The following is a 127,314-nucleotide window of genomic DNA, read 5'->3' on the forward strand; positions in this document are numbered from 1 at the left end:
TGCTCGTTTTAAAACGAGCATATTGCTGTACAAAGGATGTTAACCCTAAAAACGAACATTAATACAATACAAAAATAAACTGAATGTAAATTTATTTGATATGATTAGAGTAGCTTGTACATTACAACACATATTCCAAGAAAGAGGGTAACTGCCCATTTGAAATTGTTTAATGAAATTTATAGCAAATATTGTAGTTTTTGAAAGTCTATAGTAAAGCACTTGTGATAATCTGTTGTGGTAATCCTATAAATATTGTGACATAAAGGACTCGAATTCTGTCGTTTTCCACAACTATATATATATGTATATACACACACACATATATATATATATATATATATATATATATATATATATATATAGAGAGAGAGAGAGAGAGAGAGAGATGTATTATACTGCAATACACAGTTTACTGTAGTAAAGATTAAAATATGCTAGTAAATAGGTACTATAGTTATTACTACATTGTGTTGGAGCACTTATTAAAAGTTGTAAAAGCTATAATATACAGTATAATACACTTTAAAATGTGAATCTGATTTACTATATTAATCACACTGATACGCTTACTCAAGTTTGCATTAGTTTTTCTCGGTGGCTTTGGTGCATTTCTCAACACTTTACATTTGCTCAACACCTAATGCATTTCTCAAAACAATTATTCATTTGTGCACATCATAGACATTCATACAACTCTGCTGTTTTATAACATTATCAGTTGCTTGAGTCTTGTCAGTCAAAATTAACTAAACTTGTGAATGCTGAATAGTCATTCCATGTAAAACTAATAGTTCTCATTTCAAAGTTGTCAAAATCTGTCAAGCTAATTTTATAAAATAAATATAAAATATTTTTTTTCCTGAAAATGTCTTCTAAGTTGAACAATTTCATGAACGATTTACAGAACCTACAGTATGAGTGTTGTAAGTTCAGTTCCAATATGTACTGTAATATTGTTTACAGTTGTGCACAGTTCTACCCAAAGGAAGTGTATGTTTGTTGTAAATAACGGTGTATTAATTCTTTTGCACAATGCTGTGAATAAATTAGAATTTCAAAGAGCATATGTAACCCCACCGGTCCTACACCACCCAACCCGCTCCGAGCTGGGATCAAACCGGCAACCTTCCGCATGGGAGTCAGTTGCTCTGAGCACCTGTCTCTGAATCTGTTGCTAGAGCACCTTTTATGGGTCAGAAGAGTGAGGTTTACCTGCACAGCATTTCGCTAGCTGGCCTTCGTTACACTTACGCAGTAAAAATGGCTGTGCAAATAGCGCTATCTTGTTCATAAACTATGGAGTCAGGACTTTTCATCTTGATGACACTGACACTTTTATTGACATGAATGCTTGCTTTTGAGGAAAGAGCTCTCCATTTTGAGCAAGAGACACGCTTTTGCAGGTTATCAACTGGGTTTTGCAGTTTGTACTAATTGTTTTGAGAAATGTATTAACTGTTGTGCAAATGTAAATAGTGTTGTGAGAAATGCAGCAAAGCCACTGAGAAAAACTAATACTAATTGGACCCTATATGTTGATTGTGTTACTGCATGTAAAGAACATTTCTCTTTTTGTTCTTCATATGTTCTTAAAACGTGACTTAAGCTGAATATAATATAGTGTGATATTTATGTATAATTCTATATACACTTTTTAATCTATTTATATTCAGTTGTTATTTTCAGAGTTCCCACATTGAGCCAATTATCAAATTCCTTCACTTTTATATGTCTATGACTTATTGAACGAAAGTACAAGCCATACAAGCTTGAATATCATTTTGCTGGACTTTATCAGTTACTATGAGAACTCACTCATTCATTCATTTTCTTTTCGGCTTAGTCCCTTTATTAATCTGGGGTCGCCACAGCGGAATGAACCACCAATTTATCCAGCATATTTTTACACAGCGGATGCCCTTCCAGGTGCAACCCAACACTGGATAATTAAGGATAATTTACTTCAAGTTTTCTAAATCATGGCCCGATATGGATGTCTTTGTGAATCACTGCATTTGTAATGACCGTTCACACCTCCTCGCATAGACCATTTTCACTGGACAATTTTGAAGCAAAAACTCTAGGCTACAAGACTGTTCCCAAAAGTCTTGTGAACAAATATTCTGTGTTTTTCATGTTAGTTTCACTAACCACACATGTTTCTTTCTCAGCCATGTGCATAAATTCATTCATTCATTTTCCTTTGGCTTAGTCTGTATTTCAGAGGTCGCCACAGCGGAATGAACCACTAACTAATCCAGCATGTTTTATGCTGGAACCTTCTGAGAAACACCCATACACACAGTTCATCTAATTCACCGAAGCGCATGCGTTTGGACTGTGGAAAAGAGCTGAAAAGAAAATGAATGAGTTTAGACAGATGTACTTCTGAGTACTTTTCTTTGTTTTGCCCCTGCCTTTTCTGATTATTAGTTCATGTGCATTTAAATAAATGTTAGAAAGTGCAATAACTATTGGTTTTACATAACAAAAAAGGAAATGAGGCAAAAAAGTTATGCTGGAACAAGACAAAAAATTGTTTTTAATGTTTAATAAATAATAACGGTTTGGAGTGTTAAACGTACAAATTATCCTTATTTGCACGATGTGAGGTTCACGGTAGGTACAACAGTTACAACAAATCAAAGGAAAATATCTTTGACAAACTGAAAATAACAAGCTAAAAAATAAAACCTGGCAAATAGACTACTACAAAAACTTGGAAATTTCACTTTTCTGATGCACTGAGGTGGCTCTTAAAAGAGCCTTTGGGTCTATATTGGTTTACAGTGAATACTGATAAAATACTGATAAAATACTAATTGTAGGAGACTTTAACATCCACATAGATGACGCTAACGACACGTTAGGGCTCGCGTTTACGGACTTGCTGGTCTCACTAGGAATAAAGCAAAATGTTATTGGTCCAACTCATCGCCTAAAGCATACACTAGATCTAATTCTGTCTTATGGAATTGAGGTCACTGATGTAGACATTATACCACAAAGTGATGATATTACAGACCACTACCTCTTACTATATAAGCTGTGTTTACCTGAAATTAGCAGATCCGCTCCGATATATCGTCCTAGTAGAACTATTGTTCCATCCACTAAAGATGAATTTATAAATAACTTACCTGATCTTTCTCTACTTCGAAATGCACCCGCAAACGCAAATGACCTTGATGTAGTAACCAGCAGTATGGATGCCATCTTTACTAGCACTTTAAATACTGTGGCACCCATCAAACTAAAAAAGACTAGAGAGAATAAAACTACACCGTGGTATAATAGTCATACCCGCGCTCTCAAAACAGCAACCCGTGCCCTGGAACGTAAATGGAAAAAAACTAATTTAGAAGTCTTTAGAATTGCATACAAAGACAGTATGTCCAGCTATAGGAGGGCTTTAAAATCTGCCAGGGCTGAGCACCTCCGCAAACTGATAGAAAATAATCAAAACAATCCTAGATTCTTATTTAACACCATCGCTAAATTAACAAATAATCGGTCATCTTTGGAACAAAACGTTCCACCGCAAATTAGTAGTGATGACTTCATGAATTTTTTCAGTGATAAAATAGAAGGCTTTAGACAGAAAATAGGAGATATTAAACTTTCTGCACCGCCTTATACTTCAGATCCAGTAAACACGCCTCTGAATCTAAATAACCTACAGTGCTTTAAAATCATACAACAGGAAGAGCTAGACAAAATTATAAATAGCTCTAAATCAGCTACGTGTATATTGGACCCAATTCCAACAAAGTTACTGAAAGAATTGCTACCTGTTTTAGGAGAACCTCTTCTTAACATTATCAACTCTTCTTTATCTTTAGGCCATGTTCCAAATCCCTACAAGTTAGCTGTTATTAAACCTATTATTAAGAAACCACAACTGGAACCCAGCAACTTAGCTAATTATAGGCCTATTTCAAACCTTCCATTTATATCTAAAATACTAGAAAAAGTTGTTTCTGCTCAATTATGCTCCTTTCTGCAGACCAACAATGTTTTTGAAGTGTTTCAGTCAGGTTTCAGAGCTCATCACAGTACAGAAACTGCATTAGTGAAAATAACCAACGATTTACTCTTAGCTGCTGACCAAGGGTGCATCTCGCTATTAGTTCTACTCGATCTTAGTGCGGCATTTGACACCATTGACCATGGTATCCTTATTAATCGCTTAAAGTCTACAGGTGTCCAAGGACATGCCCTACAATGGTTTAAGTCATACTTATCTGACCGTTACCAGTTTGTAAATATAAATGGACAGCCTTCACAAATCAGCCCAGTAAAATACGGGGTGCCTCAAGGATCAGTTTTAGGCCCTTTACTGTTTACAATATACATGCTACCCCTGGGAGACATTATTAGAAGACATGGGATCAGCTTTCACTGCTATGCAGATGATACTCAATTATATATTTCAACTAAACCTGACGAGACGTCTAATCTGTCCAAGCTAACTGAGTGTATTAAAGATGTTAAAGACTGGATGACCAACAATTATCTTCTCTTAAACTCAGACAAAACAGAATTATTACTTATTGGGCCTAAATCCTGTACACAGCAGATCTCACAACTCGATCTACAATTAGAGGGATACAAAGTTAGCGTTAGTTCTACTATAAAAGATCTGGGTGTCATATTAGACAGCAATTTAACTTTTAAAAATCATATTTCCCATGTCACAAAAACTGCTTTCTTTCATCTGAGAAATATAGCTAAGTTACGAAGTATGCTATCCATCTCAGATGCAGAAAAGCTAGTCCATGCTTTTATGACTTCTAGGCTGGACTACTGTAATGCTCTGTTTGCTGGCTGCCCAGCATCCTCTATTAACAAACTTCAATTAGTACAAAATGCAGCTGCCAGAGTTCTAACCAGGTCTAGAAAATTTGATCACATCACCCCAATTTTATCCTCCTTACACTGGCTGCCTGTTAAGTTTCGTATTGAATTTAAAATATTGCTTCTTACATATAAAGCTCTAAATAATCTAGCTCCTGCTTATCTAACCAATCTTCTGTCTCGCTACAATCCAACTCGCTCTTTAAGATCTCAAAACTCAGGACTTCTGGTAGTACCTCGAATAGCAAAGTCGAGTAAAGGAGGTCGAGCCTTCTCATTTATAGCTCCTAAACTCTGGAATAGCCTTCCTGATAACGTCCGAGGCTCAGACACACTCTCCCAATTCAAAACTAGATTAAAGACCTATCTGTTCAGTAAAGCATACACTTAGTGCACCACTTAGGGGGCTTCCACACAGGTTATGCATCTTGCTGATATACACTGTGAACATCAGCTACGCTAATTATTTTCTTTATTCTCCATTTCCACCTGGGGATACTCTTCCCGAGGCCCTCAGACTATGCAGAGTCACTGATTCGATCCAAGACCAACGACGAGATGATCCCAAGGTTTCCATATCCTGGACCTGGCCGAATCCTGAACAACTACTGCGATGGTCATGGAAGAGTGGAGAACATGAGACTGTTTCCTATGACGCTCCAGAGACAGACGAGTCTTCGCTGAGGCCAGCTTCCAGCCTCCGCCACTGAGACTGCAGCTCTGCACAAGACGTTTGGCCAGCGGAGAAATTAAAATGGTTGTGCCCAACTGAGCCTGGTTTCTCTCAAGGTTTTTTTTTCTTCACTTCCGCCTTTAGTGAAGTTTTTTTTCCCTCTCCGCTGTCGCCACTGGCTTGCATGGTTCAGGATCTGTAGAGCCGCGCATCGTTGGATTTGCTCTTCAGTGTTTGGACTCTCAGTAGTGATTATTAAACCACACTGAACTGAGCTAAACTGAACTGAACTTAAACACTACAAACTTAACTACACTGTTCCTATTTACTGTGACCTTTTATGTGAAGCTGCTTTGACACAATCTACATTGTATAAGCGCTATACAAATAAAGGTGAATTGAATTGAATTGAATAATTGGCTGCTCTGTAGAAGCGTGAGCTGGGGTGTGTTTTAACAAAAGAAAACTCCCGCTCCAGATTCTCAATGACATCCTGTATAATGTTTATTTTCATCAGTAAGATGCGTATGTTGTATTTGTGAGGCGGGTCACTACTGACGAAATGTTAAACGTGAGTAAAACGATACAGTAAAAATAAAGTATAAAAAGGCAGCAGAACATGCACGTTTTCTTGGTGCAAGGTTAAGAAAGACTGATACACTCTATGGGTCTAGCATAAAATCTTCAAAAGGGTAACGTTCATATTGTAACGGTTTACAAATTTAAACTTTAAAAAACATTGGAATTGTATTTGGATAAACCTGTCAGGGAAACTTATTTGGAGTTACAGCTAATTTATTATTCGGCATTACTTTTAAGTTTGCTAATCTTGAGGTTAAGTAGTTTTATAAAACTTTGAAGACCTCGTCATTAACACCAGAAACTACTAGGAAGTAATTTGTTGTCAATGTTGCTACAACTAAATTCAGATCGCTCTCTTAAAGAGAAAGTGGGTGGCTCTTAAAAGAGCCTTTGGGTTGTAGTCAAATTAGTGGCTTATTTGCCTTTGGTGGCCTTTTCGGTCTTCTTGGGCAGAAGAACAGCCTGGATGTTGGGCAACACACCGCCCTGAGCGATGGTCACTCCGCCCAAAAGCTTGTTCAGCTCTTCGTCGTTGCGCACCGCTAGCTGCAGATGACGGGGGATGATACGGGTCTTCTTGTTGTCCCGAGCGGCGTTTCCAGCCAACTCCAGGATCTCAGCGGTCAGATACTCGAGCACAGCGGCCAAGTAGACTGGAGCACCGGCACCGACGCGCTGAGCATAGTTACCCTTGCGCAGAAGCCTGTGAACACGGCCCACGGGAAACTGAAGACCAGCCCTGGATGAGCGAGACTTAGCCTTTGCTCTGGCCTTGCCGCCGGTTTTGCCTCTTCCGCTCATGTTGCAGTAATTGCTTCTTCGACGCTAAAGGAAATTATACAAGCAACTACAGAACAGCTCATATTTAAAGGAGCGTGCTCGCCGTCTATTGGCCAAAGTTTTTGACTTTGGACCAATCACTACACTTCCCTCCAAATTCCAAGCCACTCCCCTCTCTCTTTGTTCAAACTTCGAATCATGTTGACAGAATCCTTGGTAAAACATTCTCAAAATATGTTTAGGATTTCAGCAATTCACAATAAGCTGGTTAAAATTTAGGAAAACTAGTAAATGCAATCATAAGATTTATACTGGAATATTAAACAGAATATACATGTACAGAAAGTATGCACCCCAACATAAAACCAGAGGCTGAGACAAATTCAAATAAATCACGAGTTAAAGAGCTATCACAACTTTGAATTGAACTAGCATTTTAAATGAAGGAAATTTCTCAATATTTATTGGAACATTTAGTCATGGTTGGACACCTGAATAAACGTTTAATGGTCAAATTTAACTTCTTAAGGTCATATTTTGTCAAATTATGTTAATTAACCATAATTTAATCATAATAATACTAATATAGAAGTTGGTCATGAAAACGGGGTTGTAGAAGTTTGAGAATTCAGACTCAACCATACGCCTCAAAGATTATTGTAAATCAGTGTTTATGCACCAACTTACTTAACACTTGGTTCACAATAAAATTTGTACAAAACGGTTAAAATATGGTGTATTTTACAACTACATCTGTATATTTGCAAATGCCAAGCTTGTATTGAATCACTCATTTTTGATCCTGCTAACGTCATTGTTGTTGTAGAATCTACAATGTAGAACCGTCACTAGACAATCTCGGTTTAAGTAAATATAGGTGCCTAACCTTTAACAAACACCGTTCATAAAATTAATTCAGACGCAGAGAGCTCTTTAACAGATAATATAGGTGGCTCTTAAAAGAGCCTTTGAGGTAGCTGAAAAGGATTCAGCACTTTACTTGGAACTGGTATACTTGGTGACGGCCTTTGTGCCCTCGGACACGGCGTGTTTGGCCAGCTCTCCGGGCAGCAGCAGACGCACGGCGGTCTGGATCTCTCTGGATGAGATGGTGGAGCGCTTGTTGTAGTGAGCGAGACGGGACGCCTCACCGGCGATGCGCTCGAAGATGTCGTTGACGAACGAGTTCATGATACCCATCGCCTTGGAGGAGATGCCGGTGTCGGGATGGACCTGCTTCAACACTTTGTACACGTAGATAGCATAGCTCTCCTTCCTGGTCCTCTTGCGCTTCTTTCCTCCTTTACCGGCGGTCTTAGTAACCGCTTTCTTAGAACCCTTCTTGGGCGCGGGCTTTGCTGGCTCAGGCATTGCGAATGCTTCAAATATCTGAAACCGAATGAAGTTTTCTCGCTGTTCTGGGTTTTTATAAAAAGCTCTTGTCAAGCCGGAGGACTGTATTGTCCTTCTATTGGGTGCTTTCGCTCAACGAATGACGATCTCTTTGGTCAGAATTGGGCGGCTTGATAAACCTCCCGCCAATCGCAGGCTTCTAAATTTGAATATTAAACTTCTACTGATCTCTGATGTTGCTTCATAGTTTGACTTTCCCGCCATAATACAAAAAACCCCTATTTTTTGCATTCAGCTCTAGGTTAATTATTATGGTTTATGCACCATCTCAAAATTGTAGTAGAATTTGCCATGAGAAAAGTAACAGGTTATATCACACATGGAAAATCAATGCTAAACTTAAATTTTGGTGTAAAAAAACTAATAAATTAGACCAAAACACTTTAACATGGGCATTTGACAAAAAGATGATCAATCGATTCTATGCTTGAGTTACAGAAGACACAATTTAAATTAGGATTACCAAATTTAAAATGTATAAAACTCCATTTTAATTATCTTAACTGTTTAATGAACCTGTTTGCAGCAAAAAGGAATTGTTTATATTAACTGAGAAATTGATAATTGAAATTGTTTCATTAGTTTTTTTATTAATACTTTAAAAATTGGGGATAACAAATATATAGCTGTGATGACTCTTGAATTTCCAAACTATGTGGTCTTTTATTAACTTTGAGTAATTCATGAGACATGAGAGAGAGTTTTACCTCAGATATTGTGTAAATGTGGATATTTTATAGCAAAGATGAAGAGGACAACATTTGATTCTTTTATTTAAATGTACATCCCAGAGAACTTGTCTAACATCTGTTAAACGTGCCAGTGGTGGCATGGTGGCTCAGTGGTTAGCACTGTGGCCACAAGTCCTGGCTTTGCCAATTGACATTTCTGTGTGGAGTCTGTATGTTCTCCCCGTGTTGACGTGGGTTTCCTACCGGTGCACCAGTTTTCCCCACAATCCAAACTAAATTGCCCTTTCTGTGTGTGAATGAGTGTGTATGGGTGTTTCCCAGTGTTGGGTTGCGGCTGATAGGGGATCCGCTGTGTAATACATATGCCAGAATAATTAGTGGTTCATTCCGCTATGGCAACCTCTAAAATACAGACCAAGCCAGTGAAAATGAATGAATAAATGAACCTGTCAGGCTTTATTATGTAACCCAGATGCAATAGCCTTATCTTCTTTTTCCTTTCTTCTCTTATTGCCATTTAATTATAAAAAATTTAAACGTTTATTTTAGCCTCACTATTTTGCTTATAGAATCTATAATCAAATCAAATAAATGTTCTAATAATATTTTGCCTGTGTAAACTGGCATCCATTTTATCTATGAAACTCTCACACTATACAGTCATACCCACTGCCCAGTTAAAATAATCTCTAAACCAACATTTACACTTAGCATGTATATTTCGACAAAGCAGCAATTATGTAGTAATTATTTTTTGAAACTAAAAAAGAAGTATTATATTTAATGTAAATAATGTCACCTAAGAGACTCAAAACACCGACCATCAAATACAAGTCTGTTTATTTAAAATTACATAGGCTGACTTCACCTCTTGACCTTCCAAATCACTTCAGAAATCAGACTGCAAATTTCTGGATGAGTATGGACTTGTCAAGTTCATTAATTAAATATTCATTCATTAGTTCAGTCATTCATACATTCATTCATAAATTTGTTTATTTAGTCAATCTCCTTAGGTTTAGTCCCTGATTATCAGGGGCCACAGCACAAAGAACCTCATGTCAAGATGTTCAAATTATGGATTTAATTTTACACCACATGATACCGATTCCAAAAAATATATTTGGCCAGAACTTGCTTTAAAAGTTTGCACAGACACCAATGTTTTCTTTATTTTTTAAAACACACACACACATATATTCTGCTAACACCCACAGGGCCTACATACATAGACTGGGCCTACAGACATGGACTGGGCACGTTTAAAAGTACCTCTTGCGTGTTTAAAAAATAATGAATTGTGCTAAATTATTAAAAAGAAATTAGCATTAAATATCCATGTTGACACATCTTTAAACAAATGCTGAAAGTACCTTATAACTCCAAAATGACAAGTTATAAAATGTTCCTTATAATCAAAAGATTAACTCAGACTGTGATGTTGAGTGGGACAGTCACAGAACATAAAATTAGATATAAATTATAATATTTTAAAATTAGATATACATTATAATATTTGATCGCTTGCTGGAAGCGTGAGGTGTTGCATTTATTTTTTTAATAGTGATCTGATGATAGAGACGCAAGTATTTGAGCGGGAAATAAAACGCTATCCATTGTTGGAGGGGCAATAGCCGGGACTATAAAATCAAAACAAATGAATCACAAATGAATGCTCAATTCACAAGTCTTCATAAATTTGTATATTGGCCCAATAAAAAGACAAGCAGAAAAGTTGGAAAGGTAGACTCGTCGACAGTGTTGCCATATTGGGCGGTTTTGAATTTATTTTTGCGGGTAAAATAATTTATATATATATATATATATATATATATATATATATATATATATATATATATATATATATATATAAGGACTTCGTTTAGTAGGATAAATTCAACACTATTTGAAAACCTAATATAATATAATATAATATAATATAATATAATATAATATAATATAATATAATATAATATAATATAATATAATATAATATAATATAATATAATATAATATAAAAATCCCCATTTTTATTCTTGGCAAAAAAAACTGTTCAAACTTTACATTTGTTTAACTTTTTATGTGTCCAAATCGTCCACAAGATTCAATTACACATAAAATCATATGTTTTAGTTAGCTAAATTAAATAGTAGGCAACATGTGACGTAAACACCGCAGTATTATACCACGGGAAAATAGTTGAATCAAAATTGTCAACAAAACGCTTTTTTTGAAAGAAATTGGATGGACAATGTACGCATTAATATACTAAAACATTTGTTGCTAATTTTGGGACAATTCAGACAAAAGTTTTTTTTTTATAAACTTCTTTACAGATTTAGTTTGTAACTGATTTATTTGACACGTTTTAAACATGGGTATTGCAAAACAAAACAAAAAAGAATCGAAGATCAACATCTTGAAGGAGGAGGGTCTTGGTATTGGAGGGAAGCGCAATGATTGGTTTTCAACTGAGACAGATTCTGACCAATAGTCGAGAAGCCTGTTGAGATAAAAGCTGATTGTTAAGACGCAGAATTGATCGCTGTTTCCTGATTCAACTGAGCATCATGAGTGGAAGAGGCAAAACCGGCGGAAAGGCTAGAGCAAAGGCCAAGAGTCGCTCTTCCAGAGCAGGACTCCAGTTTCCCGTTGGCCGTGTTCACAGACTTCTCCGCAAGGGTAACTATGCCCAGCGCGTCGGTGCCGGTGCTCCAGTGTACTTGGCCGCTGTGCTCGAGTATCTGACCGCTGAGATCTTGGAGCTGGCTGGAAACGCCGCTCGGGACAACAAGAAGACCCGTATCATCCCCCGTCACCTGCAGCTGGCGGTGCGCAACGACGAGGAGTTAAACAAGCTTCTGGGCGGAGTGACCATCGCTCAGGGAGGTGTGCTGCCCAACATCCAGGCAGTGCTGCTGCCCAAGAAGACCGAGAAGGCCACCAAAGGCAAATAAATCAGTTGAGTTATTCGTTTCCCCCAAAGGCTCTTTTAAGAGCCACCCATTCATTCTTTAAAACTGCAGTTTCATTAAGAACTCAATCATCCCTTCCTGGGCTTAATTTTTCACAAATGCCACAAATGTTCCCCATAGATCTCCAGATACTTCCTTTTTCACTTCTCAGTTCCAAGATCTGAGCCTTCGTCCTTTTTCATTAAAACCAGGACATACTGACAATCAGTTTATTGCAGGCCATAGTTTATTGCAGGCCATGCAGTGTTTGGGGAAGTATTTCAAATAAAGAGCAAGTTCAAGTAACTAGTAAAGTTTACTGCTTCATTTGCATGAAATATCGGTTTGTTTGTGTTTTTTCAAAGAAGTGAGTTACTCCGCCCTCCAGCGCTTTGTTGACAAATCGGCATTAACTTCAAATGCTGCAAACATTCAACCAGAAATGTTCATTTGAGCTGAATTAACTTTTTCCTCACTGATGTTTATTCATTTCACTTTTGGTGTAAAAGGGGTTTTAATTTAACAAATAAAATATTTTAAGTTATAGTAAAAACATTACACATGTATACATGAAAGTAAAATAAACAGAGGCTTTTATATTCCTTTGGGAGTTAAAAATGACATCCCAAAACAACACAGAAAAATTATTCAAGATAAAACACACAAATTAATTGAATTTCTTCCAAAAGGAAACAACATAGACACAACCCAGCCCCTGAACTTTAACAGAACTTTAATGATAATTAAATATTTGCTTGTAACCTCCACAGTCTTCCAAAGAAATATCTTCAATACAATTACCAAATACAACAGTCTCAGCGTTTAGCTCCACTAGGGATGCCATCCATCACTATGATAAAATCACATGGGGTGGTAAGTACACACTATTTAGGGGAGAATTCAGAAAAAGAAAGGAAAACTTCATTGACAATAGAATAATATTACTAAACCAATAAGGATTTTTTTTATGATTAATTTATTTAATGTTCTAAACAAGGTATAAGTAGCGGTTAATTTTTTTAAGTTAAGTGTTAGGCCAAAAGCACCTGATTATGGAAACGTAATTATTTGTACGTTGGGGATTTATAATCATTTAAATATGATAAACCAATTTGTCAGCTGTATAATAAAAAAAGAATTAAACGACAATCCGAACTGACACGCCTAGTGTGACGTTGCGTTGCAGCTCCGCCTTGTCTGTTTCAACCAGGTCGTCTGAGCGACTCTAAATTCTCTCGTGTAGCGCCAGAATGGATCTTCGGTTGTCGATTGCTTATAAACATGTCTGGAAGAGGTAAAGGTGGTAAAGGACTGGGTAAAGGAGGCGCTAAGCGTCACCGTAAAGTTCTGCGTGATAACATCCAGGGAATCACCAAGCCCGCTATCCGTCGTCTCGCTCGCCGTGGTGGAGTCAAGCGTATCTCTGGTCTGATCTACGAGGAGACTCGCGGTGTTCTTAAGGTGTTTTTGGAGAACGTTATCCGTGATGCCGTCACATACACCGAGCACGCCAAGAGAAAGACCGTGACCGCCATGGATGTTGTGTATGCTCTGAAACGTCAGGGCCGCACTCTGTATGGTTTTGGAGGTTAAACATCTTTCCATCAGTAAAACAAAAGGCTCTTTTAAGAGCCGCCCATGATTTCAGAAAAAGTGCTTTAAAAGAAAACGTGAGTTTTGTTTTTAAGCTCGTCGTGTTTTATAAGTTTCATAAATTTTAGTTTTGTTGAGTCAATGTATTTAGTATGAAACAATTTGAGCGGGAAAATTTTAAAATGTTCAGATTAAACATTTAAACCAATATATACATGTAATTTCAATGTTACTTTAAACATTAACAGTTTTTCGAGAACAAATTATACAGTTGAGCCAATACAGAAATAAAGCTTTACGTTTTGCATTACGATATTCAAACATGTCTCATAAGCAAAAGTGAGCAGAGCTGAAATGTAAGAACTCAATTGTTCTGTAATAAACGGGTAAGAATTCTATGCTGATGATCGCAAAGTTGATCGAATGTACAATGCATTATTGTAAATGCAGTAACGACTGAATCTGTGACACTTTGCAAGACTTGAGTGAAAAAAGCCAAACTTTGTATTTATTAAAGATTGAAAACGTAACAACAAATTTAAAGGATTTTAAGAAACCAAAACTTTTCAGTTCTATTGTAATTAATGAATAGGCCTGCTCTTGTTTTCCTTTGTGACAAAATGTGAACGTCCTAATTTTAATATTTTCCTTTATAAATAAAATAAATCTTTAGGCTGTCCTCTTAAAAACACCAATAAAATTATAGTAAATTCCACTAATAGTGCACTTAGTGCTAGAAACATCTATATATTGACTTTTTTTTTCATTTTTCAATAAATCTAAATGACATATACAATGTTAACCCAGAACGTAAATTCGAGCGGGAAATTTTAACAAAGAACATCTGTGCGGAAGTTTATCGTGGGAGGAGCCAACAGTTTTAAAGTTTATAAGCCTCTCTGCTTTCTGGCCAATGAAAACAGTGTTACACATTCAATGCGCCAATACACATATCAGACAGGGTTGAGCTTTCCTTGTGAAATTAGCATAAGAGCCGAATAAATAGCCAGTGTGTGCCGATCTGAATCAATCAGAGTTGACATTTTCAAATCAAATCATCATGCCTGAACCAGCCAAGCCAGCGCCCAAGAAGGGCTCAAAGAAAGCCGTCACCAAGACCGCCAGCAAAAGCGGCAAGAAACGCAGAAGGACCAGGAAGGAGAGCTATGCTATCTACGTCTACAAGGTACTGAAGCAGGTTCATCCCGACACTGGAATCTCCTCCAAAGCGATGGGCATCATGAACTCGTTCGTCAACGACATCTTCGAGCGCATCGCCGGTGAGGCGTCTCGTCTCGCTCACTACAACAAGCGCTCCACCATCACTTCCAGAGAGATCCAGACCGCTGTGCGTCTGCTGCTGCCCGGAGAGCTGGCCAAACACGCCGTGTCCGAGGGCACAAAGGCCGTCACCAAGTACACCAGCTCCAAGTAAAGCGCTGAATCCTCTTCAGCTACCTCAAAGGCTCTTTTAAGAGCCACCCATCTTCTCAGCGAGAGAGCTTTATTCTGATATCCGCTTCCCTTTTCAAAATTCTGTAAACATTGCAGGGAAATTTGGTGAAGCTTGTTCGGTGGCAAATAAACAACTTATTTAGATTTAGTGTAACTAAAAGATTAATATTTTCTTTGCCACCGTTATATTAAAGCAGGAATGTTGAATGAAAGTCAACCTATAGTATCTCTCTGGAAAAAAAGTAAAGTATTTAGTTTTTCCAACTACTTATACAATCTTTTAATATACAATATCTGAAACCTCTCACTTAACTACAGAGCAGATCTCCAAAACCAGAAGTTATTTCTCAGCCTTAAACTTTTGTTTTTAATTGCGTAAATCAAACCGCTACACACTTTCTAACTAAAACAGGAAACTACTGTCTTTCCTTTTCCAAATGTGCAAACACTAATTTCTTAACTGATCACAAACCAACTGAAACTCAAACATGACAACAGGCCACGAGACTTTTTCTAGTCCCAAAGAAACAAAACTGGTTTGTCACCCATCCACAATTCAAAACCTAAATTACTTGCTAGGTTCTGTAGTGTACACACACACAATTGTTCCCTACTGTATTCTATAATTTTGCTTTACGTACAATTTTTTAAACAATGATTTTGTTGTATGCTACTGCAACAATAATGTTTGGCCTAATAAATATTTTCTGTTTCTACATACTTTACAGTGTATCTGTTACTCTCAGCAGATTATTTTCACCTTAGAACACTGTATTGAAATGAAATGAGAAAAGAGCTTTAGATTTAGAACTAGTGTATACAATGTTATATCGAAACATTACTATTATTGAAATAAGTGTTTGCTATTTGACGCAAACGCTTCATTTCAGACATAAGTTTATAGCATTTTGAATGTAGTGTTACATTTTGAAGGAAACAAGGCATTTTGTGTGTGCAGCTTTGAGAATTGTGTGTAGATTTTCTTTTAAAGGTGACACTGTTTCGAACGTTTGTAAGCACAAAAAATGAAAGTGAGTGTGATTAAGCCAAAGAAAAATCCACCCTGGAAGCTAAGGTTAAACATTAATCTAGATTAAAAATATTTCCTTTGTCTACACACTTTTTTTTAGGACATGGGCTTTTTTTTTTGCATCTTTGGGGGGCATACATTATACACAAATCGTTATACTAATCTGTTTCTATTAATATTATACCACAGCAACACATATAACTTAGTTATAAAGACTTAGTTATTATATATAAGATGATTGCATAGTTATTTACAGATTTTTTTTGTCAGTCTGTAGTGTGCATAGTGTTCAGTAAAAGAACATAGTGAGGACAAATGCCTCAATAAGTCTCAACACATCTTTATGGCGTCTCTCTTTTGACTCCCATGAAAATGCCTTGCCCCTCTTCTTATCACTAAAGTCTTTCCAGTGTGCAAAAAAATGTTTTGTGGCACTTGTTTTGCTCTGTGTTTAAAGAGAGAAAGCACAATTTATTTGGTAGAGGCGCTCAGAGTCCCCGATGGCTGGCGATTGAGTCTACACAGTTCTCATGTGCTACTTAAATTCACAGCGCTGCTCAGTAGGGCTTCATTATTCACTGCTAGTTGTCGACGTGGTAACGTTCCTGCTGAGAAAAAATGGCTGAAACTGCTCCAGCTCCCGCTCCGGCTAAAGCTCCTAAGAAGAAGTCTGCGTCTAAGCCCAAGAAAGCGGGCCCAAATGTCCGCGACCTCATCGTCAAGACTGTGACCGCATCCAAGGAGAGACACGGCGTGTCTCTCGCAGCCCTGAAGAAGGCTCTCTCTGCCGGCGGCTATGATGTGGAGAAGAACAATTCCCGCGTTAAAACCGCCGTCAAGGCCTTGGTGCTCAACGGTACTCTGGTCCAGCCCAAAGGCACAGGCGCCTCCGGTTCATTCAAACTGAACAAGAAGCAAGCCGAGCCCAAGAAGGCAGCTAAGAAAACAGCCGTGAAAGCCAAGAAGCCTGCTGCCAAGAAACCCGCAGCTAAGAAATCTCCCAAGAAGGCGAAGAAACCGGCGGCCACATCTGTGAAGAAGGCGACAAAGAGCCCCAAGAAAGCCAAGAAGCCAGCGGCTGCCAAGAAGGCGACCAAGAGCCCCAAGAAGGCAAAGAAACCAGCAGCTGCCAAGAAAGCAGCCAAGAGCCCCAAGAAGGTGAAGGCAGTTAAACCCAAAACTGCTAAACCCAAGGCGGCGAAGCCTAAAAAGGCGGCTCCCAAGAAGAAGTAATCGTCTCTGCTCGATTCTTCAACAAAACCAAACGGCTCTTTTAAGAGCCACCCACATAATAGTAAAGAGCATTTTCAATTAGTTTTCAGTTCAGGGTGAATGTTTTTTTTTTTTTTTTAGATTTAGTCAAAATAGTTTCAAAACAGCGAACTAAATGAGACGCTAGACCACTGAAGCGGACACATGAATCAAGTTAGAGAAGCATTTTCCATTGATTACACATATCCAACATTGTTTTCATGCGCGTGACCGCACATTTTATCCATTTACTCACAATTAAATGCCTAAATTAAAAAAGTGGTTGCACAAAATTACAAAATAATGTTTGCATAAAGCATATTTTTTTCACAGCAAATTCCCAATTAAAACATTCATGAGTTTGTCATACCAATCTAGATTTTTGTCAGCTTATACTACACAAAAATTGTTGGTGAGGACTAAACATGATGATCAAATAAATATGTAAGAGAATTAAATATGTTTTCGTCGCCATTAATTTAAATGCAAAAATAAATAAATTTCTCCTTTAAAATAATTTTCGTGCGGTGCCTTTCCCGCGCAAAATAATTCTAAACGCTGTCATTCATTTGTTTGAAACGAAGAACGTAGCCATTGGCTAGAATGGTAACGTCATACTGCTGCGTAAACGCAATAACCAATCAAATGCTTCTACGGATATTACTCAGTGCAGCGCGAGAGATATAAACGCTGCGTCTGCGTACACGCTAACATTATTCTGTACTATCAGAGCTTAAGTTTGAAGCTCACCAACAATGGCAAGAACCAAGCAGACCGCCCGTAAATCTACTGGAGGCAAAGCTCCGAGGAAGCAGCTCGCTACCAAAGCTGCCCGTAAGAGTGCCCCGGCCACCGGCGGCGTCAAGAAGCCTCATCGCTACAGGCCCGGCACCGTGGCTCTGCGAGAGATCCGTCGCTACCAGAAGTCCACTGAGCTGCTGATCCGCAAACTGCCCTTCCAGCGTCTGGTGCGAGAAATCGCTCAAGACTTCAAGACAGATCTGCGCTTCCAGAGCTCCGCTGTTATGGCCCTGCAGGAGGCCAGCGAGGCTTATCTGGTCGGTCTGTTCGAGGACACCAACCTGTGCGCCATCCACGCCAAGAGGGTCACCATTATGCCCAAGGACATCCAGCTGGCCCGCCGCATCCGTGGAGAGCGCGCTTAAACTTTCATTCATCTAATTTACACCCAAAGGCTCTTTTAAGAGCCACCTCAGTCTGTCATACTAAGGAGATGTTCTATTATACACTGTACATGTGAGATCTACAAGAACTTTATTATAAAAAAAAGATATACATGAACAGTGTAAGTACAAAACTTCATTTAGTAAAAAAAGAGACTTCGATGCAACTGAGTCCCATTTTAAATTATTTTATTATGCCAGTTCTTTGGATGCAAATAACCAGAAAAACGTGGAATATATGTAGGTTTTAATCTGTGAAAAACCTACATGGAGTAACGGTGGATGTTATAAGAATTAAGGCAACTCATTTACCACACCCTCACTCAATTATGAATACCAAAATAATGGTTACTGAAATATCAAGAGGAAAGAAACAGCAACATCTTTCAATCTCATCTAAGACATCAAATCAGTAGTCAAAAAACAAGATTTTAAATTTCACATATAGTACAGTGAAATTATTACGGTATTACAATGTTATAAAACTGTTATTTTATTTTATGTAGTTTAAAAATTATTATTGTGGGAGTAAAGCAGATTTTTAAGCATGATTAATATTCAGTGTCACAATCTTTCAGATATTCTAGCATCATGATCTGCAAGAAGAAATCTATCGTTATTGATGTCAGTTTGGGAGACCTACAACACCATTAAAATGTAATATATATCTTTTTATGTTATTTATCACTATACATTTTTTGAGTGAAAGTAAAAGCATTTATAATGTTAAATCATAACAAAAAAAAACTATTTAGATTTTTCATTTTGGTTTGCATTGTGACGTGCCCTATCATCTCTGCTTTTCTGCAGTAGACAAGAGTGCCACTTCCTGACAAAATCATGCACTTTGTTTAAATTGATCTTAGTATAAAATAAGATAACACTATTAAATAGCATTTCAACTGATACAGTGCGATATTAACTCAGCACCACAGTAACAGGAGTGACATTTATTGCACAACTCAGGTTTATATGTAAACAACGGACTAGCACGTGGTGTTTATTTACTGTATTTTTCAAATTACAATTACAAAGCTATTGAATGCAAGGTGGAAAATCTAAACATGAAGCTGAGGCGAGGCTTATTGTGCCCACCTTTTCTCTCCATTGAAATAACATATCATGCTTGTACGCTTGTACGCTAGGCTAGCACGGGCAAGTGAAGCTAGGCATCAAACGGCACTAACGGTCAAGGCAGGAGAGAGCAAATACGTTTAGTTTGTGTACTTTGTGCATATATCTGATTATACACACTCTCAGAGCTCGTGTGGTGAAACGTTACACAAGCCACGCAGATATCGCAAGTTTAAGCTTTGTTTACTTTTTTCGTCGAGATGCTGCGCAGCAAACTCGAGGAAACTCCCCAGGTGGACGCTGACCGCGAGGAAGAGTCCAATTTTTCCTCTGATGAAGAAGAAGACCTCGTCTTTGATGACGAAGAATATGAGGAAACAGAGCACTCTGGAGAGTATTTAGTCATTAAAAGTACATACTGACTATTATCAGCCCACTTCGTAGATTGATAGATGTTTCAGATCTATCTGTATCTAATATATTTTGTTTTTATGAGGGATTTACTCTTGATAAAACGTATACGCAAACGCTATGTAAAAACAAACTGTCAATTTTATCAAATGAAACGAGTGTAGCTAACTCAAAGTTTACTTAAAGTTAATTCTACTCATTTTTACAAAGAGTTTTGTACTCTGTGTTGAAGGTAATGAGTTATTAAATACCTCATTACTTAACTTAAATGAAGTTCACTACTCTTATAGATTATTGTATTAACTCAAACTGATTGAGGAAACCGATTGCTACAAATCATTTGAGTCCTCTTTATTTATTGGGTTTTATTGTGCTCAAATTGCTTCATTTACTTAAATGGAATAAGTTCACAGTACTCATTAGGACTCATTGAACTTAAACCATTTGAACAAACCGATTGCAACAAACCATTTGAGTTACCTTAACTTATTGGGTTTTACAATGTACTCAATATGCGAAAAAAGTTGACAGTGTCTAGGTTAGATTAGACATGGGAAGGTCACCAGTTCCAAGGTTTACTGAGGTTTGGATAGTAAATGCATTAAAACTGTGAAAAAAAACTGTTATGCGGCTCCTACGGTTTACTGTATGCTATTTTTTATGTACTATAGAGACATCTTTGTTTTTGAAACTAATGAAAACGGCAGAATTATTTAGCCTGGTGTATGTCATTCATTAATTCATTCATTTTCTTGTCGGCTTAGTCCCTTTATTAATCTGCGGTCAGTATCATCATAATACTGTATAATGTGATAAAAGCTGTTGGCTTTACTGCAAATTGGCTTAATATGCACAATAGTGGCAATCATCAAGTTGTAGTTAATATTTTAGGTATGCACCAAAATGAAAATGAAAAAAAAATGTCGGATGCACTTGTTTGAAAGTCAAATCTTAAAATTCATTCATTCATTTTCCTCCGGCTTAATCCCTTTATTCATTAGGGGTTGCCACAGCGGAATGAACGTTTTTACGTAGCGAATGCCCTTCCAACCCATCTCTGGGAAACGTCCACACATTCACACTCATACACTACAGACAATTTAGCCTACCCAATTAATCTGTACCGCATGTCTTTGGACTGTGGAGGAAACCCATGCGAACGCAGGGAGAACATGCAAACTCCACACAGAAACGGCAACTGACCCAGCCGAGGCTCAAACCAGCGACCTTCTTGCTGTGAGGCGACAGCACTACCTACTGCGCCACTGCGTCGCCCCTAGTGTGTGTGTACTGTTCTAAAATATTATAAACATTTCCTAAAATGAAATGTATTGTGTTTAAAGGGGAAAAGTTGTTGTTTTTTACTAAGGCATTTAAAATTAGCTTATTTTAGAGCAGGAATCACGATGCTGTGAAACCATTATATTTTTATCCAAGGTTATTATACGGTCAGTAAAGTAAACTTACTGTAAAGTACTTATTTCTGCAAACCACTTTCACAACATTTACACCTAAGGATGTTGACGTCCCATCAGCAGACATTAGCCTGTGACCAAATTTCCATTGATTGTCCATCACTATTTAATGTATGTACTCTTATCTCACCCTTGGTGATTAGAGCCAAAGACATGTAAAATTGTGGAAAGTCTTGAGGAAGTGCTCCTTTAGTAGAAGTATTGAAGCTGATATGTTTTGTGGTTTTTTATACACATTTACAACCAAATGTGATTGTCTTCATAGTGAAAGTGTTTGATGGTCATTGTTTTTGGTTCATAAATTAAAATTGAGAAAGTATATTTGTATTATATACTGTTTATTTAGTTTTATTTAATTACATTTTAACAGAATTAGACAATTTATATGAAGATATTGCAACTTCCTGAATATCTAAACTTTAGTTTTCCACTTGTGTAGTAGTTTGCAATTTATATTCATATATACTTTATACTATTAGCTACACAACGTGTGTGTAATCAAGAAACTCAAAAGACTTTAAATTGTTTAGAGTTAAAGTTTTAAAGGTTAATTATATTTTACAGCAGTTAATACTGGTAATTTTTTAGACTAATGTTACATTTTTAGCTTTTATTTATGTATTTTTTGCTGATAAATATTAGAATAAACATTTATTAGAGCTGGGCGGTTTGGCCTAAAATCTAAATCTCGATGCATTGAACATTTTAACTCCATTACGGTTAATGAACGATTATTTTATTTTATTTATTTTTTTTTGCCCTCATAGTCTACTGACAGGCTTTGTACATTGAATATGCTCACATATTACAAGTGAAGGGTTACTTGATTTTAAAATAATTGAAATAAATACACACCTTCTACTATGATACAGACAAAGGACAGTCGAAGAAGGACTAGGAAGAATAATTAAAATTATTGACCTAGAAAAATTCGATCGATTATAGCTTCTGAATGTCAATTTAAAGAAGAGTTTGTCGTTTGTTTGTCAAGAAGAGCAGTTGTAAAAATCCAAGGTGAAAAGATTTACTGTAAAGTACCTTTATGCAAACCACTTTCTCAACATTTACACCTAAGGATGCTGATGCCCCATAAATAGTGATGGGCAGTTAATTTGGTCACATGCTTAATGTGTGTTTGTATCTCACCTATGGTGACTAGAGCAAGTAAAAAAGTAAAATCTTTTGTACTTTCTTTGTCTTTCATAGTAATGTAGTGCACAAGAAACACAAGCAGACAGCAAACATTTTATACACCTTATAAGTTAATACACAAAGTATTAATGGATTTGGAAATCCAGTGTTAGAAATTGATTGTGTTTTGATCCAGTTGTCTGCATACTCACATTGGTTTACTTTTTTATAGCTGTGACAAGGACAGTGAGCAGATTCCTGGTGCAAAAAGTGCCAAGACTGTGTCTTGGTGCACGGAGAGAGATGCTGACAAGCTTCCAAAGACTCTGAGGTTTCAGCCTTCTCGTAATCCAGGGCCGCAGTTGAGTTCTGCTCACCCTCTCAATCCTTTGAGTCTCTTCAAACTCTTCTACTCAAAGAGCTTCGTGTCAAACCTGTGCAACAACACAAATGCTCAGGCGGCCAGAGCATTGGCAACGGAGTGCAAATACCCATGGACGGACGTCAGCGTTGAAGAGCTCTACCACTACATTGGACTCATCTTCTTCATGAACACGGTGAAGATGTGGTCCATTGCGGACTACTGGAGGCAGGACCCTTTCTTCTCCGTGACTTTTCCTTCAACAGTCATGTCAATGGACAGATATCACGCCATTTCATGTAATCTGCATTTGAGTGACCCAAACGCAGATGAGAATAATGAGGACACTCTTTTAAAAGTCAAACCTCTCATGGACAGCATCCGTCTGGCATGCAGTGCCCACTATCAACCTAGAAGAAATTTAGTAGTGTGCGAAAGATTCGTGCTGAGCAAAGTAAAGCCTGCCATTAAAGCGAATTTAGGCTTCAGGTTTTTCGTCCTTATAGACACGTCAAATGGATATACGGCGGACGTTTCTGTGTACAAGACTAATAGTAGCTTTCCTCCAGGACCTGGGTTTTCGTATGACACTGTGATGTCTCTTCTGGACCCTAAAGCTTTGGGCTCTGGATACCACGTGTACATGGACGATTTCTACACCACTCCAAAGCTCATGAAGGACTTGTTTGCTTTGAAGTTTGGCGCATATGGGATGTACAGAGACCAAAGGAAGGACTTCCCAAGAAACAAATCCAATCCACTAACTGAAAAGTCCACCAGGGGATCCTACAGGTGGATTCGGGACGGGCCTGTGGTGTTTGTGAAGTGGATGGATAGACCTGAGGTGTCGATATGTTCCACCATCCATAAGGCCTATACAGGAGAACGCGTGGAAAGGAGAGTCAGACGCCGAGGCTCGTGGAAGACGAAGAGCATCCCGTGTCCTGCGCCTGTCAGCACATACAGCCAACATATCGTAGAGGTTGACCCTTTCGATCAGCTGCTGCAGTATTACATGATGCATTACAAATCTATGAAATGGTACAAAAGAGTCTTCCTGCACTTCTTGGACATCGCTGCCGCCAACGCTTTCATACTGCACAAAGAGCTGGGAGGCAACATGACCAACAAGAAGTTTATGGACCAGCTGATTCAGGAGCTAGGCAGCGTATCAGAGGAAGCCCCTGAACAGAGCAGTATACAGTTGGAGCATCTGCCGGTTTCTGGAGCTCCGCTGGAGTCAGACACTGAGAAAACCGGCCGCCAGGCCTGCAGTCAGTGTAAAAAACAAGACAAAAGGCAACTAACACCTTGGAAATGCCAGACGTGTGATGTTTTTTTGTGTGTTGAGGTGGACAGGAACTGTTTCCTGGATTGGCACAAAAACATTGCCTGCTCAGGACTTTAAATAAAACCAAAATAGAGGATACGAGACATGGTCATGCACGTGTTACGGAGCCAATCAGTGCCTCTGTTGGCCCTAATTATGCATTATATATATACACATTTGTAAATAAAAAGCAATCAAGCCAACAGTGTTGAACTTTTTTTAGAGTCAAAGGCATTTTTATATTTCCATGTACGCCACACAGCATGAACCTTCTTTGCAGACCTTCCACGAATAAGCCTGTTCGATCAATCCCTTCACTGTTAAATGTAAAGTAAACTAAATTTGATAGCAACAGCTTTTCTCTGAGCAAATTAAACAGATTCTCTGCCACCTCGTTCACCTTTACTCTTACTGTACATGAGTAGCTAGGTAACTGTAGATTTTTTAACTTGTTTTTATTCATAAGTATATTTTTAGACAGATTTCATACAGGAAGCCCTGTTCAATGCAGATAATTAGTTAGAATATACTACTGTAGAGTATATTAGAATATAATACTACATCTGTTGATTATGTTGACCCATTGTGTGGCCTGTAAAATTGACATAATCTCTGTACTGTGATTATCAAACCTCTTAGCATTCCTACATCCATAATAGGTTGATATATGAAGTGTTAATTCATTTTTTATTTAACAGAATGTTAAAAAGTCTAATTTAATGGAATTGAACTCTTCAATAGGCTTTTTTCACTATTTCTGAAAACTAATTCTGAACACTAGAAACTTTAGTGTTAGTAATTTCTTTAATGTGCATCATAAAAACTATCTCAAAAGATTTACTAAAAATTAAGTTATCATTTTTTGCAAATAAACTCTTCACATATATCCTGCTGATACCGTATAACCAAATCAGGTGTTTTTGACTATCCTATATAGACTGAATTGCAGCATTATTAAATATCTGTGTGTCATATATTGTCCCACTTTGACATCTTTAGGCAGATATATTTCCTCTTCCTTAATTATAGTACGTATCGCCATGCTGTGATGCATAAATTCAATACTACAATCATTATCCATCTTCTTAAATATTAATCAATTGTTAGTTCTAGTCTCAAGCCTATAGGGAAATAATGGAGAAAGTGCCATTTAAATGCCGCATTTTTATGATGACAATGACGTAGACTTTTTACAAAGTATTTTACAGTATTTTCAAAATACAAAAATACTAGACACTAAAGTATTCTAATGCAAAATATTAAGTCATTTTCATCAATCCTATTGAATACAAATCACAAAATACTATATTTGAAATACTTGTATCATAAATACTGCTCATTCCCCCATATATATATATATATATATATATATATATATATATATATATATATATATATATATATATATATATATATATATATATATATATATATATATATATATATATATATAGTATTATTTTTTATTTATTTATTTTTTGATATATCAAGAGTTTTGATTTATCACGAGTTTAAAACAGGGGTGTCCAAACCTTTTCTTACGAAGGGCCAAAAACCAAACTTAGTTGAGGCTAGTGGCCAAAGGTAAATATAGCTGCCCATGGGTAATTTCTTAATTTATTTAATAATATTTAAAAATAACTAGAAAACATTGCTTTATATTACTTATACAGCATTTGTTTTTTACATTTTATAATAAAATATAGCAGTAAAAACAAAAACAATATAATTTATAACAGAATTGAGTATGTCTTCTGCATAGTTTTCTATCTGTCGAGTAACATTATTTACATTTTTAAAAATCTGATTATTTACAACATTTAATTGAATGCTTTTTGGTTGCTCAGCAATAAAACAAACAACAAAACAAGGTTACGCCAGATTAGAAATGACGATCTTGATCTTCTTTAAAGGCATTCACCTCTCCATCATTCTCGCTCTCTTCTCAGATGGTACAGTGCACCAAATCAAAGGTTACGATGGGCCACTTTGGCCCGGGGGCCCTACTTTGAGCATGTCTGGTTTAAAAACTTAAAATAATTGAATTATATTTCGGAGAGGGTAATACTGGTCATTTTCAGACTATTAATAAAATAAAACATTACCGTAAATGATAAATATTACAATAAAAAGTCACCCCGGTGCTACTTTTTATTATTAATAAAAATGGTTAATGCAGTTTGAACCATTTTCAAACCTTTATATCAGTCACACATAACATAACGATGCCACATTAATCCGTATACTGACTTTGTACGCTGGTATATAAGGTAAATTGTTTATACACATTTTCAGAAGCTCGAGGCGAACAAAAACTAAAAAAAAGTTGCCTCCTGAAGAGGGCAGTAGTGAAGCATCCAGGGTGAAAACCGCCATTGCATCTCAAGAGGAAGAAGAAGGTGACGTCGGAAGGAAGCGGAAGCTACGTCACGGATTGAGACAACAACAAGCTGGAGTTCGCGGTATCTGTAACATTTCTTAAAAATAACAACTTTAAGTGAATAAACAGTCATCGCTTGATTTGATCTGTGCTTGTTGTGCAATCATGGATGATGACTCGGATGAGTCAATGATAAATGAAAGTATGGGCTTTACAGAAGTATTTTCCAAAAAGAAAAACTCTAAACGTAAGAAAGCCATGTATAAAGAACAGGAAGACTATGAGGATACGCATAATGTGGTAAATGGAAATAAAAAAAAGACTAAAACGAGTGAGAAAGATAATAAGAAAGATCAAACGCAAAATGAAATATCAGGATATAAAGTAATGATGACGTTTGACAAAGGTACAGGGAAACATCTACATCCAATTGGGCTGTCTAAGGCTATAGATAAGCTAATCGGAACAGTTAGTTTGGCAAGATGTCTGGGACAAGGAAGAGTGCTAATAATAGTTAAGGACATTGCACAAAGAAATAAATTACTTGGAATTAAAGAGATGAACGGAGAAAAAGTAAGTTCTAGAGAAATTGGAGTAGCCAAAAATGAGAAGGGGGTAATTGCAGGTGTTCCAATACATATTTCCAACAAAGAGATTGAGGAAAATATAATAGGAGGCAAAGTAATCAATGTGAGAAGATTGCTTAAAAATGTAAATGGGGATAGACAAGAAAGTATGAGCATTTTGCTGACATTTGAAGGTAAAATGCCTGAAAAGGTGAAAATGGGATACATCAGCTACACAGTTAGAGAATACATTCCAAAGCCCTTGAGATGTTACAAATGTCAGCGTATTGGTCATGTAGCAGCAGTATGTAGAGGAAAAATGAGATGTGTGAAGTGTGGGGAAGATCATGAATATGACAAATGTACAAATGATCTAAAATGTTGCAATTGTGGGGGTCCACACAGTGCGGCATATGGAGGATGTGAATTTCAGATAAAAGCAAAAGAGGTACAGAAATTCAAGATAGAACACAAAGTTTCATATGCAGAAGCAGTCAAGAGCTGCCAGAAAAGGGAGATAAGAACAGAGGAAGTAATGACAAATGAAAAACAACTGGAAATGAATACTGAGACTGGGAACAGAAGGGAAAATAATTGTAATCACAAATGTATAAAGGAAAATGACTTAATAATGACAAAAGAGAACTTTCTGGTATTCATTGTCAAAGTGATTAATGTAACAGCTGTAATGACAAGCAGGTCAGCTAAAATTAAAACAATTCTAGATGCTGCAGCAGAGTTTTTAGGAATTACAGGAATTTCTGCCCATATGATTCATGACATTCTCACTCGATCAACAATAAATGATGCTTCTCAAGTTTCTGATTAGCTTAATGGTTATAAGTATTCTACAATGGAATGCAAGAAGTTTGATTGCGAATGGGCAAGAGTTTAAAAAATTTGTTTTAGAGTTAGAATATAAACCAAATGTAATATGTGTGCAGGAAACATGGCTTAAACCAAATATTCAGTTTGTTTTAAAAGGTTATAAATTGATACGGAAAGACAGGGAAGGGAGTCAAGGAGGAGGGGTAGCTACATTTATAAGTGATGAAATGACGTACAGAGTCTTGGGAGAGGTGGAGGGATTAGAGTGTGTGATGGTTGAGGTTTATTATTGTGAAAATTCACTGGTAATATATAACTTTTATAATCCGTGTAAAAACATTTCAATCAATTCACTTGAAAAGGTTGAAAGAGGAAAGAAAGAACTTTGGTGTGGGGATTTTAATGCTCACAATTGGTTATGGGGGAGTAAAAAAAATAGATGATAATGGGGAAATAATAGAACAATATATGGAAGAAAGATCTTTAGTTTGCCTGAACACTGGAGAAGGCACTAGGTATAATATAATTGACAATACAGTATCATGTTTAGACCTAACATTTATTTCAAATGAAATAGCTAATATCTGTGAATGGAAAGTATTAAGTGAGAGCACAATTGGAAGTGATCATTTTCCAATAATATGTCAATTAAATGTAAGGAATTTTAATAGTGGTCAATATCTACAGAATTGCTGGAAATATGAGAAAGCAGATTGGGTAGCATTTGGGAAATACTGTGAAGAAAATTTAGTAAAAGTAAAAGAGGAAACAGTTGAAATATTATGCAAGTCATTGACAGATTTAATAATACAATCAGCTAATTTATACATCCCTATAAGAACTGCAGGTGAAAAAAAGAGGAACATTCCATGGTGGACAGAAGAGTGTAGCAAGGCAATTAAAGAAAGGAATAAGGCATTCAAACAGCTTAGGAAAAACATGAACTTTGATAACATGCTGATTTACAAGAGAGCAAGAGCTAACGTAAGGAGACTGATAAAAATCGCTAAGAGGGAGGGATGGAGAAAATTTTGCTCGACGATGGGGAAAGATACCACCATAGATCAAGTATGGAAAATGTTACAAAATATGAGTGGAAAAGGGAAAAAGAGAAAACAAATACCAGTGTTGATTGAGAAGGATGTAACTGCTATATCAGAAATTGAAAAGGCTAATATGCTAGGAAATGTTCTACAAAGATTATATAGTATAGAATTGGGGGACGAGTATGAAGAAAGTAGAAGGGAGTTTATGGAAATAAATCCAAATATTATGCATAATAAAATAAATGGAAATAGTTGTATGGATGTAGATTTTACAGCTTCAGAATTGAAAAGAGCACTGGGGAAATGTGCAAATACTGCCCCAGGTGGAGACAGGATAAGCTACATAATGATTAAACATCTTTCAGAAAAAGTTATTTTATTGATTCTTAAACTATACAACAGAATATGGAAAGAAGGAGTTATCCCAAAAATGTGGAAACAAGCAATAGTAATACCGATTCAAAAACCAATGAAAGATCCTACAAAACCGGAAAATTACAGACCAATAGCATTAACATCAAATTTAGGTAAATTAATGGAAAAAATGATAATGAATAGAATTAATTATGATGTGGAGAAAAAGGAAAAATATAGCAAATATCAGTGTGGTTTTAGAAGAGGACGATCAACTATAGATGCATTAAGTAAAGTCACTAATGAAATAGAAAAAGCAATTAACATGAAAGAGTTTATGGTAGTCGTGTACTTTGATATTGAAAAAGCATATGATACAGTTTGGCGAGAAGGATTGTTAGCTAAAGTTGATAAAATGAACATAGAAGGAAAATTATATAACTGGATAAAACAATTTCTGAATGATAGAACATTTATGGTTCAAGTGGGAAATGCTCATTCTTCATCTTTTAATGCAGAAAACGGTATTCCTCAAGGCAGTACTATTAGTCCATTGCTTTTTAACATAATGATTAATGATATTTTCAAAGACTTAGGACCTGGGATAGGAAGTGCTCTTTACGCTGACGATGGAGCTATATGGAAGCGAGGAAGAAACCTAAAGCAGGTACTTAAAAATATACAAGCTGCGATAGATAAGGTAGAAAAGTGGAGTAATTTTTGGAGATTCAAAATATCGATCAGTAAGTCATGTTATATGATCTTTAGTAGGAAAAATAAGATATCAAGTGACATTAAATTATCAATATATGGAAAATCATTAGAGGAGGTTAAAGAATTTAAATATCTAGGGATTTGGCTGGATAGCAGGTACACATGGAAAAAGCATATTGAGGAAGTGGAAAAGAAGTGTAGGAAAACTTTAAATGCAATGAGGGCAATAGCAGGCAAAGAATGGGGAGCAGAGAGATCATTAATGCTCACAGTGTATCAGGCTTTAATAAGATCGGTACTTGATTATGGGTGTATGATATATGCGGCAGCATCAAAGACTATTTTAAAAAGACTTGATAGAATTCAATATAGAGCACTTCGAATGTGTATAGGAGCAGTAAAATCAACACCGGTTAATGCTTTAATTGTTGAAACAAATGAATTACCATTATATCTGCGTAGGGAGAAATTGGCGCTGGCGTATTGGTCATCTATTAAAAGCTATGCTGGAGAGAACATTGTAAAAGAAACTTTAATGGATTGTTGGGAGTATACAAATAATAGAGGAAGAGGATTTGGATGGGATATACATAATATAGCAAAAAAACACCAAGTATTTGATATAGTGGGTAATAAAAGCCCAGTATGGAGTGAAGTCCCCCTATGGATAATACCTGAAGTTGAAATTAATCTTGAGATCTTGGATAAAAGAAATGAGTGGGAGGAATCAGGTACACTCAAACAAAATGTATATAAGCATATAGTTGGAAAATTTTATGGGAGTACACAAATGTATACTGATGGATCTAAAGACCCAGACAAGGGTGTTACAGGAATAGGAGTGTGTGTTCCTGATTTGGAGGTATTTATAAAAAAAAGAACAACATCAGAACTGTCAATATATTCTGTTGAAATGGTTGCTATCATTGTGGGACTTATGTGGGTAGAAGAAGTGACACCAGACAGAGTTGTGATTTGCTCAGACTCTGCTTCAGTATTAAAATCATTAGCCAGTCATCAGTCATCTAGAGAAGATTTAATGAATGAAGTCTTTACATTAATATGGAGAATCCAAAGGAAAGGAATTCTAGTTGGGTTTTGTTGGATTCCAGCACATATAGGGGTGGTGGGAAATGAAATAAGTGATGAATTAGCTAAAAATGCGACTAAAAGAAAAGAAATCGATATAAATGTTCCATTAAGTAAAGGAGAAATTAAAAGTATTATTAAGAAAAATGTGACAATACATTGGCAAGAAGTATGGAATACAGATTTGAAGGGAAGAGGTATATATAAAATCAAAAAGAATGTAGACACTAAAATGATTATTCATGGAAGGAATAGGAAGGAGGAGGGCATAATTACCAGACTGAGACTGGGGCACACCGGATTGAATGATTCATTGTTTTTAATTGGTATACATGAGAATGGATTATGTGACTCTTGTGACGTTAAAGAAACAATTGAGCATGTAATATATGAATGTTTAAAATATAGAGAAGAAAGAAAGGAACTAATTGAATATCTTAAGGAGAAAGGAAAGGAAGATAAAGATATAGGATACCTATTGGGGTATGAGTTTAATTATGATCGTATAGGATATAGGACTCTAATAAATTTTTTATATAATACAGGATTAGATAAAAGGATATAATAAAATAATATATAACTAATAATAATATAACTAAAATATAACTCATGTAAGTAAATAAAATAAGTGCTCTGTTACAAGTCTAGAGATTAAGGAGTTCAGTGTGCAGGGGGGAGGAGCTGAACACGCAGCGTCAACCGGCGCCTGGACTCTGAGGTCTGTGGGATTGGGGCAGAGCAATCACAGAATCTGGTTGCACAACTAGCACAGTAGGTGGCGATATGCACAAAGAATGCAATTCGCCAAAAAACGAAGAAGAAGAAGAAGAAGAAGAAGAGGAAGAAGAAGGCGCCAAATTTTGTATCCTGCCTTCACGAACAGAGAGAGGGCAAAAAAGGGGAAATATAGTAATGAATCATGAATCTTAAAGGCAAAGGTGAGTAATATTTATTATCGCTATCAGTTAATATATCGATCGGAAACTTCGCATGATTCTCAAGTAACCGAATAACCGAGATGTTTACGTTATGATTTATCATATTTGAATGTTTACCATTATAGTCGAACATACGTTGCCTTAATGTTTACTGACGAGCTTCTGTGTCCGTCCATTTTAGCTGTATGTTTACTGTAGTTTTGTTACTAAATGTGTTTTTTCTGTTTCCTATGCAGCAACTGCGGAAGCAAACACCAACAGGTACATCAATAATAATTCACACACTGACTAAACATAATGAACTGCGCACTAATAAACAATGAGCTCGAAAAAATGACGAAAATGTTTAATGTTTATAGTCAAACGCGACGAATTTTCTCATTTTAATGTACATTTTATGTGACCGCAACATTTGTTTCTTTGTTTACATATGAAATGTAGTTTTGACATTTGTCTGACAGAAACATTAGCATTAAGTTCAATAAATGCTAATTTAAAGTTGCTAATAACAAGCCGAAATTTGTATTAATGTAAATTAACTGCACTCATAATCAAATATGAGTATTTCATGGAATATTATAATTGTGGGGGATGTGAACAAAGTTATGTATAACTATTGGAGTTATCAATCAATAAAAAAATCTATATATTACAATTATCTATGCAACTATTAAGACGTTATTTCCCCAAATGAGCATTATGTAAACAAATCTCAGAAGAAAAACACTTTACCCTCTTTAATTCATATTTATTTTACTTTGATTAATACAATAAACGTAAACTGTCATGTTATAGATTAGACCTAATTTTAAACTATCATCAAGTAACATCACCCCTATTAATAAAATATATATTTAATTCCATAATTCCAGCATTATGGATGTGACATTTGCAGTAAAAACTCTGATAAATTCATTTAGAAAGTATATGTTAACATTATATTGAAACTTTTGTTTATGTTTTCCAGAACAACTAACCACAGAGTTATGGGATGAGAAAAATATTCAATTTAATTCAATTCACCTTTATTTGTATAGCGCTTATACAATGTAGATTGTGTCAAAGCAGCTTCACATAAAAGGTCATAGTAAATAGGAACAGTGTAGTTCAGTTTGTAGTGTTTAAGTTCAGTTCAGTTCAGTTCAGTTCAGTGTGGTTTAATAATCACTACTGAGAGTCCAAATATTGAAGAGCAAATCCAACGATGCGCAGCTCTACAGATCCTGAACCATGCAAGCCAGTGGCGACAGCGGAGAGGGAAAAAAAACTTCACTAAAGGCGGAAGTGAAGAAAAAAAAAAAAACCTTGAGAGAAACCAGGCTCAGTAGGGCACGACCATTTTAATTTCTCCGCTGGCCAAACGTCTTGTGCAGAGCTGCAGTCTCAGTGGCGGAGGCTGGAAGCTGGCCTCAGCGAAGACTCGTCTGTCTCTGGAGCGTCACAGGAATCAGTCTCATGTTCTCCACTCTTCCATGACCATCGCAGTAGTTGTTCAGGATTCGGCCAGGTCCAGGATATGGAAACCTTGGGATCATCTCGTCGTTGGTCTTGGATCGAATCAGTGACTCTGCATAGTCTGAGGGCCTCGGGAAGAGTATCCCCAGGTGGAAATGGAGAATAAAGAAAATAATTAGCGTAGCTGATGTTCACAGTGTATATCAGCAAGATGCATAACCTGTGTGGAAGCCCCCTAAGTGGTGCACTAAGTGTATGCTTTACTGAACAGATAGGTCTTTAATCTAGTTTTGAATTGGGAGAGTGTGTCTGAGCCTCGGACGTTATCAGGAAGGCTATTCCAGAGTTTAGGAGCTATAAATGAGAAGGCTCGACCTCCTTTACTCGACTTTGCTATTCTAGGTACTACCAGAAGCCCTGAGTTTTGAGATCTTAAAGAGCGAGTTGGATTGTAGCGAGACAGAAGATTGGTTAGATACCAATAATATCAATGTGTAAACATGTTTTGTAGTTTAAATGATGAAAATAAACACGTTATGGATGAGTTTACAGTATACAACATAGATATTCTGTAAATTAAACTGTACAACCCATCAGAAATAATGATAATCAATCGGATAAGACTCGACTTCCCATTGAACAAAAAATATTGATTTTATTTTATTTGACTTTTTTGCATTTATGAGGGAAAAGTGTCATTATGGATGTGTCAGATGTGAAATTGCCACTTGTGTGACTTTGGTAAATCAAATATAATAGTTTGAAAACATTGACAGGGACATTTTTGAGTATGTTTACAGTACTGTAATATACACTTACACAAAACGGTTTCCATATTTTGGTGAAAATTAATTTTTTTCATGGCACGGTTGACATTTGCATGGAATTGCTCAAATTTAATATATAAATAATATATAATATATAGATAGCACTTGCGAATAATGTATTTTGCAGATCAGTATATGCAAATGACTGAAGACAATGTTTCACAAAATTACCTTTTACATAGATAAATCCATATGTGGGAGTAAATCAAAAATGTCACTTATTTTACTCATTGGCTTTTACACATAAAGCAGATTTGTTCTGCATTGAGACTTACATTTTCATATGCCCCTGCAGTGATGGAGACGCCATCAAGGTGTTTGTGCGGGTTCGACCATTGACTCAAGGCACTGGTTTAAGCACAGACGGAGATCACAGCCTGTGTTTGACCGTGAGCTCACCGCAGACTGTCAGATTACACTGCAAACCTGAGCCACGGACCTTTACGTACGACCATGTAGCTGACATGAACACCAGTCAGGTGAGGTTTTTAATAGTTTTTTTTTTATAGATTAACTCTTCGCAGGTAAAAAAATCAGCCAAGTGAACATCTTATCTCTGTTACTGACGTCTTTCAGGAGGAGGTTTTCTCCAGCGTGGCTAAAAACATTGTGGAGTCCTGCATGAATGGATACAACGGCACCATTTTTGCTTAGTGAGTTTATGTGTGGCTTCTGGCAGACATCTTGCAGCTCTGGTAATGCTACAGTGAGGGTAATCGTGCATTTGTTTTTCAGTGGACAAACAGGCTCTGGAAAGACCTTCACTATGCTGGGTAAGTGTTATTATCTTGTCAGTAGAAAAAAAAAGTTTTCACAGTGATGGCGATGGTGTTGAAGAACTTTTTTTAAACATTTGTTTGAGTATACATATTTAACATTTAGTTCTTAAAGTCCTAAATTCATTATATATTTTGGTGTAGTATCATACATAACTTTAAACATAATTTTAGTCTTAAATTTAAAAGGTCTCAAATTACTTACTGAAGATGTTGTAAAATGTGTTTGATATCAGTGGAAATGTTTGCTTTTAGTTCACCTCACCAATCCCACAACAAAGGAATCAGAGCATCCCCAAATATATAGTAATAACATTATTAACTGTGATATTCTAATAGTATCATAAGAAATTAAATAGTATTTTGTTCTTTAAAATAAAAAACAGTTTAATATACATGGAACTTAACATTTTTAAATGTAAGTGATTTCAATGTAGACTTTACGTTCCCAAGAAAACGGTGCACTTAATGCATATCACATACCAGGCCATTAAAGGGATAGTTTACTCAAGAATGAAAATTGTCATTATTTACTCATCCTACATTATTTCATACCTTTTTGATTATCTTTCATCTGATAAAAAACAGCCACTGTCTTGCTTCGTATTTATTTATTTTTGTTCCGACTATCAATGTAAATGGCTGCTCTTTTCCAACTTTCTTCAAAATATCTTATTTTGTGTCAAACAGAAGAAAGAAATTCCTTAATGTTAAGGCATTTTTTGGTGAATTATCCCTTAAAGTTTTCTCAAACATTTTGTGATATTTGGTGCTATCCGTGTGCATTATATTAGTGTGAATACATGCATAAACGTGTTTGTGAATGAATTGTGTGTGTGTGTAGGTCCTTCGGAGCTCGATAATTTTTCTGATGAGCTGCGTGGTGTGATTCCTCGAAGTTTTGAATACCTCTTCTTTCTCATCAATCGAGAGGTGGAACGGGTGAGATTAGTTAAATTGGCTATGCTAAGTTATTGAAATCGTATGCTGTTTCAATTATGTGTGCATAGTATAGTTAAACCACTTTATTCAGTTAATTAGATATGAGTTTGAGAGAAATTGTTAAAATACCAGTGTTATTTCACCAAATATGGATTTCCTAACTAGAAATTGAAACATTGAAATTGTGTTTAAAAATGAGTGTAAACATGTTTGAAAAGAAGACATCGTTTTGTTATTTTTGACAAACAGACTCTAAATTAAATGTTTTTATTATTAAAATTAGGATGAAATGTCATCAGTTTTTCACAGAAGAAAAAGTGATTTTTGAATTGTTTTTCCATTCATTCATGTATGTTTGGAAATACGATCTAAATGGCAAAAGTTTTATTTGAAATGTTACAAGAAATATTACACCTTTTGTAGTCATAAGTATTCAGTGTTTAATAGCTCCGTGACTGTTCTTGAATGGCCCAACCAGAGCCCTGAACTAAACCAGTTTGAGCATCTTTGGAGAGACCTAAAAATGGCTGTCCACCAACGTTTACCATCCAACCTGACACTGTATATAGACCACATAATAATATTATATATATTTTTTCCTTACATATTTCTGATTGATTTAGAAGTGACAATCTATTCTAAACGAGCTAGACTCGAATATTATGTACTGTAAATGAAAATGAGCATGATCTGTGGTTTATTTAATGAAATCGTTGTGTTCTTGCACTAAATTGAACACTAGACCATTTACAACAAGAATGATAACTATATTAGCATCTACACTCATACATAATAGTTATTTATAAGTGGGTAGCACGTTAATTTAATTAAATCGCAGCCTGCTTGATTTGACAGTTACACTAATATATTCTGCAGCTCTTTAATAAATCCTGAATTCTGATTGTTTCCTGTGCAGTCTGGTGGCATGAAGAGCTTCCTCTGCAAGTGCTCGTTCATAGAGATCTACAATGAGCAGATTTATGACCTCTTGGACAGTGTGTCCACCAGCCTGTTCCTGCGGGAGGACATCAAGAGAGGCGTCTTTGTCGAGGGATCGGTGGAGAAATATGCAGCGTCTGCAGCAGAGGCCTATCAGGTACTGCATGTATCAACCTAGCTGACACTATTCTTCTCTCATTTTGTACTAAATGTTTAGGATTAACAATAGCAGATTAATTTTGGTTCCATTTACCTTTTAAAAACAATATTATGAAATTCATTCATTGATTTTTCTTTCAGCTTAGTCTCTATTTCAGAGAATGAACCACTAACTATTCCAGCATATCTTTTACACAGCGGATGCCCTTCCAGCTGCAATCTAGTACAGGGAAACACCCATACACTCTCATTCATGCACACACACTCATTCACTACGGCCAATTTAGTTTTATTCAAATCCCCTATGCTACATGTGTTTGGACTGTGAGGGAAACCGGAGCACCTGGAGGAAACCCACACCAACACGGGGAGAACATGCAAACTCCACGCAGAAATGCCAGCTGGCCAAGCCGGGACTCGAACCACCAGCGACCTTCTTGCTGTGAGGAGACAGTGCTAACCACTGAGACACTGTGCCACCCCCTATTACGAAATGAAATGAATAAAAATAATAAAATTCTGATTTAGACATGTAATATGGTATCTAATTTGAAGTTAGCATCTTGAGCTAATGCACAAAATGGTGTAAAAAGCCAGCTGTTATTGGTTAAAGAGGTTGACAATAATTCAAACAACAATTAGTTACAATCAAATATTCCCTATCAGATTGAATAGATTAACACATTCATTATTTGTTGTATATCATTCCAGTTTAAGGAAAATCACATATAATTTAGAATCGGTTGTATGTAATAAATATATGCGTTAAAAGTGAAACTGAAACTAATATCCAGTTTTTTTTGTGGCCTCTGTGTTTGTAGGTGTTATCGATGGGATGGCGGAACAGGCGAGTGGCGTCCACCTCCATGAACCGTGAATCTTCTCGTTCACATGCGGTTTTCACCATGACACTGGAGTCGAAGGAGACCGGACAGGAAGTGGTGAACATCAGGACATCGCAGCTCAACCTTGTGGATCTTGCAGGATCTGAGAGACAGAGAGATACGCATACTGAAGGTTCACGACTCAAGGTGCTTCAGTTCAAAAGTTACCACTTAACCCTTGTGTGCTGTTTGGGATGTTTTCATTCACTCTGGGCTGATTTCGAGTCTTAATTTGGCCACAACCTTCTCTTTTTCAGCAAATGGAAGGATTTTTGGTGCTAAAAATCTTATTTTAACACATATTTTGGGAAAATGCTTTGAAAGTTAAAAAAAATACACTCTGGGCTAATTGACTACCCTTTCATTATGTTGGGGTCTGTTTTTGCCCTATTGACTTCCATTATAATGACATTTTTTTGATTGCACAGCCATGACACAATATTATCATGTATTCCTGATTGTTGCTGGTTTTTCGTTTTGGGAAGAGGTACAATTTGTAATTTGTGCTGTCAATCATCAGTTACAGTGCAAATAAAGCTTAGTTTCTGGGTTTTATATGGGGTGTAGAGTGCTTCAGAGACCGTTGCACACTTATGTTGATATAATTGAAGATTATATTGATATTATTGAAGAAATCAAAGTAAGCAGTTCAGCTTTTAGAACATCGTACACAAAGTTTGTTTATGCACACACACTATAATCTGCTGTTACCCCATAGAACTCCATATAAACCCAGAAACGTTTTTGCTCAGGCCTAAATGGTTAATCTAAATGATTAATGCTGCCAACTGATGATCAACAGTATAAAATGACAATTTTACCTCTTCTCAATAGGGAAAACAATCAAGAATGCATGGTATTATGGGGTGTCAAGGCTTTGCATACAAAAAATGTCATTATAATGGAAGTCAATGGGACAAAAATAGCCACTAACATAACGAAAGGACAGTCAATTTGAACAATACACGAGTAAAATTTACACATACATAAAAAAAAGTCTTAAATATGTTACTTTTCTGTATTAAAGCTGTAAAAACAAACCGTAACCTTTGATTTTTATGAACTTCAGGAGGCGAGCAGCATCAACCGCTCTCTGATGTGTCTCGGTCAGGTGATCATGGCCCTGATGGACATATCCAATGGGAAGAACCGTCATATTTGCTACAGAGACTCAAAGCTGACCTTCCTGCTCAGGGTGAGGAGGCTTTGTGAAAATGTTATCAGAATAGATGCCGATGGTTGAACTTTCTCTGACTGATTAATGTTCATCATATCAGGATTCTCTGGGCGGGAATGCTAAGACGTACATCATTGCTAACGTTCATCCAGGCTCCAAGTGCTTTGGAGAGACACTTTCCACCCTGCAGTTCGCTCAGAGAGCCAAACTCATCAAAAATAAGGTGATGTATAAACTCATCAAAACGGTATTCTCGAAGACATGTGAAAACTGATCTGTGTGTTGGTGGTTTGGCAGGCTATGGTGAATGAGGACACTCAGGGAAATGTCAGACAACTGCAAGCGGAAGTGAGAAAATTAAAAGAGCAGCTTGCTAATGCTCTTTCACAAGGGCGAATTGTAGAGCTCGCACCAACGGACGCACAGTCAGGTACAGACATGTTAAATTTCCAATATATTGCTCACAGAGAAGTGGTTTTAGCATTTAAAGAGCCCCTATTATACATGAAATAATGTCATATTTTGGTTGTAAGGGTCTCCAACAACAGTCTAATATGCATACAAGGTCAAAAAACATTTTCATGTTCTTATAATCTGCATTTATTTTTATCTAATTATCCCAGCGACTCCCATATGAATCGTTCAGCGATTAATTTATTCCCAAACCCCTCCTCAACGCGAAGCTAATCTGCGCTGATTGGACCGATGACAGCCTGCTGCGATTGGTCGACACTGACAGCCTTCAGCGCAAGACAGAGTGAAATGCCCAGCAGCCAATCAACAATATAAAAGTAGTCACAGTGCACACACGCTTTATAGTGTAAGGTGCGGATTTTGGCTGCCAGTGGGTGAATGTAAATACAGACGATGGATTTAAAAAAGACAGACGACTAACTATTTTATTGAGCAAAAACTCCAAGAACTGGCGAGGAGATCTCCTAGCCCGTCACAGTCTACCTGCTCTTTTCACACAGACACACACACACACATTACCCTCCTCCTCCTTAGAAGACACAACACCAGGGCCGGCGCGTCCATAGAGGCAACCTAGCTGGCCGCCTAGGCCGACAGAATAGAGAGGGCGGCGTCCGCGACAGCTCCCTCGCCACCCGCGTTCTCAGCAGTTATATCCGCCCCTAGGGCGGCAGAATAGAGAGGGCGACTTCCGTTACACCCCCCTCCGCACCCGCGTCCTCAGTTATATAGCGGGTTCGCGCGCAACTACTTGTGTTTCGTAGTCGCGTCATCACGAAACACCTAATGACTCGTTATCTAGATGACTCGGTTGAAGCACTATGAGTCGACTCTTTTATAGATGAATCAACAGTTTTAAACACTGTACACTTACAGATTTAAGCCTTAGCTGAATATTTCACTTCACTTAGAGCTGTGTTACACACTACATGGAAGGGCATTTTCAAAAACCCATAATATGGGCTCTTTAACATTTCTTCTTACTTCTAAGCAGTTAAAAAGTAATAATGTATTACTCAGTCACAGACAGTCTGTACTGGTATAGTGTCAGGAATTTAAAAATACAGTCAGGTCATTTATTATTATAATTTTACGTGTTTATATAATGTTTAAACTGATGTTTATGTTGCAGATCAATCTGAGCCTGAGGTTTCCTATAAGACGCAGTTCATTCAGGCTATGAACTTCTGGAAGAAAATACATGAGGAGAAGAAGGTGCTTTTTGTTTTTGTATTATTTAAATCGAAATTTGCCCTTGTGAATAAATTATGAGGCTTTAGAGTGCTCATGAATCTTTCTTTTCTGGTCTCCTGTCAAATGTAAAGAGACTTAGAATAAAATGTTTTTAGATCTGATCATTTGTGCCAAAGGTGTAGTAATGTTGTGGATGTTTTATATTCTAAACATGCAGGTTTACATTTGAAGCTCTTTAAGAAAGAAATCCATATAAATATGTAAGGAAATATAATCAAAGAAAAGTAACATACTTTGTTCACATAAAAAAACACTCATGTCATAATAAAGCTGACATCACTTACATTACTATAGCGAGCATTTCTATTTTATTTCTATGTGTGCTTGTTTTTTACATTATAAAAACATCATTTGAATGCAATAGAGAAAAGTTGGATCTTTTTTTAATTTATTTATTTTTTGACATTTTAAATGTTATGTTTTCTTACACTTGTAAGGTTTTATTTATGAAAGTATTATCAGAAATATTTTAAATAAAAACTATTAACAAATATGACACAATTTAAAACCCTTTCTTTACTTAAAGAGCATCTGTATTTAAGCCTAATAAATTATTATTATTATAATAGTAAGTAAATAAAATATTACCACCTTTATCTGAAACGTTGTCAAGATGGTGTGCATGTTCTTTAAATGTAACTTTGAAAAATACTTCGATTTTTAACGAGACAACTAATGTCAAAATCAAAAATCATCAAAAAAAAATGATCATTTTCAAAGCGAATTGACACTGGTGTTGTAGAATAAATGGTGGGTTAACCTAGTCCAAGAGCAAAGATAATATAAGCCTCCTAAATATGTATTTTTTGTGAAAAAGATATTTAAAAATAACATAAAACTACAACCGAAGCCTCAATTTTTGCTCAATGAAATTGTCATGTCGTCGTCGTCGTAGTAGTAGTAATATTAGTAAAAACACAGCTACAATGAAAGCCACAGTGAGCACACACACACAACTGCATTCTGGTGGATTTTTTTTTTTTTTAAATGTCTGAATTTGACCTTGTTAAGGTGAACCCACCCAAGATGAAACTTTTCCTTTTTTTTATTCACTGTTTCAGAACAAGTCAAACAATCTACATGTAAATGTTTCCTTTAAATAAGACTGGCGTTAATCACAGTTTCCTCCTGCTGCTGTCCTGCTTACAGGCTCTCCAGCAGAAAGTGTCTCAGCTGGAAGCTGCTTGGGCCCAGAAAGAGAAATTCATCCAGTCGAACCGCATGATCCTGAAGTTCAGAGATGATCACATCGCACAGCTGAAGAAAGAGCTTCAGACAGGCCAGAGATCAGTGGAGCCAGAAGAGCAGAACAAACAGCTGCAGGAGGAGATACGTCTGCTTCGAGATCAGGTATATGTGAACATTTGCAAGGTCAAGTTAGCAAGTACATATGGTATTAGTCATGTAATTAGTTATGTTATATTAACGTAATAAATATAATGTTATGTTTATTAATTTTTATATGTTCATATTATTCAGAGTAGTATGTTTTACATGTATTAAGAATTAGAGCTGTGTCAAATGCATTTGAGAAATCCGATCTGCATGGATTCTGATATTTTTATAATTTTTTATAATGGATTGATTCCATGCTTGTATTTCAACAGCAGATGGCGCTCTTGGCTAGTTTCAAAAGCAGGTGTTGCTAAGGTTATCGTTGTATTTGTAAGGAACTGAATACAAGGAATGGCTGTTTGTAAAACATACAACACCATCTACTGTTCAAAGCTCATGATGGATTTAGGAGAGAATAGTTCAATTTCAAATAGATTTTTTTCTTTCCTTATTAAATTTAGACAAATGTCTTCCATTTAAACAGTTTAGTTTGTACATGGTAATACAATTATAAAATAATAATGAATACAGTCCTTTAAATGTGCGCTAGTAGCTCCTGAAGCTTTTCTTTTGGCAAGTTAGTAGATATAATCGTTAGGCCTAAATAAGAATTGCAAGTTTACCACTAATTTGGTAAGTTGCACATCTGTTATTTCCAAAAGTACTTTATTTTAAAGCCTTTAATGCATGGAAGTTTGTTGTTGACCTATTTATATATCCCTAGTATTTATCTTCTCTTTTTATCAGGTGGAGCACAACCCACGGATGATGCGCTACGCTGCTGAGAACTGCGGCCTGCGGGAGGAGATTCGAGCCCTGCGAGCTCTGGATTCTGTCAAATCTGCCATGGAGAGCAAGGCCCAGTCCTTAACTGCGCTGGAGAAAACCTTCCTGCAGTTGCTGGAGGCTCAGAAAACAGAGGAGAGCAACGGAGGTGAAGAAAACAAATCTCTTTTTGGACAGTTGGACATGATTTTTATATGTTGAGTTGGCAAAGTTAAAGGGACAGTTCATTTTTATAATTAATTTTTTTTTTTTCTTGTACTTTGCTTTACTAAACAGGATGTCCGCCGGGGTTATAAAAAGTATTAAAAGTTGATAAATCAATTATGAGAAAATGAAGGCCCTTAAAAGGTATTAAAAAGTTTTAATTGTGTTTTTACAAGGTCTAAAATTTTGTTCAAGTGCTGTCCAAAGATTTTGACTCCAAAAAAGCATAAATATATTTAATTTCCTCCTAATATTAACAACGGCGTGCTCGATCCACAAGATTGGTTTGGGCTGTGCCACATCTGGCCATGCTCCTCCTTTTAGTTGATGCCGTGTAATTTGCGACAAACGCAGGAAGGTGATGTGACGCTCTCCACATGGAGGCAAACCATAGAGCGAATCAGACAGCAAAATGGGAAAATTTTAATTTGCATACAACCACGTAATGTATTATTTCAAGGTTTGTTTCTTCCGAGCTTATCTGAGTTTTGTTGCACGGCTCTGCTCCATTGATTTAGTTAACTACAACTGTTTAATAAGAACTGTTTATTAAGTTCAAGCTTTGATACTGATAAGGACTTGAAGTGGCGATGAGGTCTTAAAATATTCTGAGAAGGTCGTTAAAGTCTTAAAAAGGTATTGAAATTACCTTTAGGATTCCTGCATATACCCTGGAAAAAATCGCATGAGATCCGCCAATAGTAAACCACAACCATCAAGTCTATTCATTGTGGACAAAATCAAATCCTGCCCACCATTTGTACTTAATCCAGAAGCCATCGCACTCAGATTCAATTAAACATGACCGTAGAGAAGAAAAGATTATTGCAACTTCTGTCTGATTCCAAATATATATATATATATATATATATATATATATATATATATATATATATATATATATATATATATATATATATATATATATATATATATATATATATATATATATATATATATTCAAAAGTGGTTTACAAAGTCAACGCAGAAAATTGTAATGCTGTTTTAACTGTGTTAGAGACATGCTAACAACATTCTAAATCGTGTTAAAGCTTGCTAAAAATGAGCAAGCAACCTGCTAATCCATGCTACGTACCAAAACTAGCAGCACATGTAAAATGCGCCATGGTTGACATCAATTGCATTATCCAAGACCTGTTTAAAATCTAGGTCACAGCACATTTCAGATGTGTGATTAATTTAGAAAATGCAACACATTTGTTGTAAAATGTATGTTTCTGTCTTGTTTATTAGCTCCATCCACCTACTCCACACCTGTCACAATGGAGACGTTGTCCTCCGTTTCGATGGAGCGGATGAAAGTTCAGCTTCTGCAGAAACAGTCGGAGCTCACAGCGACAATTCAGGCTTTTGAGGAGTTCAAGGAGGTCACCAAGTAAGACACGCAACTTTATCAAACACGTGACCTAGATTAAGATCATTCTAATAAGTAAATAAATCCTTTACTCTTCAGAAAACAGGTGGCCGAGCTGGAATCTGAGAAGCGCTATTTCGAGAAGTCCAACAAACATCTGGAGAAGATTCTAGAGGCCACGAAAGCCCACAGCAAACAGGAAGTGTCTCAACTCAACAAGATTCACGCTGAGACCATAAAGGTAGAGAGATCTTGTTTAAAGTCTTTTTTTAGCATGAGTTCAGAATTAATATTTCTATTTTGCTGTTGTCGTTTCTCAGATTTTAACTACACCAACTAAAGGCTACAACCTGCGTAACCGGCTGGTGCCGCTGTCCAGCCCGGAGCATCTGAATGGACAGTCTGAGGAGACGGATGTGGACGACATCCAGAATGAACAGCCACCTCCAGAGATGAATGAGCTCGCCTGTGAAGCACTCACTGAAGAGCTCAAGCAAATGCAGGTGAATGGGACATATGCAAATTTTCTGTGCTTGCATAGTTATTAATATAAATATTAAGAATGCATGTTTTGTTTGATTGCTTTAGTAATTATCAGTGTCTAAACACAATGTACTTTCTAATGTTGTGAAATATAGTTATCTCTTGTTTAAATTAACAAACACTTAATCTGCTTTTATAATCAATTTCTGGCTCTAATCTTGACAAAACCATGGAAAGGCCTAAGACTCAAGTTTTTATATTTGCCCTCTGTTATTTAGTGTAATAGGTGTATTGTGTGATTTATATATGCGTTTTGATTTGTATCTACACACAACAAGAAGCAATACAGTGCTTTTTTTGTGTATGGCACCTAAATTATTGCAGAATAATTTAAATTTGAAGCACAACTCAAGTATGGCTTAGATTTTTCTAGAAGTTTTACCCCCTGGTTTCACAGAAAAGCTTTAAAGGAATAGTTTATTCCATAAACATGTAAATTCTGTTATTATTTAAGCTCCTTTTACTTGTTCCAAACCTGTTTGATTTTCTTTCTTCAGTTTAACAAAAGAAGATATTTTGAAGAATGTTTGAAACATTGACTTCCATTAGTTTTTTCCTTCTATGGAAGCGTTCTTCATAATATCTTCATTTGTGTTCAACAGAAGAAAGAAGCACTTAAAGGGTTAATGCCATGTGAATTAGAATAAATAGTGAAGAATATTTTTAGATAGCCTAGCCCTTTAAGACTAGTTGTAGCCTAAAAACTGAATGTTTGTGTCATATCTGAAAATAATAATGAGATATCATGTCAGTACCATGGTTTGTCAAGATGCACACGAGTGATGTGTTTTTCTAAGACCTTTTTATAAAAGCTGCTTAACTAACTTAAATTTGTTAATGGCTTAAGCTAAGTTCAGTTTGTGAAACCAGGCTAGAACTGCAATCGGTCCATAAAAGTTAGGCCCAATAGGGCCCGAGCCCAACAAGTACATTTTGATTGACAGCTTTTTAAAAGCCAGAACCCGTTTACAGTCCAACATAATTCAAATGCGCACATGCACACAGCTCTTTTCCCTTTTTTCAAGAATGAATCGTTTATACGTTTTAACATAATTTATTCATAACAAATGTAGGCTATAGGCCACTTAGAAGTTGGAACAAACAGGTAAAGTTCTCTCAACACTCTAAATAGGCCTAGGTACATAAACTCAGCCTTTACATTGGCCAACACACCAATAAAAACAAGTCTTTCCTAACAAATTAAATTACAATAAATTCTAAATTATGACGGGTATTTGGCAATAACGAAATTAAGATTCGTTAAGGCTCTGTGGGTTTTGTTTCACCACTTCTCTTCACGGTCTGGCCTTGGGGCGACTGTGAAGCTGAATAATAAAAGAATAATGCCAACACTAGCCTATACTCTGTCTACATTATGCATTTATGATTTAATCAACATTTAGTTATAATTTAGATTATTATTATACTTTCGGAACATTATTGAATCTGCCGTAAATGGCTTTAGCGTGGTGCTGCGCGCACTGATGGTACGTCCAGCAGCACTAAACACCCTTTCACTGCTGCTGCTGCTGGCTGGGATGCATACAGTAGTACTACTGATCTGAATTTAGCAAGTTGATTGATTCCTCTTCCACCAGCCAAGAACATCCATTTCATTTTCCATGACCGGGGTTTCAATGTAGCGAGTGACCTCCTCATTCTTCCTGTCAGCTTGCTGGACATTTTCCCACTCTGCAAAATTAGCCCTTTTTGACTTCTCCGTCATCATTTGTTTCACCTTTGCTGGGATGGGTTTTGATTTTGTAACAAATAATTTTATTACTCTCTCGCGCTGATCGAAATGCATCAAATGCATTTATTTATGGGCCCGAGCCCGGCCTGACTATCTAAAATGATAGAAATTAAGCCCAAACCCATAGGCCTCCAGATCATTTTAGACAATTCATAACACTTAGATATATTAGAACAGTTTAAGTCTGTATGTGCTTTATATCTGCTGTACATGAATTAGTTTCACAAGTTCTTTACACCAGCATTGTGCGAACAACAAAAAAAGTCGAAAAATGTTGTAATTTGCATAGATGTGATGAGGGATCTGTTTAAACCTTTTCCTTTTGGATTGTTTTTAGGAACAGGCCCTTCGTGTTAAGGGCCAGTTAGATGAGGAGGAAGCCAAGAACAGAAAACTGCTTCAGCAAATCAGCAAGCTGGAAGAACAGGTCACCATCGCAACTGAAAAGTCCAATCGCACTGAACAGGTGTGTTCGCAGGCTGTGATGTTAGTTCATCCTAACATTTAAATTAGCCTATGATTTACTCACCCTTGAGGCATCATATGATTTTCTTCTTTCAGTCGAATCAGTCGAAGTTATTTTAAAAATTAGTGTAATTAAAAATGAGTAATTCTCAGGTTTTTCCTCTTTTTTTTAAACAGATAGACTCTTTTTTTTTTTTATTATAGATGGACAAAGCATGTGAATCTATAATAAATTTGCCTCTAAGGAGTGAATAAAGTCTCCTGTAGGGAATCAGTGCATTCTTGAAAGATAAATATAGATATTTTTAACCTTAAAGCATTTTTTTTGTTACATCCGATAGCTGATATTTTAAAAACTCTCATTGAATCTTCTTATAATTTGAAAGTGAGTAAACCAGGGGCTAATTTTCATTTTTTTGTGAACTAACTATTTAATGGTGCTCTCCGTCTGTAGATGTTCGGTGCGGAGCGACACTCGCTGCAGGAAGAACAGGAGCGTCTGCAGGAGAGAATCAAGACCCTGGAGCAGCAGCTGGATGATGAAAATAGGACCATGGATGGTGAAACAAGCCGTTCATTTTGTTTTGCATGGTTTCATAATTATTTTGCACACACCCTTGCAGTATAAATGCATTGATATGAAACTTGAAATTCAGTGTTGTAGTAGCTGCTATGATGGGTTCTTTGAGATCAAACCTTCTGTGGATGTTAATTGTTTTGGTCACACTTTATAATAAGGGTTTATTGGTTAAGGTATTTACCAACATTAACTAATTATGATCAATACATGTACAGCATTTATTAATCATAGTTCAACATTTAAAAATGCATTATTAAAATCCATCGAAGACTTTGAAGACAACACATACACTTACAAAAATACACTTCATTAAATATGTACACAGACTTTTATGAAATGACTTTTATATTTCATCGCAACTTAAGTAATGTGCACCTTTTGTAAAGCTGCTTTGAAACAATAATTATTATAAAAAGCGCTATACAAATACTCTTGAATTTAATTGTTTTAAAAAATGCTTCTCATGAACAAATGAACGAATGAACATGAACGAACATTGGACAACTGTATTTTTATTAACTGACATTAATAATAATTACAGTAGCTAATAATTACCGTAATAAATTTATTGTGCATGTTAGTAAATACATTCTGGATTTAAATAGCGATTAAAAGTGCAAAAATCTGATTTTGCCAAACCATGTTGATTATATAAAAGCACCAGAACAAACATGCCCATCCGCTTGTTAAGTCGTATAGTATACTGTTTCCGGGTCCAAGCCGCTACTCATTTGAACTGAGCTAAAAGGTGGTCATAAACGAACATTTTAGCTCAATCACACCTGAAAGTGAGTTTTATATAAAATCATGGTGTACACATCAGTCTTTGGACTTGCTGCAACACGGAGACCAATATTTTAACAATTCATATAAAAATAAATCACTTTCTGGCCACCAAATATTAGGCATGGATATATATATATATATATATAGCGATCGTGATTTGCGAAAACATTACATCGCTTTGTAAACGTTTAATTTTACCATCTGACGAGTCTCTCCATACAGTTTGATAGAGCGCTTGGACCGGGAAGCCGCTGCATGTGACGTCACACTTAACAAGTGGATAACCCAACAGGACATGCCTCGTTTTTGACATATCTGCTATTGTTGCTAGACACGCTAGTTTTTTTGGGCCTGACACTTTGGTCAATTTGTTTTTCAAATATTCAGGAGTGCAAACTTGTCACTTTTCAGTGAAACTTGACAATTTCATCTTGAAATAGGTCATTCACCTGAATTATGTAGATCTGTAAAAAATGACTTTTAAGGTGGTCTACTCGCAAAGGTTGCAATATACATATATAAACCTACTTAGACACTTTTTTATCCAAAGAACAAATGCATGAGAGTCATCTGTGTATACAAGTGACATGCTTATTAACCAGTAGAGTGAGCGCAGCTTCATTTCCCCCAATCAGCACTGCCTTGTCAACTTTTTCAGCACTTTTGCACCTCTAAATATTCCTTTTACGCACTTTTAAATACCTGTCCCAGTTAGGCTTTTGTCAGTATCTCTTTTTGGGCTTCGGAAGTGTAGAAAACTCTGAATCTATGTCTACTGTGTGTCTCTGCAGTGCTGCAGGAGGAGGTTCGAGATCTGCGTGTTGTCCTGCAGTCGTCTGATAAAGAGCTGGAGACCACGAGGACAGCATTACAGCAGCAGAAGGAAGAGCACGAGCGGGAGACCGCAGATCTGTCTAAGAGTCTGATCAGCACACAACTGCAGCTCGACACCGTCAAGTACAAAAACTCTCACTATCCACATACAATCACACATCGCATCTCACAACAACACTCAAGAGCTTGAACACACCGATTTGTGCTTTAAAAAAATAGTACCATAGTATTAAAACAGAGGAATTACGTTGTGAAATAATCTAATTAATTTGTAAATAACCCCCCAAAAAAAGTTTATTATGATTCAAAAGGTTTAATTATTTATTATTTAGTTATTTATTAATTTCATATGGTTTAATTATAACTACTGTAAAGTTTTAGCTATTTAAAACAAGTGATAAACATATGCAAATAAACTGTGGACCAAATTAAATACAAAATCTATTTAGCAGAAGCATTCAAGTAATGAACAGAAATTAGAAGTAATTAAATGATAACCAATGCTATAGTCTTCATTTGAATTATATAAACGGGTCTTCAGATTTGTGGCATATTACTTTGGGTCCATGTTTATTAAAATGAAAATCTGATGCAAGTATTTTACCTCTCAAGCCTATTTTTACGTAAAACATTTGGATTAAAAAGTGAAACAAAACACCATCGTTTATTTTTAGCAGGAAACGGCCCTCTTCTGATTCATTTAAAGATTTATTTAACATTGCATTTATGATGACTAGATGTTATCATACATTGTAGAGGGTCAATTAAACGAATGTGCGAATTAGGTAATCGAATCAACTGGGAAGGCACCCTAAAAATAATTATTCCAAACTTTTTAGCTGCCATTTTTGGTTTAAAATGTATATGACTTGCCCGTTGTGAAATCTAAAATGGGCCGTGTAGGTCAGAGGTTTTATAACTGGGTTTTTTTCAAGTTGCTTATTTTCTGTGTATGATTTTTTTTTTTAACCTGTCGATCTTGCATTTAAATGACGTCCAGTAAACCCTGTTTGTTCGTGTCAGGTTGGAGTGGGAGCAGGTGCTGGAAAAGCAGCGTGTTCTTCAGGACACGTATGACACGCTGCAGGCTGAGTTTCAGTTCGAGCTGGATCAACACACACAGCAGATGGAGCTCAAGAGTAGAGAGTGTTCAGAACTGCAAACCAACATCAACGTCAGTATTCATTCACACACATGTTGGTATTGGTGGCTTACAAAGGCTGTATATAGACTTACTTTATTTTATACAGTAACAACTGCTTAATAAACCCAACAGAAGATCTTTGTGGCAAATTTTAAATATGAAAAGACCTTAAGTATGATTAAGTGTTTTTTTATTACAAGGACACAAGGCATTCCCTTTTAAACCACCTTAATAAAGTAAAACTACATCATACCCCTGTACGGATACCAATATCTGTCCTTGTAAACTACCGAAACCAATACACACACTTTTATTCTAAAGAAGTTTTCTGATACTGTGCTTGTTTGTAACAGCTTTACTAGTGGTTAGATAAGATTTTGAGGTCTAGTTTAAATTTTTAATGTCAGTATGTGATGGATTTAGATGTTTTGAAAGTATTGAAGACATCATGGTTTTACTTGCAGGAGTTGCTGCAGACACTTCAGGAGGAAAAGGAGCAGAACATGAGCGTGAAATCTCAGCTGACGGCGCACAGAGAGATTGTGTCCAAGTGAGTGTGAGAAACACAAACATGCGCCAAAGCACATTAGAGATGCTTCATAACTAAGAAAGTATGGGTAGATCAGAAATTTGTTTCTAAGTCTAATCTAATTACGATTTTATGAACTTTCTAAAATTAATTCCTGTCATTCAAGGCTGAATTTTCACCATAATGACTCCAGTAGTTATTGATGACTGGTAATTTTGTAGCATCAATATCTCCGTTTCTTTGAATTCACAGTATTTACTGCGAGCATTGGTTTGAGTAAAACGTTTATGTTTGTTTTGTTCCGTTAACATTTCTTTCAAATGTAAAATACTGTCTTTTTATTTCAGAAAATGACAAGTAGTTTTAATGTTTAAAATGTCATATTTCACCTAATGTTGATTTAACTCATCTGAACTTAAAACTTTGATATTGTTTTGTGTAAAAATGAATATAAACATCTGAAAATATATGTATATCAGTCATTTGGGAGCTGAGTTTTGATGTCAAGTGTGTATTACAGAGAGCTCGTTCAGTCTGTCGAAGAGAACGCTTCACTGAAGAAACACATCACAGACCTGACAAACAAAAACCAGCAGCAGGTATGCGTGTCTCTGATTGCAGCCTTGTGCTGGTTGTGGTCTTGTACTTCTCTGTTTTTGTATAACATTTAACATATTTTACAGCTGTAATGTGTGTGTTTGCTTTGTGTGTTTGCAGTGTGATGAGATCAGTTCTCTACAGCAGCGCATTTCTTCATCCAATGTGACCATCAACAGCCTCAAGCAGAAGAACGAACAGGACAAAGTGAGAATACATGACACTTTAGATATGACACTAAAAGGTTGAATAAGCAGTTAGACAATTAAATTGTTCTATGTGGTTATGATTGCAGGTTAGGATATCATTTGAGATCATGACCTAATTGATGTTATAAAAATGTATTTACAAATATGATGCATCATATTTATTTAATTATAATATCTAATTGGATTATATCTAATTGGTTTATAGACTGAAGTATTTAGCAATATAGTTGATGAAAAAAGATTAAACACTAAAAATGTATTTTTTTTTTTTAAGTAATAAACGCTTTTGGTTATAATCTGCAGCAATGCACTGATCATTTATTAAGATGAGCGGATCAGAGCATGTGCATTCATATTTTTGCGCTTAATATTACAGTCATTTAAAAAAATTGTGTTGTTTGTTTATGTAAGTAGTTAGATATAGATAGATAGACAGATAGATAGACAGATAGATAGATAGATAGATAGATAGATAGATAGATAGATAGATAGATAGATAGATAGATAGATAGATAGATAGATAGATAGATAGATAGATAGATAGATAGATAGATAGATAGATAGATAGATAGATATGCTGTTGAAATAGATGTCTATGTTTTGATATTTTGCACATGTTTTGCCTTCTTGCCATTACATACATCAGTGTTTCCCAACCCTGTTCCTGAAGGCACACCAACAGTCCACATTTTCAACCTCTCCCTAATCAAACACACCTGAATCAACTCATCAGAACATTAGAAGAGACTCCACAACCTGACACGAATGGGTTAGATAAGGAAGACATACAAAATATGTACTGTTGGTGTGCCTCCAGGAACAGGGTTGGGAAACACTGACATACATTATTTGAGACACTTGGAATATGAACACATAAATGAAAATGACTAATATCGCCGTAGTTTTTCCCTCATGTATTTCCCTCATGTATCTGTGTGAATGCAGGCTGTGCTGCTGGAGTTAATGCAGGAGGCCAGAGATCTTCGAAATGACGTGGCCGAGAGAGACCAGACTGTGTGTTTGCTGCGAGCGGAGATCGCCGACATCACTGTGAGTTTCTCTGTTCACTTTCTACACATTCAGAAAGGATATATTGACATTTCAAGTGTTTTTTGTGCAGGGAAAGTACAGCGCAGTGTGTACAGAGAAGGAGCAGATGAGGGAGAGCATCACACGCATGAGAAGTGAACTGCAGGAGCTGCGAGAGGCTTCAGAGAGGCGTCTCGCTTCTGACCGCGTCGAGGTTTGTGCATTTCTGGGATTGTGTGTGTTTTTAAGATTTTGGTCAAAATCCTGAACTGAATGATGTGTTTTGCAGCTGGAGCTGCTCCAGGAGGATCTGTCTTATGCCACAGATGAGATGGAGAGACTCAGTAAAGTGGTGGAGGAACAGACAGCTTTGCTAGAGACTTCAAAGAGGCAGAACACGGAGAAGGAGAACAATATAAACACCCTTAAAGAACAGGTACTGCTCATGTCCCTTCACATTTAAGGCCTTAAAGGGACAGTTCATCCAGAAAATAACATTTTTATTTGCTCACTCTCATCGTGACCAAACCTTTCGGAGTGTCTTTAATCAGTTAAACACAAGATAAGATATTCTGAAGAATGCTGAAAAGCTAATAATAAACCGTCATTGACTTCCATAGTATTTTTGGTCCATTATGGATGTCAATGGCTGCTGGTTTCCAACGTGTTCAACTAAAGAAAGGAATCTAAAAGTTAAGAACCACTTCGGTGTGAACAAATGGTGAGGAAATGCTCATTTTTGGGTAAACTATACATTTTAAGAGGGTCTTGCATCTGATTGAGAAGTCTTAAATTAAGTTTTAGCCTTAAATTAGGGGTCCATGATCTCCACAACACAGGTAACATGGTTTAATTTGGGATCAGGGTTTCCACTGACACCACAAAATTGTTCAAGGTCTTTTTAAATAAGTCTTTATCATGCCATGTAACTGAAGCAAAGAGACTGTGGTGTAATTAGTAGCACTCATTCACCAAACCCACACTAAAACAGTCACACCATCACCAAATGAGATGTCAAGGGTTTTTCTGTTTGTTTTGGAGGAACACAGATCAGCGAGGTGCTGGGGGTAAGCAGACTTTTTATTGTTAAGGGTTTAAACAAGTAACAAGTACAATAGCATGACAGCTCGTGCCACTTTTAATAGCATAATGGACTACGTGTGCATTTACGCTCAACTTTCATATGAATGGATTAAACACGCTCGCTGTGCTTGCAACGTGCCATCAGATCTCTCGCTTTGACGTCTCTCCTGCACAATCACTGCAAGGATACAGGTGTTAGCCATTTGCCAATTGACCTACTACCAAGCCGCCGTTCTCCCGTTTCATTTTCTGTTGACCAGCATTTGACCCCGTCTCCCTCACTACGAAGATTATAACAGATACATAACATGGAAGGATCGGACTGCACAGTATTTAGCTACAATTTTATGGCACACAAAGTTAAAGTCTGTGCATGAAACATAAGCGTTGTTTGTTTCACAGGTACAGCAGCTCAATGAGCAGATAAGCCTTCTGAGAGTGAAAGAATCTGCCAATCAACCTCCACAGGCGGCAACACCTAAAGGAAAATTACAGGTGCGTGGTAACTGGATTCTTGCAAGTGGGATGCCACGGGTCATGGGATTTTTGGAATATTATGGAATTTTAAGAGAACTATTCCAGATGTTAAAAGTCAGGAAATTATTATTATTATTATTATTATTATTATTATTCCCTGCTAAAAAATCCAGCTTAAACCAGCCTAGGCTGGTTGGCTGGTTTTAGCTGGTCGACCAGCCTGGTTTTAGAGGGGTTTTGGCCATTTCCAGGCTGGTTTCCAGCCATTTCCAGCCTGGTCTTAGCTGGTCAGGCTGGGAGATGACCAGCTAAAACCAGCTTGACCAGCCAAGCCAGGCTGGGAGTCCAGCCAAAACCAGCTATGTCCAGCTCAAACCAGACTGGTCAGGCTGGTTTTAGCTGGATTTAGCTGGTCATTTTCCAGCTAAGACCAGGATGGAAATGGCTGAAAACCAGCCTGGAAATCGCCAAAACCCCTCTAAAACCAGGCTGGTCAACCAGCTTAAACCAGCCAACCAGTCTAGGCTGGTTTAAGCTGGATTTTTCAGCAGGGTTATCATCCCATTTATCAAAATATATTTTACTATGCTTTTTTTCTCACAAGTTTTGTCTATTATGGTTAGGCTGCTTTTCACCCCCATTTAAACAGAGTGAATAAATGTTTGCCTCTTAACCAAAAAGCCTGCTACATTATATTTGTTACTACATGGTCAATATAAACAAATATTTTAATGTCTTTTCAACAATAGCATTTAAAAAAATAACCCTGTTACAATTTTAGCTATTAATACAATGAACGTAGACTATAATTAGACTATTAGACCTTGGCTGTATACGCTTTGCGAATATGTCACGATGCATCTTAAATGGGTCACACACCTAAGGAGAAGCGCAGCTTTGTATCTATGACCACTCACAGGATGAGCACTTTATATATGATATATAATACAGTATTTAATATAAAACAAAGCAGATGCTGAATGTAATCAATGTCTTGCCTTGTCAAAATCAGCAAGAAATCTTGATTTCATTTTTTTTATTTTAATAATCAGAATTATCCCATTCTAAAGGGACCCACCAGCCACCTGTTTTACTTATTTATTATAGGTCATGGAAATTCAGCTTGCTAGTCAGGGAATTTGACATCTGACTTAGTGTGGGAAGCCCTTTGTAAGAAACTTTAATGTATCAATTTTATTCCATTATGGGGGTTTTCAGACCCCCCAGACCCCGTGCGGCTTTGGTTCGAGTCTGTCTCAGGTGCTGGAGTGTCAGGAGCGAGAGCTGGAGAGTCGACGCTCCTCTATGATCACCATGGAGGTTCTGCTGAAGGAGCTCAATGCTGAACGAACAGCCAAGAACCAAGAGATCGACAGATTAAAGGTCACACATTCACTCACACGCTGGCTGTAGTAAATGATCAGACTGATTGAATATGAGCTCTTCTCAATAAATAGATTGTATGTGCGAACACAGTACACAATTATTTTAGGAAACACAATATTTTAATTCTAGTTCCTTTCATTTTGAATTAATTCCTACTATCCTACAGAGGATATGTTATCCGTCCTTAATTTGTATACAGTAATAAATTATTAATGTAATAAGTATGGCTGTAATTCATCTCAATGTCATTAATAATAGAAATGTTTTCATTTAAAGCATACAATTATGTAAATAATAGAAAAATTGTATGTTTTCAGACTTGATGTTCATTTTTAAACAGCACAATACAAATGTTTTAACTTCAGAAGAGCTAAAATATCTATATTTGGTGGAATGACACGAATCTAGTAAATCAAATGGTCTCTTAACCTTGGTCTTTTACATAGCTGATATGGAATACACCAGTGTTGCTGATATGTTTCTCATTTTTACATAGAGCTCCTTTTTAATATTGTTTTCAGGTGGTTTGTTTGTATATTTCAACTTCACTTGTTTGCCTGTAGGCCCAGCTGAATGAAAAAGAGATCGTGCGAATGGAGATTCAAACACTGTTGGACAAATTTTACACCGTCCAAAATCAGCAGCAGAAAAGCAATGCACAAAAGTATGAATAATGTAGTTACACATTTACTCATTCATATACGTGTTTAGTTCATGAAATAATACCTTTGCTTACGCTTTTATAGAGATGTGAACGAGGCCATACAAGTTTCTGTTTTGAGGGAACTACAAGAAGAGAAGAAATTGAAAGTATGATTATAAATCTTCATTTGGAAAAAGATTATCTCAATTTTGTGGTTTACATAGTGTGTGATTTTATTTAGAGATGCAAAAGGATAACTATTCATAGGAAATAATAAGGGATAACTGATCTTATGTATTAATTAAATGCTACGGAGTCAGTTTCACGATTTATCATGTTTATTCTGTATATTTATATTATAGGTGGGCATAGATTAATTTGTTTAATCTATATTAATCTCACTGTTATCTTGAAATTAATCTAGATTAAAATGGCTGATTTGAATTCTGCAGAAGAGTATGTGTGCTACCCAAATAATGACTAAATACAAGTCTTTGAGAACGGGTTTCTCAAGCCAGGTGGCGCATTAGACCAGGGGCTCATCTCCAGTTTCCTAAATGGATCACAAACTGCTTGAGAAACTGTTCTACTATGATAATTGGGGATGAAAATAAATAATGCTCAATAAGATCTGCTTGTGTTTACTAACTGTTTATTCAGTTAAACATGAATGTTGAACTGTAGGCCTACATAAGCTACAAACAGCCATTTTTGATTACCTTAATGCGACTAAAGTCATAACTGAACTAAACAGAAATGGAATTAAGACATGTGGAGTCTGCAGATATTAGTACCATTATTGAAGTAAACACTGCAATCAAACTATTACCGTCATGTAGGACTTTTCGCCATATTTTCCGACAAGATCCACATACGCGGCTGTCAGTAAAGGACCGCACACTCACACACAAACATCGAAATGCGAAAGTTTTTTTCTTTCCATTCAACGTGCGTTATTAAATTCCATAACACTCTCACCAGTCCTTTCTCCTTATTTGCGTCTAATACCCCAGTTTGTCACAGGGGCTTGAATGACGGTTACGAACTGCAGTTAAAGTCACCCAAAATTACAGGAAACTTCGTCATGAAATCACTTCACGTAAACACCTTATTTATACTATTGTCTATTAAAGCAAATAACTAGATTACAGACATCGAAGTCACGACTGACTACGCTTACATGGAAGTAAGTAAAAGATCCAGAAGGGCATCCTGCTGATTTGATTCAGAAGGGTACTTTTTTTTTTTTGTCAGACGGCTCACCGGTCAGGTATACATCCTTGCTAAAATATCAAAGTGAAAGTCGTCATCATAGCTTGTGTCGAATAGACCCAGCTACCAAACCAACTTTGAGAATAGATTAACGGCGATTAATTTTTTTTTATCGCGCTATAAGAATCTTGAGTTAACGCAGCACGTTAGCGCAGATAACGGCCCACCACTATTATTTATTTATATATATATATATATATATATATATATATATATATATATATATATATATATATATATATATATATATATATATATATATATATATATATATATATATATATATATATATATATATATATATATATATAATTCATCATGTTTCCATCCATTCATTTTGAAAGGTTTCATTATAAATGCTGGCTAGAAACACCAAGATGCTTATAAACTGTGGCTGATGATTGATATTTTCGGTTGGCCTCTGCAATACGTAGAATGTAAATTATAAATAATGAGATTATTTGTGTGATTACATTTTTCATACTACTTATATTGACAATATATTCACTTTAACCTAAGAAATTGTCTAATTTATATCTTTCATGGCACTTGTAATATAAGTTTGTAATAGATTTGTTGTGCTTGTGTGTTTCTAGTAGTTTTTTTTCATTGGAATAACACTATATTTTGCATATGCGAGTGATGTGTTATTATCTACTATTATGTAAAGGCCAGTATTTAAACACAACTTTCTATATTTATTTTTCTTATATCTTCTCAGAATTCCCTGATGGCGCAGTTGGCTGAGTCTCAGACAGCGTAAGTGAGCTGAAACATCAAGCTCCTTTTAAGATGCATTAAGATATACGAAGCTAGAGTATCAAACAAGAAAAAGAGCACTTTTATGCACTATTCTAATATTGTTAATACCACAGTTCAAAAAACAAAGATAATACAGAGAAAAGTGCTTAAATGGGTCGCATATATGAGACCGTGATACTCATGGATCAAAACACGTATGGAGATGAGGATCAGTTGTGACCAGACAAACAGAATTTAACCAATGTGTCCATTTTCTCTCCTCGTCGCCCTGCAATTAAATATTTCATCCAATTAGATTTGAGCTTTTGATAATGTATCTGGTGATGCTGCAGTTTTGTGAGACTGATAAAGCTTTTGCATAGAACGTGTTTGTAAAACATGTGAAGATGACGAAAAAGAGCTCTGGAATAGAATAAATAGTGAGGGATGTCAACCTAGTGAAGTTTGCTTCTGGTACCAAACTTACTTTTGTTCGTTGGACTGAGTTGGAGCCAAACGCAAGAAATTACATTGCTACAAATTATATTCATACTTCATAATCCATTCAACATCAGGATGAGTTTCTTAGTGGGTGGGATACAAGTAAATGCAGTAAATTGTGATCAGTGCCATGCAGGCATGAATTTACCAATCAGTTTCATCTTCAGTGTGAAAGTGACACATTTTACTGATTCACCATGCCAGAATCTGTGTGAAACGGCCTGTAGTTACATTTTTAGCAATTTAAATTTTCGTTTTCGAGAGAAATATATATATTAATAAATAATTAACACCTCAGTGTTGCTCTGAGATGAGCAAGATAGACATAAAGGTTCTGCTCCTGTCTGCTATTTTTGAACGAATCATTTGAGTCAATGATTCATATAATTGACAGTCACTTGCTTTGTTTCTAAATTATTTGTTTGTTTAAGCAAATCAGTCATTCAGTCAGGGACTTAAAGGGACAGTTCACCCAAAATGACAATGTACTCCCTATTTACTCGACCTCAAGTGGCTTCAAACCTTTATGGATTTCTTTCTTTTGTTCAACACAAAAGAAGATATTTTGAAGAATGTAGGAAACCTGTAACCATTGACTTCCTTCAGTATTTCCCACTTTATTTCCTAAGCCAAAAGTTTCTGGTTTTTAGCATTCTTCAGACTATCTTCGCAAAGTCATACAGGTTTGGAACGAGTAAGCAATGACAAAGTTAACATTTTGGGGTGAACCATCCCTTTAATGACTCACTAATAAGAAACAAGACCTTTATTAATAATTATTATAATGGACCTGACTGACAGCCTCCCCTTTGTTTTTAATAGGCTTCAGCGTAATGAAGTCACTCTTGTCCAGTCTCAGACGTGTGTGCAGGAACTTACCACCGAACTCAGGAACCGTTGCCTCGAGCTTCGGGAGCTGCGGCAGAAAGACCAAGAACAGGAAAAACTACAGCAGGTTAGCGAGAAAGACACAGTTTAGCATGATGAAGGAGGGATCAAGCTGTCAATCACAAGAAATCCACCAATTGCAAACCATGATTTGCAGTTGGTGGATTTCCAGTCAATTCCCCATGAACAAGTTAATGGAAAAATAGACTAGCAAGTTCCATTTAATGCCATAAACAGACCCTTTTTTAAAATATCAGTTTTTTTGTGCCAATTTCCTAAAGTAAAATGTAAAATTGCCATCAAATTACCAGTATATTGTGCTGTTCACTCCATTTCAGCAGTCATTTCGGTAGTTTTATCGCAGTTTACCAGTAACTGAGGAGATTTCTTTGAATGGAAAATGTTGACCTGGTCACAAAGCAACAATCTTAATGCCACACAGCACCAAAGGATTGGAAATTTCATGTTTCCTTTTTAGAAAAATATTAACCCTATAGTTGTGTCTCGCAGGAAATCGAGGTTTTGAGAAAGCAAGTAGATCTTCTGACAGAGGAAAATGGGAAACTGTTGGGCCATCAGAACCCCAAGCAGAAGATTGAATACCTGGTCAAACTGAAAAAGGAAATCACCAAACTACAGGAGGTCAGTATGAACCAATGGCTTTTTATGTTTTGAACAAGAGCCTGTAAAAAGTAGAAGAACGTCTACATTTAAATGGGGGACACTGTGGGTTTAGTTTACTCATCCACATGTATGAACTTTAGTCAAAGAAACATTGAACCACACTCAGTTTTGCACCAAAAAAATACATTTAAAAACAAAATTATGGCAGATATATTGATACATTAGCTGCTAATGAGGGTGTAAATTGATGTTTATGCTAATGTGATATACATTGTTTGTTTTTAGCTAATCTCAACCTGTATAAGTTAATTTGCACTCATGATGGGAAAGTACTGCAGCTAATGATTGAATAAATGGTGAAAGTGGAAATTAATGTACATTTACACATAAATTGCTTTATTTTTTGGACCTGAAACATGTTTGTGTGTGTTTATAGACATGCAGATTCTCTAATCACATCACCAACATTTGTTTTAGCACACCTTTGTTGTTTAAACCCCAGAAATGTGTCTGTTTTAGGAGAACGGCAAACTCCGGCAGTGTCTTCACATGGAAGAAAGTCCTCCAACAGGCCTACAACACACTCAACCTTGAAATGCTGGAAGTAATTGATATTACACTTTTAAAACTTCTGATGTTTGTCTCGTCTACATATTTTTCCTCTCAGATTTGTTTAGATTTTTAGGATTGGTTTTTTTAATACCTTTCTGTCCTAAATTGTAGCTTTGTACATGGTTCAAAGGTTAATTATTTTTCTATATGATAACTATTAAAGCAACCCTTCACAAGAAAACATCGTGTTCGTATGCGTTTTGTGCATAGGGGTGACCTAAAATGACAATCCTGAGGTCAAATAAAGGACTGTTGAGTTTGAAAAGACTCATACCAGGTTCTTAAATAATTTACTGCGTTTAATTACTTATTAAAACTGTAAGACAAAAAGGATTCCTTCTATTGTGATGGAAATCACAAAACAACCCATTTTAAAATTTAGGGTTGCAATATTAGCTGAGGAAAGCAATTACCATCATTTAAAACACTAGCCTTTCATAAAACGGTAATAGAGACGTAGTGCATTAGTCAAATATGATTAACACGGAGTAATACGCTTGATATAATACAAGTGTTTAAATCTGCTACGGTACTTGTTACAGGTTAGAGTAAATATTAAAAAGCTACGTCCTCGATAGATTTCAGCTCTTTGTGCGAAAACATGGGTGGCTCTTAAAAGAGCCTTTGGGGTGGCTGAAGATGATTCAGCCCTTTACTTGGAGCTGGTGTACTTGGTGACGGCCTTTGTGCCCTCGGACACGGCGTGTTTGGCCAGCTCCCCGGGCAGTAAGAGACGCACGGCGGTCTGGATCTCTCTAGAAGTGATGGTGGAGCGCTTGTTGTAATGAGCGAGACGAGACGCTTCACCGGCGATGCGCTCGAAGATGTCGTTGACGAACGAGTTCATGATGCCCATCGCCTTGGAAGAGATACCAGTGTCAGGGGTGGACCTGCTTCAACACCTTGTACACGTAGATAGCATAGCTCTCCTTCCTGGTCCTTCTGCGTTTCTTGCCGGTTTTGCCGGCGGTCTTGGTGACGGCTTTTTTGGAGCCCTTCTTAGGCGCAGTTTTCGCTGGTTCAGGCATGTTGCTTCGAGATGATCAGAACAACTCAATGCTCCGCAATGACGCACATTGGGTATTTATCCAGCTCCTATGCAAATTTTAGAAGGAAAACTCAGCCCTGTCTGATTTGTGTATTGGCGCAATGAATGTGTGACACTGTTTTCATTAGCCAGAAAGCAGACCGGCTTGCGCTGGTTTAGCCAATGGTGTGCTTCGATACTGTAGTCTCCACCCACATAAACCTTCCGCATTGACATCATTTATTGTTTAACTTTCCCGCTCGAATTTACCCTCTGGGTTCACTTTTTTTGGATAATCCACATTTATTGGAAAAATAATCAGTAAATAGGTGTTTCTAACAAGCGCAACATTACTGAAATGTATTATAGTTTAATTAATTAACTAATTTATTTATTTTAAAGGGCAGCTTCACCACGTTGGTTGGGTTCTTGTTTTGTTTATAAACGAAAATATAATAATTATGACGTTTACATTATATAGCAGAAAGAGGAAAAAGAAAATGAACAATAAGAGTTGGCCTATGCATTAATTGCGATATAATTGTTAAACCCCGTAACTCTGGTTTCTAAAGTTTCATCATAAGCCCTTAAATTGTATATTCTCAAAGTGGTGAACCCAGCATTTATATATTTATTATTCTTGGTTCATTGTTTCTACATTCTATAGAAAATTTCTATTTCTACATTTCTATTATTATATTAATTTAATGTTTTTTCCCCAATAAAGTCTGTCAAAAATGTCCCAAATCCTGCTGATACTGCATTTACTACAATACTAAATGTACGTGAAGGTAAATAATGAGGGGTATTTACTTAGTGGTGTGTTTAATCAACTTTGCGATCATTATAATTGAATTCTTACCGGATTTCAGAAAAATTACTTCTTACATGTATCAGTTTGACTAAATGTAATCCAAAAATCAATGTGGCTTAACTGTAGTTCAAAAGGAAATCTATACCTTCAACTCTAATGTGAAATTACACCAAAGTTATTCAAATGGGTTACAACTTTCCCGCTCAGTTTACCATTCTACGCGCATTGGCATTAAAAGAAAATCATTTAGTTCCTATCAAGCATGCAAGAAAAACATGATAAATTCATAAGAGAAGATTCATAAAAGCAAAAGCTTAACAACTAGAGCTCATTTTGTGCAGTGTTTAAACCACAACCAGTTTCTGACATAACGCACTTTTTATGAAAATATGGGTGGCTCTTAAAAGAGCCTTTGGTTTTATGACGGGGAAAATAAAATTTAACCTCCAAAGCCGTACAGAGTGCGGCCCTGTCTCTTCAGCGCGTACACAACATCCATGGCGGTCACGGTCTTTCTCTTGGCATGCTCGGTGTATGTAACGGCATCACGGATCACGTTCTCCAGAAACACCTTGAGAACACCGCGAGTCTCCTCATAGATCAGACCAGAGATACGCTTGACTCCACCACGGCGAGCAAGACGACGGATGGCGGGTTTGGTGATACCCTGGATGTTATCACGCAAAACCTTGCGGTGACGCTTAGCGCCTCCTTTTCCGAGTCCCTTGCCACCTTTACCTCTTCCAGACATGTCTGTGCCTCAAAGTTTTGATAGTAATCAAATTCTGATCCGTTCGACCCTGAGCGAGGACTTTATAGTTGCTCAGCGGACCTAGTTGAAACATGTAAAGGTGGAGTTACGCAACGTCACAATATGCAAGTCATTGTAGCCAGGAACTAACTTTAGATTAATTTAACCTGTTCAGTAATATACATTTCTTTGCTTTTATATGATTGTTGAATGTGTTAGTACAGTTCAAGTGTAAATCCTATGTTCTGTTACATTTTAGGAAACCACTGACCAAGTCCAGTGTTTTTCAGATATCCCTGCTGAAAAAAGAAACTTGTTAGCTGGTCGACCAGGGTGTTGTTTTTAGCATCAACCACAAAAATTACATTTTTGATAAAATACACAACTAGGCCCTAGACATGTTGTACTCATTTACAGCGGTTTAAGCTTGCCCAACGTGATGTGATTAGACTGTGCATTGGTAGGGCCAGACGGAATCTGTGGACGTTTTTTGCTATTTTTTGCAGAGAATTTAGGTAAAAAACTGCGGAATGATTTTGGAAGCATCATAACTAAAACCTTAATATGTGAAATAAATTATATCTTTTAAACTTTAAGTTTGTTTAAAATGCAAATCAAATTAGATTCACTTTATTTGGTAAAAGCAAATCTCATAATATATACTAAAAGAGACCATATTACTGTACAAAAATCAGATGAACACTTTCATATTAGTGAATTAATATTACTGTAATTAAATTTAAAAACTGAAGTAAATAAATAAACGGAATTAATGATTTGCTAAAAATCTGCAGAATTTTGCGCGCGCCGATTCCGTGTGGGCCTGTACATCGGGCAGGATTACGAATCAGTTAATTTACTACTCTAACACTTCCACTGAACGTGGTTAAATTTACGTGACTCAGATTTTCAGATTACAAACTTTTTTTAGTAAAGTGAAGGTGGGCCTAAAAGAGTCTTTTGTCAACTAATGTATTAGCTTCATGTAGTTGATAGGTTAACACAAACATTCTCGTTAGAGCGGTGTAATGACTGAATATAACGAACGGTGTTAGACTGCTCTTTAAAGAGTAAGTGGGTGGCTCTTAAAAGAGCCTTTGGGGAAATTAAAAATCAAGTTGATTTATTTGCCTTTGGTGGCCTTCTCGGTCTTCTTAGGCAGCAGAACGGCCTGGATGTTGGGCAGCACACCACCCTGAGCGATGGTCACTCCGCCCAGAAGCTTATTCAGCTCCTCGTCGTTGCGCACCGCCAGCTGCAGATGACGGGGGATGATACGGGTCTTCTTGTTGTCCCGAGCGGCGTTTCCAGCCAACTCCAGGATCTCAGCGGTCAGATACTCGAGCACGGCGGCCAAGTACACTGGAGCACCTGCACCGACGCGCTGAGCATAGTTACCCTTGCGGAGAAGCCTGTGGACACGGCCAACAGGAAACTGGAGTCCTGCTCTGGAAGAGCGGGACTTTGCCTTTGCTCTGGCTTTTCCACCGGTTTTGCCTCTGCCGCTCATGTTGATAAGATGTGAATCTTGCCGAAACTAGAAGTGTGCTAACAGCGGTTCACCATCGTTTATATAGGAGGATTCTCGCAGCCTATTGGTCAGAATATTTTTCCGTTGCAAACCAATCACTGGGGGTCCCTCCAAATTTCAAACCTCTCCCACTTCTGTTAATGTTGTCTGTTGACAGACCTAGATGAATCATGATTTGAGTCATTTTATGAAATGGGTGCCATTACTAAAATTATCTTTAAGTGCAAGCATAAAAAATTAAAAGATTTTAATCTACCAAAAAAAAAAACACTTTCTCTTCTCAGGCACAAAATCTTTAGGCAAGAGAATCTTTCTTGTACCGCCCCATTAGAGACATGTATGATATTTAGTAATAAAACAAGAAATAGAGTTTTAAATTAAAATGTTTTTATAATAAAATGTCCTCTTTTTGCAGCCCACGTCTGTATTTTAATCTTTTTTTTTATTTGATTTTTAACTTAAAAAAATTAATTTGACATTTCAGTTGCTTCATTGTTTGCACTAAAAAACAAATTCACTTAAAAATTCAACTCATATTTTTTATTTGAATTAAGTTTAAGTTTCTTTCCATAAATCTTTAATAAAATTACCCTGTGACAAGGTGGTATTTGATGTGAGAGGGATGTTTACTGTGACAGGCTGGTATGTACAAAGTGCTTCTATATAAACTGCTGATTTTAAACTTACTTTTTAAAGTCAAGAGTTATTTAACTAGTCTAATAACTTATAAACAGTGCGATTAGTGCACTTAAAACATATATGTTTTTATTTTGCGGTAATGAAGGTAAAATTAGACTGGGGTAAGATGGACCACCACAATGTTTTGCACAGAAAGACCTAATGGGATGTTGTTTATAGCATTCTTATATGTAATACTTTTTTTGCTATAACAAAGAAAACTGTGTTATACACACACAAACTATTGCTAATTGATGACTGACCTGCTTTATATATTGGCACATTTAAACAAAATAATTTTATTGAACAGTTACATTTATTAAAATAAGAGTGTGGATTCAGAGTGTCACGATTTCTGAAACCTCTCACTCAAAATGCAAAACAACACACCAAATCTCCAAAACCGTAAGCTATTTTTTTAGCCTTGGACTGTTTTCAATATAAAACACTACACACAATTCTCTATCTTAAACACAAAAATCTAAAAGGATGTGACTTGTTTCAAACACAACAAATCGAAATGCTACTCTTATTCACCAGATCACACACACTCTTCAAATGTAGAAACACGAATTGCTTAACTGATCACTAACCAATCATGGCTTTACTTAGGCCAAGAAATAGCCAAAGGCCAGAATATCTGTTTTAAACAATGGGTACCATCAATGGACAGAGCAAGAGGATGATGAGGAAGAGGACAAGGGCAAAGAAGAGAAGGAAGGAGAGCCATCTCTGATGAAATTATGTGAACAGCCACGGTTTGACCAAGAGAGAGGCTGGACTGAGAGTTCAGCGCAACTTGAGTCGATTTACTCAATGAGAACATTGAAATTAGAGAACATAGAGAATTTAGAAATGAGAACAGGTACACAACTATCTAATGACTAGTTTAGCAGTACAGTAAAATATGTATAACTGCATAGTATTGCAAACACTTTTAACTTTAAGCCATCCATTTGCGGCACTGCATTGATTTAAGGAGAAGTAAAAGGGTTGATTGCATCCGAGATAAAGAGAAGGTGGCAGAACACATGGGACAAAGGGAGGACATTTATATGGAATTCAAAGGAAAGTGGGTATGGAAAGGATTTGTATAATGAACAGGAAAAAAAGATGTTACAGTAACAAGATTACGAATAGGTCACTCTGCTTTAAATCAATGATTATTTAAAATTAGAAGGCATGAAAACGGTAACTGTAAAAGATGTCGTCTCCCTGAAACTGTATCTCATGTGTTAATGGAATAAACAAAAATCAGTAATCAGCGCAAACCATTATTTGAAGGATTAAAAGAGTTGAACATAGTGAATTTATACTTAAAAGATATTCTAGAAGGAAGAGATAAAAAGGTAAATAATGAAATTTCTAGATGTTTGAAAGACATAGGTTTAATGGATAGGAAATAATAGATTTCCGTTATGTGTGTGTGTTTGTGTGTTCGTTTTATTTTTATTTTTTATGTGTTTATAAATAAAGATATTTATAATTATATCTATTTTATAATAAATCCATGTAGTATCCCTTACTAATCCCTCAAAATTTCCAACCGTGTTGCGCTCCATACTCCAATGCAGTAGGTGGCGGAAAATGCACCTTAAAGTTGGTTTTCCAACCTCCAGCTAAAACTCCAGAAGAAGAACGAAGGTTTGTTTTGTTTGATTGTCATGCTGTACTACCTTTCTTTTGTAAATTGTGTTCAGTTCCTAAGCTAAACACATACTGCGTTCATTTTGTGAGTGGAAAGACAATCATGGAGGATGAGGATGCTTGTTTACAGATATAAACAAAGCAATTTGGATTCAAAAGATAAGAGATCATATCTTCAATAATGGCACCATATTTGACATCATAAATGCTGTAATCCTGTCAACCATACAGCGTTTCCTCCAAAGGCACAAAGTGAAGATGAATTAACTTTACACGTTTCCATTTGAGAGAAACTCTGACACAGTGAGAAACCTGCGACATGACTTTATATATGTATGCAACACTATTTCCAGTACTTCAGATATGCAACATTTACTCGTCTTTTTATACTTTTGTCTGTTGCAGAGGGATGCTTTTGCAATTCATCATGAATTACGTTATGTGGATGAAGTTGGCTTCAACCTCACCAAAACCAGACTCCGCAGAAGAAATATAATAGGACAGGGCAATCACCAATGTCCCTGAACAGCGTAAAGGTAACATAACTTTCTGTCCCACCATCATTTCAAGAGTTTCCACTTAGATATGCTTGGCAAATAAAGCAGGTTTGGCATGCTGTCCCGGGAGAGAACCCTGAGCTCGGAGATATTTGAGCCCATGGCTCCCGCCCGGTCAATAAGCATATCAGGAGATCTGAGATCAGGTAGGTCTCGAGAGCTCCCCCTTTAGAAAAGGGAGGAAAAGCAGGAGATGGGGTGGAAGGGGGGATTCTTCCAAACAAAGATAGAGCAGTAAATGATCCATTTATAGTAAACTAGGACCACTCTGATTGGATTATTACTGATTACAGATGCGTGGCCAGACGTGCTCAATCATATCACGTGCTCCTCTAGAAATTAGTGTATGAAACTTCACTTAAAATGGGGTTCTGCATCACAATGCCAAACTTTCATTTGCTCACTTCTTTGGATGCAATTCACATATTGCTTGTCCTTGATCCAGACCAGGGGCCTGCTAGATTTGTAGTTACAAGGGGCAATGATAGCTTTTACTGGGCTGATCTGGTCCAAAACTAGTTTGCTAAATATCTGCAAGTTTATCTACTCCAGTATTCACCTATTCTAAATCACCTAGAGGAATTCTTCTCAACCTGGCACTGAGAAAGTTTGTGAATGCCAACCCTATGCCCACATACTGCAAGACGCATGTGGTACAGAGTGGTTGTATCTGTCCAAGGTTGGATATGCCATGGAAGGAGATGCTTCCGTCAATATTTGGAAAGAGAACACGTATCTTGTGATGTGGCTGAAGTTTTGTGCATAGCTTGGTACTCCCACCCCATGAGCACTGGTGGTCTAATACATTAAGTTTCTACATATGAGGGGTGTTTACAGTGTACCTGTTACTCTAAGCAGATTATTTTCACCGTAGAACACTATTGAAATGTAGATATAAACCTGTGAAAAATCAGAGCTTTAGAACAACAGTGTTTACATGGTATAATCAAACATTTATAGTTATGAAAGACGTATTTGCCATTTGATGCAAATGCTTCATTCTAAAATGTGTAATGGCGCACAGTGGCCTCACAGCAAGAAGGTTGCTGGTTCAAGTCCTGGCTAGGCCAGCTGGAACTACTTCCAGGTGCTCCAGTTTATTCTGTTGTGGCAACCCCTGCTTAATAAAAGGACTAAGCCAACAAAAACATGAATAAATAGCTCTAGTTCTGGCATTTGGTACTGACTTATCTAATGTATAATATATTCCATCTTGTAGAAAATATTAATTTAAAAGAAACCTCTGAGGTGTGTAGCCATTTATGCAGAGCACTGTACATAAAATTATTTATAATCCAGATTGTGCGCTACCGGTGATGGAAACCAATCTGCAATTATGTTCCAAAAAATTGCACAGATATAAGTGAAGGATGGATGGTCAGAGAGTGTGAAAAAGGTAGCAAAGACTAAGTGTGTAAAATATCAAACAAGCAAAAGTTAAGAAATCACTATGCATTTATTTCCCAATTATAAATTGAATGTAATAAACATCAAATTCAAACGGCAAATGCCCCATGTTGTCAGGCTTCTCACCTAATATACATCTGTTCCATCATAAAATTACTTTGCTGCAAACTATATATAGGGAAGCATTTAATTAAACATTTAAAATAGTGGAAAGTCTTATTAATATTAAATATTGCTTTCATTTGGTCACATGTTATAATTAGAATATTCAGATATTTATACAAAAATAAAATGAACGGTGTATCGACCTTTTAAGACATATTGAGGTGGCTCTTAAAAGAGCCTTTGGGTTTTAATGCGCCAGAAGGGAGTTTAAGCGCGCTCTCCGCGGATGCGGCGGGCCAGCTGGATGTCTTTGGGCATGATGGTGACCCTCTTAGCGTGGATGGCGCACAGATTTGTGTCCTCGAACAGACCGACCAGATAAGCCTCGCTAGCCTCCTGCAGGGCCATGACAGCAGAGCTCTGGAAGCGCAGATCTGTCTTGAAGTCCTGGGCGATTTCTCGGACCAGACGCTGGAAGGGCAGTTTGCGGATCAGCAGCTCAGTGGACTTCTGGTAGCGACGGATCTCTCGCAGAGCCACGGTGCCGGGCCTGTAACGGTGAGGCTTCTTGACGCCGCCGGTGGCCGGGGCGCTCTTACGGGCAGCTTTAGTGGCGAGCTGCTTCCTCGGAGCTTTGCCTCCGGTAGATTTACGGGCAGTTTGCTTGGTTCTTGCCATTGTTTGCGACCTGTTAGATTACTATGTTCTTTATAGAGAAATGTGCTGGCTTACGCAGAGACAGCCTTTTAACCTCTCCCGCTACAGCGTAGAGCGCCCGTGGAAGCGTTTTATTGGCTGTTGCTATTACGTCGCAGTGTGACGTAGCATTCTGTCCAATGGCTATAGATTTCCAGACTGCCTTTCCCGCTCAAAACATATTTAGGATAATTAGGTTCTCTTTGCATGCAGTAATGGCGACATTATCATATACTTTCATTCTCATGTAGATTTATTTATGTGGTAACCTTTTCATGTTCAATCCTTCACAATATATTCATGTAGAGTTTGAAAATAGGTTAACAGAGGTGTAGACTTGTATGGATGATCTTCAGATTTGAGTAAATGCTTCTAGTGGAAATATATGTTGGAAAAATAAGGTTCAAGCAAACGTTATACATTTTGTTCTGAATCATTGTATTTTATGCCTTTATTTAATTAACTATAGGTAGCCTCATTTGTGAACGAAAAGTTAATACTTTCAATAATACTTTTAATTACTAATTTCTGCCCTGATGGTTGTTCGGGCGGTTTATTTTTTTAGAAGCAAAGTGTGTGCACACTAGTGTATTTAATCATTAAATTCACTCATACTGAGATAATTGAAATAATGCTCTTTACTGTCATGTGGGTGGCTCTTAAAAGAGCCGTTTGGTTTTGTTGAAGAATCGAGCAGAGACGATTACTTCTTCTTGGGAGCCGCCTTTTTAGGCTTCGCCGCCTTGGGTTTAGCAGTTTTGGGCTTGACTGCCTTCACCTTCTTGGGGCTCTTGGCTGCTTTCTTGGCAGCTGCTGGTTTCTTTGCCTTCTTGGGGCTCTTGGTCGCCTTCTTGGCAGCCGCTGGCTTCTTGGCTTTCTTGGGGCTCTTTGTCGCCTTTTTCACGGATGTGGCCGCCGGCTTCTTCACCTTCTTGGGCGATTTCTTAGCGGCGGGTTTCTTGGCAGCAGGCTTCTTAGTTTTAGCGGCGGTTTTCTTAGCTGCCTTCTTAGGCTCGGCTTGCTTCTTGTTCAGTTTGAATGAACCGGAGGCGCCTGTGCCTTTGGGCTGGACCAGAGTGCCGTTGAGCACCAAGGCCTTGACGGCGGTTTTGACGCGGGAATTGTTCTTCTCCACGTCGTAGCCGCCGGCAGAGAGAGCCTTCTTCAGGGCTGCGAGAGAAACGCCGTGTCTTTCCTTGGATGCGGTCACAGTCTTGACGATGAGGTCGCGGACATTTGGGCCCGCTTTCTTCGGCTTGGACGCAGATCTCTTCTTAGGAGCTTTGGCCGGAGTGGCAGCGGGAGCTGGAGCGGTTTCAGCCATTTTCAGAGCAGGTATGTTCACACTTCAACAACTAGCAGTGGAATATGAAGCCCGGCTGAGCGGCGCTGTGAACTTAACTGCCACATGAGAACTGTGTAGACTCAATTGTAGACTCATCGGAGACTCTGAGCGCCTCTACCAAATAAATTGTGCTTTCTCTCTTTAAACACAGAGCAAAACAAGAGCCACAAAACATTTTTCAGAAGATTAGAAACACTTTATTGATAAGAAGAGGATCAATAGTTTGTCATGAAATTCAAAAAAGGGACGCCGTGAAGATATTTTTAGACCTATTAAGTTATTTGTCCTTTGCTCTTTCACTGAAATTGTTTTACTATGCACATATGACTTGTGTTAAAAAAATCAAACATGATAGGCAGCGATTATTAATGTGTTTTTCTTTTTAACCTCTTGATCTCATATAATTTGCCAATCGTTATCAAGCAAATACATGCTTTAGTAAGTTTTTAATGATGGTTTAGTACTTTAAAACACTGCACCAATGTGTAGCCTGTTGAACACTCTCAGAAAAGGTAAACGGTGGTACAAAAATTGTTTCTTAAAAACAATTTGTTTACTTTATGGTACAGAAAAGACCTCTTATGATACTTTTGTGTACCTTTTATGGTACAATTGAAATGGAGGTGCGCAATTGTTCTCATAAAAAAAGGTACAACTCTGTCTTTATTACAATATCTATTAAAATAAAGATTACTGGAAAGTGATTTCATGAATAATTTCCATGTTAAAACATGAATCATCATTTAAAAGCATATGCTTAAAAACTCATAAACATTAATTATTATGTTCTATAGTATTAAACAACTGGTAAAACAAAACTATAGGTGTTGTAAACTAAACATTTCATGTATTTTTAATAAACGTTTGGTAAGCATTTTCTGATAAATACATCCTCATTATTGATATACACTATTAATTTGCTGTCCAATATACGCACATGAGCTGGCAAAAGTCCATATGCAAGTAGCATATGCAAAGTGTTCATGCAGACATTTTAGTCTTGTGAAACTATGCATATCTCATTACAATACTTTTGTAAAAATTATATTTCTATTTTAAAATTAGGCAAATTAAATCAACTTTGATGATTACAAAGATATTGTGTGAACATTGGAGAATTCTTTATTTTATATTGTACATGGGAGAACGTATTTCTGTAACATTTTTGTGAAGTGTTGTGAATTGTTTAGCAAAAAAATTATACTTTGATTTATGCTAAAATATTTTTTATTCTTTATTGTAAATTGAAAATGTGCATTTACACACCAAAAACTTTTTATCAAATGAAACATTGTTTAAAAAATTATTTGATGTTTTATATTTACTGAAAATAAATTGACGCATTTTGAATAAAGCAAAATGCCTTTAAATAGTTCTCGAAGGAACACATTGACAAGGTATGAAGTGTCTTGTTAGTGTAGTGGTACCCTCATGGATCAGATACCTTTGATGAAGGTACAATATTGTATCTGCAGGTTTTAAAAAACAAAGGTACATTTTGGTTTCCCATGGTACAAATCGTGTCCTTAAAGGTTTAAAACTGCAATGGTACAAATTTGTTCCATAAAAAGGTACTACTGCATCAGTGACAAGAGTTTGTACTTCTTTGGTACACCATAAGTACCATTTTTTCTGAGAGTGTACATAATAAAAAATGTAATAAAATATAATCTAACTATTGACCTTAAAAGCAAGCCGTCCAAAGATGCAATTTATCTCGTGTCCCGAAAAACGTGTACACAAAGGAAACCGTTGTAAAGTGTTTATGTGGTAAATGTTTAACCTCAACCTACAATGTGGATTTTTTGGGGGGCGTTGCATACACTATTCAGTTACATTGTTCTCTGAAAGCACGTATGGTCGTTTCAATATTCTAACTAGCATCGCATAAAGAACATTCGTATTTCGTATCCTAGAAAGAAAGAAAAATGTTTGAATTGCATTTTTTAATTCTTGATGTCGCTGATTAACACACTCAATGCATTAACAACTCATCCCATAATTTCTGAAATATCAGCCTCTACCAGATGGTTGATATGTCAGTTTAAGTATTGGGCTTTATACATATGCTATGAAAAATCTGAAAATATTAAGCATGACCAATTTATTAAAAAATTTATTCGAAATATAAATAAGATTTTTGGATTCAAATATTGTTTTGATGTCATAAAATATTTTAAATTCTCATTCAACATGTTTCTCATTCCATTAATAACCATAGGCTTTTAACAGACACCAAAATGCTTTTTGAATCTTTCAAAATAGACAAGTATTAATAACAGAAAACATAAAAACAAACATTACGTTCCCAAATTCATTTCGAGGTATTAATTTATTACAAATTGTTACTTAAAAATGTACTCTTTCTTTTAACATTTGGGTGGCTCTTAAAAGAGCCTTTAGTTAAGATGGATTTAAGAAGTTTAACCTCCGAAACCGTACAGAGTACGTCCCTGTCTCTTCAGCGCGTACACAACATCCATGGCGGTCACGGTCTTTCTTTTAGCGTGCTCCGTGTAAGTAACGGCATCACGGATCACATTCTCCAGGAACACCTTAAGAACGCCGCGAGTCTCCTCGTAGATCAGACCAGAGATACGCTTGACTCCACCACGGCGGGCGAGACGACGGATGGCGGGTTTGGTGATTCCCTGGATATTATCACGCAGAACTTTACGGTGACGCTTAGCGCCTCCTTTTCCGAGACCTTTACCACCTTTGCCTCTTCCTGACATTGTTGACAATACAACGTCTTTGATTGATTAAGATAAGAATCACACTTTAAACCGCCCAACCCTAGGCGAGGACTTTTACAGCCGCTCAGCGGACCTAGTTGAAACATGCAAAGGCGGAGTCATGCAACGTCACAATAATGCAAGTCATTGTAGTCATTAACTAATTTGAAATTGTTCGGTTTAACCTGTCCTGCGCACGTTTTTCTTACACTTCTTAGCTTTTATAGGACATCTGTTGAATATATCAGTACAGTTGACTGAGCAAAATCCAGTGGTCATTTCTATTTTTGGTCAGGAAAATCCAGTTATATAACATTATCAACGAATATTACAGCCTCGATAAAATAAGAAACTGGGCTATAAATATAGTAACTATTGCAGTGCAAGCAAAAGTTGTTCCAACAGAATTCTCCAAATCAAACTACATGTGAAATGGTTAGATGGTATACAGTTCAGTATCAATAAACCACTTATAACTACAAATTTTTAACTGAGCTTATATGTTAGATACTGATGAGATTTAACATAACTGATTTATATTAGAAATACGTGAGTGGCTTTAAAAAAAAAGGGCAATTACAAATACATTTCTGTACTTTATTTTTTCACGCTAGCTAATGCTGCTTCTTTAATCGCTCCATTTCAACAAACGCCCTACTTAAAACAATCTTAAAGAAGGCCTGTAAGAAAAGCTGTTTGATTGCCTTTTAAAGAGTAAGTGGGTGGCTCTTAAAAGAGCCTTTGGGGCACTAAAACTCAAATTACTTTATTTGCCTTTGGAGGCCTTCTCGGTCTTTTTGGGCAGCAGAACGGCCTGGATGTTGGGCAACACACCGCCCTGAGCGATGGTCACTCCGCCCAGAAGCTTGTTCAGCTCCTCGTCGTTGCGCACCGCCAGCTGCAGGTGACGGGGGATGATACGGGTCTTCTTGTTGTCCCGAGCGGCGTTTCCAGCCAACTCCAGGATCTCAGCGGTCAGATACTCAAGCACGGCAGCCAGGTACACTGGAGCACCGGCACCAACGCGCTGAGCATAGTTACCCTTACGGAGAAGCCTGTGAACACGGCCAACAGGAAACTGAAGTCCTGCCCTGGAAGAACGAGTCTTAGCCTTTGCTCTGGCTTTTCCACCGGTTTTACCTCTTCCGCTCATTATTAAAAAGATAAAGGTTTTTCCTAAACGCAAAGAAATGGAATAACTTCAGAATGTCGACCATCGTTTATAAAGGGAAATGCTCGCCGTCTATTAGTCAGACTCTGTCCCCGTTGCAAACCAATCACTGGGCGTCCCTCCAAATTTCAAACCACTCCCACTTCTTGACTTTGGTCACTGTTTGAAATGGGTGCTATTTCCACTTTGCATTTTTTCAAAATTATCATTGAAGTACGAACTTAAAGAAAAAAAAATACAGCTTTAAAAATACCTTAAACCTCAAAAACTATATATTTTACACACACACACACACATATATATATATATATATATATATATATATATATATATATATATATATATATAGCGAGTAAAAGTGGAGTGTCAATGCTTTTTCTGTGTGCCAAATAATCTACTCAGTATCTCTCAAGCGCAATGGTGTATATTAGTAACAAGAAAAAAAAACGATTAGCTATATATTTATACTCCAAAAATAAAGTGTAGATTAATTTATTCCGATTAACCATGTAAAAACTAATAATAAACGTGACATTTACTAGGTGTTAGCGCCACAATCGCAATTCCGTTTTTCATAACTCTTTATATGACATTGTGGGTGGCTCTTAAAAGAGCCTTTGGGGTAGCTGATGATTCAGCGCTTTACTTCGAACTGGTGTACTTGGTGACGGCCTTTGTGCCCTCAGACACGGCGTGTTTGGCCAGCTCTCCGGGCAGCAGCAGACGCACGGCGGTCTGGATCTCTCTAGATGAGATGGTGGAGCGCTTGTTGTAGTGAGCGAGACGAGACGCCTCACCGGCAATGCGCTCGAAGATGTCGTTAACGAACGAGTTCATGATGCCCATCGCCTTGGAGGAGATCCCAGTGTCGGGATGGACCTGCTTCAACACTTTGTACACGTAAATGGCGTAGCTCTCTTTCCTGGTCCTCTTACGCTTCTTTCCTCCTTTACCAGCCGACTTGGTGACGGCTTTCTTGGAGCCCTTCTTGGGCGCTGGCTTTGCAGGTTCAGGCATGATGAACAACAGTTACAGTCATAATAATATTGAAATCTTGTAAGGCATTTTATACACCCTAGTATGCAAATCAGCTGTGGTTGTCGCGCACAAAAGAAAGCCAATGCATAATCATCAAATATTAGCCCCGCCCACTAATTTGACCCCACCTAAAACTCCCAAAATCCCACCCTAACCGTTTCTTGTTTAATTTTCCCGCCCATTTACAAATTTTAAACTACTTCTAATAACCTCCTTACACGCATCCGAACTATAGAAATATATAGGCCTACATATATAACCACTTACTCATCCAGGTAGTTTTAAAGAAGGGTACATAGAACAATTTTGGTCCACCTCTATCTTTGAAGATGCGTGTCTAATAGTTTTAGGATAAATTGGACAAAAAGTCTTGATCCCCTTCTATTACCTACTACTGTATTGAAAGCAACTGTGTATGAAAACAAAGACAAGTCAATTCATAATATAGTAGCATAGTAGATCATGACAGAATTCTCATATTTGGGTGACCTACAGATCTATGGAAAGTTGCTTTGAAATTCTACAGTAGTGAAATGTTAAATTACAGTAATCTGGGATATACATTTAACTTACAGTTAAAATAAGTACTTCAACTGCAGTAATAGTCATTCATTGTAACTTTAATTTGGGATCAAAATGGGCTTTACTGTAAAGTCACATATGACTGTAATTTCCAAGTAATTAAATGTAAATAAAAACTCGCTGACATTAATTGGGAGTATGTGAACATTGTAAAGTTAGAGAAGTGACAGAACATACTACATCTGATTGTCGAATTATATACAATCATATTAATATACGGGAGGAGGGATTTTTTAATAATAGACAAGACAGAAACTTGGAATATGTATTAGGGATTATTATTCATAAGTATAGATTAGGATATATATTATTATTATTATTATTCACCAAATAAATGGCCAGCACGAACGTTTGACTTAAACTCTGTCTCTTGAGTCTCAAGATATAAAACCTCACGATGAGAGTCAACAAGGCTGCTGCTTGCCTAACGTTTTACCATACGATTAGCCAGATGAGGGCTCAAAATGCACCTACACTTGACCTGTCACTATACCAGTCTACAGTTCAGGGTTATTAATTGGCAAATCAACGAAATTAATACGCTTATTCTATGTTTATAGCCGAAAAAAACGTCATGCTTTAAAAAAAAAAGCGTTTAACTGCATTAATCGTATATAGATGCTTTTAACATTTATTAATATTAACCCCGCTGATTTTATCATTTTTAATATAATTTAAGTCCTGAAGCTCATCAATATGATTTTCAGCATGTTTAAGCACGCTCAAAGAAAAATCAGCTTTTCAAGACACATTGAGGTGGCTCTTAAAAGAGCCTTTGGGATTTTTAAGCGTCAGAACGGATTTAAGCGCGCTCTCCACGGATGCGGCGGGCCAGCTGGATGTCTTTGGGCATGATGGTGACCCTCTTGGCGTGGATAGCGCACAGGTTGGTGTCCTCGAACAGACCGACCAGATAAGCCTCGCTGGCCTCCTGCAGGGCCATGACAGCGGAGCTCTGGAAGCGCAGATCTGTCTTGAAGTCTTGAGCGATTTCTCGGACCAGACGCTGGAAGGGCAGTTTGCGGATCAGCAGCTCAGTGGATTTCTGGTAGCGGCGGATCTCACGCAGAGCCACGGTGCCGGGCCTGTAACGGTGAGGCTTCTTGACGCCGCCAGTTGCAGGAGCGCTCTTACGGGCAGCTTTGGTGGCGAGCTGCTTCCTCGGGGCTTTGCCTCCGGTAGATTTACGGGCGGTTTGCTTGGTTCTTGCCATTGTCAAACAACTGCTAGATAGAGCTCTAGTAGAATAACGTACACTGCAAGCAGTCTCAGCTTTTTAATAGGAGGGCAGTGGTCAGCGAGGCATTTGATTGGCTATTGAATTTCGTCATATCTTGACGTGCACATTTTAACCAATAGCTATGCGTCTCTTCTTTTTGAACGAAGGAGTGACAGCAGTCTGCCTTTCCCGCTCAAAGATTAAAAATGCCCAGCGCCATTTCTCGTTACACACTTTAAAAGTGACTATTCTAAGATAGTTTTATTTGACTACAAGTTAACCATATGGCGGTAATGTAGTATCCCGTTGGCCTGCCAAACCGCCATAAAACACTTGCTAAAACTGTTAAGGGAACTTCTTACTCCCTTATAACTGATTATAAGTAAAGAAAATGGAGACAAGCACGAAAGAACACAGGACGGTGTCATTTCTTTTAAAAACGGATGTTAACTCAAAGTGTTCCAGTGGGAATTTGTTAATAAAGTTAATAAACCTGAATATTTCTGGTCATGTACTTGTTGTGATTTAGTTTCCATGCATCCAAAACATTGAAAGTTGTAAAAAATATATATATTAATTTTATGCGTTTAAGATAACCTACACAGTCCAGTTCAATAGCTTAAATAAATACACTTCAACTACATAGGAAAAAAACATTGCCGTGTTGTATCCAAGTATTATTACTCAAATCCTAATTTTAGGTTGTTAATTCTCCAAATCAAACTACATGTGAAATTGTATACTGTTAAGTGTTATTAAACAAATATAACTATAATTCTTCAGCTGAGCCTGACATGTTAAATATTGGCTATGAAATTTAATATAAACTATGTTTAGAAATATGTAGGTGGCTCTTATATGCGGTCTGTAGTTTATTTTAATTGTTATTGGTGCTTTTCGAGTCGTCCCATTTCTACAAACACCCTGCTCAAAATTGCTCTCTAAAAGGAGTAAGTGGGTGGCTCTTAAAAGAGCCTTTGAAGAACTGTAGAAAGTAAACTAGTTTATTTGCCTTTGGTGGCTTTCTCGGCCTTTTTGGGCAGCAGAACGGCCTGGATGTTGGGCAATACACCACCCTGAGCGATGGTCACTCCGCCCAGAAGCTTGTTCAGCTCCTCGTCGTTGCGCACCGCCAGCTGCAGGTGACGGGGGATGATACGGGTCTTCTTGTTGTCCCGAGCGGCGTTTCCAGCCAATTCCAGGATCTCAGCGGTCAGGTATTCGAGCACAGCGGCCAAGTACACTGGAGCACCGGCACCGACGCGCTGAGCATAGTTACCCTTGCGGAGAAGCCTGTGGACACGGCCAACGGGAAACTGAAGTCCTGCCCTGGAAGAGCGAGTCTTAGCCTTTGCTCTTGTCTTTCCGCCGGTTTTGCCTCTTCCACTCATGTTGCACAGATTACTCACTGAGATCAACGATCATTACGGTGACTCGACAACCAGGTTTTAAAGCTAACGTACTTCTCGCCTATTGGTCAGAATCTCTGTCGGTTAAAAACCAATAACTACACTTCCCTCCAAATCGCAAGAAACTCCCCCTTCTTACCAGCTTCATGAAAGTTAACGAATTGTTTTGGCGTAACGTTGATGAAAGGTTTTCAACCACTTCAGTTGTTGACTACTGTTACAGTATATGTTTAAAAATTTATAAATAAAATATTTTTGCCTGATCTGTGGTTTGCAAAATGGAAACACATGTCTTAGCACATTAATCTTTATAAGGCAATACCAATTTTTCCTTCAAATAAAAAGCATTTGAAATGCGCTTCCTGTTTTGCTCAGAGAATAAATGCATTTTTAGAATATTATCTGGTATAATTGACCACTCCTGCGCTTCATTCCACCTATTGCTGTCTTTTCTTTTACAACAACTTCTTCATTTAGCAACATTTATGATTTAATGTAAATCTTGTGTATGTTTTAATGATAAAGATAAAAACAAAGTATAATTACTATACTATTATAGTAGTATTATACTAAAGTTATAAAAAATAACTTAATTCTCCCTTAAAAACCAAATCAACGTCTGAATAAAGAAAAAGAACTGTAAATGCAACACTTGAATTAAAAAATAACAAAAATTGTAAACACAGGTGCCTGAAATGCAAAAAAAATAAAAAATTTATGATCTTCAATTCATTCATTCATTTTCTTTTCGGCTTAGTCCCTTTTATTAATCCGGGGTCATCACAGTGGAATGAACCACCAACTTATCCAGCACGTTTTACGCAGCGGGTGCCCTTCCAGCCGCACTCCAGCCGAGGCTCGAACCAGCGACCTTCTTGCTGTGAGGTGACAGCACTACCTACTGCGCCACTGCGTCGCCCATGATCTTCAATATACAATATAAGGTGTGTATCAGACTGTACAAGACACACTGCAGTAAATTCCATTTTACCTGCCATGACTTTAAAATATGGAAATGTATTTTATTTTTGTTTCAGCGCTTCCTTGCTGCTACTGCTACTTGTATGTATACGGTCTTTCATCTCATTATAAGCTTAAACACCTAAAAGACTGCTTAAGCCTATTTAACTGATTGTATTTAAATTACATTACAACATTGATTATGTTAAAGGAACCTTATGAAATCGAAAATAGTCACATTAAACTTTCACCAAAAAAAACCTCAATAAGGACCCTGTTCGCACTGAAAGCATGGGTTTTCTGATAGATGTAACACATAATTTCTTATGATTTTATGATTATTAACAAAGTTGAATGTTTAAGGGCCTAGATTACATGATGACCTTAGTGTCATCCCTCTTCAGAGTAAATCTGGAATAATATGAGTGTCGTTGCTTTTGCTGTATGTCAAATGATTTGTTAATTCAGGACCTACCCAGCCAGGTCAGAGGTCATGGAGACCTCTTGACTGGAACTGGACTCTTGAAGAATTGGAAACAACTGTTTCCTGGGTTATTTGCCAGGTTATGTTCTAATTCTCTTTAAGTAAATTTCTTTGTATGCAAGGTATATTTTCTGTGTCAGCAAGCTACCAGTTTGGATGTGGATTGTACCAGTTTTAATAACTTGAGTTTGAAACAGATTGTACTTGGTGTGTGTTCTATTTATTTGTGGATCATTATTACAGATCTTGGGTCAGCTCTGAATGACCTATTGGCTGTCTTAATTTAGTATGCTTGAGATATTGAGATAGTTCAAAATTGTGCACACACATGCAAATTTTCTTAATCTATATGTATTTTAATATATGACGAAGTTAATGACGTTATGTGAGTGTATAGTTGTTGTTTTGAGATTGTAAGCAGAGCGGCCTATGAACTATTTGCAAGCGTTTAAGCTGGCTTCTGCTAATTAAACTGCAAACTTCAATAAGCTTTTTTAATTGAATCTGTCTCTTGATTTAACAGACTGGTCATGTTTGGGCTAAAACTGTCTGTTCCCAAAGTGTTTTAATTATATTATATTGTAAAAGTAGATTAAGTCCCACCCATGAAAAAGTTTCTTATAGACATCAGGTTCTTTTTATTCAGATCATCCCGCTCAAAATTACAGTTGAGGTTTAGTGTTAATCAGTAGATTTACATGTTTGAAAAATAAGATCAATTACTTGCTTCTAACAAGCACACTGTAAACACTAGCTATAACGTTTGATTTAACGTAAAAGGCCGTGCTCACACCGTAAATGCATATTTACACATGAAAAATAAATGTTTACAGAACAATTGTTCTTCCCTCACAAATGATTACTTGTGTAGTTAAGAGGCACCTTACTCAAAAAGAGCAACAAAACATAACTGATATATAATAAACTAGTATATAGATAATTGAGAAATGCTTTTTTGTGGAAATGTGAGTGGCTCTTAAAAGAGCCGTTGTTTTTTTGTTTTCAGATCGTAAAAAAGTTTAACCTCCGAAACCGTACAGAGTGCGTCCCTGTCTCTTCAGCGCGTACACAACATCCATGGCGGTCACGGTCTTTCTCTTGGCGTGCTCGGTGTATGTAACGGCATCACGGATCACATTCTCCAAGAACACCTTGAGAACACCGCGAGTCTCCTCGTAGATCAGACCAGAGATACGCTTGACTCCACCACGGCGAGCGAGACGACGGATGGCGGGCTTGGTGATTCCTTGGATGTTATCACGCAATACCTTGCGGTGACGCTTAGCGCCTCCTTTTCCGAGTCCTTTACCGCCTTTGCCTCTTCCAGACATGTCGAGTGCTTTAATGAGAAACACTAAGATATATCACAACAAACGTGCACAAGCTATATTTACAACAACCTATAGGACCTAGTTGAAACACTCGTAGGCGGTCCTTCTCGACGTCACGTGTCTTTAGAAGGGTTTATGGAAATGCAGAAACTGCCAAAAGCCAAACTGCCAAAGAGCATAGAATCACCAAGAGGCGACACTCACGTGCGATTTGGTAAACAGCCACTAGAGGGCGCGGCGGCCATTTTGGAATGAAAATTCCAATAGAGCAACAGCATATTGTAAGTCTGTAAAATAAACTATTAAAATGGCTGATGATTGTGATAGTGAGTGTTGTATTGTCGTCTTTCAGGTTGTTTCTCAGCTTTAATGCGCCTTTTAAATAAATAAAAAACAAAGCAGCTGCTTGCCATCGCGACAGCAATAAGATCCAATGGACGGCTGATCACTTTCACTCCAAAATGGCGGAATCAGGGGCTGTTGCTGGGCGCTGTTGTTGCAATGGAATGTTCTATTGAGTGTCGCCTCTTGGTCATTCTAAGCTCTTTGACGCTTGTTACAACTCATTAAATGAATATTTTTATATAAAAAAAGGAATTCAATGTTCAATTAAGAAGACTTAAAATATTTTTGTCAACTTTTCTGCTCAAGCTTGAACACATAATGATATAAATAATGTATTTAAAATGAATGTACCAACCAAATACAAGATTTTAAACAGCTAAAAATGCAAATACAAAGTATCGTGTAGACAAATATATCATCATGCAAATACAAACTTGGTATTTTTATTTTTGGAATACACAACATGTAATGCTATTTCTATTAGGCTGACATATTCTGAATGCAATGAACATTTAACAACTTGCCACCTCTGAGTTAAATCTTCATTCTGAACAGTACACATTAAATTAAATGTAAAATCAGTTTTTCAATAAAGTATTAAAATAATGCAAAGTTAATATGTAATATTAAAAGCTGATACTACATACAATGTAACTGATGCAACAATACAACATTGCCAAATGTTTGGAAATTTGCATTCCAAGTTTTATAGTTCACAATCATAGTTTCAGTTTTAAACTGTTAAATGTAACTAAAGAGCCCCTATTTTGCATTAAAAAGGTAATATTTCGGTTTTAGGGGTCTCCAACAACAGGCTGATATGCATGCAAGGTCAAAAAACACTTTCATTGTCTTATAATATGCACGTATTTTTACCTAATTATCTCAGTGACTCCAATATGAATCGTTCAGCGATTCATTTGTTCCCAAACCCCTCCTATATATATATATGAAGATCTAAACTCTCCATATATATAAAGAGTTAAAATGCAAAATCCTCTAAATGCCGTCTGAAATTTTTATCTAAAATGAGCATTTTTATCAGGCACCTGTGTGTATGTTCAGTAACATCACTTTTATGGCAAAGAATAAGTTCTTTTCGTGGTCTTTAAAGTGAAATATCTCAACATAAACAAAGGAGGCTGAGAAAAATATAGATTTTCGATGGACATTTCAAACGGCACTTAGAGGTTTTTGCATCTGAACTCTTCATATATATAAAGAACAGGAAAGTTATATAAGGTTTTACAGCTAAAGTAATGCTTATATACTAAGACATGGTAATACCAATTGTTAAATCTAAGATCCACAATTAGCAAGTAACTATCATCCAATATCACTAACATCAAATTTGTGCATACTAATAGGAAAAATGAAAGCTAAATGGCTATGAACTAGGTAAAAAGGAGTTATAGAGTAAGTATCAATGCACGTTTAGGAAAGAAAGATCAATATGGATGCCTTGGCAGTGGTGTGTTTTGAGATTGATTGGTATAGAAAGCTATTTAAACCAGATATTTTGAAAATAAGATGGATAAGATATAGAAATGGAGATGAGATATAGACATAAGAGGTAATATGTACAATTAGTTAACGATTTTATTTTGAGAGAACATTTGAAGTGCATATAGAGTCAAATCAGTCATAATGTGGAAAGTGGAATCCCACAGGGAAGTGTAATCAACCCTTCATTATTTAATTTGATTAATGATGTATTTAATAATGTAGGACTTGGGATGTGCATTAGATGGAGATGATGGTGCCATATGGAAGAGGATGTAATAATTCGAAAGTATAGAGTTTCTGCATCAAGACCGTCCAAGCTTGGAAAATATGAGAAAAAAATCAGCTGAGTGGTTCAGTATGATTTTATTCTGACACAAAGGAGGGAAGAGCAATCTTATATACACATTGAGGGTCCGCCTGCAGCTGAGCCCTAACACAAAAGAATATTTTGATAGAAGGAGGGAAACAACGATACAAAAACAGCTTACAGCAACCAGAATACGTGAGAATGTGTGCGTGTAGGTATGCGCGCATCTGGGAGCGAGTCAGATAGAGACTTTTGCGCAGGGACGAAATGTTCCGGCCACACCGAGATAAGATGAACAGAATATGCATACCCACACACATTTCTGCAGTGAAAAGACACAGTAGAGAGAACAGAAAAACAGGCTGTAAAAAACTGTGGAATACACACACATAATAATCAAATCCTTCAAGCATAAAAAGGAATTACTTTGAAAGAATTAACCGTAAAAATAGCAAAATCACTTTAGACATTTTAGATAGTATTATCTACTAGAAATAACAATATAGACAGTTGCTTTCAGTCCTCAGTTTCACTCAAGGTCTCCGTGACCTTTGACCAAGTTTGGTGGCTCTTGAAAAAGTAAAACAGAGACAGGCAAATGCACTGAACATTCTTACATAGAGCAGTGTGTTAACTTAATCATTAGTTAAAATCATTTCAAAGTTAAATACTCATTTAAATAATCAAATAATCATATTTTATAAAAGTAATAAGGAACAGGATGATGGAAAAGCATAAAGGTTGATCCATGATGAGACGGATTGAAAGGCAGAAATCCGAGTCCTTCAATATACATTTATATATATATATATATATACACACACACATATACACACACGAGAGAGGGGAGCTTTTTTATAATGGTCAGAAACATAAGCTTTAAATATGTAGGGATTATTGTTAACATGGAGGGATTTGGATATAAGGTCTTCAAATAAATGACTTGACAAATGACAAAAGTTTGACTCAGATTTTTCTTTTTTGAGTCTCAAGATAAAAAACCTGGTGTCCATTGCAATGAAAATTTCAATAAAGCTGCTGTAAACTATTATATGTCTGTTGTTTGCATAACGATTTACCATATGAACAGAAAGATATGTGCTCAAAATGCACCTACACTACACCAGACTTGCTATACCAGACTACACAGCGCTGAGCTTCACTAATACTTGGCAAATCAACCAAAAAATATGCTTATTCTAGGATTTATTGTGATCACCTATTGCTTTTGACCTATAATGGCATATACAGTAAATCCAGATGCTTATTATCATTTTTCAATATTTAAAAAAAATTTACAAATATTAATTTTTTGTATATCACAGAATTTCCGGTGCTATTTATTAATTAATGTCTATTTTAGAGCAAGGAAACGCATTTAAAAATGGACAGAAAAAAAACATTTATATGTATGGGCTGTTTACAACAGCTTACTAATAAATCTACTTACTGCTTCATATTGTGTACAGGATTTACAGTATGTCTAAGACCGCATAAAGAAAAATAACCTTTTTTGGACACATTGATGTGGCTCTTAAAAGAGCCTTTGGTTGTTTTGTTTTTTTTAAGCGTCAGAAATTGGTTTAAGCGCGCTCTCCACGGATGCGGCGGGCCAGCTGGATGTCTTTAGGCATGATGGTGACCCTCTTGGCGTGGATGGCGCACAGGTTGGTGTCTTCGAACAGACCGACCAGATAAGCCTCGCTGGCCTCCTGCAGGGCCATGACAGCAGAGCTTTGGAAGCGCAGATCTGTTTTGAAGTCCTGGGCGATTTCTCGCACCAGACGCTGGAAGGGCAGTTTACGGATCAGCAGCTCAGTGGACTTCTGGTAGCGGCGGATTTCTCGCAGAGCCACGGTGCCTGGCCTGTAGCGATGAGGCTTCTTGACGCCACCGGTGGCGGGAGCGCTCTTCCGGGCAGCTTTAGTGGCGAGCTGCTTCCTCGGAGCTTTACCTCCAGTAGACTTACGGGCGGTTTGCTTGGTTCTTGCCATTGTCAGAAATCAAGTAGATTACCCAGCACGACTAAATAATGAAGTACGCGAATTGAGACAGCCTTTTAACCTCTCTAGCTGCATCGTGGAACGCCTGTAGAAGCATTTGATTGGCTATTGCATTTACGTCCCAATATGACGTGGGCATTCTGACCAATGGGTATGCATTTCTTTTTTTAGAACAAACTAGCGACAACCGAGCCTTTCCCGCTCAAAAATATTTTATTATTTTAATATAACTTCTCTTTGAATGCAAAGAAATGGCGACATTACCATGTATTAATCTTTTATATATTATATAGCTAACTTTATCGAGTTAAATTCCTAACAATATGTGTCTATATAAAGTTTGAAAATAAGCTAACAGGTGTAGTCTTGTATGGAAAACAGCATTGAATTGTAGGCCTTTATTTACATATCCACGGTTCTCATTTGTAAACGAACTAATGCTTTAAAATTAACTTTATTTACGTATTCCCTCTGCCATTTTCCAGTTCTTGTGGTTCATGCTGTTTTTAAACATGTATAATATATATATATATATATATATATATATATATATATATATATATATATATATATATATCACAGTAGGTTGAAATATGTTTTAAGGCCAAGAAAAAGACTCGTCAATCCTAAAATGCTCTCAAACTGAGATAATTGAAATAGTGCTCTTTGCTATTATGTGGGTGGCTCTTAAAAGAGCCGTTTGTTTTACAGAAAAATCGAGCAGAGACGATTACTTCTTCTTGGGAGCCGCCTTTTTAGGCTTAGCCGCCTTAGGTTTAGCAGTTTTGGGCTTGACCGCCTTCACCTTCTTGGGGCTCTTGGCTGCTTTCTTGGCAGCTGCTGGTTTCTTTGCCTTCTTGGGGCTCTTGGTCGCCTTCTTGGCAGCTGCAGGTTTCTTGGCTTTCTTGGGGCTCTTTGTTGCCTTCTTCACGGATGTGGCCGCCGGCTTCTTCACCTTCTTGGGCGATTTCTTAGCGGCGGGTTTCTTGGCAGCAGGCTTCTTTGCTTTCGCTGCAGTTTTTTTGGCCGCTGGTTTCTTCTTGGGCTCGGCTTGTTTCTTGTTCAACTTGAATGAACCGGAGGCACCTGTGCCTTTTGTCTGAGCAAGAGTGCAGTTGAGCACCAAGGCCTTGACGGCGGTTTTGACGCGGGAATTGTTCTTCTCCACGTCGTAGCCGCCGGCAGAGAGAGCCTTCTTCAGGGCTGCGAGAGAAACGCCGTGTCTCTCCTTGGATGCGGTCACGGTCTTGACGATAAGGTCGCGGACATTTGGGCCCGCTTTCTTGGGCTTAGACGCAGACTTCTTCTTGGGAGCTTTAGCCGGAGCGGAAGCTGGGGCGGTTTCAGCCATTTTTTCTGAGCAGGAACGTTCACACGTAGAGAGCTAGCAGTGAAATATGAAGCTCTATTGAGCGGCGCTGTGATTTAACTGTCACATGAGAACCGTGTAGACTCAATTGCCAGTCATCGGGGACTTTGAGCGCCTCTACCAAATAAATTGTGCTTTCTCTCTTTAAACACAGAGCAAAACAAGAGCCACAAAACATTTTTCAGCAGATTAGAAACACTTTAGTGATAAGAAGAGGATCAATGGTTTTTCATGGAATTCAAAAGGGAGACGCCATGAAGATATTTAGAGACTTATTGTTATTTGCCTTCTGTTCTTTCACTGAAATTGTTTACTATGCACATACGACTTGTGATAATCTAACATGTGCAGCAAGAATCATTGTTTTTTTGTTTTGTTTTGTTTTTTACCCCTTGATCTAATATCTCTTGCAAATTGCCTTCAAGAAAATACGTTTTAGTTATGTTGTCAACGATGTTTCATGGCTTTAAAACACGGTACCATTGTGTAGCATATTGTACTTATAATGCAAAATCAGTAGAGACGATCATCCGAAGTTTGTTAATTATTATTAGTTTATTGATGACATATATAACATGCATTATAACAATCAGAACAGATTAGAATAATGTCTATTAAGTCTGCTGTTCAATAGAACACAATAGAAATAACGTCAATCTATTCTAGTGTTTGTGTCAAATGTTTAAACTTGACTATCAAGGTATTTTTTATTTGACAATTAATCAAATACACTGATTTACTTAAATTGTTCTCAGAAAATGACGTTTGGTTAGCTTGGTCTAAATCAGCAGATAACATGGCGGTAAAATGGATGATCTAGTATTGTCCTAAATTTTCATTAAACGTAAATTTGACCTACGTTACTTGGCTTTTGATCTATCTTTACCTCTTTCGGGTTTATTAAAAACAGTCTTCATGTAACGTAATACACACGTTTATAAAATTGAAACACCACAAAATAAAAATTGGCTCTTTAGAGGAGAACATGGGTGGCTCTTAAAAGAGCCTTTGGGGTAACTGAAATTGATTCTGCACTTTACTTGGAGCTGGTGTACTTAGTGACGGCCTTTGTGCCTTCAGACACGGCGTGTTTGGCCAGCTCCCCAGGCAGCAGCAGACGCACGGCGGTCTGGATCTCTCTGGAGGTGATGGTGGAGCGCTTGTTGTAGTGAGCGAGACGAGACGCCTCACCGGCGATGCGCTCGAAGATGTCGTTGACGAACGAGTTCATGATACCCATCGCCTTAGAAGAGATTCCAGTATCGGGATGAACCTGCTTCAACACCTTGTAAACGTAGATAGCATAGCTCTCCTTCCTGGTCCTTCTGCGTTTCTTACCGCTTTTGCTGGCGGTCTTGGTAACGGCTTTCTTGGAGCCCTTCTTGGGCGCGGGCTTTGCAGGTTCAGGCATGATGATGTCAAGTCGATATAAACAACTATCTTTTACTGAGCCGCACACCGGGCTTTTATGTGGCTCTAATGCAAATTACACAAGGTAAGAACTGCCCTCTCTGGTTTGTGTATGAGCGCAATGAATGTGGGCCACTAATTTTATTGGTCAGAAAGCAGACAGGCAAATCAGTCAATAGTAAGTCTCGACACCGTAGTCCCGCCTATCGCCCCAACCCATGAGACATCCGCATAGCAATCGGATCCTTTGTTTTATTTTCCCGCTCAATATTAAACTTGCTATGCTTTCTTGTATCGAATTATTTGTATTTTATGGGGGAATTGCCAATTGGGCGGTTTTAAATGTATTTTTTTTATTTTAATATATATATATATATATTTCTTTTGCACAATATATGCTCTTAACAAGCGCCCCTTTTAAACAATTTTAGATGTTTGCTTTGTCTTAAACAGTTTATTTGGTCTCCCTTTTTAGTATGTAATTATAATCTTTCAAAATTGGTCATTAAACTCCAATTTACATTAACATGTAATTAATTTACACAATTTTAGCCCCCACAGACACTTTATTTAAAACAATAAATCTCTCTCTCTCTCTCTCTCTCTCTCTCTCTCTCTCTCTCTCTCTCTCTCTCTCTCTCTCTATATATATATATATATATATATATATATATATATATATATATATATATATATATATATATATATATACACACACACATCATAACACATCGTAAAGTCTAAATCTCTTGCTTTTTGTATTCTAAATTATTCCCTAAAATTTGCTTCCTGCATATGCACTAAATATATTTTAACTTTTATAGAGATATATTAGGTTAATTAGTCATTTGGGCTGATCATAAGTATATAAATAAAGTACGCTTAAACATGAAATTAAGTCTAACATAAAACTGAAATTTCAAACAAATGCAAAGACCAGGTAAATTTGCGCAACATGAGTTTACCTTCATTAAAACAACAAATACAACAAAAAATTCTATAAAAGAAATACACATTTTATCAAAACATGAAATTTTTTAAAGCGATGACACATATTTCATACAGTATATTGTCTTTCGATAATATATGCATTGCTAAGCATGCACATTTGTGATATTTATTCTACAAACAACATTAAACAAAATAATTCTTAAGGCACCCACACAAACAAAACCTTTTTAAAATAACTCCAGTTTAATTTAGGACCACCTCTAACTTTCAGTCTCAGCAACATCAAAATGAAACTGTCACAGTCGCAAACCAATCACAGCGCGTCCCTCCAAAACTGAAGCGCATCCACTTGAGACATCGGGTAAAATCCACAATTTAATGCTATTTACAAAAAATGAGTTGAATAAAACAAATCAAATAGTATAAGTTTCTAGTACATGTAGAATAAGGTTATCATTTTCTCATGCCGTCTGTTTTTCTGCCTTCATTTCTGGTAGTCACATACTCTATTTACTATACACCTTCATGTTGAGTTGCCAGCGGCCATTAAAAAAAATTCTTTGCAGAGAAAAGTTTTTTAGTGCATATGTAAACCTGTCAACTTAAGTATATGAACTATTACTTTTAAAACAAACGCATTTTAACAGCGTTTAACAACAACCCAACCCATGGAGCATATTCATTGTGGTGGGTAATTATTAACTACAAACTAATAGTATGCAGTTATTTTTGGCTAATAAAGCTAGTAATAGAACTTCTTAAAATCTATGAGATTTAATTTTACAATGATTCAAAGCGAAGTGGGAGGTACTCATGGGTGGGGTGGAAAACTGGAATAACACGTTATAACACATCCGATTGGCTAGCGTGCACCTATTCTGGCCAATGAAGTGTCTTCTGCTTTAGTAAATTAGCATACGGATCGAATAAATTTTCAGTGTGTTCCACTGGCAGGATTACAATTGTTCTGATCATCTCACAGCAATCATGCCTGAACCAGCAAAGGCCGCGCCTAAGAAGGGCTCAAAGAAAGCCGTTACCAAAACCGCCGGCAAAAGCGGCAAGAAACGCAGAAGGACCAGGAAGGAAAGCTATGCTATCTACGTCTACAAGGTACTGAAGCAGGTTCATCCCGACACTGGTATCTCCTCCAAGGCGATGGGCATCATGAACTCGTTCGTTAACGACATCTTTGAGCGCATCGCCGGTGAGGCGTCTCGTCTCGCTCACTACAACAAGCGCTCCACCATCACCTCCAGAGAGATCCAGACCGCCGTGCGTCTGCTGCTGCCCGGAGAACTGGCCAAACACGCCGTGTCCGAAGGTACGAAGGCCGTCACCAAGTACACCAGCTCTAAGTAAAGCGCCATATTAATTTCATTTAACCCAAAGGCTCTTTTAAGAGCCACCCATTCTTTCGTCATAAGAGCTTTTGTCTGTTGTCTTATGTGCAACTTAAACTATTCTAAAGCGGTCCACAAGACACCAAAGCAAATTTTATTTAACTTTATTTTATACATGACTTATAGGTTGCATATAAAATATTTTGAGATCTTACTTAGTTTGACAATTAACCCAAGTTGTGAGCTTAATTTTCTCGAATTTAATTTTAATCTTTCACTACTTTTTATTAAACACTTTTTTTTTTTCTAAATGGTTCTGAAACCTCTGACCACTAATTTCTCGGGAAAATAAAAGTTTGTTTTCTTTGTTCTTGCTAAATTTTTTTTGTTTTGTTTTCTTGCTAAATGAATACATTAAATTATACTGCATTATATTTGAATATGCTGTTCATTACCTTTATGAGCTCCTATATTTATCTAGCTTTTCATATGTATTGCACCTTATTAATATATGCTACATTGTTTTTGTCTGGCCACAGCGTTTAAATTTACCGGATTCGTGTTTTCCCATTTTAAATAATTGATTTAACCCACTTTGTCCCAACTGTAGAATTCAGTTGTGCATAATTCACTCGCGATAATTTAGTTAAAGGTTAAACATGGTGAAAATAGATATTGAAATACGTGTGTGTGTGTGTGTGTGTGTGTGTGTGTGTGTGTATATACACTATATTTTTCATTTAGGATTAATGAATCTCTTTAATAACGTGATTACAACAATTTATTCCACACTTGTAGTTTATAGCATTTTATTTTAATCCTATACTTGAACTATAGGTATAACAAAACAATGGCAGAAGCTTGCAAAGAGGGAGGGAAGCTTGCAAATAGGAGGGAAGTGCGGTGATTGGTTTTCAACTGAGAGAGATTCTGACCAATCGGCGGGAAGTACGTTAGCTTTAAAAGCTAGTTGTCGCGACTTAGAAGTCATCGTAAACTTTGAAAACTAACTGTTCAACATGAGCGGAAGAGGCAAAACAGGCGGAAAAGCCAGAGCGAAGGCTAAGACTCGCTCCTCCAGGGCAGGACTTCAGTTTCCCGTTGGCCGTGTTCACAGGCTTCTCCGCAAGGGTAACTATGCTCAGCGCGTCGGTGCCGGTGCTCCAGTGTACTTGGCCGCTGTGCTCGAGTACCTGACCGCTGAGATCCTGGAGTTGGCTGGAAACGCCGCTCGGGACAACAAGAAGACCCGTATCATCCCCCGTCACCTGCAGCTGGCGGTGCGCAACGACGAGGAGCTGAACAAGCTTCTGGGCGGAGTGACCATCGCTCAGGGTGGTGTGCTGCCCAACATCCAGGCCGTGCTGCTGCCCAAGAAGACCGAGAAGGCCACCAAAGGCAAATAAGCTAGTTTACTTCCTACAGTTCTCCAAAGGCTCTTTTAAGAGCCACCCACTTGCTTGTTTTAAAGGGCAATAATTCACTCTAAAATGTAAAATGATGAAATCTTTCAAACATTTTATGTGTAAATTAGATGGTTGGGACGGCAACATTAAGATTAACAAGAACTATATCAATTCGAATTATTGAGTAATCTACAATGTTAAGACTAAACGAGTTTTTGTGATGCTTTTTGTTTATTTTAAAATCAGCCTGTATTTTAAAGTGCGCAACCACTTATTTTGTAGACTGCTCTCCGAAACTAGACATCTAAAGAATTTGCGCTTCTTTGGAGCTAAAACGGGGGCTTTTGCTGAAAGTGCAGAGAACATGATCAGTGCATTTGTTAGTCAAGCTGAGAATCAGATTAAGCTGACAAACTGGCAGAAATCAATGATCGCAACAGACACCAAAAAGGTGGTCAGAATCTTTTTTTTTTTTTTTTCGTTTGCCCACAAGAAACAAAAAAAAATAAATTTTGTCTCTATTTTCGTTTTTTAAATTCAGGGTAGAAAAATAGATAACCGACTTTAGAATTCATTATACACATGTAGACTGTGCTGAAACGCCCATTTTCCTCTGATTGGTCAACCAAATCTGAGCTCGTGACGTAGCCCTCAAAATAAGAGCCCTCTGTGGACCAGCACCCAGGCTTTTAATTATTATTATTATCATTTACTTGTATATAAACTAGGTTCACATATTCTGTCATTTGATCAGTTAGCAGGCTTACATCAATGACTACATCTTTGACGCACGCGCTGTACAATGCTTTATACTTCCTTTTTTAATAAAGGTTAAATGTCACGTTGACTCAATTTCTATTGTCTGCATTTGTTTGAGCTCAACTATACAGAAATCAATTTACATTTCAGTTTTGTGTTAGACTTAAAAAAATTAGAATTCATTTATATAAGTATATTATTTATAATCAGTCCAAATAACTAATTAACTTCAATATATCTCTTCAAAAGTTAATATATATTTACTATATATTATACAGAAAGCTGTATTTAGGGAATAATTTAGAATACCAAAAAAATACTTTTAGAGTATACATTATTGTGTGTGTGTGTGTGTGTGCGTGCGTGCGTGCGTGTGTGCGTGTGTGTGTGATTTATTGTTTTAAATAAAGTATGGGGGTAAAATACTGTAAATTAAGTACATGCTTATGTAAATTTGAGGATAATAATCAATTATGATTACATACTAAAAAGGGAGACAAAACTAAGAAAATATGGTTCATATGGACTCGGGATAATGGCTTAAGCTATTTATTTAAATATATAATTAAAAGAAGCTAGTTCGAAGGATGGGGTCCGGAGTTCGCTGGATTGACGCGCCTAGGTGTGACGTAATGTTGTAGCTCCACCTTTACTGTTTCAACTAGGTCCTCTGAGCGACTATAAAGCTTCTAGAATGCAGCGTAACATCGTACATTCGACTTTGTAGTTGATTAAGTGATAATCATGTCTGGAAGAGGCAAAGGCGGTAAAGGACTGGGTAAAGGAGGCGCCAAGCGTCACCGTAAAGTGTTGCGTGATAACATCCAGGGAATTACAAAGCCTGCCATCCGTCGTCTCGCTCGCCGTGGTGGAGTCAAGCGTATCTCTGGTCTGATCTACGAGGAGACTCGCGGTGTACTCAAGGTGTTCCTTGAGAATGTAATTCGTGACGCCGTTACATACACCGAACACGCCAAGAGAAAGACCGTGACCGCCATGGATGTTGTGTACGCGCTGAAGAGACAGGGACGTACACTGTACGGCTTCGGAGGTTAAACTTGGACCTAAAAGGAAAAATTAAACCAACGGCTCTTTTAAGAGCCACCCACATTTTCGCAAGAGTGCACTTCAAGTGTTGAAAACTCTTTGTTTTTCTGCTGCACTGTAGTTTTAAATTATTGGCATTAATAAAACGTCTCTTTTAAAGCAAGTCATTTCACTCAGTGGCCATATTTGAAATCCTTGTGTAGTAAGCTCGGGCATTCTGTCTTAATGAGACAATCTTCAAATCTGCTTGCCAAGCTTATGATTGAATTTCTTATACGCAATCCCCAATAATACTAAACATCTGTGTCTTTAGTTTAACCAAATACTGCATGAACTCAAGCCTGGTCCGAGCCTCTCCCCCGAGCGACATGTCTTGTGTTTTCCTTTATCTTTGGTAAAAACTGCCCTTTTGTTTGAAACAAAACATTTTAAAAATTGTTTAGAAGGTGCGCCTGTTGAGAGTGTATAGTTTATACACTTTTTGTTCCCCATAATTACAAATAAATTAATACAAAAAAGTAAACAAAGTTTGGTCTTGAGCGGGAAAATAAAACAAAGGATCCTATTGTTATGCGGAAGTCTCTTGGGTTGGGCGGCATTACAATGTCGAAGCTTACTATTGGCTGATTTGCTTGCAATCCTGTCTGCTTTCTGACCAATGAAATTATTGTCACACGTTCGTTGCACTCATACACAAACCAGAGAGGGCAGTTCTTGCCTTCTGTAATTTGCATAAGAGCCGAATAAATACCCAGTGTGCGCCTTCGTGAAGAACAGAGTTGCTCATATCTAATCGTAGCAATCATGCCTGAACCAGCGAAAGCCGCGCCTAAGAAGGGCTCTAAGAAAGCCGTCACTAAAACCGCCGGTAAAGGAGGAAAGAAGCGTAAGAGGACCAGGAAGGAGAGCTATGCTATCTACGTGTACAAGGTGTTAAAGCAGGTCCATCCCGACACTGGAATCTCCTCCAAGGCAATGGGTATCATGAACTCGTTCGTTAACGACATCTTCGAGCGCATCGCCGGTGAGGCGTCTCGTCTCGCTCATTACAACAAGCGCTCCACCATCACCTCCAGAGAGATCCAGACCGCCGTGCGTCTCTTACTGCCCGGGGAGCTGGCCAAACACGCCGTGTCTGAGGGCACAAAGGCCGTCACCAAGTACACCAGCTCCAAGTAAAGCGCTGAATCCTCTACAGCTACCCCAAAGGCTCTTTTAAGAGCCACCCATATTTTCCCTAAAGAGGTTCCGTTATTGCATATTTAGCGTAGGTGTTATCTAAACAGGAACGTTTTATTAACTGATTTATTGGTTATGGTTATTGTAAACGGAAACCTGAATGAATGAATATTTGCTGCCTGAACGTGTGTGTGTGTGTGTGTGTGTATGCTGGCGAATAGTATCGTCTACTGCAATGCAGATTAAACCCAAGCCCACTGTCTTAATGTAAAGCAACTGAGCATTAGTCACATTATTATTATAATAATAAATCCTATTTAATACGTTTATTAACATTTTTACGTATTGTGATTCGTAAATTGACGCATATCCCGTTCATGATCACTAGTCTGCAGACGGAATGTGGCCAGGATGGGACATCTTACTATCACTTTCCCAATCTGCGTGTAATAAAGCAGAGTGCAATCGAGTTACTGGTTCTGCTCTGAAGGGAGCACATCCACTCTTCTGCAGAAACCAAGGAAGATATTGATGGGCTTGTTTATTTTTGCATATCAGTGTATGATCATTATGCCGCATGAAATCTACATAAGATATTTGAGATAAATGAACCAGACAGTAACAGTGTTGTGCACTTCACATTTGATTTAAAACGTGTTCTCAAAGGGATGTTCTCCCAAAGTGAAACTTTTGTCATTTACTCTTTACTGGTTTAATATAGAGATTCTTTTATTGATCACAAAATAAGTAATTTTGTAGAAACCTGTAACCATGGACTTTTAGTTTTTTCATAGGGACTCGATGGTTACAGGTTTCCAACTTTATTCAAAATATCGTCTTTTGTGTTCAACAGAAGCAAGAAACTCGTAGAGGTTTAAAACCACTTGAGGGAGAGTAAATAGTGAGTAAATGTTAATTTTAAATGAACTACCCCTTTAAAATGATATAGGGCCTGGAATTGAGCCTGATTAAGCATGAGGGCCAGTTATGAATGTATTAAAAGAAGACTTGATAGTCATTCTGTTGATGGGATTATCTTGATGGGCCGTTAAGGTGTCAATGAAAAGAATGATAAATGATTGAATGGTTTTAGTCAATGACTGAATGGGCACTCAGTGTGGGTAGATTTTACTTGTACTGGATGTGTTCATTTACATAATCTTAAGTATTAAGTGACACATTTATAACATTTAAGACAACACAGGAGAACAGACAAACTCCACACAGAAATGCCAAAGGAACCAGCCGGGGTTTAAACCAGCGACCTTCTTGCTGTAAGGCAGCAGCACTACCCATTGCACCACCGCACTGCCTGTTTGTTATTTTTTACAACTTAAAAACAAAATAGCTAAAGTAATTTGAAGTAAAAAGGTGATAAGCTAAACTTGTATTGAACCCAGTGTCATATCTTTAAGTATATTAAACCGAGTTGCACTGGTAACTCCTCAAGGCTGCATTACTTCCCTGTTGTGGGGAAAGTATTGGACAAGAACAGTCAAATTAATTTTGTTGGTTTACTCTAAATTTAATTAAAAATAATAATTATTGTCAAATTCAAGTGTTTTGTTATTGTTGATGTTGCACTTGTAGGCTAATTATCAACCGCAGTTTTGTATTATTCGGCGCTTCCGCCGGAAATCAGTCACTCGTGAACGCGGGTTGAAGAAATGGTAGAAAAGTGTTTTTAAATATGGATATTTTAATACAAAACGCATTAGTTTGCAACTTAAGGTCTTTATTCACCCCCTTGAGCTGTTTGAGGCATGTTCTAGTAGGCTGTGTGCACTGTTTTTACCTTGGACACCTCCTGACTGCCATTAGCAAGACCAGTCAAGTGTAAATAAAACTCCGAATAGATTTAACGGAAAGAAGAAAGCCATACACCTGGGATGCCTTGATGGTGAGTAGCCTAAATCATAGGCTGTTTTTCATTTTGGGGAACTAACTATTTAATAAATACTGCAATAGTCCAAAAGAAAAGATATTTTAAAAAGAGGAAGAAGGAAATTGTATAGTCAGACATTGATTTAGGTGCTCAGTTGATTTCAACATGCATTCATTATAAGTTACATTTCCAAAACCAGTATATTATTGTTGATGAACAATATTACAGACATTTTGCAATCATTTAAGTGTGTACTTCTTTGAGACAGACTAAAAAAAAGTGTCTGAGATCCAAAGGTTGCCTATAAAGCCATTTAAAACTTAGGCTATATAGAGTGATTTACCTACGTCTGTATAATACCATCTAGATGTCACTAACAAAATGGACAAGTCAATCAATTAATCATGAAAAATAGCTTATCCAAAGTTCCTCACACAGGGTGACACGGTGGCAAAGTGGTAAGCACTGTCACCTCACAGCAAGAAGGTCCTTGGTTCGAGTCCCGGCTGGGTCAGTTGGCATTTCTGTGTGGAGTTTGCATGTTCTCCCTGTGTTTGTGTGGGTTTCCCTGGGTGCTCTGGTTTTTCCTATAATCCAAGCACATGCGCTATAGGTGAATTGAATAAACTAAATTGGCCATCGTGTATGTGTGTGAATGAGTGTGTATGGATGTTTTCCAGTACTGCGGCTGGAAGGGCATCCGCTGTGTAAAACAAATGCTGGATAAGTTGGTGGTTCATTCCGCTGTGCTGACCCCTGATGAATAAAGGGACTAAGTCGAAAAAAAATGAACGAACTTCCCCACATTTCAGGATGCAGCATGTATGCAATCTGGTCCAAGAGGATTTCAGGACTGAAGCAAATCTAGGATTCACTTGAGAAAGCAAAGTATTCATTGCACATTTATTATATGTCTGCACACAATGACAAAACCAAACACAAACAGCACACTTAGTTTTATTCTTTATTTCAGTTTCCAAATGCATATTAAATAGTTGGTTAAGATCATAAAATAACATTCTATAAAGCATATAAAAGCAGATACATCTATACATTGTCGGAACACAAAACCAATATTGCTGTGATGTCCCATGACCATCAAAAGTGCCTCGAAGAACAATAAATCTCCCTCAATACAATACACATATATTTTCTTTAGGTGGTTAAACAAAACAGAATTAGGTAGATATACCTATTTAATTAATTTTAAACTTAAATTGACTCTCTTAACAATAAACAGCATCCGAAACAGTATTAAAATACACTTGAGTCAAACAGGCTAGCATTAAATAAATAAAGGTCATTGGCCTCTAAAATAAGCTTCAGTCTTAAAAATAAGCCTTTCACTCCACATTCTTTCTCCTGGATTAAGCAAATATTTTATATAGGGTTTGACTTTATGTGTTTAAGGAGCGCTTACATGGAAAGGACTCCCTGGTATAGTTTCGTCCCCCCATTTAACAATCACTACATAGTTTCCTTTCTCCTTCACGGTGTAGGTCACATTGTAAAGCTTGTTTCCCATATGCTTGACTGTCACATCTTCACATGGAGTTCTGGGACCGTGGACACCAACCATGAGCATGTTTGTACCTGAAAGAAAGAAACATTTTGTATAATAACTACATTCTCAGCTATAATCAGCTACATTCTCAGTTCTCGAGTGACTATAAATATATATATTGAAAAGGTACTGCCCTAGTGACACCTTCTGTACCTTTTATTTCTGAGAGTTTATGGCACAGATGTCAAATCCAGTTCTTGAAGGGCCGCAGCTCTGCACGGTTTAGTTCCAACCCTGCTTTCACACAATTACCTGCAGGTCTCTAACAAAACTGAAGGACTCAATTAGTTTTATCAAGTGTGTCTAATTAGGGCTGGAACTTAACTGTGCAGAGCTGTGGCCCTCCGCGTTCTGGATTTGACACCTGTGGTTTAGACAAAGGAAGCACTGTCAATCTAGAGCAGGGCTGCCCAAACCCGGTCCTGGAGGGCTGGTGTCCTGCAGAGTTTAGCTCCAACTTGCCTCAACGCACCTCCCAGGACATTTCTAGCAAGCCTACTAAAGCTGCGGTCACACTGGGCTTTTCCTCCCACAGACTTCCATTCATACGCACGCGAATGCGTCTGACCGGAAACGCAGGTTCGTGCGTCAAGTTTCGCAGGTTGCTGCGGTGCAAATTTCAAGCTTGGTGAATTCTGACCTGCGAAATCGCATCACTTGACTGCGTGAGACCAATCGAGGATCAAAACAGGACCTCTCTGGACAGAAATTTAAAACATGGAGCAATCGCTCGCTTTTTTTAATGTCTAATCATCTCGTTTAATCCCGCCCCTTTTCGCAGCTCCGCACGACAGAATTTCGCACACACAAACTCTAGTGTGACCGCAGCTTAGGAGCTTGATTAGCTAGCCCAGGTGTCTCTGATTGGGGTTGGGACATATGGGACATAGGGGGGACATATTCTGACCATGTATTTGGCTTTGTTTTCATACTTGGTGAAGGTAATGATTAAAAAGTAGTTTGACCAATAATGTGTAGGCATTCTTTAAAAAAAAGTGGGGTTGTTGTAAGAACAGAAACACTGTTAGATTAAAAAGTGTCATAAAAATTTATTTGAAAAAAAATTAACTCAACATTGGGTTTGTCCATTTTTGACCCAACGTTGTGACAATCGAGCAATTTGTTTAAGAGTACTTAACTTGACCAATCCTCAATTGTTTTAGTTCAATGAACTGGCACTGCAATGCATAAATTGGTTGTTTTATAAGATATGAAAGTACAACGAGAGCAATTAGAATGTATATGAACCATCTGCAGATACAGATTGCACTTTGAAAATTGCCAAAACTTGGAACCTAACATTGGTTCAATTATGGGTAAACCCACTGTTGGGTTATTTTTTATTTTAAATTACATTTTTAAACCTGACTTTTGGGTTTGTCCATATTTGACCCAACATTTTTTAAACTGTGAAACTCCTGGCCAGAATATGTCCTATTAAAAAAAAAAAAACTTAACACAACTTAAAATAACACAACTAGTCGTCCTATATACAATTCAGTCTTTTCTAGCCTCTAAAAAAGGGTTGTCCACTCTGTCCTGGAGGGCTGGTGTCCTACAAAGTTTAGTTCTACTCCAATCAGACACACCTGGGCCAGCTAATCAAGCTCTTACTAGCCTTTCTAGAAACATCTGTGCAGGTGTGTCGACAAGTTGGAGCTAAAATCTGCAGGACACCGGCCCTCCAGGACCAAGTTTGGACACCCCTGCTCTAATCCATTATTGACCTTTTTTGGTCTTTTACCTGCTTTACTGCAGTCGACAGAAAAACTGTTCTTCTGACCCACGAAGGCTTTGGAAAGGCCAGCACCGTGACACACGACTTTACTGGCGTCTGAGGTTGGCATAGAGCTGGTCAGAGAGCTGTAGGCTCCGGCCATCTTTGAGGACTTGGTAACAGTTTCCACAATGACTGATGAAGTTTCGTGCAAACTGTGGCCCCCAGAAAGACGCATACCTAGAGTAAGAGACAGAAAGCTAAATTACAGCATTTGAGACATAATGCTGATTAATTAGTTAGGAAATATGCATCCTACTTTACCTGTGACCTTTGTTTTGAAGGGGCTGCCAACAATATGCTGTGGCCCACCATATTTAATGCATATGAGATAGTTTCCTGGTGCCATTGGTGTGTAAGAGATTTTGTAACCTTCTTGGCACTCATTGCAATCCATTTTGACTTTTGAGGGACCGTCAATAGTAACAGATAAAGCACCAGAACCAGCCTTGCATGTGTTGACGACAAACTCAGATGGGACTCCTACAGAATAGTAAGAGCAAAGGATTATTTGCAGGAAAAAACTACGGCCATGTTGTCAGAATAATCATTAAAGGATTGATTAATTTGTATAATAAGAATTTATGGAAATTTCCCCCCTTGTAATACAATAGCCTTGCACTAGGTCTGGGATGCAAGTTTTTGTGGATACAACATATATAGTTGTGAACTTTCTTAGAAAATTGACAATTGTTTTGCTAGGTATTACTCTTATTCCTTGGCTTGGGTCATTTAGAGCCATCGAAACTGCATTTAAACTGGAACAAAACATTGAGGATCATAGAAATCCAACATATGGAGATACATCTGCGAATCTTCTCCTTAAAAACATTTACTTTCAACTGAAGAAAGAAATGAATATCTTGGATAACAAAGGGTTGAGTAAATGATGAGGTCATTTTCATTCCTGGAGGGAACCAATCTTTTAACTATCATTAGATTTTATTAATTTGTAAGTGGACCAATACCTGTGCGTCCACCCTCAAGTCCAGGACCAAAAGCAGACACCATTCCTGGATCTCCAACACTTTCTGCTTCTCCCACACGGACTTTGAATGGGCTGCCTGGGATGTGGCTTCCATTAAACTTCACGTCGATTGAATGAACACCATTCTCACGTGGAATGAAGCGAATTGCATTTTTGTCTGTGAAGGGGTTGAGGAGAGAATATTTATAATTGGTATAAAGAGAGAATTATAAAGTGTTGCCTTTTAATCGAACAAAAATCACATCAACAATACAACTCACCACTATCCAATTCGGTGACATAACACTCCTCTACCACACCAGATGGAGCGTGAACTTTTGCATCTATGACACCCCTCGCTCCATTCCTCTGAACTGCAAATGAAGCTTCCTGATTAACCTTTAAATCCTTTTCCTGCAAATGAAAAGAGAAAAGAAGGTTTGATTTCTGACTCACTCAAATACTTGCATTCATGCAGATGGATGAATGCATAACACACTTAAGAACACTTAATCCCAGCTAAAAAAAAATAATAGTATGACCCTGGACAGACATGGAGTCCAATTACAGTTCAGAGACAAAAATAAATGCCATGAGTCTGTGAGCAGGAAAAGTTTTTCTGGCTTTTGTTTCACTGATATAGTTGCTCCTACATGGTCAATGCATGTTATACGATCTAACGTTTAGTTAGTGTCTATTTTCTGAACGGTTCACTCTCAGAAACTGTAGCAAACTACTATTTAAACTCCAAATGAATTTCATATTGGACTTTATAATGCAGCCTCACCAGTTTACTTCTTGATGCATCAAGCATGTTGGCGTCTTAGCTTACCTGAAGGCTTGTAACAGTAAGTCGTCGTGCATCATCTGATAGTGTGGCAACAGGAACAACAAAGGGACTGTCTGGGATATGCTCATTATTGAACTTGATAGAAACTTCATAGTCACCTGAGAGAAGAAATGAACCATGAGAAGGCAATAATTTCTACTGGCTTTGATAATTGAGCGTAATCTTAGCAAATAACCTTACCAGGCTCTTGCACAACATAGGTAACACCACAAGATCCATCTTTTCTGTCCTCAAAGTTGATTTCAGCCTTGCTCGGCCCTTCTACAGCAATGGACAGACCGCCTGCTCCAGCCTCTCTTGTCCAAATACTGAATTCAGCTAAGATCATAAAATATTTTTTAATGAAATGCAATATATCATATTATCACTACAAAATGATTAGAAGAAACAAAATCTGTTTAAAACATACCGGGAACTTTTGCGACAGCTCTCTCTAGGCCTGTGCCTCCAGCCCGGACCTTGTGGAAACCTCCTTCCCCAAGTGGCCCAACTGTAAACTGGAAGGGGCTTCCAGGTACATGCTCGCCCCTGTATTTGACGTTGACAGTGTGAGAACCCATTTCAGTAGGCACAAAACGGACTCTGTAGGTACTGTTTCCACTATCAACGATCTCTGCATCTGCCAGATTTCCACCAGGGCTGGTGACCTGGGCTGTCATTCCCTGGATCCCTGTTTCTCCTGAAAAGGGGAAAATCGATGAAGTAAGCAATCGCATAAAAGCTGAAGAAAAGCTGTTGTGCCCAACAACAAGGACTCATCTTTACCTTCTTGCCGGATTGTACCAAAGCTACCCAGTCTGTCTCTTCCCAGGAAGGATTCAAATACATCTCTGAAAGGGTCGCCGCCACCGCCGCCAACCTGTGTGCTCTCCTCTACATGTACCTCCCGCTTAGTCTCACCACCATGTGTCTTGCTGATTTCTGTGCGCTCTGTACGTGTGTAAGTATGGCTGCTGCGAGTGAAGGTACGAGTTAAGCGCTCCTGTGCTGACAGCATTTGAAACCAATTTCCTATGAAGAAATAAATCCAAAAGTTTTCAGGCACTGTGGATAATAGCATGATTGTTAATTGTGTCTTTGAATCTCTTGTGTTGGTATTTACCTGGAATTTTTAGGTTTAGGTCGCATGCACTGCCTACTGATGCAATAGAGGCAGCTTGCCTTTTCCTTGTTATACTCTGCTTCATTCTTCCTTCTCCTGTTACCTTCACTGTAAATGGACTTCCTATAGAGTGGGATGAGCAAGAAAAATTTTACAAATCTTTATTACAGTCTGCAATGGACTGCCAGATCATGTCATTTTAAAGAGCCTCAAAACTAACCTGGTATGTGTTTGTCTGCAAATTTGACATTGATGATGTAGTTGCCTGGTTCAGTTGGGCAATATGTCACTTTGCATGTTCCATCTTCCACATCGTCACAGTTGATATCCACTTTACTTGGACCCTCAATTGACAATCCAAGTCCTCCATATCCTTTCAAACCAAGGCATAATGCAAATCACATTAATTAAGGTTATTACAGCAAGGTGCCAGAACCTCAAGATCAAAAGGACATAAGAGTAAAAAATGCAAGAGCATACCAGCATTTCTAGTGTCCACAAAAAACTCGGCCACTTCAAAGGTGTGTGCTTCAACTAGTCCTTTACCAAAAGCCTTGACCCTGCTGGCTTCTCCGATTTCAGATGGTCCAACCATAATCTTGAAAGGGCTGTTGTTCACATGTTTTCCACTTTTCCTTACACTGACCTCATGCTCCCCCACTTCCTTTGGGGTAAAGGAGAGACCTAGGCAAGGAAAACAATTATTAAATGAATTAAACAATGTAAATCGGGTAAATAAAGAAATCATTCCATGGCATAAATTGCTTACCAATGTGCCGATTGGGCAATCTCTTCAGTAGGCAAGGTTCCTCCTTTCCTGATGGAGCTTTGATGCTAGCTGTCAGATAGCTCAGGTCAGTTTCTGTGATCTTTAGTGAGACATCTGCTGCTGTGCCAACATTCAGTTGAGAACGTCGGAGTGAATCGTCACCTACATGAACAAAGGGTGATCTGGAATTTAGCTATATTTACCACATCTATTTTTTAAAACAGAAGTGATTCATTGCTTGTCATATACCAGTGATCTTTGCTGTGAAGGGGCTGCCAGGGATATGGCTGTTGTCAAACTTGACAATGATGTTGTAATCGCCCGGTGCCGTCGGCAAGTAGGACACAGTGCAGGTGCCATCTTTATTGTCCTTACAGCTGATTTCAGCTTTAGATGGACCCTCAACAGCAAGGGATAAACCTCCTATAAAAGACAAACAAAGCTGTCAGTTTTTGGTTTTAAGAATAAATACATGTGCATTTGTTTTGACACAACTACTTTACATGCCTTGTCCTGCATTCTTAGTGACAACAGTGAAAGAGGCTGGTTTATTGACCGTTCCATGGCATAGACCGGGTCCATAGGCTGTGACCATTCCACTGTTCGTTACATCAACATAGAACTGCAAAGGGCTTCCTGTGAACATAATTGCGATCGAGTCATGATTATGTCTTTGAAGATTGTAAGTTTTGCACATAATGTCAAATGCAGATCTAACCTGGGATGTGGTTGCCATCGTACTTTATGTCCATTTCATGCAAGCCTCTCTCTGTTGGCTGAAACTGCACTGTGACCGTCCCATCTTTGTTGTCCCTAATGAATGGACGAGCTGTCTTTCCAGAGGGCATGCGCACTTCTCCTGCAAGTAAAACAAGTGTGGTGTACTTCAGACTACAACGCACAGGAGTAGAAGAAATTTTACATGAAATAAATGTGATTTGGGATGTTACCACTGAGCTCTCCTTGCTGGACAGTGAATGGGATAACTAAATTCAGAGGTTGAAACATGGGTTTGGTGTCCTCTCTCGGGGCAACAGGTTGATCTGTAGCCTGAGATTACAAAGAACAAGCAACACTTTAAACAATGTGCAGTTGTCATTCTGCCTTTGCAGCCTTAAATATTTGGACCATATTTTTTCAAATCCCTTTCTGTTTTAATATCCCTGGTATCAATATCAACAGAACTATCTGTCATGGCACACTTCAACACACCTGTCCAGTAATATCACTCACCATGACTTGAAAAGGGCTTTTTGGAATGTGTTGACCTCCAAAGCGGATTGTGATGACATATTTTCCCGGCTCGGGTGCCGTGTAATATATGTCGAAGGTGCCATCGGGATTTTCTGTAACATCCATATCCAGCTCCATGCCATTCGGGGTCTGAACTGTGCATGTTACCTTTCCTTTTCCAGCAGCCTTTGCATCCACAGTGATGACTGTCTCTTCCGACATCTGGATATTGGGCCCAAGGCTTTCTGCTCAAATAAAAACATAGTTAATATCTCATTGAATGTATCACTAGAAGTATTGGAATTTATACAATGTACATCAAATTTCTGATTCTTACCAACACCATGTCCACCAATAGACACTGCACGCAAGCAAAAAATAAATAAAAATCAGTAAAACAAGAGTACAAAGCTTTGAAAACAAATCACAAATCACCAAAATGGAAATGATACCTGTGAGCAGACACTTGCTGGCATCACCAGTAGGAAAGGCTTGGACATTGTAAGGTGAATATGGAATGTTATCGCCGCCATATTTGATAGTTATGGTGTAGCGGCCAGTCATGTCTGGTACATAAGACACAGTGTAGGTTCCATCTTTGTTGTCATGAATGCTGGCTTTTTTCGGTTTTCCTTCTGGATCCTAAAATGGAACAAACAGCGTTTAAATGTACTGCTTTTGCAATATATTCCTTCTTTCTTATATTTATATATGAAGAAAGCTTACTAGGATTTGAACTGTCAGAAGGCCTTTCCCTGCATCACGAGCATCAATGGTAAACTCCACTGGTAGACTGGCAGCCACTCCTGTAGTGTCCAAGCCAGGTCCACTAGCACGTACCTTACTGGCATCATGCGAGGGAGCTGAATTAACTTTGTAAGGGCTGTTTACCATCACAAAATGAAAGAAAACAAATTTCCTTAAGTCATATTGTTGTCATACCAACAAAATATCGGCATCAAATCTTGCCTTTCATTCGACTCTACTCAGCTCCAACACACTTTCTTTAATACAACGTTGGACAACCCTGGTCTAAAATGTATGCCTTTATGATCTTACCTGCCAGGTACTTCTTGGTTGGCATATTTAACAGACACAGTGTGTGGCCCCTCCTGCGCAGGGGTGTAGTTGACAGTGTGTGTTCCATCCCTATTGTTTTTAACAACAACAGGCTCCGGAGTTCCTAAAAGATAGAACATGTTCAACGTTTTGAAGACAGTGTTGGGAGTAATTACTACCAAAGTAATTAGTTTATATCAGGTTTATTTACCTTTTGGTCCATACAGCTGTACCTCTAGAGGAGCCACTCCAGCTTTGCTGCAGTCCACAGTGAAGGTTTGTGGAACATGTGCAGTAACTTTGTTAGCCAGTCCAGGACCAGAGCACTTCACCTTACTGACATCTACAACATCCTTAACATGCACCCGAAATGGACTGCCTAAAATTAGTAGAAACAAAATACGTTTTACAGTTGAAATAAAAAGGATATGTATAGATAATAATGTAGAGGTAGTTTATATGTATTTAAAAATAGTAATATTTTACCTGGAATAGGTTGGCCTCCATAAGCAATATTGATATCGTAGTCTCCAGCAGTGAAAGGCATATATTCAACACTGCAGCTACCATCTTTGTTGTCTTTACAGAGCATTTTAGCCTCTGATGCACCTTCAATGGTTAAGCCCAAACCAGCTGTCCCAGCACCCCTTAAAATATAAGCATGGAGAAATAAATAACTTAAATCTAACCCAGTTTTAAAGCAAAATTTACTGTATTTCTTTCTGGACCTTTATATATGCGTACCTTGTCTCTACTGTGAAGCAGTTGGGTTTGTTGACTATCCCACCTTCCAAGCCTGGACCATAAGCCCGGACACGTGTTGGGTCACAACCTTCAACAACTGACACCTTAAAGGGGCTTTTAGGAACAGCAACATCATCATAAAAGACCTCGATCAGGTGCAAACCTATAAAAATCCAAAAATTATTTCAATTTTAAGAATTCTGCTTTATGCCATTTATACTTCATAGCAAATAGTCTTTCAAATTACTGTATTTGAAGTATCACGTATTGAACTGATTGTATGAAATAAGAACCTTTTACAGTTGAACAGTTTTCAGGTTTTGCAGTGCTTCTAATGATCTGCTTTAACAGTGACCTGCAGCTGTTGTCGGGATTAATACGAGCTGGCCCTTGTCAGGGACACAACTATTTCATGATCTCTTTTTACAATGAATTTCCTATTTATAACCTCTCTCCCTGCTTCTGCCAAATACCCTCATTCATTATCCCTCCAAAGCTCTGAATATATATATATATATATATATATATATATATATATATATATATATATATATATATATATATATATATATATATATATATATATATATATATATAGCTATAGCTATATGTATGTGTGTGTATTTATATGTATGTGTGTGTGTGTTTCTTATATAAGCATTTTAGTTACATACCGTCCTCGAAAGCTGTATATTCCACTCTATATGTGCCATCACCCTTATCAGTAATATAAGCATCTGTGTTTGCGCCTGATGGATTGATGATCCGGATCTTAACATGATTGCCTCCTTTGGTCTTAGCATGGGCCCGTGCATCCACAATAAAATGTGTTGTCACCTCCCTGAGGACCCCTTGGGTGACAAACACAGACGATATATAATTGATTTACGGATTGAAAAATAATCACAGGAAACTGTTATTTTATTGTTTAACCGTACCTTTGGGCTCAACTCCTGGTCCATAGACTTTAATTCCACTAGTGTCCACAGATGGCTCCACTTTCACATGTATGGGGCTCTTGGGCACCTGCTGACCTCCATATTTAATGGTAATAGTGTGTACCCCATGAAAGAGTGGAGTGTAGGTGACAGAAAATGTTCCATCTTTGTTGTTTTGAATGCAAACTTCAGCTTGAGCCCCTGAATCTGACACAATCTCAATAGTGAGTTCAGCCTCTCCGGCTCTACTGCAGTCCACTGTGAAACTGGCCACCTCGCCAGCTTTGGCCCTTTCCAGTCCTGGGCCACTCGCTATAACCTTGCCAGCATCCAGAGCAGGCTTGACAACTGCTTTAAAAGGAGAGCCAGGGATATGAGCCTCCCCATAGAGAATATTGATGTTATAGTCCCCAGCTTCTGTGGGCAGGTAGACAACTGAGCAAGTTCCATCACCATTGTCTTGGCATTCAATCTTAGCCTCACAGGGACCTTCCAGTGTTAGACCCAGACCACCAGCACCTGCTCCTTTTGTGTCTATAGTGAACTTTGCTGGCTGGCCCACAATACCACCCTTCAGTCCTGGTCCATAGGCCCGAACCTAGTGGAAAATCCAGTAACATCCTATTATAGAACTTATTCATTTATGTTACTAAACACAAAATCTATAGGTGAGATGCCATCTTACCTTGGAAGGATCAGCAGGCATGAGTCCCTCCACAGAAAAGGGACTTTCTGGAACAGGGTTCCCATCATAGCTGATGTCTACCTTGTAATGGCCCTCCTCAGGTGGGATGTATTTCACACAGGTTGCCTCGTTTGTCTTGTCTGATTCCAGCTTACAAGGTATTGGTCTGCCAGAGGGTGAGGTTATGCTCACATTTACCTTACCCTGTCCACCAGCCCCTTTTGTGTTCACAATAAACTCCTGGTCCTTTCCAACTTCCACTTCTGCAACCCACACAGGACTAAGTTAAAATCAAAGCAGTATGCGTTTACACATTATTATAGCAAATGTGTCCAGTCATAGAGTGCCTCTTACAAGTACACAGTTTAGCTGAACTAGTTAATCAGGGTCTTCAGATTAAATTGAAATTGAATAAGCTGGTTTATAATTGTATAGTCCTTTATAAAATATTTTTATAAAAGAAAAGTTATGAGTTAAAATGCTTACTTTCATTAAGACCTTGAACTTTGACTTTGCCAAGATCAAGTGAAGGGGCGACTGTGATCTTGAAAGGACTTTTGGGAATGGGATCCCCACCGTGTGTGACCACAATAGCCATCTCACCCTATTTGCAGAGGATTTGGCATTTAATGAAACAAAACAGTTATTTCCATAAATAAAATTTGTTCAAATCAAACTCAAAATACAACAGACGACAGCGAACCCTGACCTGATGAAGAGCTGTGTACTTCACAGTGTAGGAGTAGTCATGGTTATCAATGATCTCAAAATCCTTTACAGCATTTCCTTTGGCAGCCGTTTTGAAATGCACCTCTGGTTTTGCCTTTCCTGCTCCTTTTGTGAAGATTGTGAAATGGGTTGGAATTTCCACCTGAACACCTGTAAAGTAAAGCTGTGTCAATTGATCTGAATTTCTCCAGGGCTTAAGTTCTTAAAGTCGTGGATTACACCCACCTGTCTTGTTAATTCCAGGACCTTCAGCTTTGACTTTACCAGCATCATGAGATGGGTCCACCTTGACTTTGAACGGGCTGCTGGGGATTTCCTGTGTAAATATATATATTTCTTTGAGATGTTAAGTTCAATTAGCGTTAGTTAACAATTGGGTCCAAGCAAAAAACATGTTTGTCCACTGCTTTACCTGATCTGCAAAGACAACCATGATGGTGTAACGGCCAGGGCCAGGAGGTGTATACTTGACAGTGAAGGTGTCATTGTCATTTTTAATGATGTCAAAATCTATATCCGCCTCCGCTGGACCCACCACACCAGGGGCACATTTGATCCCAATGCTGACATCTCCTAAAGGACAGTAAAACTAGTTAGCCATACTAACACTCAATTATTTATGCCATTATAAAAATTCATTCATTATGCTAACCTTGTCCAGCTTCACTACAGTCGACAGTGAAGTAAGTGGGCTCATTTGCCTTCAGGCCAGTTTTCTCAACTCCAGGTCCATAGACCTTGACTTTGTCAGGGTGGCAGCCTTCACCAACAAGAACCTTTTAAAGACAAGAGTTTTAAGTGACCAATTAGCAGTGAGAGCAAACCAAGAGGTGAAACCTCAAAGAAAAAAAGGACTCATTTTATCTCACCAATCATGGCATAATACAAACCAAAATACTACAGTGGGAATACTCACTCTAAATGGACTTTTGGGTACATTAACCTCCCCCCAGGTAATTATAATGGTGTGCTTCACTGGCTTGGTTGGAACATACACACAAACAAAAGTGCCATCTCCTTTATCAGTAATCTGGATGTCAATCACACAGCCCTCAGCATCCTAGGAGAAAGGCCAACCATTTAGAAAGCTTGTCCAAAATATCCAAATTCACATTTGCACATATGTTATTTCATATTTGACCTGATTCTACTGGTAGGACTGCGTTGTCGACACTGAAAACCTTTGAGCATATTACATTTGGACATACCTGAGCATAGATCTTCAGACCTCCTTTTCCCGCTTCTCGGGCATCAACAGTGAATTGTGTTGACTTGTTGACAGTAACTCCAGTGGGCTCCAAGCCTGGCCCGAATGCTTTGACCTGCACATGAGATCCATTAAATAACATAACACTGACCTTCATAGCAAATTTGAAGAAAACGAGATTATTTTCAGTGGTCATTATTTATCATATGTTAATCACCTTCTCAGGAAAGACATCATTGGCTGCTGGGAGGATATGGGCCATGAATGGGCTGTCTTTAATATCTTCATCATCACAGACAACATGAACTGCATAATCTCCGGCTTCAGTGGGCCAGTAGCGCACATCACAGGAACCATCACCCTTATCATCACACTCTATCTTTGCTTGAGAGGGACCCTCAATAGAAAAACCTTTAAAGAAAATTGGTACACCCAGGAAAATCAGCCAGAGATAGGTTACTAGGAGTTACTAGAATAAGTTACTCATCAAGATTTACCTACCTAGTGTTCCTACTTCTGTGCCAATAGCCTCAACAACAAAGTCAGCTGACTTGCCAACCATTCCAGTCTTCAAGCCAGGACCCCAGGCCCGCACCTTTTGTGGTCCAGCTTCCTTGCTGACCTCCACCTCAAATGGGCTAAAACAACACATTTTAAACATTGATTAGACTGGACATAGAATACAAAGAAGAGATGCTGACTCGTAGAAGATTCTCTATATTTGCATTACACTGTTTAACTAAGTTGTACTACTAGCTCTCACCTGCGTGGGATAGGTTGTCCTCCCCATGTGATGTTTACAGTATATTTTCCAGGCTTAACAGGACAATAGTCACACTTAAACACTCCATCACCAACATCACGCACTTTCACAGGCACCTCTACTCCCCCTGAAAAGAGATGCATGCAGTATTCAGCATTTCTAAATGTAGCTACATTAATTAATGAGCAAGAATATCAAGCATTCAAGCAATGAAGTTTCCTTGGAAAGAGTTTGTGTAAGAATATACATTTTAACAATGTGTAAAAATGACTCACCTGGACCTTTCACTGACACCTTCAGCTCCCCAGTTCCTGCTCCTTTGGTAAAAACTGTGAAATCTGCCACTTCTTTAACCCTAACACCCTTAGGCTGTAATCCCCTGCCAGTTGCACGACAGGCATTGGCATTGCTGGCTGATAGGGAAAAAAACAAAATGAACCAACTAGAAATGTCCCAGAATGTTCAAATGCAGAGAGTGTGACACTGTTAGTAAGAAAAGCAAGGTGTTGTGCTTCTGATGAGCTGCTTTCATGGCAAAATGGAACATGGCTATGCTGTTTTGTTTGGTCACAGATCTTCATTTATGACAAGTCTCATTGACATATGCAGTACACAGGACATTTTTAAAAAGACACAAAATGACCCCAGCATGACATTGCCAGATCACTGGAGTGGTAACTTTATGAGCACCCAAACAAACAATGATGCACCCAAAATACTTTGCTCTGTTACAACTTTGGAAATGCCACATTTACATACTCAGCCCAATGCCACTTTCTCCAATACATACACACTTTGGCTTTGCCCTTTTCTATCATGCCGCAATGTGGGTGTTTTGAGGCATGATAGGAATCAAGCTGTCGCAAACAAGCAAGAAGCTAAGCTTTATACATTGTAGTGCGCAAGAAGACAGACCAAAATTCTTTGGCGGCGCACCTTTCTTTTTCTGAGGGGGTAGCTGCTTTGGAGCTCCAGGTGGTTTAAGATGTGCTACAAAATAGATAATGTTTTTTTGTTTTGTTTTGTTCTGTTTTTTTAATTGTTGCCCTCTCTTCCAAAATGACTAAGACATTCATCGAAATCACAGGAAGAACAGCCAGATATACAAGAACAATCAGATGCTTACCCTCAGAGATGTGCACTTTAAAGGGGCTGCTGGGAATGGGCTGCCCAGCAAAGGTCACATGGATGGTGTGTGGTCCTTCCAGCACAGGTTTGTAGGTGCAGCGGAAGATGTTATCACCCTTGTTTTCTAGAATAACTTCCACAGTGTTGTTTTTATTCTGAGGGTCAACAATGACCACACTAACATCTCCAGCCCCGGCACCTGAAATAGGTGAGACAGAACTATGAGCGCATCTTTATGTAGAAAACACAATTCTTCCAAATTTCTTCACAGCTTTCTGCTAACCTGCAGTGTAGATGTCAAAATAGGTAGGTTTGTGGGCCACATTGCCCTCCGCCTCCAAACCTGGACCCCGAGCTTGAACTTTATTAGGATCACCCAGAGCCTTTGCCACATTCACCATGAATGGGCTCTTATCAATGTCCTGACCAGCAAAGAGTACCTTCACCTGTGAAATAAAAGAATAAATGAACACCCATGACTATTTATATCCGCAAACTATTTATATATCCCTCAAATGGACAATATACAATGAATCCTGTTCTTGTACAGATGCGTACCTTGTGGGGTCCCTCAACCTTAGGCACATAGGTGACAGAGAATGTCCTTTTCTTGTCATTGTTTGCAACAACTTTGGCCTGATAAAATGAAAAGATGGATTGAAGTTTAAAATGTCAATAATGGTATTCTTTTCCCACATTGATGCTACATTTATAGTATGTCAGAGAAACATATCAGTCATTTCTCACCTCCTCAGTGTGACCCTCCGGGTCTTCTACATATACAATCACTTCACCAAGTCCAGCCTCCAGTGTTTCAACAGTAAACACTGCTGGTTTCAGAACCATGTTCCCCTGAGGCTCAATACCTGTTTTCAATCAATCAATCGATCAATAAGGATATTTGGTATTACTAATTGTGTAACTCTTTATTAGCTTTCGTATAGCAAAAGTGCTTTTTGTAATGTTTTAAGACAACTGCACTTGGAATCTGAGCCTCAGTTTATGTTTACTCACCTGGCCCATAGGCCTTGGCTTTTTTGGGGTACAGCTGCTTCGCCTTAACAGGGGCTCCAGGCTTCAGTTTAGCTTTGGGAAACTGAGAGAGGTATGTCATCACTGAATGCTCATCCACATCTGGATCCACGATTTCCTCTGGAGCAATCACCTGGAGATTAAACATTTATTAGACGAGATATAAGTATACTGAGCTTCATTCTCTAATTACTGCTTTCAAATTGTGTATGTGCTAGTAACTAGTCGTCTAGTCAGAGGGCTTGTTTACGATGGGATGAACAAGGCAGAAAGAAGCCACGCCCTCCAGCATTTTTTTTCACCATAACTCTTGTGCCACATACTATATTTATCCACAGAGTGGTGAGGTTTAAGAGTGGCTTTCAACAAGCTAAGGGCAGGATTCACCAGGTGCCAGACCCCTCCCACATCCCTTTAAGAGTCATCAGGGAATTCAACCCCAAGAATTTATGACACACACTCTACACCATCCTTGGAATCTCACAGTTATCCAGTGAAGATAATGGAGCAGGCACCACTGTATGTCAAAGTGCTGAAACCACACAAATGCTCATGGAAGTAGTGTGTAAGGCTCCATTTACACCTGGTATTATGATATGGTTTTGTCAATGCAATTTTGAGTCATTTTCTAATAACCCAGTGGCCTATAGCAAATTGTTTCTTACTTTTGGGCTTCACAGAGCACTCCCATGAAAGTGACTCTGTAGAATGTAATAAAATGAGAGGGCAGGGTCTCAACAAAATCCAAACACAAGTGGTCACAAGAGATGCATTGGAACACATGCTAATATGAGGTGGTAATGCTTCACAGTCGACCACTTGTGAATGGATGACTGAAAGATCATGTTTAATACCAAGTGGAAATGAAGTCTATAACTCATTTGTTGTACAAGTGGTGTTAATGTTGAGTGGATGTTCACCTGTGGCACTCCAAGCCAGTCATCGGCCTGCTGCATGGCCTCACGAGCATTTTCCACAGGCTGGTTTGGGTCCCATGTTTGCCAGTCAGGGCACAGACCTACATAAAGAGTTAAAATGATATGAGTAAATGATGTTTTAGGCCACAACTGCACATAAAAGTGAAGAAAACACTGACAATCAGGCCTACTATAAACCTTGTCTGTAGTTTAGAAATTGTTTATGAAAATCATCTAAAGAAATATACACTCTAGCCTAAATGTATAAAGATAACAGCAATGCTGTGATTTGTCAAACGCCAGCAGCACCCTGTATGGTCATGACTGTCGCACAGGGACTGTTTCATATCAGCTGCACTGAAGTAAACACTTTAGTTCACTACCCTGTTCTCTGCAAGCAAAGAGAGACGCAGGAAGTAGGTCATCATGACTGAGTTGTAGTAACTAAATGAGGCTCAAGTGCACTGGCACATTAAGGGATAGTTCACCCCAAAATGAAAACACACTCATCAGTTACTCACCCTCAAGTGGGTCCAAACATTTCTGAGTTTATTTTTAAAGAACACTGGCAACCGTTAGATATTAGCTATGCTTCCATCCAAATATGTGAATTATTATCTGTTTTTTTATTGGGCGAACTTTCCCTTTATACATTAAAAAAACAAGCAAAATATAATATGGTCAAGGATTAGCATGAAATGTGTGCCTCACCCAACCACAACTGACCAAGGTCAAACCAAGCAAGCAGCTACACCTGATAATATGATAATGTCTGCTTACCAGGGGCGCAGTTGTCCACTAGGGCACCAAGAGCCTTGCCATCCCTCCAGTCCTTGTTGAAGTTGTTAATTGGCAACTCTGGGACCTTGTTCTGAATCCAGCCCAGCAATCTCTGTTTGGGAGTCAGTTTCTTAACTTCCTCGTCGTCCTCGTCATCCCACATGGGCATGGAGATGGAATAATGGAGAATGAGCGTCCAAATGAGACCCAGAATCAGCTTCAGGTTCCCGTCTACAATGGCTTTGCTGTCTGTAAAGGTCAAAGGCAAGAAAAATGTTTGAGCAAATGGATGCATGTTACTTTGCAAACTGACATACTCTACAGTCAACTCTACAGTCAACTTGATATCCTTTCCAATCATAAGAAGACTTCAAAAACTTGGCATGTCAGTGTACTCAACAGATGATTCTACATTTTCAAAATGCCTGGTACTTTGGAAATTTCCAGCAATAATTGACATGTTACTTCGCAAACCAGGCTCATTCTGATTACATACTCATTTATACATTTCAGAAGAGTGCCAATTACAACCCAGGAGGTTCGTTTTTTTGCAGTTTTTGTTTTCACGAATCTGCCAGAGGCCGCTGGGTATGCTTTTTAATGCTACGTTCACACCAGATGCGGATGAAGCATCAAGCGTGAGTGATTTACATGTTAAGTCAATGCAAAGGCATGAATAGACATCCTGCACGAATCGCTCGAGTTTGAAAATCTGAACTTTATCAGACATTCGTTCCATGTTAACCAATCAGGAGCTTGCTCTTGAAGGGGCGTAATTATGACGTAGCGCCTGTTGTTGGTGTCCCAAGGGGAAATCCGTCTGCTGACACCGGACAACAGTTCATCAAACTGAGAGCCTCCATTATCCAGGTATAGTTTCTAGAGGAGTTGATGAACTCACAGTGCTGGGTGCACCTCTGAATGGATCTAGTGGACTCAGACACGGCTCCAAACGAATCGACGCTGTTCTCGGGTAAATCCACCAGAGGCCGCTGTCGACTGACTGACTGACGATCGACTGCGCCACCCTCCTCTTTGCCTAAACTTAACCAACAGTGTTTTAAAAAGCACCGATTTACCAGCAACCACCCACTTCCCTAAACCCAACTGCAGGTTTTTCAAAAGCAATCCAGAAAAAGAAAATCCCTCTCGGCAGCCTGATTTTTACCACTTTTTCAGATTTTACCACATTCTCACCCAGTTATTTACTTGTTTGTTTAATTTTTTTGGCTTTTGATTTTGTCTTGCCTGCTTTCTGGAACCATTATTTGCAGGACTTGAACCTCGTTGTTGCACTCAACTCCGCTCTGCGTCTCAAGTCTGCCAATGTACGCAGCAAGCCACTGGGCAAACTAGTAACAGCGGAAAAGCTGTCCATATGGAGGTATGCGGTCAGCTGGTACGTGCGAAAACGAAAACGCTCTCATACTGCCTGTTAGCATTCGTTTTAAAGATGAAATGTTGCCATACGTTCCTCTGGCTACACAATTCGTAATCTCCAGAAATGTATATAGGGCTACGTTTTCAGTATGAGCCCATGTTGTTACTTTGACATAAACAATTATTTTCAATGACTACCAAATTCAAACAAACAAGTACACCCATGCTACTGCAAAGACTGAAGTAACACAGTAAAGTGACATTTCTTGAAAAAACATACCCTTTTGTCTGTTTACTTTAGCATCTCGGAAGCAACACTGATGTACAGACATCTAACTATTTAAGTCAAATGCCTAAACACATGTCCATTTAGGAAGAGTCTAAACACCCTAAACAGCAGCTCTAAACAATGGCCTCTTAAAGGAATAGTTCACCCAAAGATTTCATTTCTGTTATCATTTAATCACTCTCCTCCATTGGTTGGAAACTGGAAGCTGTTGACTTCAATCATATTTTTTAGGATTATCCTACTATAAATATCAATGGCTACCAGTTTCTAACATCATCTTTTGTGTTCAACAGAAAAGAAAGAAACGCATGGAGGTTGGATTAAACTTGAGGGTCAGTTTTCATTTCTGTGTGAACGATCCCTTTAACTACAAATCTGCAGTGAGATATCTTTACTTGTACCATTCATTAATACCCTTCAAGTTAAGTGGTCAAATCTGATATAACCTTTCACCTTTACCCAACAAATAACTAGCCCATAAAATGATTTTCCATCTCACTGACACTACTTGTGCACACTGCTGAAATACTACTCTCAGGCTCTGACCCGACACCTCAGCTTTAAAGTGAGGTAAAGAAGTGAGCATTTGACTGCTGATAATTTTATGTGAGAGAGAGATTTGGCAGTCAACCTCGCTGAGATACAAGAGTGTAAATAGCCTGATTATAAGCACCAAACACTGCAGTAACAACAACTAGATTTATTGGCGCGAGATCATGTAATTTCTATTAATAAATAATGAATAGATCAACAAATAGTGTAACCAAGCTAGTACAAATCTTATTGTTGATGTACTTTTCAAATGAAAGACTAGTATATGAAGTTCTAATAAGGATCTATTTCTAATGTATCATTTAACTGAGCATAAAATTTAGCTTAATTGGTGCTTAGTTCCTTTAGTCATTTGGATAAACTATTTTTCTTAGTGTGAATCTATCTAATTAATGCATAATAATGACATTAAGTATTGTGTCTTTTGTTTTATAATGTAAATGTGTTAAATAGGAAATGTCTCAATTTGGTGTCCACGTTAAATACATTTACAAATCTGCTAGAAAACATGTTAAATGATTTGGGATTGGTGGGTCTTTTAATGTAATCAAATGGTTATTGTTCAATATTGCTACACTGAATGACATTTTGGTGGCTATATCATGTAAATAAAAAGTCATAATTTTTTAAAAACAACTTAAAGTTGCATACAAGTAAATCAAGTAAAAATATAATTCATTTATTTTCCACTTGACCTTTTGTTGAACACAAAATAATACAAAGTATTAAGGAATATTGGAAAAATATGGAAGTCAATGGCTATTTTTTCCCAATATGCTTCAGAATATCTTACTTTGCATTTAAAAGAAGAAAGAAACTCATAAAGGTTTACGATCACTCGAGTGTGCGTAAATGTTGAGGACGTTTTCATGTTTGTGTGAATTGTCCCTTTAAAACAGCCATTATTGTTCTGATGCTTGACAGCCCATTCTCATAAGTCATATAAACAATACATTCACAAATTACACTGTAAAAAATATCTTTTAATTAAAACAAGTTCTCTATTTTGTGATTCACAGGTGTTTTCTTTTTATTTACGGTTGTGAGTTGCATTATGGGAGTTTTATTTTTGCTCTGTCCACTTTTGATGGTGAAAAACATAACCACTTCACAGCAGTCTTACGCTCTTTGCACTGGTTGCCTGTGCACTATCGTGTCAGTTTTAAAACTCTTCTCTTGGTTTTTAAATCACTAAAAGGCTTGGCTCCTTATTTGTCAGACCTGTTGACTGAACATCAGCCCGGTCATCAAGAGACTATCATGCATAAGTCAAGGCTGAAATGCAGGGGTGACCGTGCTTTCGAAGTAGCTGGTACCTTGTGTAATGCTTTGCCCCTCTGTATAGGATCTATATCATCTCTGTCTGTTTTTAAATCTAGATTGAAAACTTACCTTTTTGATTTGGCATTTCATCAGTGAGAATTGTTTGTTTTGGCTATAATTTTATATCTTTCTCTTTGTGATTTGTATTGTGCAGCACATTCGTCAACATTTGGTTGTGTTTAATAGTGCTATATAAACAAAATTGACAAAATGAGTGACTTTTTAGTAGTTTAAGAGTCAATATATAGTTTAACATATAATATATAGCCTAAAGAATTAAGTCTGAAAAAAATAAGGGAAAATGTACTAACAGCTTATTGTTATGTCAACATTAAACACTTTTGTAGGAAAGATAAAGGCCCCATAATGCAATTTAAAAGCATAATTCAGTGGGAAAAACATAAATTTACCAGGCTGTTCAATTTACAGATATTTTGTAATAGACAAAAGATGAGCAGATCTTACCTATTGACACTAGTTTGATTCTCTCCCTGTCCAGAAACTCCAGCGCCACCGACACGTTCTCCAGCTTCATCTGTCTGAAGTTTGGCCTGACGTGATGCTTTCTGTACATTTTCTTCTGACTGAGGACCTCCAGAAGCGAGATGAGTTTGAGGCCGTCGCCCAGGTCTTTCTGCAGGTCAGTGAGGCCCTTGTTAACGCATTTGAGGTGTTCATTGCACCACCTGGTGAACGTATTCTGCTGGATCTTCTTCCACGGCGCGTCCTCGGCCAGGTCCTTCTCGGTCGCCGGCATCTCCTCCTCTTCCTCTTCCCCAAGGTCTGTGCCTTGGTAATACTGCGGCGGCAGGTCGTCTAAATGTGTGTAATTGCTCATGGTGGGACTGCTGCTTTTATACTTATAACGCTGGAAGTTCGCAGCTCGTCAATTTTGCGCGTGAGTGTCAGGAGCGCGCGCGCGCCGTTCAGCAGATCAAAAAGTTACAGAAAAACAGACGAGCTTTCGCGGACACTTGCGAAAAGTGATCTTCTGTCAGGACGATGATAGATTATCCGATTTACGGTTTACAAGGCGGTCGGCCTCGCGTTTTTAATTCTCAACCCCTTGCTGAATGTAGTCGCTTCTTCTTAATGGACACTCGGAGGAATATCACTTTTTTCCTTCGTCTTGAGAAAGGAAAAGTCGCTGCGCAGTTTGCAGGAGTGAAACTCTGTTTGAAATGATGATGAGGGTGAGTGAAGGGGGTTTAAATGCTCACTGGACCCCTGGGATTACATCACACTGATGTCATGATGGTATACTGGAGTATGACGAATTCTGAAGGATCGCGATGAGGGAGCGGATTGGTGAAAATGAGCGAGGCGAGTTTGTGATTGGCTAATTAAAGCACACTTATTTCTGTCTGTCTGGTCAGTGAAGTGGGCGGCCGCTTGTCCACTCATTTGTAAACTGTGCGGTCACCGGTTCTGCATGACAAAGTCACAGCAAAAAATAGAGAGTGACGTTTGCCAACACTTTACATTATAGCGTCCGTGTCACATATACTGTATAGGCTGTTACATGCTATTATAAATAATCATGAAAAATTATATGTCAATACAAATGCAAGTGAGTAGAAATAAATAGGGTTCATTAGAATAACTGTTTAGTCTACTCTACATTACACTACATGAATATTTATATCAATTAATGAGTTTCCATTTCTTATTATTATTAATAATGCTTGAACAATAACAGAAAGACATTAATACTTTTTAAAGTTACACGAAAGACTGAGATAACAATCAATTTACATTCACAATCTTTTCATCCTCATTAATAATAATAAACATATATAAATAAATCAAATAACAAAAAAAAAATGATAAGGAAAAGTACAGGCAGAGTAGTTGAAGCTCTCAAAATATGAAACCAAAATCCTCTAATAGAATCAGAAAGAGCTTTATTGCCAGGTATGTTCACACATACTAGGAATTTGTTTTCGTGACAGAGCTTCTACAGTGCAACAGCATTACAGAGACAGGACAAAAAACAGATAATAAATATATTTTAAAAAAATAGAAGTAGTGAGTGCAAATATACAGATGACAAGTGTATGTACGTGTTTATTACTATATACGTTATATGTGCAGCTGTTATGTGCAAATTGGCATGTAAAGTGTGTTGTTGAATAAGTGTATATGTGTATAAAAGTGTATAGCAAGTAGTGATGTTGGTTCCACAATTATTATCATCAAGTGTTCATGAGATGGATTGCCTGAGGGAAGAAACTGTTTCTGTGTCGGGCTGTTCTGGTGCGCAGTGCTCTGTAGCGTTGACCAGAAGGTAAAAGTTCAAAGAGGCAGTGTGCTGGGTGTGAGGGGTCCAGAGTGATTTTGGCAGCCCTTCTGCTCGCTCTGGATAAGTACAGTTCTTGGGGAGTAGGAAGGGTTGTACCAGTGATTCGCTCAGCAGTCCGAACTATTCGACGTAGTCTTTGGAGGTCGTATTTAGTAGCTTATTTTAATAAGGATTAAAATAAGGATTAAAATGTCTTGCTTTTTGACTTTTCATCTCTCTTAACGTCTTATATATCACAAATTCTTCTAGTCTTGTGCCAATTTAGAAAAATTTACATTAATGAATATAAAATGTTATTATAACAACATTATTCAATATCTAAGATATATTTCTATCCTTAAGTATTAAGTCAAACGTAATAATTTCCCATGAGAAGATAAGTCTTTCAGATATTTTCTGTTGTATCCAAACTAATACTTCATCCCAAAATGTTTGTACATTGGATAAACAAGTGTTCAATTGTTTCGATATCTAAAATACAAAACTGGCATACATTTGAGTCACCAATATTGAATTATAACCTTAGAAATTATTTTGCAGGATAAATGTGATTCATTTATTTTAAAGTGCACTTCTTTACATTTAGCATACGAAAGAAATCTTTTTCTAATATCAAACACATTTTTCTTATCGTAATGAGACAACATATAAGCGCTCTTAACAGGTCCTGGAAAACAACACTGTGTTAGACAATCTCTCAAAAATTAGTTTGAGCATTTTCTATCTGTAAAGTTAACATTTTCTATCTTAAGATCAATTATTTTAGGATTTATCTTGAATATTTTATCTGTTCATTCATGTAAAGGTATATTCTTAATAATTGTGTCATATCTTTTAGGGGAACAACTTATTTAGTATTTTTTACAGAAATCAAAACATCATTCATCATAACTCAACATATTTTCTAAATTATCCATAACGTGTTATTCACCGTATGCCTTCTACCATTAATCAATAAACAAAGATTTTCTGTTTACCAAAATAAACCTGTTATTCCAAAATGGATATATTATGTGGTATATCATACTACAATGAGTTTTCATTTTAAATAAATAAATAATTGGTCTACATTTGGTTTTTGAATCCAGGTATTTATGGTGTGCATCTTTAGTTAAACATACATTTAGTCAAATTATGTATTAAGTTATATTAGTATGAAAAAAAAGAAATGAAATTAGCCTTTACCGCATGTCTAGCACAGTTTAAACTGAATTATGTTGATGATATATATATATATATATATATATATATATATATATATATATATATATATATATATATATATATATATATATACTATTATTGACAAAATAAAAACATTTTCTGAATAATGTTTAAAATATTTTGTTGATGTTGTTTGGATTAAAATAGGTTTAATAACACTGTTTATGACCAAAAAAACCTAGTCAATAGTAAAACTGTTTAATTCTAGTAAGGTTATTATCAGTGTGCAAGTTATACATTGGCGATCGAGGGGGTCAACTTTTTCTGTAGTAGTTTGGTAGTACATGCTTTGGTGAATCAAATGTATTAATGTATTTAAATGACATCTCATTTATTAATAAAATGTATAGCTATTCAGTGTTTTGAGGGATATTTAGTGACTATTTTAGAGGTTGTTGTAGGTCAAACTATACAAATTGTCTTTTTTTTAGGTTACAAGCAGATATAAACACCTATTTTACAAGAAACGTGTTTTGTGAATACTTAAGATGTCTATTGATGCTCTAGAACTGCCAGTTTCAGACTGTTGAATTAAATATATAAGTCAGAAATCAGAGAAAGCTATTTCTTACCCATTTTTTCTAACCTACAGTATTTTCTGACCCCCGTACATCTCGTTTTGATGTCCTTCAAGGTGGGTCAAGTGTTAATTACGGGGTTTAAACCCCCCTGTAATTCGCACCCTGGTTATTATGTCATATGTTATATAAAAATGACAAAAATGAATAAATAAGAAACTTTTTTAGCATTAAAGTGTTTTAGTGTGGTTGTGTAATTTTACACTGTAAACAGTTTCTCAACAAAATGGAAATAACATGGTAAAACTCATGTCGAAACAATGTTTTTTGAACACAAATAAGTTTCAGGAAACAATTATGTTCTGATAGTTTTATAAAACAAAAATTTATTTTGCTCCAGTGGAAAAAAATGAACTTTAAATGTGAAAATTGCTTAAGTTTGCTTTATTCAAATCAGAAATAACTCCTAGTAAAATCAACAAAACTTTATGGATCATATAAAATGTTAAATTATTCTTTTTATTTACTATAAATCTGCATGTTTTCATAACAAATCCGAAAGGATGTAAAATGAGTGACATAATTTGTAATAATTTCTCATGATAAAGCAATAATGTATAATACCAAGTGTTTATAAAGACCTCAGGAACCCTCTGTCCTTCAATAACAAGAGTGACATCAGGTTTCAGATGACACAAAATGTTTTCATGTTTTAATCTGAGCTCAGCATGAGCTCTATCACTTTTACCGTGATCTGTAATATCAAAGCTGATCAATAGTAATCTGTTTAGGAAGAAAATAAGTGTCAAAACCTCACATAACTGTCTTGAGGGAATAATTTTTCAGTTTTATTAGAGGAATGATCACACTCATATGGATTCTGTATCTCCAAATATTGATTTGTTATATGTTCTAGATTGTTCTCCGTGGGACCGTGAGTGTTTTCATGAGTTGTAGATGTGTTTTTCACTGTGTATTTTGAGACGTCCTCTCGGTGCAGAGTCATGAGCACGCAAACTGACTCAACACAGCTGATGTGAATGTGTGTGTGACTTACTGACACAGCAGAGACATACTAATGATTGACCTTCATTTAATTAGCATCTTTTGTAATCTCACAGATGACAAAATAAATATGTAGACTGTTGAAGTCGAAATTAGTAGCCGTCCTGTGAAATTTTAATTATTTTAAAAAGGTTTCCTGCTTAACGGAGACGATATTTTTTTCAGTGCATTTATAAGCACAATAGTTTTCATCACTAATTTCTAACTAATTTATTTAGTTTTTGCCATAGTGACTCTTCCTTGTTTTCTTTCTACCTATTTCGCAACATTCATCTATATTCAGTATAATTTAAAGACTTAAATACACTAAAAATCTTGTCGTTAATCTCAGTTGTAAGAGCAACAAATAATAACTTGACTTGAACTGCATCCCAATCATCACATACTGCAGAAGACCTATTGGAGCCTGCATGGACCCAAGATTCTCAGTCAAATCAGTCAAGCTCGGTGAAGGAAAAAGCATGGTTTGGGGCAACATCAACAGCCTGAGGTATTATTACATTTGTGCTGCCCATTACATTACAAACCACAGCAGAGGGCAAATTCTTCAACAGGATAGCGCTCCTCATACTTCAGCCTCCACATCAAAGTTCCTAAAAGCAAAGAAGGTCAAGGTGCTGGTCAACCCAGTCACCAGACATGAACATTATTGAGCATGTCTGGGGTAAGATGAAGGAGGAGGTGTTGAAGATAACTTTTATTAATCAGTGATTTGAGTCATTGCAGAGATGTATGGATGCAGTCCTCCAAGCTCATGATGGAGTCAGACACAATATTCATTCTGTTTCCACTGCAGCATGACCACATATTCTATACTGGACATTATTAAAGGTTCAGCGACAAGACTTTTGACTTTAAAAAAATAATTAAAAATCGAGGCATGGTCATATTGGATTGTGGTAAAATAAGCGTAATCTAGAGGCCTTTGCCTTTCATATAAGCCACTTCTGATACCAAATGATCAACTAGAAGTCAAGTTATTATTTGTTGTTCCTAAAACTTAGATAGGCGACAAGACTTTTGTCAGGTAGTGCAAGTTATTATTTTAAATAGGCAAGTTAGGATAATTAAGTTCTATAAATTTCACAGGAGGGCTAATGAGTTTGATGTCAGTATAGTAATTTAAAGTAAATATTTATACAACATTTTGCATGTGCATACTGTTTTATTAGTTAAAGGAAGCTTATGAACTGTAATAAATTATGTAGTATATTTAAGTTTGTAATGTGTGTTGAAGTTTTAAAAAAAACGCACATGAAAAGCAAGGGCAAAAAAGGTCCCGGTGTGAAAAACAAGCCTTTTTTGTCCCTGATTGCTCTCCATACATAGAATAAATTTCTTAAGTTCTCTACAAAGACTTCGGAGGAACTACAAACGCATCTGTAAATCTGTGCACCATCAGGCATGTACATCAGATGATTCACTAACACAGATTTTAGTTTAGAGCTGGTTCATGCACACTACATTTGGTTTAAGATGGTCTTCCAGTTTAAACTCTACTATTACTCTTCCTGGGTCTGAATGTTCCTCCTGATCTCCTCGCAGGAGTGTAAAAACAGAGCCTGAGTCAACAAGCCTGGCAGCACAAATGCTGGGCTTAATTTATGACGGTGCATAAAAAAAGAACAGTGTAGTGAAGCGTGCAGCGTCATCCAGGAAGTCCAACTCATATTTCCCTGAACCAGAAACACATTTATGAATGTGATCCCTCACTTTCTAACAATTATGTGTATATGTGTGTGTGTGTGTGTGTGTGTGTGTGTGTGTGTGTGTGTGTGTGTGTGTGTGTGTGTGTGTGTGTGTGTGTTTGTGTGTGTGTATATATATGTGTAAACTAAAATGGTGCGTTTAAAACTATTATTTTTAACAATAATATTATTAATATTATTATTATTATTAATAATAATATTAGAAAGTCTTCAATAAGGAAAATTATTATTTATCTAAATATTCTTTTAAAACGTAATTATTAT

General features: G+C 37.5%; 22 protein-coding genes and 3 pseudogenes across 23 annotated transcripts; 11 read left to right on the forward strand and 14 right to left on the reverse strand.

The window, feature by feature from the left end:
* Window positions 1-6,529: 6,529 nt before the first annotated feature.
* On the reverse strand, window positions 6,530-6,927 carry LOC130219862 (histone H2A-like). The gene has a single exon (XM_056452357.1). The coding sequence runs from the start codon at window positions 6,914-6,916 to the stop codon at window positions 6,530-6,532; it is 387 nt and encodes a 128-aa protein (XP_056308332.1). The 5' UTR covers window positions 6,917-6,927.
* A 964-nt stretch (window positions 6,928-7,891) lies between these two features.
* Window positions 7,892-8,279, reverse strand: LOC130219868 (histone H2B 1/2-like). Its single transcript, XM_056452363.1, has one exon. The coding sequence runs from the start codon at window positions 8,264-8,266 to the stop codon at window positions 7,892-7,894; it is 375 nt and encodes a 124-aa protein (XP_056308338.1). The 5' UTR covers window positions 8,267-8,279.
* A 3,288-nt stretch (window positions 8,280-11,567) lies between these two features.
* LOC130219861 (histone H2A-like) lies at window positions 11,568-12,260 on the forward strand. The gene has a single exon (XM_056452356.1). It carries the CDS (start codon window positions 11,571-11,573, stop codon window positions 11,955-11,957), a length of 387 nt encoding a protein of 128 aa, XP_056308331.1. The 5' UTR covers window positions 11,568-11,570; the 3' UTR covers window positions 11,958-12,260.
* A 967-nt stretch (window positions 12,261-13,227) lies between these two features.
* On the forward strand, window positions 13,228-13,562 carry LOC130219873 (histone H4). Its single transcript, XM_056452367.1, has one exon. It carries the CDS (start codon window positions 13,236-13,238, stop codon window positions 13,545-13,547), a length of 312 nt encoding a protein of 103 aa, XP_056308342.1. The 5' UTR covers window positions 13,228-13,235; the 3' UTR covers window positions 13,548-13,562.
* Window positions 13,563-14,603: 1,041 nt separating this feature from the next.
* On the forward strand, window positions 14,604-15,047 carry LOC130219866 (histone H2B 1/2-like). The gene has a single exon (XM_056452361.1). The coding sequence runs from the start codon at window positions 14,608-14,610 to the stop codon at window positions 14,980-14,982; it is 375 nt and encodes a 124-aa protein (XP_056308336.1). The 5' UTR covers window positions 14,604-14,607; the 3' UTR covers window positions 14,983-15,047.
* Window positions 15,048-16,638: 1,591 nt separating this feature from the next.
* LOC130219853 (histone H1-like) lies at window positions 16,639-17,356 on the forward strand. Its single transcript, XM_056452348.1, has one exon. It carries the CDS (start codon window positions 16,651-16,653, stop codon window positions 17,263-17,265), a length of 615 nt encoding a protein of 204 aa, XP_056308323.1. The 5' UTR covers window positions 16,639-16,650; the 3' UTR covers window positions 17,266-17,356.
* A 670-nt stretch (window positions 17,357-18,026) lies between these two features.
* LOC130219856 (histone H3) lies at window positions 18,027-18,460 on the forward strand. The gene has a single exon (XM_056452350.1). It carries the CDS (start codon window positions 18,039-18,041, stop codon window positions 18,447-18,449), a length of 411 nt encoding a protein of 136 aa, XP_056308325.1. The 5' UTR covers window positions 18,027-18,038; the 3' UTR covers window positions 18,450-18,460.
* A 1,341-nt stretch (window positions 18,461-19,801) lies between these two features.
* Window positions 19,802-24,327, forward strand: LOC130218981 (piggyBac transposable element-derived protein 4-like). Its single transcript, XM_056451256.1, has 2 exons — window positions 19,802-19,935; window positions 22,791-24,327. Exons 1-2 carry the CDS (start codon window positions 19,802-19,804, stop codon window positions 24,325-24,327), a joined length of 1,671 nt encoding a protein of 556 aa, XP_056307231.1.
* Window positions 24,328-32,066: 7,739 nt separating this feature from the next.
* Window positions 32,067-61,630, forward strand: kif15 (kinesin family member 15). Its single transcript, XM_056452346.1, has 35 exons — window positions 32,067-32,164; window positions 32,401-32,425; window positions 34,742-34,925; window positions 35,023-35,099; window positions 35,182-35,219; window positions 36,067-36,164; window positions 37,081-37,260; window positions 38,084-38,293; window positions 39,216-39,341; window positions 39,424-39,546; window positions 39,621-39,753; window positions 40,930-41,012; window positions 42,201-42,401; window positions 43,134-43,320; window positions 44,631-44,772; window positions 44,851-44,992; window positions 45,072-45,254; window positions 47,385-47,513; window positions 47,967-48,072; window positions 49,670-49,835; window positions 50,736-50,886; window positions 51,321-51,406; window positions 51,906-51,984; window positions 52,103-52,189; window positions 53,137-53,241; window positions 53,312-53,434; window positions 53,510-53,656; window positions 54,706-54,798; window positions 55,999-56,163; window positions 56,730-56,830; window positions 56,913-56,976; window positions 58,803-58,840; window positions 60,146-60,278; window positions 60,722-60,853; window positions 61,355-61,630. Exons 1-35 carry the CDS (start codon window positions 32,146-32,148, stop codon window positions 61,427-61,429), a joined length of 4,131 nt encoding a protein of 1,376 aa, XP_056308321.1. The 5' UTR covers window positions 32,067-32,145; the 3' UTR covers window positions 61,430-61,630.
* A 161-nt stretch (window positions 61,631-61,791) lies between these two features.
* Window positions 61,792-62,475, reverse strand: LOC130219869 (histone H2B 1/2-like; annotated as a pseudogene).
* A 1,196-nt stretch (window positions 62,476-63,671) lies between these two features.
* Window positions 63,672-70,642, reverse strand: LOC130218982 (uncharacterized; annotated as a pseudogene).
* LOC130219860 (histone H2A-like) lies at window positions 65,145-65,563 on the reverse strand. Its single transcript, XM_056452355.1, has one exon. It carries the CDS (start codon window positions 65,547-65,549, stop codon window positions 65,163-65,165), a length of 387 nt encoding a protein of 128 aa, XP_056308330.1. The 5' UTR covers window positions 65,550-65,563; the 3' UTR covers window positions 65,145-65,162.
* A 449-nt stretch (window positions 70,643-71,091) lies between the features above and the next one.
* Window positions 71,092-72,180, reverse strand: LOC130219851 (histone H1-like; annotated as a pseudogene).
* Window positions 72,181-74,373: 2,193 nt separating this feature from the next.
* Window positions 74,374-82,948, reverse strand: LOC130218983 (uncharacterized). Its single transcript, XM_056451258.1, has 4 exons — window positions 82,625-82,948; window positions 79,763-80,158; window positions 78,414-78,767; window positions 74,374-74,757 (listed from the first exon to the last, which is right to left on the reverse strand). The coding sequence occupies exons 1-4, from the start codon at window positions 82,932-82,934 to the stop codon at window positions 74,429-74,431; spliced, it is 1,389 nt and encodes a 462-aa protein (XP_056307233.1). The 5' UTR covers window positions 82,935-82,948; the 3' UTR covers window positions 74,374-74,428.
* Window positions 75,507-75,893, reverse strand: LOC130219858 (histone H2A-like). The gene has a single exon (XM_056452353.1). The coding sequence runs from the start codon at window positions 75,891-75,893 to the stop codon at window positions 75,507-75,509; it is 387 nt and encodes a 128-aa protein (XP_056308328.1).
* On the reverse strand, window positions 76,519-76,928 carry LOC130219870 (histone H2B 1/2-like). Its single transcript, XM_056452364.1, has one exon. The coding sequence runs from the start codon at window positions 76,926-76,928 to the stop codon at window positions 76,554-76,556; it is 375 nt and encodes a 124-aa protein (XP_056308339.1). The 3' UTR covers window positions 76,519-76,553.
* Window positions 79,748-80,153, reverse strand: LOC130219864 (histone H2A-like). The gene has a single exon (XM_056452359.1). It carries the CDS (start codon window positions 80,139-80,141, stop codon window positions 79,755-79,757), a length of 387 nt encoding a protein of 128 aa, XP_056308334.1. The 5' UTR covers window positions 80,142-80,153; the 3' UTR covers window positions 79,748-79,754.
* A 3,540-nt stretch (window positions 82,949-86,488) lies between the features above and the next one.
* LOC130219857 (histone H3) lies at window positions 86,489-87,086 on the reverse strand. Its single transcript, XM_056452351.1, has one exon. The coding sequence runs from the start codon at window positions 87,084-87,086 to the stop codon at window positions 86,676-86,678; it is 411 nt and encodes a 136-aa protein (XP_056308326.1). The 3' UTR covers window positions 86,489-86,675.
* Window positions 87,087-87,825: 739 nt separating this feature from the next.
* On the reverse strand, window positions 87,826-88,642 carry LOC130219852 (histone H1). Its single transcript, XM_056452347.1, is given in 3 exon segments — window positions 87,826-88,464; window positions 88,467-88,519; window positions 88,522-88,642. Coding segments are annotated over 3 exon segments (813 nt in total).
* Window positions 88,643-89,387: 745 nt separating this feature from the next.
* On the reverse strand, window positions 89,388-89,884 carry LOC130219874 (histone H2B 1/2-like). Its single transcript, XM_056452368.1, has one exon. It carries the CDS (start codon window positions 89,873-89,875, stop codon window positions 89,501-89,503), a length of 375 nt encoding a protein of 124 aa, XP_056308343.1. The 5' UTR covers window positions 89,876-89,884; the 3' UTR covers window positions 89,388-89,500.
* Window positions 89,885-91,812: 1,928 nt separating this feature from the next.
* LOC130219871 (histone H2B 1/2-like) lies at window positions 91,813-92,206 on the forward strand. Its single transcript, XM_056452365.1, has one exon. It carries the CDS (start codon window positions 91,813-91,815, stop codon window positions 92,185-92,187), a length of 375 nt encoding a protein of 124 aa, XP_056308340.1. The 3' UTR covers window positions 92,188-92,206.
* A 981-nt stretch (window positions 92,207-93,187) lies between these two features.
* si:dkey-108k21.19 (histone H2A) lies at window positions 93,188-93,582 on the forward strand. Its single transcript, XM_056452354.1, has one exon. It carries the CDS (start codon window positions 93,188-93,190, stop codon window positions 93,572-93,574), a length of 387 nt encoding a protein of 128 aa, XP_056308329.1. The 3' UTR covers window positions 93,575-93,582.
* A 1,483-nt stretch (window positions 93,583-95,065) lies between these two features.
* Window positions 95,066-95,862, forward strand: si:dkey-108k21.18 (histone H4). Its single transcript, XM_056452366.1, has one exon. It carries the CDS (start codon window positions 95,078-95,080, stop codon window positions 95,387-95,389), a length of 312 nt encoding a protein of 103 aa, XP_056308341.1. The 5' UTR covers window positions 95,066-95,077; the 3' UTR covers window positions 95,390-95,862.
* Window positions 95,863-96,170: 308 nt separating this feature from the next.
* On the forward strand, window positions 96,171-97,128 carry zgc:114046 (histone H2B 1/2). Its single transcript, XM_056452360.1, has one exon. The coding sequence runs from the start codon at window positions 96,185-96,187 to the stop codon at window positions 96,557-96,559; it is 375 nt and encodes a 124-aa protein (XP_056308335.1). The 5' UTR covers window positions 96,171-96,184; the 3' UTR covers window positions 96,560-97,128.
* A 2,267-nt stretch (window positions 97,129-99,395) lies between these two features.
* On the reverse strand, window positions 99,396-121,402 carry flnca (filamin C, gamma a (actin binding protein 280)). 2 transcript variants are annotated; one of them, XM_056452344.1, is made up of 48 exons: window positions 120,698-121,402; window positions 116,689-116,937; window positions 115,912-116,009; window positions 114,974-115,124; window positions 114,707-114,825; window positions 114,518-114,595; window positions 114,243-114,405; window positions 113,958-114,158; window positions 113,768-113,821; window positions 113,107-113,244; window positions 112,832-112,958; window positions 112,570-112,706; window positions 112,286-112,479; window positions 112,070-112,183; window positions 111,778-111,921; window positions 111,514-111,637; window positions 111,274-111,434; window positions 111,087-111,177; window positions 110,842-111,011; window positions 110,619-110,736; window positions 110,133-110,395; window positions 109,448-110,045; window positions 109,184-109,360; window positions 108,510-108,672; window positions 108,252-108,412; window positions 107,977-108,144; window positions 107,766-107,889; window positions 107,433-107,589; window positions 107,159-107,348; window positions 107,044-107,067; window positions 106,707-106,951; window positions 106,424-106,523; window positions 106,192-106,332; window positions 105,981-106,109; window positions 105,723-105,896; window positions 105,474-105,635; window positions 105,185-105,388; window positions 104,925-105,077; window positions 104,705-104,827; window positions 104,368-104,613; window positions 104,012-104,281; window positions 103,783-103,920; window positions 103,585-103,700; window positions 103,034-103,166; window positions 102,754-102,930; window positions 102,050-102,268; window positions 101,753-101,965; window positions 99,396-100,037 (listed from the first exon to the last, which is right to left on the reverse strand). In XM_056452344.1, the coding sequence occupies exons 1-48, from the start codon at window positions 121,068-121,070 to the stop codon at window positions 99,850-99,852; spliced, it is 8,160 nt and encodes a 2,719-aa protein (XP_056308319.1). In that variant the 5' UTR covers window positions 121,071-121,402; the 3' UTR covers window positions 99,396-99,849. The 2 variants fall into 2 exon arrangements, with proteins under 2 accessions (XP_056308319.1, XP_056308320.1); XM_056452345.1 differs by lacking the exon at window positions 113,768-113,821.
* Between the last annotated feature and the right edge of the window lie 5,912 nt (window positions 121,403-127,314).

Source organism: Danio aesculapii, chromosome 25 (genome assembly GCF_903798145.1).
Source record: "Danio aesculapii chromosome 25, fDanAes4.1, whole genome shotgun sequence".
NCBI classification, from domain to species: Eukaryota; Metazoa; Chordata; class Actinopteri; order Cypriniformes; family Danionidae; genus Danio; species Danio aesculapii.

Coding starts and splice junctions, on each gene's coding strand:
- LOC130219857 (XM_056452351.1), bottom strand. CDS start 87,086: ATGGCAAGAACCAAGCAAACCGCCCGTAAGTCTACTGGAGGTAAAGCT.
- LOC130219860 (XM_056452355.1), bottom strand. CDS start 65,549: ATGAGCGGCAGAGGCAAAACCGGTGGAAAAGCCAGAGCAAAGGCAAAG.
- kif15 (XM_056452346.1), top strand. Junction 39,754..40,929: donor ACCAACGGACGCACAGTCAG/GTACAGACATGT, acceptor TTTATGTTGCAG/ATCAATCTGAGCCTGAGGTT. Junction 41,013..42,200: donor AAATACATGAGGAGAAGAAG/GTGCTTTTTGTT, acceptor TCCTGCTTACAG/GCTCTCCAGCAGAAAGTGTC.
- flnca (XM_056452344.1), bottom strand. CDS start 121,070: ATGAGCAATTACACACATTTAGACGACCTGCCGCCGCAGTATTACCAA. Junction 114,159..114,242: donor TTTTGACATCTACACTGCAG/GTTAGCAGAAAG, acceptor CACCTATTTCAG/GTGCCGGGGCTGGAGATGTT. Junction 106,110..106,191: donor CGATGGCAACCACATCCCAG/GTTAGATCTGCA, acceptor TTATGTTCACAG/GAAGCCCTTTGCAGTTCTAT.
- LOC130218981 (XM_056451256.1), top strand. CDS start 19,802: ATGCTGCGCAGCAAACTCGAGGAAACTCCCCAGGTGGACGCTGACCGC. Junction 19,936..22,790: donor GAAACAGAGCACTCTGGAGA/GTATTTAGTCAT, acceptor ACTTTTTTATAG/CTGTGACAAGGACAGTGAGC.
- LOC130219873 (XM_056452367.1), top strand. CDS start 13,236: ATGTCTGGAAGAGGTAAAGGTGGTAAAGGACTGGGTAAAGGAGGCGCT.
- LOC130218983 (XM_056451258.1), bottom strand. CDS start 82,934: ATGTCTGGAAGAGGCAAAGGCGGTAAAGGACTCGGAAAAGGAGGCGCT. Junction 78,768..79,762: donor GGCCGAGAAAGCCACCAAAG/GCAAATAAACTA, acceptor ATTCTACTAGAG/CTCTATCTAGCAGTTGTTTG. Junction 74,758..78,413: donor GTTCGAGGACACCAACCTGT/GCGCTATCCACG, acceptor AATCAATCAAAG/ACGTTGTATTGTCAACAATG.
- LOC130219871 (XM_056452365.1), top strand. CDS start 91,813: ATGCCTGAACCAGCAAAGGCCGCGCCTAAGAAGGGCTCAAAGAAAGCC.
- LOC130219864 (XM_056452359.1), bottom strand. CDS start 80,141: ATGAGTGGAAGAGGCAAAACCGGCGGAAAGACAAGAGCAAAGGCTAAG.
- LOC130219868 (XM_056452363.1), bottom strand. CDS start 8,266: ATGCCTGAGCCAGCAAAGCCCGCGCCCAAGAAGGGTTCTAAGAAAGCG.
- LOC130219862 (XM_056452357.1), bottom strand. CDS start 6,916: ATGAGCGGAAGAGGCAAAACCGGCGGCAAGGCCAGAGCAAAGGCTAAG.
- zgc:114046 (XM_056452360.1), top strand. CDS start 96,185: ATGCCTGAACCAGCGAAAGCCGCGCCTAAGAAGGGCTCTAAGAAAGCC.
- LOC130219861 (XM_056452356.1), top strand. CDS start 11,571: ATGAGTGGAAGAGGCAAAACCGGCGGAAAGGCTAGAGCAAAGGCCAAG.
- LOC130219870 (XM_056452364.1), bottom strand. CDS start 76,928: ATGCCTGAACCTGCAAAGCCAGCGCCCAAGAAGGGCTCCAAGAAAGCC.
- LOC130219874 (XM_056452368.1), bottom strand. CDS start 89,875: ATGCCTGAACCTGCAAAGCCCGCGCCCAAGAAGGGCTCCAAGAAAGCC.
- LOC130219866 (XM_056452361.1), top strand. CDS start 14,608: ATGCCTGAACCAGCCAAGCCAGCGCCCAAGAAGGGCTCAAAGAAAGCC.
- si:dkey-108k21.18 (XM_056452366.1), top strand. CDS start 95,078: ATGTCTGGAAGAGGCAAAGGCGGTAAAGGACTGGGTAAAGGAGGCGCC.
- LOC130219853 (XM_056452348.1), top strand. CDS start 16,651: ATGGCTGAAACTGCTCCAGCTCCCGCTCCGGCTAAAGCTCCTAAGAAG.
- si:dkey-108k21.19 (XM_056452354.1), top strand. CDS start 93,188: ATGAGCGGAAGAGGCAAAACAGGCGGAAAAGCCAGAGCGAAGGCTAAG.
- LOC130219858 (XM_056452353.1), bottom strand. CDS start 75,893: ATGAGCGGAAGAGGTAAAACCGGTGGAAAAGCCAGAGCAAAGGCTAAG.
- LOC130219856 (XM_056452350.1), top strand. CDS start 18,039: ATGGCAAGAACCAAGCAGACCGCCCGTAAATCTACTGGAGGCAAAGCT.